Genomic DNA, 119573 nt, shown 5'->3' with positions numbered 1-119573 from the left:
TTAAGAACCATACGTCACCGTACGACCTTCAACAATAACCCATAAAATAAAAATGTGAAAGGTTTTGCATAAATATAGAACAAAGGACTTTCTGAGCGTTTGAATCATGTCTTTAGCAGCTTAAAACACATTTGTTTGTGAACAATTGAGTGTTGACTATAAGAATGACAATAGTATTGCGGGTTTGTTTGTTTGGTGTTTTTTGGGGGGAGGGTTGGGGAGCGAGGGGGATAAGTTAGAGCGAGGTTACAGTGAAAGCTTGTAATAGTTTCCCGTAAAATTTTAAAGGTGGATTGTAAAAGAAAAATGTATCTTATATTAGCCTTGGTCACACCTTACCGGATAGCTCGAACGGATGCCTAACGGATAACTTTTTCTCAATCCGTTCATGTCCGTCGGACGTCCGTTCTTATCCATTAGGCGTCCGTCCATATCGGTTGCATGTCCGTTAAGCGTCCGTTTTATCCGTTGACGTCCGTTCTGTCCGGTGGAAAATTTTGAGCATGTTCAAACTTTGAACGGACGTCCAACGGATAAAATGTCCGTTGAACGTCCGTTAGGCATCCGTTTTGTACGGTACTCGTCCGTTTTGTATCCGTTACGTATCCGTTATGCATCCGTTGGAGATCCGGTAGACCAATTCACCAACGGATGTCTACCGGACGCCTAACGGATAAAACGGATGTAAAACGGATATTAACGGAAGGATAACGGATAAAACGGATGACTACCGGATGTAAAATGGACAAATGCCAATTGAAATTTCTCATGGTTTATTGCCTTTAATTTTTAGATGGTTTATTGCCTTTAATTTTCAGATTATTTTGTTCATCCGTTTTATCCGTTACGCTTCCATAGCGGTGTCTGTTTTATACGGTACTCGTCCGTTGGATGTACGTTCGACGTCCATTCTGTCCGGTACGTATCCGTTTCACGTACGTTCAGTGTCCGTTGTGTGTCCGTTTGGCATTCGTTACATGTTCGTTAGTACACCAACGGACTCCCAACAGATACAAATTTTGTCAACGGATAACTTTTTTTTTTATCCGTTAGGCGTCCGTTCGAGCTATCCGGTAAGGTGTGACCGAGGCTATAGCTATTAAGAATCACTTGCTGTAAGATTTTTCCAACATATTTTTTTTTGTCTAAGCGGTTATCAGGTATTTGTTTTTCGAAAATTCGATAAAACACTAAAAAAATCACTATTTTATGAAAGGGCAAGCTAGAATATGTCAGAGAATGAAGACGAGATAACCTAGAAAACACTAAAAAACCTAAGTTTCTTAGCTTTTTCATTTCAAAATAAATATTTTTGATAAAGAATTACGGGGGAGGAAGTGAACAATGTGTCCTACTTTTCTATATTTAAATATTTTTCATGAATAAAAATCAAATGTGCCTTGATTATAATTGAAAATGAGTAAATGGAAAAAATACCCAACTAAAATACACTTTTATTTTAATATTGGTAATATCACTAAGCTTTTAAGTTTTGTGTGTCAAACACACCATCTCTGTAGTTATGACTCCTTACTAAGATATTTCACTTCATTCATTTTTTTTCTGCATTTTTTTATATTGTGAATTCATAGAATTATTATATTAAAATGTAGCCTTAATTTATATTTAAAAAACATAAACACGCCTGGAAAGTAAAATGCGTACTCGGCTGTCTGTAATCGACCATTTTTAGACACCCCAGGCTCCTAAAAAACAAGCCGGGTGGGGGTTCAAAGATGCAAATTAAGTACTTATATCAATATTTTATCTTTTCGTGTACGGTTTATGACAATGTCAATTACAAAATGTGCATATATCAAGGGGAAACTTCTTGCAAAGCATTATTATTTATTATAGTTCATTATTGTATTTAGTAGAAAAAAGAGAATTTAGTGAAAATAAAATCACTATTTTTGTAGAAAATTCACAGACCTTTGTACAGAGATTTTTGTTATGTTTACCATGGGATCAACACAAGGGTTCATTACCGAGTAAACAAATCAAAATGTCTATCTACCTTGCACATTTCAGAAAATTCGGATCAGATAACGAAACTAGGTCCAGCAACATTTATAAGCAATTTAAGATTTTGACCCTCACAGTTTCCATTCACCACAAATATTCTCGTTACAACGAATCATTTTAAATACAAAAATACCAGTTGCAGCCTTTCGTTTATCTATTAATATATGTATACGGATGAAGTTATGAAAGGCAGCAGGGTCATCAGGGTGAGGAGTCCATGTCATCTGAAATAAATGCTAAGCATAGATCTAGAAAGCGACAGATAATCATGACATTAACTTAAACTCTCTTCTTTTCGACTTTTTTCGAACAAATTGACACATAAAATGAATTATATAGTATTGTGGAATTTTTAACTTAGATACTATATATTGTTATCTGATATTGGACGAAAGATGTTGCCCTTTTATGTTATTTATGTTATTATGTAATACAAGTTAAGATCATTTGAAAACACATATTAAACAGCCAAATGGATGCACAAGAGCTAAAATAGGAGTCATAGATCCTGTTGGCAACAATTATCTGCCCAATTTTATTGATTTTGTAACATTTGTTTCAAATATGACCAACTTCTTATCCAAAATCACCAGCACCGTATCAGGACCCACCAGCACAATGACAGGACCCACCAGCACAGTATCAGGACATGCATAAATTGAGAAAATGCTAAATTTTAAGAAATTGCAATGTTTTTTCACAAAATTGTTTTGTCGTGTGGATTGCGGTATAGAAAGCGGACTCTATGAGCATTTTTGTTTTATTTTTTCAGTTCGAGATTTTCTGAAAATGAGCATTTTTGTGTTACGCTTACTGAAACAGTTTAGAGGGTCAATTTTTTAATGGTTTATATATGAACCCATAAGAAACGAAATTGAAAAATCTCAACTGTTTTCTTCCATTTTTTATGAGTGAAAACGTCAAAAATCATCATTTTCGTCTTTGTTTACATTTTTTCATTGATCACCAGCACCCGTCAGGACCGAATCACCAGCACAGTACGTTCTCTCGCAGGACAACCATACCCACCGTGCTTTTGGTAACTATTTTAGTCTAAACGTAGACACGTCTTTGGCGAGATTTTGTCACTGATTAAAATAAATAGCGAGTGATGTTTTCCATCTTTTTTCATATTCCCTTTTGATATCACATCCCGTTCATTGTGATATGAGAAATATCTATCCACTCGATGATATGATAAATATTCAATCATAAAAGTAAATATCATCTGCCTACCATTATTTGAATTTTTACATCCGAAGCTTTATACAACTCTCACTCTGACATTGCGTAAAATGTTTTAGAAGGAAAATTCCGGGTAGTTCTGAATGGATTCTAATATGGGAGTAAGAACGCAAGTAGTTAATGATTATTTATCGTTCTGCTCTGAAGACAAATATCCGAATATTTATACCATGAAGTTAATTTACAACTTGATGTATTCACCTTAAAAGTTTATAATTTTTTACTTTGATATTTTAAGGCATGCTTTAACAATTTAAAGCAATATATAAGTTAGCATCAATACTTTGGTTTGGAATTTTCATTTAAGAATTGAGGTCAGAAAGGGTATTTAACTTTTTTCATTTTGTTATTTCACAACTGCTTATAGTGTTTACATACACAATGACATGCATTTGTATTTTAAAAGCTTATGAAGAAAATACTCAAAGCATCTTTTATTCAAATTATTAAAGCGATTAAACTTCTAAACACATTTAATATGACTTACTATAACACGATTTTAAACTAAATAAGAAGCAGCCGCATTTTATTCAGTTTGTTTTACTTTACATCCCGCTTTAGACAACCAAGTGTTTCTAAACAAGGTTACTTATTTCAATGTTGCCTACGATTTAGTCGCAAAGTAATGTTTGCATTTAAACATGACTACAAAAAGTAAAAAGTTTGACTTCGTAAAAAACATATTTTAACCTCAATTACCTCGCACATATTCTTTTTTTACTTTAAATACCCCTTCTTTTATTATGGAAAATCATTCTCCTCCCTGATATTCACAATTAGCGATGTGCTTTTTTAACAAAGATTAACAAATGATCGCTATTTGCAGATGGCAGATTTTTGGGCAACTGCAAACACTTCAATAGAAGGCTGTTCCATGAACAATAATTAATAATTGCATCTCAAAATTACAAAAAAAATATTCCTTGACCTCAAACATATACATTTATCTATTTTTTAGCATACAAATATCGATTCCCCAAGATATATTTTGCTTTTCGAATAATTTTTCATTTTTTTAGGATTTGTGATAAATTTCAATTTTCGGGAAGTTTTGCGAATCGAATCTCTTATTTTTTGTTTGATTTGGAAATTATGTACATTCCATAAAGTTCATATGATCTTTTGGAAAATTTTATGGTACAAGAATTAGAAAATGGCGTTTTATTTAGTAATCGCAAAAATTGGAATGTGCTTTCATGACCTTTGACCTTGATTTAACAGAAAATGCACCGTACGATTTTTTTACGACCGGGCAAAACAGAAAGTACAGATTATCAGCTTTCAAATGATATATAATACAGCCGTGTGTTAGGTGGGTGCATTAAAGTCGTTAACTAAGCGTCTTTTTTAAATAAGTCACTCGCCTAGATGTAATTGTTTAAGGAATAACATGTGCTGTGCAGTTAGCCAATCAGAATAAAGTATTACAATGAAACATACATCTAATGTAATTATTCAGTTATGTAAGGTCAACTTATATGTCACAGTACGTTATTGCTTTGGAAAAAGAATGGATTACCTGTCTCACTCCCAGCAACGTGCTGTGTGAGTGTTGTAAAACTTGAAGTGGAATATATGTCGGTTGGGTAATATGAGGCATGAGAAATGCGTTCTTGAATATATGACCTCTGAGTTACTTGTTATACGAAAGAAGTATTCAAGACGAGACAACATTTACTTGCATGTGTGTCCTGGATGTGTGATTTTTTTTCCAAGATGGCCAGATTCTTTTTTAAAAATAAACAAACAGTTTCATCCTACGGAAAGTTCTCTTCATTATTATGCTACAACTCAATATTCGAAGTTCCTTCTAACTTCCATCAGGGACATAAACACGTCAACATCGAACTATGTTTTTACGGGTTGAATCCGAACGAATAAAACACACTAATGGAAGACAAGGAATCAAATGTACTTCGTAAAATCACATTAAAATTAACTGCCGTAAAATTAATTCAACTCTGCAATTTTGGTCAATATTTAAGTATTCCTTATGAATATGCATTGGAGTTCCAAAACAGCAATTGTTGTATTTTTCTAGAAAATAAATCATCAACGTTTTTTACTTTTGGTTGTACAGTATTTGGTTCGGGGAAGATACAGGTACAACAAGGGGGGAATCTACGTCATCACGCAGGGTGTCGGCGATTGAAATTGGACCACCATTTTGTCGCTTCAAGGTAAGAATTTTACTTATTATGCCAGTTATATGAGGGTTATGATTATACAAAATAGTCCACCAAAGACTATATAAAGTAGGGAAATCAATGAGCCATCGCTCAATATTATTGATTATCTCAATTTTGCAAACACTTCGATACCAGTTTTAGGAATTGGGTCAACATGCAGGATATCGGCAAAATTTTTCATAACAACATCTTGATTATCAAGAACCGCCTACTTTATCAACAAATGAACATGTCCGAATTCTTTATTGTACTCGGGAAAATACTTGTTACTCACAAATATCCGTCATTATGGTCGAAAAACGTCTTATTTTTAAAAAATTGAAAAAGGATGTCGGCAACACATCGAATATCGAAGGATGTCGGGGACACACTAATATATACTATTTTTAACACATATATGTTATTCAAAATGTGACTAGATCTAATTTAAAACTAATGGTCATGACAAGCCGCAAATCAAATTTAAACTTGTGCAGGCAGAAACGATCGCGAATACAATCTGATGTTGAACAGCCGACCAGATCGCCCTCTAAATCGCCACCCGTTAAAAAATCAAAACCATGCAAATCCTCATTTGTCATCAAAATAAAAACGCCTGGCAAAAATATTAAGTTTCCCCAATGCCAATTACTGAAGAAATTTCAACAAAACCGCCAGTAGACTTGCGCAAATGTCACGATAGAGGACCAACAGGGCCATGCATACGATTGTTTGCAGATCAACTTCAAAACGACATGTTACATGAAATGGAACATGAAATAAAGGATCCCCCAAAAAATGACATACTGCAAGAATTGATAGCACTTGCTCATGCAGTTCTTCCGTATTCTAATGTGTGGTTGAACAACGTGTAGTTATATAAGATTGTTTTTTTAATCTGGTGTCTGGGATGACATTGCATAATTGTCTGGGTGGAATGCCTTTACCGGCATAGTTTCCCATGAGATCTTTTTGTACTGTAAAGACATGAAAGTTCGATAAAAAACCAAATTAACTACGGTATCATCTGCAAGTAAAAATGTTACGAAACGCACGTCTGGCGTATAAAATTTTAAACCTGATACTTGTTGTTAGCTATTATTAGTGTATTTCTCTGTCCTATATTTTCTCCCATTTTTTTGTAATGTAATCCTGTCAGGTAATATTGTCATTTTAATGTTAAATTTATTATTGCCATTAAAGTGGAAGGTTTGGCATGTCACAAAACCAGGTTCAATCCACCATTTTTTTCTTCTTAAAATGTCCTGTACCAAGTCAGGAAAATTGCCATTGTTATATAATAGTTCGTTTCTGTGTTTGTTACATTTTAATGTTGTATTTCTGTTGTGTCGTAGTTTTCCTCTTATATTTGATGCGTTTCCCTAAGTTTTAATTTGTAACCCGGATTTGTTTTTATTTCTCGATTTATAAATTTCGAACTGCAGTATACTACTGTTGCCTTTACTTAACACCCGGTAGATGTAGAGCCAGATGAAATGTCATATATATATATATATATATATATATATATATATATATATATAGTATAAAATTAACTCATCATAGATACCAGGACTAAATTTTATATATACGCCAGACGCGCGTTTCGTCTACAAAAGACTCATCAGTGACGCTCGAATCCAAAAAAGTTTAAAAAAAGCCAAATAAAGTACGAAGTTGAAGAGCATTGAGATCCAAAATTCCTAAAAGTGTTGCCAAATACAGCTAAGGTAATCTATGCTTGAGGTAGAAAAGCCTTAGTATTTCAAAAAATTTAAAATTTTGTAAACAGTTAATTTATAAATAAAAAGACTTGGTCCAATAATTGACCCCTGTGGGACCCCTGGCTTAACTGAAACGAAATCTGACTTTCACCTTCTAAAACTTTTTCTCTCTCGATTATTTACAAAAATTGAATCCTGAAATTGAGTGCATGAAATGGAAGCAAGCAAGGAACACTAATCCTGTTTTTTTTTTTTTTTTATCGTATATATCTTTATTATGGTTGATATAATCAAAGGACACTTACATTGTTAATTTATTAGTGTGTCCCCGACATCCTTCGATATTCGATGTGTTGCCGACATCCTTTTTCAATTTTTTAAAAATAAGACGTTTTTCGACCATAATGACGGATATTTGTGAGTAACAAGTATTTTCTCGAGTACAATAAAGAATTCGGACATGTTCATTTGTTGATAAAGTAGGCGGTTCTTGATAATCAAGATGTTGTTATGAAAAATTTTGCCGATATCCTGCATGTTGACCTAATTCCTAAAACTGGTATCGAAGTGTTTGCAAAATTGAGATAACCAATAATATTGAGCGATGGCTCATTTATTTTCCTACTTTATATAGTCTTTGGTGGACTATTTTGTATAATCATAACCCTCATATAACTGGCATAATAAGTCAAGTTCTTACCTTGAAGCGACAAGATGGTGTTCCTATTTCAATCGCCGACACCATGCGTGATGACGTAGATTCCTCCCCTTGCACAATGTATGTAAATTTACAAATGGAAACACGTATAGATTTATGGTTGCAATAGACAGGAGCTTCATTTCTTGATTAAAATTTTATATGCGAAAAAAAGAATATCTCCAGAACAAAAACTTAGCGTTAACTTTCCAAATATTTCGGAATAAATCCAACTTCCAAGTGTAACGGAGGGGGTCGGTGACGACACCTCCCGGGACGTGTAGTGGCCAGTACTTCGCCCCTATTCGACCATCGGGATACCTGATATCAGATTATGGCTGAATAACAGACAATAAATCAAATGAAACTATAATTTATTTACAAATGTACAATAAATGCATGAATATTAAACAAAGTCGGAAATAAACAGGAGTCCGAAAACTTTCTAAAATGGAGTTCAAAACTAAAGTAATTTCAAATGTAAAAATGAAAAATAGAGTGTTCCCAGAGTTAGTCTTAAAAGTAAAGTAAAGTAAATTGGCTTCGCGTTGTGTTTTAAAGTAGTAAAATTGCACCAAAAAGGGGTGACTAACTCTGGCGAACTGCACCGAAGTGGTGGCTAACTCTGAACTCGGGTGGGCTGATGAGTCCGGCGAGTATTTGGAGGCCTGTGCAAGGCCGACTCCGACTGAATATCAAATGATATCCTAAACTTGTCATTAATCAAGAGAACTTTAATATAAAAGGTACTGAAGAAAAGTTGAATAAATGAATATTCTTAAAACACTATAAAAACATCAAAGTTAAATACTAAAACAGTTAAATTAACATTCTTTACTTTTATCCTACTATATTTAAACCAAATCAAACCTAAAATAAACATTTAAATACTAAGTAATTAATTTGTCCAAATTAAGGGGAATTAATCAGGCACATCAAAGCACATCTATTACAATCCTCCCCCCTTAGGACAAATATTAAAGAAATTAATATTTGGGAAAAGAACTATTTAAAATAGATGTGTTCAAAACAATTAACAAAAATATAAATCAATGCAAATAGAATGTCAATAGATGTCACAAAAATGTCAAATAATCACACGGTCCAACCATAGGAAAAGTTCCACACAGTATAAACGTCCAGGTATAGGTGGTAAACACAAATTATAAAGTACGGTCCATAGAATATAAATGTAAACGGACACAGTTATACAGCAGTCAATAAAACACAGTTCTAGATTCAAACGGAAACGGAATGTTAATATGGATAATCTACATGGTCCAAGTTGTACCAGGTATAGTCCACCAATTGTTGTTCTCACGAAAACACTTTAAACGTGTGTTTTCGGGTTCTAAAAAGTCCATCGTTGTACCAGGTTTAGTCCACCATTGTAGATCTCACGGAATTCCGGGTTCAAGATGATCAAAGTTCAAACGTTGTACAAAAAGTAAGAAAGGTGTTCTTGATAACAAGAACTGCTTACTTTATCAGCTGGTTGTCTTCACACATAAACTAACTGCCACTCAATAGATTTCTGCCATGACTTATAAAAGTCACAAAAGGAAAACCATAACCAAACTAAACAAATTTAAAACAATAAAACTTGTTCAGAAAGGTTAAAAATCCAAATAAATGAGCAAACTCATTAATAAACCTATTCAAAGAAGAAAACTTAGCAACAATCTAAACAAACCAACATCTAAAGAAAACACAATTAATGAAACAACGTTTTTGAGGGTGGTTTTGATAGCAAAACCGGCTCATTAACGTGACCAAGAAAAACAACAAAATCCAACCAAAACTTTGAAACCATACCTACTAAACAATAATATAAAGTGACAAAATAAGTAAAATACTAAATATGCAAATTAAAACTAATAAAACATACTATATGAAAACTTTAACTTTTCCTGTCTTGCAACAAGAAGTTTGCACATTATCATCCCCAAAATAAACAGATGAAAATCTAACCAAGTCAGATGAAAATAAATTCTGAACTCTGTTGACAACTTTGCATGATTTTTTCACTTTCTTATGAACAGCAGTAGAAACTGGTTTTTCTGGTTCAACAACATGAACAGAATTGACACTTTTACAAACTTTATTGGGACAATTAGCTCTGATATGTCCAACAACCGAACAATTAAAACATGTTTTAACTTTAAACTTCTTATAAACCAGCTTTTTAAAAACTTTGACAATTTGACCAAAACCAGACTTCAAACAACTAAAATCACAGTTTTCTTCACTTTCCTTAATTTTACATTCAACAGGTTCAACTGTCAAATTAAAACACTCAAACTCTGTAGCCAAAAATATAGCATCATCAAAAGTTTCAGGATGCTTAAAATGGACAAACTTTCCCATTTCCCTCTCTAATTTGCCAAAAAAAAAGGTCCATAAAATAAAATTGCATACTGTGAAAATTATCTGGATATGCACGATGACATAAAAGTTTGAATCTATGTCCAAAATCAAACACAGATTCATCTGACAAAATTAAACAACTATTCGGTTGAAATTTATAAAATGCTATCCTTTCCTTAGGATTAAAGCGTTGAAAAAGTAAACTTTTCAAAAAATCATAGCTTTGCAACTGATTTGGAGTAAGAAGACGTAAAATAGTTCGTGCTTCTTCTCTTAAATTTATAACTAACTGAAGAGCCATTTCAGAAAAATTCCAGTTATTCCACAGACTAACTGCTTCAAATTGAATAAAATAATCTTGTACATTGGCACTAACACCGTCAAAAGTACAAGGTTTCTGTTCAAACTTTATCATTTTGAAAATCAAAAATTTAAACAATATCAAAAATAAATGTAATAAAAATATTCAAACCAAAACTGAGGGATCAGGTATCCTGGTCACGGCACCATTTGTAACGGAGGGGGTTGGTGACGACACCTCCCTGGACGTGTAGTGGCCAGTACTTCGCCCCTATTCGACCATCGGGATACCTGATATCAGATTATGGCTGAATAACAGACAATAAATCAAATGAAACTATAATTTATTTACAAATGTACAATAAATGCATGAATATTAAACAAAGTCGGAAATAAACAGGAGTCAGAAAACTTTCTAAAATGGAGTTCAAAACTAAAGTAATTTCCAATGTAAAAATGAAAAATAGAGTGTTCCCAGAGTTAGTCTTAAAAGTAAAGTAAAGTAAATTGGCTTCGCGTTGTGTTTTAAAGTAGTAAAATTGCACCAAATAGGGGTGGCTATCTCTGAACTCGGGTGTGCTGATGAGTCCGGCGAGTATTTGGAGGCCTGTGCAAGGCCGACTCCGACTGAATATCAAATGATATCCTAAACTTGTCATTAATCAAGAGAACTTTAATATAAAAGGTACTGAAGAAAAGTTGAATAAATGAATATTCTTAAAACACTATAAAAACATCAAAGTTAAATACTAAAACAGTTAAATTAACATTCTTTACTTTTATCCTACTATATTCAAACCAAATCAAACCTAAAATAAACATTTAAATACTAAATAATTAATTTGTCCAAATTAAGGGGAATTAATCAGGCACATCAAAGCACATTTATTACACAAGCTAAGGAAGGACTGAAGCTCATAAACTTATGACTTCGGGAACATCGTCAATCTTGCTTCGGAAGTTAGTGAAATGCATGTCATTCCAGTGACTGTTGCTGTTCATCGAAGTTTTTTTTAATCACAAAAGTATTTACGTAATAATTATATGATCCAGACTATTTGTGGCTACTAACGAAGATGGTATTATACACATTAACTGTTTGATATGTTTTTATGATACAATATTGACACAAGGTTGATAGCTTCGTTTGTGCGGTTAAACTCAAATAAAACTGCCAAGGCGACCCGCTACCTTGTAAGATTTATCCTAGCTCTAGTTATCTCTCTTTGACTACTAATAAAAATAATTCAATTCAATTCAATTCAAAGTTTTATTGCCATATAAACTATACAGTTTGTGACATAATGAACCATTGTTTTTTTTCTGATTAAGGTTCATGTGGACCCTATGGCTAAAATGGCCATATTTTCACCTCAAAATTTACTCTGAGTACAGACAAACCTGCGCATCTGTAAACAAATTCAGGCATAGCATGCCCTAGATAAATAAATTTCAAATATGTTTTATGTTTCAGAAATATAAAAACTTACCAGGATTTTGCCGTGCACTTTTTTTCATTCCTCCAGAAGGTGCCAAAATAAACTAAGTTGGGAAACAGGTTTGAGAACTTCCCCACAGGTAATAATTGAAGTGAGCTGTATTGCTTGACATGGACATGAGATGGACAATAGATACCTGATAATAATTGGTTATTTAAACTGTGTACCTCAGTGGACCATATCAAGGTAAACTCAACTGTTTGTTGATTTTATCATCTTTTGCAGGGACGAAAAAAAGTGTACGGCAAAATCCAGTTGAGTTAAGAATTTTCTAAATCATACAATGCATTTGAATTCTATTTATCTAGGGCATGCCATGCCTTAAAACTTTTCAAGATGCACAGGTTTGCCTGTACTCAGAGTAAATTTTGAGGTGAAAATACGGCCATTTTAGCCATAGGGTCCACATGAACCTTAAAATGATAGTTCCTCGATCTAAAATCAGTTTATTTCCAAAATTGAAAAAAACAGTGTGCTCTAAATATTTCGCTCTGTCTTTTATATTTCTCAAGATAATATAAACGATCATAATGTGGTGTTAAACATCCAGTGGCACATTTTAAATCCTTATCTTCATATGAAATATATAGGAACTCCAATTTGTACTAGACCGACATGCTGAGCCGGAAGTTGAACGTTTAAGTTCCCAGAGTAACAGCTTGCAGAAAAACAACCTACCCGGGCGCATTATTCTGACTTCGAGGCGACCAGTCTTTGCTCCATTATTCATTAAAGGCGAGAGCGCAACGGAGAAACGATTAAAGAAAATTAATGTTTTTCTTTGACCTTGACGGGAAAGGACCACGACCTCCTGCACTCGAGGCGAGCATGCTACCACGGGACCAAATGGCAATCCGATCCTAACAAATAGATATGATTATTATCTCCATCTTTCAATATGTCTTGTAAAGTATAAATGTTCAAATGCTAATGAAGTATGTATAGTTATAAACTTCAACATTATCAATATTCTAATTACACTTACTGACGCAGTTAACTAAATGCATAAATTTGTATCAAAAAGAAAATATTAAGTTTTTAAGGTTCAGGTCAAACATAAGTTTGGTTTTGGTTTAAAGTGTTCTTCTTTCACATTTTTGGATAAAAACTCAAATACGCCACATTATGTCCAAATTGCAGTTTTTGACTTCAGGCGAAAATCACTGTCACTATTTTTTTATAACAACTAATCAGCTATCTACACAAGCACTTGCCTCAGAAAAAAGAATCATATGACTTGTATATACTTTAAAATTCCGGTGAATATGATTATTTTTTCTGAGACAAGTGCCTGAGGTTATCTGCCAAGTGGTAAATTCCATTTCATTTAAAAAAGAACAAAAGATATGTACGTGCAGAAAAGTATCAAAGGGAGAATCACAACTAATAAGCCGAAGAAATAGAAACAAAATCAGGACAAAAAAAAAAGACCAACAATAGTCTACAAAATACTACTTTGATTAACTGAAGACTGAGCCAGACGAAAAAAATATCCGATGCTAAAATATTTTTAAGTTCAAGCTCTTGCTAATCTGAGGTAACCTGCAATACTTTATTTCAAAACCTGACAAATGTTTCTCTCTGAAAAATGTAATTGAAATGACACTAGACTGCAGTATATGTAGGTAAAAAACATGTATTAGTTTGAGTGTATACCATATTGTAAGCATAAAAAGCGAGAAAGTAATATGAGGCAGGAATTACCTGTGAATGGGGACGAAGTTTGTTTAAATTATTTTTTTTGTATTTTAAATATTTGTTAAAAAAAAGATACGGAAATACCGTAACGTTTCCGATTTTGGTTCTGTTGTTAGGGATTTTACTTGTGACGTTATTTAAGTTATGACGTCATGTTCAATTTAAACAAAGAAACGCAATGCATCAGGTAGGCCTAACGTTTATTCATACCAAAGACAAAGAATGATTAAAAATGAAATATTGGTATTGTGTTCCTTGAGCTCCTATATTTTACTAGACTAATCAAAGTCTCACGACAACAAGACCGGAAGAAGGAAGTAGAGTTATGTGATCTGCGCAGATCCGGGAATTAAAAAACACGACAAAAAAAAAAAAAAAATTGAACGATTTTGAGTTCATTAGTACAATGAAAAATTCGGGAAATTTTCCCGATTTTTTTTTTTTTTTTTTTTTTATTGAATTTTCTACTGTAATAGGGGACTTCGTCCCCATAATAAGGGGCACTGATAAAAAACACAAGTCGAAAAAATACCCTTCCAAAAAAAAAGGAAAACGAGAAAATATGTGTTTATGTTTCAGTTTTAATAAAATTTAGAATAGAAATGAGGAATATGTCAGAGACAAAAACCCAACCAAAGAGCAGATAACAGCCGAAAACTACGATGGTTCTTCAACGCAGCGAGAAACCCCCCAGCCGGAGGTGGTCCTCAGCTGAAGTAGTTTTTGATTTAGTTGTTGATTTGCACTTTTAACATGAATGAATTAATGATGATGAATAATTGTCTTGATTTGATTGGTGTGGTTTTCTTTTGTTCAAGAATGCAGTTCGGTTGTATGTTTTCAAATTTGCGTAATAAGTTTTGCAAAAAGAAAAACTCGCAGTTTGCAGCATGTACAGAAACCATAATAATTAATCATCCATTGATGTCCATTTTCCCTATAACCTATATATATACCTCCCCTCCCCCCGAAAAAAACCTCGAGCATCTAAATCTACCATCTAAAAATGTAGTTATTCATGATATCTAAACACATTGAGATGCTTCAAATTAATAGGCAGATTCTAACATCAGATTGTACTTCGAAAAAACGCAATATTTTTTTTTCGGGAAAGAAATAATTTTATCATATTTGATTTCGGAAAGTTTACTGTTAAAACAGTTGTATTGTAAAAGATTTATGTCAATGATGACTTCATACTACAATTATATAATCAATTGAATTTTCGTTTAAATTCATGTGCATGAGTCACTGAATGACAGTTTTGATGAAATGGTAAAACCAGGAATATTTTGCCAAGAAATATCCTACTAGTTATTGCTCAATGATGTGTTATTCTCTTTAATGAGACACCACTAGTTCTTTCTTAGTGAACTTTATAGTTGTTCTTTTTGTCTTTTCGCGAACTCTCTATGTTAAATATATTATATATGTCACTTTTTTTTGTATTTTTGTGATTTTACTTTTTTTAAATGAGTTTTAAACGTCTCAACACTTTTAGCGCTAATATGTTCTTAATTAAGTGAATTGGGGACACGATAGAAGACGTCGGGTTTAGGTTGAATTCTAAACAAAATATCGTAGCCGCTATCCAAGGACATCTGGAGGAAAGATGTAGTGATCTGTATAAACAAATGTCCAATGTATGGGAAACTCTGCACAGTCTGTGGTTTTATTAATTTTTTATCAATATGATTATCATCGTTTTAAATCTTTTATGGATGTACTTTTTTTTACCTTGTAAGTGTTCCCAGTGCTCCACTATTATGATAATTTAAGAGCAAACGTATTAATTGCAATTACTTGTTTTGTACAGTTTAATTCACTGTTCACTCAGCGAATTCTTTTGTACTAATTTACTCCAGTTAGGCCTAATTACCTTTAAGGGTATTGCAAGACCGGCTTCTTGCAAGAGTGGTTTCTGGGCTTTTTGAACATTACATGTATATTAAAGCGACTTTTTTTACGTATAATACGTTTGGGGTGATTGTACACGATATGGCGTTTTTAAAAATGGACATGATTTGGTGTTCATAAAAAGAAACTTGAGTGGTCGGTCATGCCGAAATGACTTTACTTTCATTCATGATAGCTTTTCTATCATGTTGGTTTTAAACAAGTATCCGGATGCTTTTAACAAACATATTGATAGGAGCCGATTGTATAGAAACGAGATTTGGAAAAAATCCACTGTACGTCTAAGCTTTCAATATTCAAATGTGATGCTTTTGAATTCCATTAGGATGCATTTGACTTCCATCGTGATGACCTTGACTTCCATCGTGATGACCTTGACTTCCATCGTGTTGACCTTGACTTCCATCCTGATGCTTTTGACTTCCATCGTGATACTTTTGACTTCCATCGTGACGACCTTGACTTCCATTGTGATGACCTTGACTTCCATCGTGATGACCTTGACTTCCATCCTAATGCTTTTGACTTCCATCGTGATGACCTTGACTTCCTTCCTGATGCTTTTGACTTCCATCGTGATACTTTAGACTTCCATCGTGTTTACCTTGATTTCCATCCTGATGCTTTTGACTTCCATCGTGATACTTTTGACCATCATCATGATACTTTTGAATTCATTCTTGATACTTTTGACTTCGACCGTGATGCTTTTGACTTCCATCGTGATACTTTTGACTTCCATCGTGATGACCTTGACTTCCATCGTGATACTTTTTTACTTCCGTCAGGATACTTTTGACTTTTATCGTGATACTTTTTACTTCCATAGTGATATTTTTTTAATTCCATCCTGATGCTTATGACTTCCGTCGTGATACTTTTGACTTGCATCGTGATGACCTTGACTTCCATCGTGATACTTTAGACTTCCATTGTGATGACCTTGACTTTCATCCTAATGCTTTTGACTTCGACCATGATGTTTTTGACTTCCATCGTGATACTTTTGACTTCCATCATGATGCTTTTGACTTCCATCGTGATATTTTTTACTTCCCTCATGATGCTTTTGACTTCCATCGTGATACTTTTGACTACCATCGTGATACTTTTGACTTCTATCGTGATATTTTTTACTTCCATCATGATGCTTTAGACTTCTATCGTGATTCTTTTGACTCCATCGTGATGCATTTGACTGCCATCATGATGCGTTTGACTTCCATCGTGATGCATTTGACTTCCATCATGATGCGTTTGACTTCCATCGTGATGTGTTTAGTTTAAACATATTTATTTATAGTGGATTGGGAAACAAGTTTTGCAACTTATATTTATCCCTTTCCACTTTGCGGGTGCGAGTGCTGCCTTGTAGCGGTATTAGCCTACTCTTTTACGAAATCTACAAAGGTGTTTTAACGTGCAAGAGATATGGCTCTCTCTTAACACGGGTCAGCCATTTATCGTCCGTCCCCTTCCGACGGACTATCATCGTTTCCTTAAGACCATACTCGCAAATGGTGTCAAGGGAGAGCCGAAAATTGAGTTCCTGAAATTTTCATCCCGAACGGGAATCGAACCATGAACCTTTGTGTTAGTAGTCCGATGCACTAACCACTACACCACGGCTCTCTATGTGTTTGACTTCCATTGTTATGTTTTTGACTTCCATCGTGATGTTTTTGACTTCTATCGTGATATTTATTTATAGTGGATTGGGAAACAAGTTTTGCAACTTATATTTATCCCTTTCCACTTTGCGGGTGCGAGTGCTGCCTTGTAGCGGTATTAGCCTACTCTTTTACGAAATCTACAAAGGTGTTTTAACGTGCAAGAGATATGGCTCTCTCTTAACACGGGTCAGCCATTTATCGTCCGTCCCCTTCCGACGGACTATCATCGTTTCCTTAAGACCATACTCGCAAATGGTGTCAAGGGAGAGCCGAAAATTGAGTTCCTGAAATTTTCATCCCGAACGGGAATCGAACCATGAACCTTTGTGTTAGTAGTCCGATGCACTAACCACTACACCACGGCTCTCTATGTGTTTGACTTCCATTGTTATGTTTTTGACTTCCATCGTGATGTTTTTGACTTCTATCGTGATACTTTTGCCTTCGATCGATATACTTTTGACTTCCATTGTTATGTTTTTGACTTCTATCGTTATACTTTTGACTTTCATCGTGATACGTATGACTTCTATCGTCACTGTGATACTTTTGCCTTCGATCGTGATACTTTTGACTTCCATCGTGATATACTTCCATCGTGCTGCTTTTGACTTCCATCATGATGCTTTTGAGTTCCCTTGTGATGCATTTCATTTCCATCATGATGCTTTTGAGTTCCCTTGTGATGCATTTCATTTCCATCATGATGCTTTTGGCTTCTAATGCGATCCTATTGTCAGTTTAATTGTATCGTCATGATTTTAAATAAGAGACAGAGAGAAGAGAGAAATGGAGAAAAACAATCGAACTGTTAAATTTGTATTATTTTACTTCCTATAAATTTAAGGCGTTTTAAAGGCGAATGTATCAGAGGCGAAAAACAAATTATGAAGCGCTAGTACATAAACTTTTTCTTTGAATTACAGTATTACTTATTCTTTTATCAGCGAATGGAATAAAATTGTCGATCGTATTTCACATCTATACAGTGATACTATAATTAATCACAGATATAGCTTCGATCACAATAAACATACCTTTGCACAGTGAGAGATTTTCAATAACACTGCACATAATAAAAACAGAAAGTGTTTTCAGTTGACTGATCGTATGTAGGCGTTGATAGATGAAGTCATCCATACATACAATTTCTGTCGATTGTTGAAGAGGTTTTCTCACATCTTAAGTGGATTTATTACAACACATTAAGTGTATTATTTCTATCTTATTGTGTTTGATATAGATACCATTTGATGTTTTGTTTCGTGTTGTACATTTCTTCATCTCAAAGAGGATTTTTACGCGCGAGCGAGGTAAGTGTTAAGTTTTCATTTAAAAAAACGTTTGAATTAATTAAGCATGCTCCGCAAATAAAAGCAAACAATATAAAAGATTGATATATTTTGTCGCATAACAATTAGTATGCAACAGCTACAGCTAGGGTTTTTATTTATTTGTCACGCATATTGATTGACAAATATTATGTCATGCAAAAAATCTTAAATGTAAATGTCAACACAGTTTTTATAATATATGCATATACATATCGATTCCTGCAATAGAAAAAACAATTAATGTAGTATGCAGTGGCGGATCCACAAATTGTCATAAAGGGGGAGGGGGCAGTGACTGCTAAAGAGGGGGTCGCTCCAGTCATGATTCAGTGATTCCCTATATAATCAACAATTTTTTTCCCCACAAAATGGGGAGAGGACAGAAAAACCCTCCAAATCCGCTTCTGGTACGACATCTATATAGTTAGTAAACAACATACCTGTACGAACGGCATTACAACATATAGAGAAGTCACGAATAAGTATTTTTATAAGCTTAGAGCTGCATTTTCCGAATAAGATGGGAGGTTTTGACAAAACAAGATATAACCAAATTGTCAATATGCTTGTTGTGTTCAGGTAAACCAAAATCTCAATAAACCATCTATCTTCGATTAGGTTTGAAATGGAAAGTGCATTAATAAGGTCATTGACCGTTACCTATGAATTATTTTAGGCGTTTTAGTTATTATTAACATGTAATAAGTTATAACATACAATGTTGAAAAGATGAGTGTGGGAGGGTTTATATAGGTGAATGCTCTCTGTCTATAGATTTCATACCTGTATTGTTAATCAGCATACTTCTAAAGCATATTTTCATCAGTAGAATTAGCTTCGAATTCTATCAATATGTGATACACTTAACAATATAAAACCACAAGAGCAAACGGACATGTATCTCTTATTGTATGATAGCACTTTATATGGAATTCCAGCTAGTTATATAAAGCAGTGTTCGAAAAAACAATTACATGCTATAAGCCTTTAAAAGAATAACGAGCTAGAAATTAAAAAATCCTAATCTTTAATGAAATAAATACCACTGAGACCATCATCAACTAATTGTATAGACATTTCTAGCGGTTTGTAACTGGTCTATATAAAAAAAAAACCACATATATTTAAACTAGTACTAAACATATTCTGACTGATTTTGGTCTCTCCTGATAATGTATTCAATTTATTTATTCACCCCATGTTTTAAAAAATGTACTGACTTTTGACCAATTTTTAATAGAAACTTTAACTTTTAAACATACAAATCAATGTATTTTGACTTATATGTAAATTTAATTCTTCCGCCTTTAATTTTTAAATGCAAACATGATTTATGTGATTTTAAGAAAACGTAAGTTTATTTGAGTGTGAAGCCATTTTTCTTCACAGTTGAAAGGACATTCCGACAAATGTTTACGAATTTGAATGGGTTGTTTACAATGCTATATGTACTCTCACCTAGGTGGCAAGTGCTATATGTTATCGTATGGAAGACAATGATTTGAAAGCTGATAATTGAAATCTAATATTTCTTAATGCCTTCTTCCATCTGGTTCGCATGTTTCTCCTAGCTTTATATATTTTATTGAGACACCAAGCTGATTGACGAGTATAATTGCCGAAACCCCAACACCCCTCCCCATTCATACGGAAAAAAGAATGTAATTGAAAAAATGGCAAGATACCAGTAAATGTTAATATTTATCTTTCTCTATCTTATTTAATTTATCCGTTCTTAATTGTATCAAGCAACATTAAATCAAATTCTTCCAGTTTCATACAGTAAAGCATGAACATCCATCTTCAACTTTCTTATTTTGATACATTCAGCCATGATGATTTCTTCTACGGCCTGTTACCTTGCAAATTTCATAAAACCGAAACAAAAACTAGTAATGTGGATCTTGGAAAGTCTGATGTTTCTGTGACTGGATTTTTATTTTCGACTACACGAAATGAATACAAAAATGTATAAAATACGATATGGAACGAAAATGTAAAATCTATGTAATTTCTTTAGAGTTCGAATAGTTTAAAAAAAAAACGCTAGTAAACTAGCTATTAAACTAATTTACAGACTAACTTATGAATCAACAGTTCAGAGAATTAAAGCATTCAAAATGTTGATTTTGGATTTTTTTTAAAAACTGTGAACACTGTCAGCTATCGATATTGTCGATATTGATATAAATACAATGATAAAGAATATTGAAAGTGCGACTGAGCAAGGTTGCTACGTAGACATTACAGGATTATTATGGAGCGTTTGTCGAAAGAAGTGATTAAAAGATATATGGTAGTATAGCACTAAATAACATTATTGTTACACGGCTTGACATCAGAAAAAACTGTTTATTAAATATTGCTTCATCCATGTCTTCCTCTACCATTCAATACCCACCTTCTTTTTTTAAGAGGGGCCTCGGTGGCCGAGTGGTCTAAATAGTTACTTCTATAATCACTAGCCAGTCAACACTGAGGTTGTGAGTTCGAACCCCCCGTGCTAGCCCGCGAGTGCACTCGACTCCAATCTAAATTCTCCGGCTTCATCCGCCAATAAAAAACTGGCCGCCACGAAAACAAATAGCCCAAAAGCGGTGCTTAATAGTCTTTAAAACACAAAAAAAAAAAACAATATTTTAAGTATACTTTCCTCTATTTAACAATTTAAAATACGGAACAAAATTGATTCATGCATTTCAATTTAAACTACCTTATGAAATCTACACCACTGTATTATTTTCACCATAAAATATCGATATCTGTGTGATTCACGGTATGTTAATTTAAGGTCATAATTTGATTTATATAAAATGACATTTTCCAGCTGTTATCTTGTTGATGAATCTTCACAACTTGTTATACTATATACCAATGAAATTAAAATTTATCACTTCCATTTAAAGTCATCTTACAATAGATCTCGTATGCTTCATACACATATCCTTTATTTCGGCGCCAAAAAGACCTTGCCTAAAAGTCCGTATGTATACACCAAGAAAGGTGTGGAAGAGGAACAGAGACAAGTATATATATGAAACTGAAGAGGGACAGATATCAAAGACAATTTGAAAGACAGTTTATAGATATCTTATTGAGAGCAAAAATACATTTATGAACTAAAGCTGTGTGAATTAACTAGACGTAGAAGTGTCACCATTGGCGGACGGGATTACTTTTTTTATACCCCCTTTTCCTTTCCTTTTCTTTGTGATGATGTTACATCTTGTTGGGTAACAAACGTTATATTTTCAACACTTTGATTTCAATTTTTTCCCACTTTTGTAGCAGATTTATTCAAAGACATTATGATTCAATTCAACACTATCCTTTTTCGACTTCAGTCAAAACTTAATTGTAAAACCTCTGTTGTAGTCATCTACTAACATTTTTTGACATTAAACAAGCCGAATACTCGCAGTTGTCTTTAATAAGGCAATACAAACTATCTCCATCTTCATTGAAAACAGATGACCAGCAAGCCTTTATGTTATAATGGATAATAAGACCTTCAAGTCTGTTTTCTTACTTTCTTGATCAACCGCAATATATATAATATAATACTTGTGTGGTTTTTTTCATTTTCTATTCTTTAATAGAGAATGTCTGGTGTGAAGCTATACCTCGTTGTCGTTATTATAGGTATTGCATATCATAACTACATGTATATACATATCTACATCGACAACTCTATGCTACCTATTGTTTAATAACGTTTTTTCTCATCTTTACTTTGTATATTTTCAAGGTTACAATACTCTACACAAAGATTGTACAAAAACATACAGTTGTACTACATGTAGATAGATATTAACATCGACAACTTTATGCCATATTGTATAACATCATTTGCTCTCGTCTTGACTTTGTACATATTCAAGGTCATCTAAGATTCTACAAAAAAAAAAACCTCCAGCTGTACAACCTTTTGTTAGAAGATAATAGTTCTAATCATCATTTGCATTGCTGCGTGCATTTTCATCATCCAATCTGGTAGATGTGTTAAACATACGGCAAGGGGTGATAGCAGAAAATTATCTAATGATCTAGAAGTAATATAATATAGCTCATCAAGTTTATTTATTCAGAGCCGTCTTTTGTTTACATTGTCTCAATGTTTTTTTCTGACTGAAGTCACTTTGACATATCAAACTGGATAAATTGTGTTTTCTAATGATCTTTAAGTATAAGAGTATAGCTCTGTCAGAATCAGAATCAGAACCGACCGTGCGAGGGCTGTACAGACAGTCAAGGTCGTTAAAAATCTCCCTTTTCATCAGAATTGCCTTTGAGGACGTTAGTTCAGTGGCGTATATTTGAATTCAACCATGCTATTTCAATTAAACAAAAGATATGGTATGATTGCCTTTGAGACTACCATACACCAGAGTTCAAATCAAGTGGATGTAATGTATGGTCAATCCAATATGATATCTCCTAGTGTTTGGATTGTTTGTCTCCCAGAGTTTGGTATTCGTAAATGTCTGCTCTTGTTTATTAATTCTGGTGACTCGTTCCTTCTTGATGCTGATCTCTCCCATTCACGTATTACATGCGGAATTTATTTTAGATTACCTCTTTTCAACATTACATGGATGTGTATACGTTGGTTGATTGATTTACTATTGTTTGCCTTATGTCCAGTGACAGATATTTCATGAAAATAAGGTGACAATACATGCAGGTATGTTCTGTACAGTTGGTCGTTAGGGATGTAAGGCTGGATCTTTAGACTGTCATTGAGGGAGGAAGATATTTTGAATAGTGAACCTAAAAAGTTGTAACAAGTAAAATTGAGAATGGAAATGGGGAATGTGTCAAAGAGACAACGACCTGACAATATAACAGACAACAGCAGAAGGTCACCAGTAGGTCGTTATATACTTGCTTAGCGTGTACTAGTGGCACTCTCTATATAAGAGATAAGGGGGTCTGTCTGTTACATTTTATGACAGCATAGTATTGTACTTGTTTTTTCCCACATTGAACTTGTTTTATTAAAATCGGCGGTCCAATATCTTTTATGCTTATTTCGCTTAAAATGAATACATTTAGGTGGTTGTACATGTTTTGTGCCAGTTCAAAGTTCGTATTGCAAAGATGATCAATGATGCTTAGGTAACTAACGTTCTGTGTTCAATGGTGGATAGCTGTCTCATTTGCAATAATAGCCCGTCTCCTTATAGACGCATCACCAAGTCTTACAAATATTTTCGACGATTTTCTGGTAAAACGTTTAATTTTGAAGGTGCATATCAATTCTATAATAATAAAACAGCAAATATTATTGTCAAGTTTACCTAATTACCATGGAGATTAGGTACACACAGTAAAGTTTTGTTTAAATGCCAAACGTTTGTCTGATCTAGTTGCACCATCGAGATCACTTTTAATTCAAAAGGATGATTACAGGAAAACGTAAAGGTGAGCCTTATTTTCTTATTGAAATTTTCATTAGCTGATTCTATTTTTAGATTTTCTGTATTTCGAGCTTGTTTACATTTTGTGAATGAATTCGACAATTCATGAATATTTTTCCTTTTAATCAAGTCTGCTTTCAATTTACTTCTGATCTGTTTAATCAGGTCGAGTTTCTGCGCTAACATGTAACCATATAGGATTCTATGTTCCGTGGTGTCCGGTTCGTTTGCCAATGGACGTTAAACAACAAACAATCAATCAATCAATCACAGTCTAGGTCGCTCGAATCGTTGTTAACTTTATAATACAGTAACTGACTTTTTCATTTGGTCTACACCAGTATTTTCATTTGTTTGAGATAGTGATGAATACCATTCAAATTTTGTTCAACAGGAAAATACATTTACATCTTTTGACAAAGATCAGTGACGTACAAACTATAATTGTAAATAGAAGCCCCATATCCTCAGATTGATAGAGAAGCCTTAATATTTCACTTGCTTGGTCAGTAGTTTTGATTTAGAATACATTGCATTTTATTGTCATATAAATCTTTGGTTAGGATATTTAAAAGACATAATAAATCATTATGCATTTTTTACAAAATTAAAAGAACTGGGGTTCATTATCCAGAACTAAGCACAAAGTCTACGAAAACGTATAATATTTTCATATCTTACAATTATCACACATTTTTAAAAAATGTATATAAAACTATACAAGAAGTGAATACTATCGGCAAATTACAAATACACCAATTCATTTATGCATTAAGAAAGTCTAGGGAACGCTAAAACACAAAAACTTGAAAGCCAATGACACCTGACAAAATTGGAACGGAAATAACCAAGAGTTACTTTTAAAGACAATCAAAATTCATCTATTAAGATCAGCTTTATCTTGGGCAGTTTGCATTTTGGTTTCTTAATCATTTCTAAATTTATCAACAATTTGGTTTTTAAATTTGTATCAATGAGTGGATTACTGTCGCTTAGGGTATAAAGTTCTGTTAAGCATTTATTTCACCAGCATTAGTTTAATCATTTGAAAATAATTAGCCTGTTATACATTTCTTTGATCTAAGGATTATTTTATCCTTTGATATAAGTGAATTGTACTTGGCAAAAAAAGTGTCGACGACCTGTTCTTAATTGTCTTATCAGCTCTCAACGTATAATATATACGTTTTTAGCTTATCAAAGTATACAAGCTTTTTATGTTTCACCCATTATCTGCCACAGAATGTAAAAGCGACTTCGAAGAAGAAGCACTGAAGATAACAAGAACTTAGCTGTCTTTTCTATGGATTTATGGCGTATCCATCGCCTTGGCTAATTTGATTTTAATGGGTCTACATGGCGGGAAAATCAATTCTAATATTGATTTGACGAGAAGTGAATAATTGTCTGATGCTTACGAGATGTAACTGTCAAAGCTGATATACATAAGATTCATACAAGTGTAAAACAGCTAATCCAGGGTAAAGTACTTTAGCAGATTACTGAGAATCAAATTAGTTGTTATATACTGTAGGTGTAACTGTTCTGCTTTTTATCTGCAATCTCTATTGGCGGGAATTGTCGTTTACCCGCACTCTCTATTTTGTGGAGCTGTTGTTTCACCGCAATCTCTAGATCTATTGGCGGGAACCGTTTTTGGTAAACCGCATATTTCTTTGGCGGGAAACCTAGGGTTTTTACCGCAATCTCTTATTTGCGGTTTCTCGCACTCTGTATGGGTGGTAAATGTTGTTTACCTGCACTCTCTTTAGGGGAAACTGTTTTTTACCCGCACTCCCCAAGTTTAAACATATTTATTTATAGTGGATTGGGAAACAAGTTTTGCAACTTATATTAGTTTCTGAAATTTTCATCCCGCACTAGGAATCGAACCAGGAACCTTTGTGATAGTAGTCCAATGCACTAACCACTACAACCGAACTAGTATTAGTGTGAATTGTTGTTTAACATGCACTTTCCATTGGCGAGAAATATTCGCAACTACATTTGTCTACATAGATGTCCACCCTACAATTAATGTTTGTCCTGGTGATATATAATAATCAAGTGTTCAATTCCCTCAAACATAGTTGATGTTTAAATTGGTTTGGCTATACTGTATGCGAATCTTTTTAGGTTTTACTTATTGTGCATTAATCTAAAAAAGCTTTGTTTTTGAGCGTTTCTGATTAAAGTAAGCGAAAAAGCGCTTTAGAACTGTTTCTTGATTTCCTTGATATCTATGCATCTTTATAAGAAATATGAAAAATCACAAACTTGCTCATGATTTGACATTTCTTTAGTATTAATTTTCGTTGTACAATCATTTTGTTCATATTGTAATCAATTTTTCATTTAATTTGTTTTATAGTTTTGGACATATATTGAATGATTTAAAAAAAATCATAACCATGATAACCTCCTAGAAGAAGTAAAAAAATCATGGTGACAGAGTATGTCTGATAAAGTTCTTCAACATATTTTACCAAAGAGATTAAAAACTGATAAAACCCACAATTGTCAATATTCTCCGTGAAAGATCACCCCCAGATTTTTTTGGGGGGTACGTGTTACTTAGTCATTATTTTTATGTGTTGTATTCTGTGTACTATTGTTTGTCTTGTTTTTTTTAGTTTTTTTTTACCCTTGGCATTGTTAGTTTATTTTCAAATTATGAGTTTGACTGCCCCTCTGGTATCTTTCTCCCCTCTTTTACAACTTGTAATGATGAAGATTAACATAACAAAATATTACAGCTAAGAATTTATGTATCACAAGTCCTACAAATGGTCAAATATCAACTACATGTACGTGACAGATAAAAACCTTTTGGACTAATGTTTCACCAGTCTTTTAAACGACTCGGTTACGGTAAATCAACGTTTTATGCCGTTTGGAGTTGTGTTGGACCTAAATTAACCTTTTGCAGGAAACATCAAATGCTATTGGAAAATAAGTCGGAATTGTAGTTTTAGAAATTAGTTTTCTAATTCATTGTGTTATCTTATTGATTGCCGAATGCAACATTTGTTGTTTTATTGCTTCTAAAAGCGTTTAATAGTTCGTGTTAAACATCTTAGATGTGTTTTTTTCTAAAATGAGCGTCTCCTGTTAACTGCATTTTTAGTCAAGTATTATATGATAATGAAATTTAAAAATCCTGCATACTGTAATGCATCGGGATATCTCTGTATTGAAAATGAAATTGACGATTAGATCCATTTAGATCACACTTTTCTAAAGTATAAATTGATTCTTGAAAAAAAATCTGTCTTCAATAAAATTTCAGTTACTGTTTTCAAACAACAAAAAACGGATATAAGAATGAATCTAGATAGGAAAAGTTGTAGAAATGATTGAAATGGGACAATTTCGTTGATGTTAATTTAATGCTAGTATATTTTAGTAAGCTTTAAGATAACAGGTTTAAGCACAATGACACCGTCGATGATCTCATTGTAATATTCCCGATTGTGACATTTGAACGGAGTTTGAATTTTTATTTGGCTGTCTGCATGCGGAAACGCTCGCTCTGTCTCGCTTTTTTTTGTAGAGATTCTCCAAATCCTTTAGTTGTTGTTTGTTACCTTGAGTTGTCTTTCCCTGATCGATTTATGACATTTGAACATCGGAAAACTAGTCTTCTGTTGCCTTAATTACTTTGCATATGTTTCTTGTTTCTCAGAGTCATTTCATTTTATTGTTAATGAATAAAGTATATGAGTTGTTTAAACTAATAGGTGATTTAAAGTAGAAGTAGTGTAAATGCAATGAGGCGACACCAAAACTTCATAACAAACCCAATATGTTTAGGCTTTTATATAGATATCTTAAACGGAGAAATAGTCTAGTTTATTTTTAAATGACTGTAAGACGTACGTTGCAGTGTCCGGTTAGATTTTCGAGCAATATTTTTGCAGCTACGCCCGGTCGGAATTGTATGACTTTATTTTGATAAATTGGCCCTCTTTTAGCTCAAAAAGGTCTTTTGAAATGAATGTCGGATTTGGTCCTATCTTTTCCGAGTGGCATTTCAATGAAGGAGGGATTGTAAGAGCCATAATTTGGACATTGAGATTGCAAAAATAGTAGTTTGATATAATCTGCAATATATATTGCATACAAGTTACTTAATTGACCGATCATGGCATTTACCTAACAAAATTGACGTATTTGAGCTCTGCAATATGTATTGCATACAAGTTACTTAATTGATACCTGGCATTTACCTAACAAAATTGACGTATTTGAGCCATTTCGCACAAAGCCTGTTGTTATTATATATATAAGAAGAACAGCTGTCAAAATGTTTTCATCTCGCTCCGTTCGGAACTTTTCTGGAATGACGCCCCTCCTTTCAAAAATCCAACATCCGTCCATAACAAGTGCTTTAAATTTCTAGAATATGCACTGTTGTGTAATCCGTGTGGGAACCATTATATGATTACATATTTCTGCAAGAAAATATAAAATATAAAAAGAACTGATTTAATTATATAAAGAAAGTTGTATAATCCGGAACAGATGCAAATAGATGTATATCTTTAAAATAATTCTTCACCCATATGACATTATGCATTTATAGTTAGCGCACGTAAGATTTAATTACGGTGTGAACAGTCAATTAAATTACTTGTATAAGAAAATTGTGATATTTTTTTAATGTTTTGATTAACATCTTTTAAATCATTATTTACAAGTCTTGATAAAAATCTCTCAGTTCTGCTTTGGTATGTGACGACGTCTGACAAACTGTGCTAAATTGTAATTTGTTATTCAGTTGTTTCTGTCCACCTGTTTATTCGCTAGTTTGTCACGCTCTGACTTATTCAGCGGTTTGACAGATATCGTATTCATCAATTATGTGTTGTGCATATTTACACATGTATACCTTTTAAAGTCCGCCCCCTCCTTTTTACCACATATCAAATGGTCGCCTTTTTTAATATAAATATTCATAGCAAAATTCAGTAGTGGTTATTTTTTTCAAGTCTTAATTATTATTTTTTATTATTATGTTGTTGTTGTTTTGTATTGTATTAGTTGCTTTTTAGAATTGAATGTTGAAGCAAACAAATTAAAATGTGAAACATTTATATATAAGGATAACTTTTTTAAGTCTTTATTTGTTTAACTAGCGCAGGCAAACCATGTTCTAATTGATTTTTCCCCAGCTGAGCAAATTTATCCTGACTTAAACAAATTCAGCAGCAATCCCGAAAAAGATTGCACAAACATGCAACAATATCAATCATGGGTTCATGACCTTGAACCTCTTAGTACATTGCCATGATCTGAAAATGACAGGTGAGGTACGTTTACATTTCATTGATGATTTGTCTTACCTTGAGAAATATATATAACTACGTAAAATTACAAGAATGAGCTTTAAATCATGTAAATGTATTAACCCTTGAAAACTGACAAACAATTATGCATTTTGACAGTTTCTTCACGATGTCAGTACCAATTTGGAATTTAATTGAAGAGTAACACAGATATTCGGCAAATGTATTCACGACTGTTTCTTTTTATCCACAGAGCCAGAAAATATATTCATTTGAATCCTTTACCTTTTTATTCCTTGGTTTTGTAATATTTAGGATCACGATACAGAAATAAAAACCATTGCCTTGATACTTTTTCCATTATTGTCAAGGGAACAAACTCGATGTAAATAAACTCACCATAGATACCAAGACGCTATAATGTTTTACGCCAGACGTGTGACAGGGTGAAGAAACGGAGGCAGTTTTGTCTGATTTTTCTTAATAGCTCAATATTTTATTTCTTTACTTGTAATTTTCCTCGTAGTTGTTTTGTGTCTTTATTGTTTACTTATATATTACATATGTACAAAATGTATGTTTTCTTCTAGTTTGTTACGTAGAAAACGTTTGTTTTTTATTACACAACTGGATGACTACTATATCTATAAATCATTTTTAAGGTAAACTGACAGTAGAATGTTACCGAAAATATAATATTTGTAATGCATTTAAAAGTTATATCTAAGTGGTGAGATCATTTTAGAAACATATAGCTAAAGATAGAAACACAGACATATTACAATAAAACAGCAATCATGCAATTATTACTGTACTGCAATTAAACGCCATATCGTAAAATATTGTATGAATCAAATCAAATCATTTAAGTTTAAAATAGGAATAATTAAGACATAGGGTAGTACCTAACACTACAGGGAGATAACTCTGTAAAGTCGGCTAAACGTTTTAATTACGTTTTGTTGTAAAAGGAATATTAAGCTTCTCAATGATCAAAATTGGTTTTTGTCAAAGTGCTATATAACCAGTGTAATTTTTCTGACAAAACGGTTGGTTCAAAATTTTTAAAATTTTTATGTTTTTGTTTAAGGATTTACTTTGACAAAATTTTATGAAAATTAAACGAGCCAAATTAATTTTAGTATAAGTGTTGGGTACCACCTTAGATGCAAAACGTATTGATATTAAAAGCAATGTTACAACAATCATTCGACACAAACAGCATCAAATAGCTACACAAAAAAAATGAAACTATGTTTCACATTTTTCATTTCTGGATCTTTTATAGCTGACTATATATGGCAAAATTTTCTCAATGTTGAAGGCCATACGGGTGCCTTTAATTGTATATGTATATATCTTTATTACCAAAGTCTATATAAACTATAGGTATACAATTATATCAACATCAATTGATTACATCTTCTTCATTTGAACTGAAATGAGTGCACCGCGTTTACGTCGGTCTAAAGTTCAAATTAGGGTACAATAAGTGGCCGTAGATTTTTTTTTCAAATTCGTTTTCGAAAAGTTTGCGTAATTTGGTGTTACCCAAGTGATATGCTCGAATAATAAACATACGACTGACGTATTGCATGAGGTTGCACAGAAGTAGAAAATACACTAATTAACATTCAGAGTCAGTGCATGCAGATTAATGTTACGTCCTTGGAACTGCATAACAAGCTGGTCTTATTTAAGTTGTCGTGAATGAAGGATGCCAACCAGTAGCAATATTGATTTTACAGAAACTGTTACAGTAAACAAATCTTGTTACGGAGATGTCATTAATCACACTGTCTGAAGAATATTCTTTCGGTTACTCAAATAACAAGTTCAAATCTATTTCTAACGCCATTTGCACCCTTTTCAGTCTGATAGATTGGATCTTCATTTATCAATTCTTTTTATAGAAAATTTAGTCATGGGATAAAACGTTTGCTTACCAATATGATTAGATGGTATTCTTTACAATAAGAAGGAATATAATGAAGTTGAATTAGTAACTAATCTGTTCTTCGAGATGGCGAGGTATTTTTCAAGTTGTTGGTTCAATTACTTTCGTTTTGTGCAGAACAGATTGCAAAAGCAAAAAAATGGTATAAAACATATATTACTGAGAGCTTTGTTGTCGAGTTGACTGTCCTTCGATAGCAACATATTTAATATTCATTATTCTGTAAATAACTTATACAAGACAGTGATCTGTGTTGGTAACTTCAACTTCGACTTTGACCGTCGTCTGTTAAATGAATCATAAACAAAACATTTATGACGAGGATCTTAGTATCTTCCTTCATGATGTTTAAAATAGATTGATTATTGATTGTTTAAATGTCAGTGGCAAATATTTCATACATGTTAAGAGACTTATGGACCGTAACTGCACTGCACTGTGGATTCATTTCTTCCATTGATACCAATTTTCGTCAATTGGAAAAAACTAAAAAAGATTTTTTCGCGGATATTTGGTTTCATGGTTTTGCAAAAGTCTGCATTTAAGCCTATATATAATTTGTAATTCGTTGATAATTTAAATTCGTGGTTGACAGGTTCCGCGACATCCACAAAAATTGGTATCACACGAATTAAATTGAATCCAAAATATTTAGAAAACGAGACCATTTCGACCATTAGTTGGTATGAAACCTGGTCCGCAGCCAAAACAGACATCTCAATGTACAAATGATATTGCAAAAGGGGTCACGGAGGTCGAGGTCACTATATCACTTGTTGTGAAATTCCCAATATTGATTGACGAGAGTTCTTAGTTTATTGAACTGTTTGCACCAGTCAACAGATGCAGACTTAATTAGTTGATAGAGAAAATCCTTCGCGGTGGTTTACATAATCATAAACAGTTTTTCCTTTGTAAAGGACAATGACCCTGCAAAATAGATATTTTTGTTGAATATCAAATATTATTATGGACGTAAAACATTTGCACAGAAATAGCACAAATACATTTTCATCGCATATTTTTGTGTCAATACTAAAGAGTCCTGGATACATTGTTAAAGTAGAGTATACAGGTATGCATAACGTCTTCATGTATTAAGGACAACTTTGTGGGTTTCGCTAAATACATAAAAAAATTATACATGTAAGATATGTAACCCTTCGTCGCTAAGGTCAAAACGTTTATGTTTGATTTATTGCGAGATAGTGTATTTGAGGTGATGTACTCTTTTTTTTCACAACTAACAAATGCTGTTACTTTATTGATTTTACTTTAGTATCAATTTCTATCAATTTGATGATTAGAAAAAATCGTTGTCACTATATGATCCTATATTCACGGCCGACACTCGGCTAACCGAGAGATTGGTCGGTTAATCTATATTGAGTATGTGGCTATATCGGCGGTGGGTCTGTTGATCGGGTTGGCTAAAGTCTGTTAATCAGGTGTTATCGAGGAAATCATTGGAAATTCTGCATGTTTCATTGTATAACTTTTTAAATATATGTTTATCATATAAATTATTCATGTCTAACAAAACAATTCAATGTACCGAATCCAGTGGTGTAATTATTATTTTTCTAGCTTCGATGTACGATCTATAAAATGAAAAGGCGTGTTACTCATCAATAAATTTATGCACATTTTACACACACAAAATGTACACAAAAAGACACGTTGGTTGAATTTACACGCATGCAATATTTTGAACATCGAACAAAGACAGGCATTATGTTTGTCAACCAAATTGATATCATTGTGTGAAAAATCTACACAAAAATCTGTATTTTGGTGACATAAATCAATCTTTATTTAAAACCTGGTCTGTTAATGGGTCGGATGTATAAAACCCGGTCTGTTAATTGGTCTGTTAAGAGTTACGAATGGCAATAAAAGTATAATTTTATTGCTGTATGGGGTGTTATCGGATAAAATGGGTAGGCTCAAGACGAGTGGCTAAAATATACGGAAACAACACATGAGCAATGAAACATAATATATACGGAAACACTGACATGAACAATGAATTTAGGCCATGAATATTGAAAACTGATATAAAAAAGAGTAATATTAAAGTATTATTATACATCATGTTAAAATGCCATATTTTGATTGCCTAATACGAAGGTTTTAATTTACTCTATCACATGGCTGAGCGGGTGACAATTTTTTTGGAATGTCACCCTTTCGGCTAGACCAATCAAAAATCGGCATTTAAACGACAATGAATTGAATCTACATCAAGTTATTTTATAGACAATGCTTAAAGTTCTAATTTACTATACAACGAAGCGTGGAACGACTCAAACTTATTTCTTTTACAATTGTTGGAAAAACGTATTTCACTTGTTAATATTTTTACTTTAAAACCTATAAATCATTGTGTGTTATGCTTATTGTTGATATTACAGTGGCGGATGCAGGAATTTTCGAAAGGGGGGGGTGCTAGCCCAGGGCAAAGGGGGGGTGCAGGGGGGGTGCAAACATATGTCCCGATTCAAATGCATTGATCGGCCAAAATAAAGGGGGGGTGCGGACCCCCGGAACCCCCCCTCTGGATCCGCCACTGTATTAAACGCATTCGTTCACCATCGATGGGTTTCAACTGGTGATGTACATTTCATCATGTTCATTGTGGTGTATATTTCTCAGCCAGATATGAGGTCTTTTGAAAGGGGTGTTTACCCAAAATTTAAATAAAATAAATAACAATAACAAAATTGAAAATATTTTTTTTCTTGATAGCAGAGCTTTTTTTCCCGTTTCGGGCCTAATCCTTGTATCGTTTATATGTCAAGTCAATGCACTACTATTGTCTATTTACTTCACTTCTGATGATTTTTCAAATACCCGTTACGCTGTCAAGTACGTGACTACATAGAAAATACTTTATAATAAAACTAATCTGTTAAAGAAAATGATGATAGGACATTCAGTATAATAAATTAAATATCACATAGCTCAGAGGGTGATAGAGCAGATCGGTATCCCTCGAAAAAACATTGTCAACCTTGGCTTCGCTTCGCCGCGGTTGACAATGTTTTCTCGGGACCCAATCTGCTCTATCACCCTCTCAGCTATGTGTTATTTATATCTTATCCCATATTTGTTATGGATACGGATACATTTTTAAGATTTACCTGTTTTGTTTCATTAAATTGTTATAATTGAACTTTTTTCCCCGCTTTTCTGCAACAAATATGTGATAAATAGCTTAAAGATTATAACATGTTTTTCCATATTTGCCCTGGTATCATCCCTCGATCAATATCGGCCCTCGGCTAAAGCCTCGAGGCCGATATGGGAGTCTCGGGATGATACCAGGGCTAATATAGAAAAGGGCATGTTATAATCTATACATATTGATTTCATCCAAGAATGGTCGCATATATCATGTGGATTCTGTTTAGGTTGTCATAAATGACACTTATTTGTATCTAAATTGGTATTAACCAGTATATAAATCAGAGATAAACGTCGTAATATAACTAAACATCAGTAAGTAAAATATATTGGGATGCTAGAATATATAAAGAATAAAGAAATAATAATGAGTAAGATCAAATAAAATGTAGAAAAAAGTAACAGACAATTTAAAGAATATAGAAATAAACAACACCCCCAATCCGGACCCTCATTGTATACACGAGAATCTGGATGGAAACACAGAATATATAGAATAATAGATAAGGACAGTAGGAAGTGATGCATTAATAAAAAAAGATAGAAAAAAATAATAACTGTTTGAGAATAAAGACATGAAACTTCCCTGGGTGTTGAAACAGTAACGGATTGCTATGTGCTCATATTGGTAATAAATGCTAAAAGTTTACATGCGGACAACTGCAGTTCTCCTCTGCACTTATGAAGAAAGGAACTAAACGGAATAAAATGAATTAAAACTTAAGATAACCAAATGTAGCTGCATTCGCTCCTTTCCATTTACTTCTTTAGACTGATTTGTAAACAACAGATGATTCAGTAATAGAAGAAAAGAACCAATCGAATGATGTTGACGATTTAGAGTTTAACGTCCAGTGACAAATATCATGTGCATATGAGAACGACAACACGTTATATGTACCCTGTGTTGTATTAGAAAGACACTTTCGGGCGGATTTGAGAACGTGCTACTTTGAACAGACACAAAAATTAAGGCTGAAGAAAACGTTAATAATAGATTCATGCATATTCCAGCAGGCAATCCATATCCATATATTGAAGTGACACACTCCTTAATAAAATGCAAAGGAAGTCAAAATAAAAATGTTCTTACTAGAAGGATACTGTTGCATCGTATTGTCATTTTTTTTTTTACTCAAGAGCATCTCATTCTTAACTTTTTCAAAGGGAAAATATAAAGGTAGCACAACTATTGTCATGGCTAAATAACTCTTAACTGACACAATTTCAATTGTCCAACCCATTAACAGACTTTATTCCCATAATGTTCACTAAAACGTGGTATTACTGACGTTATATTACAATCATGAAATATTTACTAATTTCAATTTATATTTTAGAACCAAAGTACGATTTTGTGTCCTTTAAATGATATCTAAAATTGTTTGTTTCGCCTTTCATTACAAAAATTGCTATGCGTATAAGCATAAATACTACATACTTGCGCGACGCCTTTTAGTTTTACTGAAAACTGCGCAGACTATGAAATGTTTTTACAGTTGGAAAATGTTCTATGATATATATCATTTTGTCAGACACTTTTCTTTTTTTGATTTGATTCTTATAATGTACCTAAAATCTGTATATTAAATAGATTTTAATATTAAAATTGTGCGTTTTACTCTTAACAGACGTATAACCAACCCGATTAACAGACCAACCGCCGATATAGCCGCATACTCAATATAGATTAACCGACTATCTCTCGGTTAGCCGAGTGTCGGCCGTGATATTATACTTACTCTATGTTCTGTGTTTTCGTTGTTTTAAAAAATAAATTAATAATTCAAGTTGGTGAAAATAAGGAAGACGTTCTCAAGTAAAAAGGTCATAACATGTAATTTGATAATAAGTGAGCCAATAATTTATCATCCGAATAATTATGTAATTCCACAATTATAGCTGGTTGCTTATATTTCAAAGTTAAATCATGCCTCAAATTTTAAGTTTATTAGTTCGTTTATATTTCAAGCAAGAATTCATGTAGATTTCTTTATCATATCATGTTCGTCGTTTATTTGTTTACTCTGAAGAATACAAGAAATTATTCATATTTCCTCAAGGTAAATAATAACTAACATTTATTTATTTATGAATTGAATTATAATTTTATCATAAATCTGTAATGCATCACGCTATATGTAAATGCATTAGAAAAGTTAAACGGTTTAATGATTATTTGTTTAAATTTATATATCATGGAAGAAAATGAAGCCTCATAAATTTTACATTTTGAATGTAAATTTAATATTCGAAAGTCGAAAGTAATATACACGTAGTTAAAAGGTGTTTTCCGTGATCATTTTATTTTAATTAATTCTTAAAATGTTAATGTTGTTATTTTGATGTTTTTGTTGATTTTATGACAAGTAATAAACATCAGTTGAACAACAAAAGGTAAAAAGGTATACCATCCACACACATTACCTTAAGTTTTATACCAATATATATAATGAAAGTTGAGATTCTTTAATCAATTCTTATTCAAATGCATTACAGTACTACTTAAATCTGTTTTGGTTTTTAAGACTATTCAATATCGGTTTCAATTATTTTAGATTGAATAAAACCTTCAGTTATTTAAATCCCGTCACCAAATACAATATATTATCTACTATTAACCAAGCATCTATAATACTAAAATTACGAGGTCCAATTTGTCAGCCGTCATCACGTAAAAACGACGAATCAAAGAATTCAACTTTATATATGACTAATATAGTACAAAGGTGTAGATTAAAAATTACACCACTCCAGACCCTTTTGTTTTCCACGTAATTAATATTGCCAATAATTAAGAAGTTCCGGATCGAGTCCGATACCGATACCAATAGTATATTCACCTGTTACCTATTACCTTATCTGTACGTCCCGCATCTGACAGGCGCACCACCAAACGGTGTATTCAGGATTAATATGCTATATACACGGGTCATAATCACAGGGTTGACACTACTAAATTGTCAAATTGTTACCTTTTGTAGTATTTTAATCAGTAAGACTTTCTAAGATAGCAATACGAATACTAAAAATCTGTGACTAAAAATAAGGCGTGTAACAGTTTTCAATTTGTTAGCGGGCATGACGTAAAACAGCGAATTAAAGATTTCAACTTTATTTATAACTAATATAGGACAATGCTGTTGATTAAAAAATACTCCATTCCAGGACCTTTTGTTTTCCAAATAATTAATATTACCAATAATTGATAAGTTCCAGTTCGACGGGTTCAAACAGAAAGATTTGAAAGAAAAGAAAACTGTGTATCTTATAATCGGCATGACTTTATCAGATGACAATACTAATACTAAAATAAGGCTTGTGCATAGTTATATACTTTAATTCAGTCATGGACCCGCGATATCACGGGTGTGTTCTAGTAATAATAATAAGGGTGAAGGTTGGACCTATTAAAACGTGTAAACCATCTGCAATTGTTTGCACCTGTCCTAAGTCAGGAACTCATACCACATCTTCTTATATCTATGAACAACAATGCCTGGAATCGCAATGATCGAATGAGATTTTTATTAACAGAGAAGGACAACTTGATATATCCGTTGGTTTTTCGTTTTAATTGCTTTAGATTGAGTTATGTCTGGGGTCCTTTAAATGCCTTCTATATAGTATGAATCTGCTCATTGTTAAAGTCCGTGCGGTGACTTATAGTTGCTTAATATATCTACTTCATTGTTTCTCTGGTGGATTGTTGTCTTGACAATCATATCTCATCTTTATTTTTTTATATACAGAGACATGGAAACATTTTATAGTGCCTTAACAGAGGCAAAAGTATAGTTTTTTTAACATTTGTTTTTATATACAAACCCATTGCTTATCGAAATACCTATTTATTTATTATTATTATGCCAATAGTTATATGAATATGTGTCAGGTTCATATAGTTAATTTCACAAAGGCAAAACGCATCAACGGTCAACTGGACTCCAAACGTTGCAACTTTTTTGTGCATTTAGGGTCCAGCGTATATTTACTATTCTACACCTCAGAAATACAAAGCAGTACAAATTGTCTATCTAATGCCGCTTATCTGTTACAGTAGTTGTTAATCAAATAGCATCCAACCATATAAAGAGTTGTTCGAGCTTCAATTCACAATAGATTTGAGTGGGAACATTTATCTTTTCTTTTTCAAATTGCACTTACGCATTGGGAATATTTATTCGTCTATAAATTATGCAATGAAATTATGTCAAAACAAATTTTCGAATATTTAGATTTTATCGCATATTTTAAGTTTATTATTGCATTAAATATTTTGTGCATGACATCACATTTATGTTGCATTACAGAAGTTATTTATACCTGCCCAAGGTAACACTTACCTTTGAAAGATGCATTAAATATATACATAAATTAAATGTGGAATGTAATACAACAAATGAAGTAGAAAATTTTTATAGTGACAAATCTAATATAAGTAACATTCGCTTACTATAGTTAATAACTACAGTGTAACCTGTGTGATCCGACACACTGGGGGACAAGAAAAAAAATGTAAGATTAAGCAGGGGTCAGAGTATTCAGGTTTTTATTGCAAGGATAGGAATATTTTTGGACCACGAATATGTGTCGGTTTAAGCAGATTGTTGGAATACTCAGGTGTCGGATTGGGGAGGTTAGACTGTAATTGGCTGTATTTTGAATATGGTATTGACGTTACCTTCTTCTAAAGTGTATATTTATTTAGAATTTTAATGCAAATTAAGATCTGATTCTATTTTGATTTTAGTCTTGTATGTATTTCTTTCCTTATATGATAGTAATAAAAAACACTTTATACCGTTAAACATAAATTTGTACATGAAGTGATTTGAGCCTTTTCCCATGCAAACTTACGAGAGTCAAGTGTTATACTTTCACGTTAAAATGCTGCAATAATTCTAGTAATTTGTAATCTGTGTTGTCTTTTTCTCGTTAAAATTGATTATTTTATTTTGTTGATTATATAAAAGTCAATATAAATTCCTCAGAAAATGTTATCCATCCAAATCGGCTTCTAAAAAAACTGCTTTTAATCAAAGGAAAACTTGAAATCTTCTAAATAAGTTTGAAATAATGTCTTGAACAAATGCACACATTTAATTGTCAAATTTTAAATTGGGCGACATCAAGATATCAACAACGAAAAAAAATCTGACTGTATTCTATAGTGTCATTTCAAGTCACCTAATCATAAGAATCGAGAAACTTGCAGACGCATTCTAAGACATATAAGTGAATTTAGAGTGATCGATAATGATTACAAAAGCATTGTCAGGAGATATCGTCAACAAGACAGACTAATTTGGCAACCGGAAATAATTTCAATACAAGATTCAATTATAATTCATCTTAGTAACTGTCTTGCATAATTCAATTTCAAGACATACTATTATACTAAATATATTATGGTGTTATATTTCCACCTTTATATCTTGAATATTTATTTATCTTATATTGTGTCCATTTTTACGTTTTCAATCAGGGTTTCAGTGAAAGAAAGTTGTTATTAAACCGCGGGTTCCTTACTGTAACATTGATATCATTATTTTGATGACCATAATGGAATAATGTTACAAATGACCCCCGTTTGATGTTCCATTTGTCTGCGTTTCAGTCCTTTTCTTCAGTCCCATTTCCTTTTTTATTACATCTTTTTATAATCATTACTACTTGTGCCAACTATGGAACGGAAAGTGCTTACCCTTCCGGAGGACCTGCGTTAAATGTTTGGATGGTTTAGTGTTTCGAAATCTTAAGTCTTCTGTAAATTGGTTTCTATACTGTTGTTTGTCTTTTCCATGGGATATTTTCTGTCTCCTTTTTATTCTCCTGATATTTTTCATTAAAAGCGTTGATTTAAATTCTAAGTATTTTATAAGCATGGAATACATCTTTCTTAAATTTACTGTTTGATATATACATAGCGTAAGATGAATATTCCTAAATTGAAACAAAAAAACGATATTAAATTGAATTTTTATGTTCTTCGTTATAAATGAATATTACAATATAAGATCGAGATATTATCTAACTTTATTGTTATCAATTTCCTTAATGTCTAATAATTTAAAAAAAAACTTTGATAAGAACAGTATTGATTTGAAGAAAAAAAGCTGTAGTCGTTGTACAAAATGTAGCTATTAATCCTTCTGTCTGAACAGAAAATTGTTTATGTTAAGGAGAATCTTTTTCAATTATAAGACGGAATTGTTAATGATTATCAGGCGGAATTGTTTTCTTTTTTATTATATTGATCTGACATCAGAGAAACGGATCCATGTAAAGAAAATACGATAACAATTTGTTGTAGATTATCTAGTGCAGAAGAATGAAATCATACGAACAAGGTTATATAAATTGATATATCATACAGTAAATCCCCAATAAATCAAGAAAGTAAGTGATGCGGACATATTTGTATTCTAGAATTGCAAGGCATCAAAGTGCAATATAACGAATTTAATGCGTATGAAGCACTTTTTCGGATTAACCTTAATCATTAATGCCCAAATCAACACATAACCAAGGATAAGTACCAAGGTTCACTTTTAATATTTCTTCCCAAAGCAACATATTATCATGTATAAAAACCAGCAAGGCCACTTTTCCTGATTTAACTTTATCAGTAACGCTCAAAGTAACACATTATCAAGGATAAGTCAACAGTAGACTTTTCCCAGTTATCTACAAGTAAAACATTACCAAGAATAAATACCAAAAAAGAGTCTTTTTCCAGTTATACTAAAAGCAACACATTACCAACGATAAATAGCAAGGTACACTTTTTAGTAACACTCAAAGCAACACATTACCAAGGATAAATACCAACAAGGAGCACGTTTCAAGATTTACCTTAATCAGTAACGCCCAAAGTAACACATTATCAAGGTAAAATAGCGAGGTGCACTTTTTAGTAACACTCAACGCAACATATCACCAAGAAAATACACTGAACAAGGCATTAAATAAGAGAATAAATACCATGATAGGAACGTTACTTTTTTGTTTACATACATTATTGCATATGATTTTCCTATTTGAATTGGTCCACACTGGTCATTTTTGAGCCATTTTTATAGCTTGATGTTCAATGTGAGCCAAGACTCCGTGTTGAAGGCCATACCTTTACCTATAATGGTTTACTTTTTTTTACATTGTGACTTGGATGGAGAGTTGTATCATTGGCACTCATACCACATTTCTATTTAAGTTTACAGTAAGATTACATCCTTATGATGTCAAAAGAATATTGAGCGTGAGAATTGGAGAGACAATATCCCCATGAATCAGAACTATCAAAGTTAAAGTGACATACAATTAACCTATATATTTTGATGTAAGTACAAAACCATTATGAAGTGCTTCACTTCACAGCTGGTAACCAGTAGATTTCCTTTAACTGCTTTAAATATTTGAAACAGTTTCGAATTTCATTGTATTTATAAGGATACAAATACATTTTGTATCGGCCTATGCATCTACCGCCAACATTTTGATTAAGTCAGAATATACTGTTTTTATTTGTATGAATTCATATCAATGACATGTTTACCAAAAAGAAAAAAAAAGAAAGAAAGAAGAAACATTTAGAACATGAAGTTTGGATGTCTCTAAAAACATTATAGATTGAGTAACGAATGATCGTTCGTCAATTTTGATAAACTATTTGATGAACATACAAAAATATTTAAAAAGGGATAACTCTTTGCTAGATATTCAAAATATATCTTTGATATATCAGAATTATTAATAGGAATACATTCTTTGGAGAATCTTCAAAATATATACATTCAAAGTACAAAAATATAAATAAATAGGTATGTATAAATAGTAGGATATCGATGTTCAATATGTATGTTGGCGTTTGTTTTTGTAGCAGTTCTATGTTTCTTAGATTTAAAATCTAAGAAACATTGAACTGCTACAAAAACAAACGCCAACATACATAGAAACGTACTTTGTGATAACAAGTGCAATATTCTTGATTAGGACAGGACATATTTAAAAAAAAAATTGTGGATTAAACCTGATTTTATGGCAAGCCAAACCTCCCGCTTTATATATAAAAAAGAAGATGTGGTAGAATTGCCAATGAGACAACTGTCCTCAAGAGACCAAAATGACACAGACATTAACAACTATAGGTCACCGTACGGTATGACGATTTTAAAAATAACGTTATTATGACACAGTTTCGTAGTTTTTCAAGAAAATCATCTTTCCTTTGAATTAGAACCACTCGTGTAAACTTATTTGTACATTATACTCGATCGCGTTCCTGTTCCTGAGACTTTTTATTGTAATCCACTTTTTTCACGTTTTTCTTCCATCATTTCTCTCAAACTCTCGTACAAACACATTATTCAAAGTAATTCATTTTGCAGTTTCATTTCTTTTTGTTCCAAAGTAATTCGCTTTATGTAAGAAGATGCTTTAATTAGATATTTAGCCGATCCATCTTCTTACATGCAGCGTTAGTGCTTGCATAAGCTATTGAACACGTTTTTCAATATACAGATGTTTAAGATCTTTAAAAGTATAGAATGTGAGATATGGCAATTTTCCCCGTCTTGTTTTCAGTCAGACGATCTAGAATAGCTTATGATCAAACCTTGTTGAATTTGAATGATACATTGAATCAAAGGAACACTTTAAAAATTTTTAAACAGCTTTGGTATATAAAACTACAAGAACAAAATATGTTTAAGGACTATACGCTTTTGATACATCTTTGCAAATTTTAAAAGCGTTTATGAATTCTACATGAAAGAAACTTCGGCAGTACCCTTGAAAATGCAGATCAAAACTCATGAAGTTTATATTTCCGTATTGCTACCGCATTGACCTTGAATTTAAATGAGGGCTCGATTTATAAGTTTGAATAACCCGTCAGTATCTTCCTCTCTATCTCTTGCCTAACCGGTGCACCAAACCTACAACTGTCGACACCACTTTTTCTTGGTTTACAGACAACGTCAGTAATATCATCCCTATGTTTAAAACACGGCATATACTGAATACATAACGAGTAGAGAAAACATAAGTATTGCGTTACAATATGATTAGAGTCTTTTACTCTAATTAGAATAAGTTTCACCAAACGATCAGCAATAATTAGCAGTTGCGTGACATCAAACAATCATGCCATTTCCCATGCAATGATGCACATACCGTTACAATTTAATGCTAATAAAGTTCTAGAATTGATTTTTCTTTACTAGCTGTCAAAAAGTAAAATAGAGCGAGTGATCAATTCACCAAAAGATCATGGAAATATCAAAAACACTGAATTCTATTGCGATGTTGATATCGTCTTGTCACAATTTAATCCAATATCGATCGTTACATCAGAGAGTGACATGAATTATATGTAATTTCTGATAGTACGTTCTTTAAGTTGTCTGTTTTGGACTATCTCAGTACCATTCTACATGTAAGTATACATAGCCTTGTCATACATTGTTGTTTATTGAAATGTATGGATCTTTTACTTGACTTCTACTTTATATCACTGATCGCCGATACATATTATGACAGCTGATGCTTTCATTCACCCTCATCGCGATAAAATTAAAAATTAAATGTCGTATGATTGCTTATTAGGCAACTCTCAACAAGAGACCTATACAGCCTTTTGTGCTGACATGACGTTCATGTGTAGATCTAGAAATTGATTGTTTTTTTTTAATTGCGTCATTTTGTTAATTACAAAGAGGATAAAAATCTTGTGACTTTGACAACAGAATGTAAATGCTAGTTCCAACTCTTTTGGTAAACATTTATGATATATAATTCGTTACAAAATTAGATTGAAATTAATACGTTTTTGGTAAGGTAAGTTGGAACTTCATCAAAGTAAATCTGCATATTACTTGTTATTGAGAAATTAACATCACATCAACAAATGTTGACTATAAATATCTATCCAAGTCACAATTTATAAAAGTAAACTATTAAAGGTCTATGTACGGTCTTCAACACAGAGCCATGGCTTACACCGAACAGCAATTGTTTCAAAATTGAAAATGGTTCTTCTTTTTCCATTTGTTCATTTGTTCTAATTGTAAGAGTGCTATGGTGCACATGCATTACAACTATTGAGAAACATGTTGACTGTAGCAGAAAGCTGCCGCATGCGTAACAGAAGATGATTTACATGTTATTGAAACATGTTCTTTCTCTTTTACCGTTAGTCTGTAGACTCAGTTTTGCCATTCGTCCTTCATATTTGACTTACTAAGCCATTATACCATTATCAATGATTATTTCGATCTGTGAGAACAAAAATACCCAGTAAAGGACACATAAAGTATGTACAAGCAGATGTGTAGTCTTCATTTTTCTAGGAAGGACAACTCGTATATTGCTTTTAAATGCCCTTCATATTTAGCTTTTTCCTTTCCTTTGTATTGAGCAGATGGCGGAAATGGGTGCGTACAAATGTCATTTTTTTATGTGTTTGGTTTTTATTTTGTCTTATACAGTCATGCTTATGAATGTTGTTTGACGAAGTGTTTGAAGCAAACTACAATTTTTTTTTATAAAAACTTAATATATTCATAAGTTTCTGAATATATTTTTCGTTTTACTCTGAAATTAACCACTCGTGATCAAAGATAGTCTACTGATTTTATGCATGTTAGCTATAAGTGATTAGAAGTGCAAAATTATCAAACATGTATATCGTTGTTCATGTCTGCATTGTTTAAGTATAAAGACATTAATCTAAGCGTCATACGGCATTTTAATCGTTTTATCACAAGACATAGCATAAAAAACCAAGAAAGCATCATAAGGAATTTCAAAAGACAAACATTCCGGCTAGAAATGTTATTGCATTGAATCATTTGTCAAAAATAGCTCATGTGAATACTGGTTGAAGCGGCCCGGATAAAGCTTTTAAAAATTAGAAAGACAAAGACATATGAATAACCACAATAGGGAAAACGGTAGTATTTAATTTTCCCAGCATTAGGTTGGCCTTTTGTGTACCCAAGGCAGGTGAAGGAAGTCAAATTAGGAGCGCTGTGATTGGATGTAAGGGTACAATATATTTTTTATTTTTCTATGAATAACTGCAGTGTGTATATTTACAACATAAACTTTGAAAACTATTGAAATATTTTCTAGAGAATTATTTGAAAAGACTTGCAAAATTTCACAAATTTGGTGCAAAATGGCGGTGGGCATGGATAACATAAACAAGCTCCGTTGGAAGTTGGTCATGATACTATTTGGCTTTAATTTTTAAAACACAATAATAAAGTACTAACACAACATATAACTGTTTTATCCAGGTTTTTATCTTAAAAAGTTGTAAATTTAGAAAATGTTAATAGTGTCGCCTATGGCAGAATAAATAGTACCGTTTTCCCAATAAACTATAACATATTTTTATTTAGGGACCAGCTGAAGCCCGATTCCGGATGCGGGATTGTCTCGCTGTGTTGAAGATCCATTAGTGGCATTCGCCTGTTTTTTTTGCTCTTTGGTCAGGTTATTGTCTATTTGACCATTCCCATTCTCAATGTTATCGAACAAAATTCATTTGCATGGCACAAAATATTTGAAAACAGGAACATGAAAAGGCAGAACTGACATCGGGTGTCTCGGGAGGGTAAAACATAACAAAATATCACGTGATACGTTGAAACAGATATAATTCTTAGTATTGTACATGTCCTTTGAAATACGATAATTAATTATAATAATACAAACTGAATTGGCTCTCACAACAACAACTTCCGATATAACAATTGAGAAACTTAAAGAGTCATGGGGCGTAGAAAAATTGTTATATGGTCACTGATATAATCCATACTTAAATAACAACTATGTTATCCGTTGAAGTGGTTAAATACGAAGTACAAACATTGTTTTAAAAAGTTCATATCGTCTGATAGTATACAAACATAGAAATACAGCTGGCGGACTGAGTTTGCAATAGTAGGTATGTTCTTTGTTTCATTTTACAAAATTAACTATTGTCTGAAACGTGGCTATCCAAGTTTTAAGAGTTCGCTAAAAAAAAAAAATTTTTTTATATATTTTTTCTATAATTTGATATATGTTTTAGGAACAGAATTTTAATTTATTAACTACTACATATAGTATGTTCCATATATAAACTGTAACATGCGTCTCGGTGTGCCTTTATTAAAACAAAAACTTTCTTCCATGTCATTTCATGACATTACTTTTTTTAAATAGTTCATGCAGTTTCTATCATGCATAACAACCTTGAATACAATTATAGTAGTTGTATCAAGTAAGCAAGATTTTGTAAAATTTTGAAATTTGTTCTTAATACGGTTTACTTTTGAGCTTAATTAAAGAAATCAAGAGTTGTATTTAGTTGTTTTGAATTTATGACATCTCGACCCAATTTAAACACTCACTTAATATTACAACTTGTATCCTTTATCAATCTCACACCACTCAATAAAAAGGAATATACAAAACTCGAAGACATGTGTTTAATCATTAGATTGTCCTCTTCTCTTAGTAAATTCCTCCTTTCTCGGTGCTCCCATGTCACACGTACACAGAACTTGACTCGCACCACTCGAATAAAAAAAATACAACTTTTGCTCATTCACTCTCTCACAACTGTCTTTCGCGTTCTGGTCCCTCACTCACTTGTTGCACTTTTATGATAATATCTTTCTAGCCCTTCTCACTCACGAATACCTTTCTTAGTGTCGCTATTTTACTGATAAATAACACTCTCTTTCAATGCTTTCTCTCGTTCTCACACTGCTCTCTCCCGCACATTACTCTTCTCTGTGTTTCTGCTTCTCTCTCTTTCTTGTGCTCACACTCTCTCTGCTCACTGTCACATCTGCACGCGCGCGCTCTCTCTCTCTCATACGCCCACTCACACTGTCTCTCTCTCACTCTCACGCTCTCCTACTCACTTTCAATCACTTCTCTCACTCTCAGTGTCTCTCACACTCTTCCTCTCACTCTCACTATCTCTCACTCTCACTCACTTTCCCTCTCACTATCTCTCACACTCAGTCACTCTCCCTCTCACACGCAGAGAAAGAAAGTAGAAGAGAGAGACAGAAAGTAGGGAGAGAGAGACAGAAAGTAGGAGAGAGAGAGACAGAAAGTAGGAGAGAGAGAGAGAGAGAGAGAGAGAGAGAGAGAGAGAAAAAAATAGTAGTAGAGACAGAGAAAGTAGTAAAAGAAAAGAGTGAAAAAGTAGGAGAGTAGAACGTAGGAGAGAGGGAATATTACTTTTCCAAAATAAATTCTTCTTGGCTCATTCTGGCCCAAAAGAAAATGCACTATTAGAATAGTGATAGGTTAGGGCAGTATCGGTTCTACTCCGTCAGGGCTATGAATGAACACAGACCATCGGGGAGGACAATACTGCCTACCAGTATCTTGGAAAGGTCGGCACCCTGACCTTCAGTTACCTTCATTAGGTCAGGGTACAAATTAAGTTATTAATTATAGAGACTTTTTATTTCAATGGAAATAATGTACAAAGTGGTATTTGAAAAATTTATTTCTTGCACTTAAACTTTTGTTTTAAGACATCTTTATTAGTTTGCTTTCATTTTATGTTGATTATTGATCTTTCTATAGAATTTATTATTTTAATTGATTTTAAAACACTAAATTTTGAATATTTTGAAATATTAGAAATTGCCATATTCAGGGGTAATAACCTTGAGGGTTTAATATTATATGTAACCCAAATGAAAAATATATGTTCCCCTGCAGCATATAAATTTATTTTATTTTATTTCAGGGATTTACTTTATTCATTTCCTTACTGTATACAACTTGGCTATTGTTAAACATCGTCTATATAATTATTCACATATCAATTTAACCAAACCAACTTAGACAAAGATATAATGCCACCACTGCATTTATGCATTGCTTCAAAAATTTATTTTGTTGAAGTATAAATTGAAAGGGTCTATAAGACACATTTGATGTATCCGCCAATTAAGGTGTAAGATTCTGCTATTGGTTAAATATTGGATGAAAATAAATATCTTGTTTAAATACACATTATCAATGTGTCATACCTAACCCTGTTTAATATTAAATTATTAAAGTTTCATTTGTATGAGGAGTAAGCCGGACAAACTTTGTGATCTTTAATGATGGGCACTCATATCTAATAAATTTAAGACCATCATCTTCCTAAACATAAACATTACCATTAATTTCATTTCCATCTGGTTTTTCAATATTTTTTTATTTTTTATTCCCTTATTTTTATTTTTATTTGTGATAAATTATTTCAAACAAAATTTCATGACATTTCTAATGAGAAATAAGATCATTAATTTCCAACAAATATGCAGAGTCAAACACATAAACTGGCTGTATAATGGCATTGGAAAAGTTGTGAATAAAACATAGTACTATATTAAGTAATTCCCATATCATATATAAAAGCCAAATTTCCATATACTAAGTTACAAAAATGTATTATTGATGTCCTGTTTATTGCATGCATAATAAAACGATATCATCTAAAGATAAAGGGTATACAAGCATAGTAAGAGGAGCATTCAAACAGTGTCTAATATGAAGTTTTATGCTGTTTTAATATTCTTGTAACAAGTTCCAGCAAATAAATAAACATCACGCTTCCCTTGTCACTTTGATACATGTATGGTGAGCCGTAAGCAGCATTTCAAATTACTCCCTACTCCGCGGAAAGTTGTCGAAGCGATTGCGTTTGGAACTCCATAGCTGTATTATGTGGCATGTGCTATTGTTTGCTGTGGATATTTCACTAATATCATGGTGCTTTCGTATTATACGATTGTGCTTTTTTATTATATATGTGATGGTGCTTCTTTATTATATGGTGGTGCTTTTCTATTATGTGATGATGCTTTTTTATTATATGATGGGGCTTATTTATTATATGGTGGTTAACATGTTTTGTAAGATCTCAACCGTCCCCTATACATGTAGCAAATGTAGAGCCTATTCAATAATTAAGTATTCTAAATTTACGAACTTTGGAAGTACATGTATTATCATTGATTTATCCATGAATCCCATGACAATACAATTCCTGCTGTATCTCATTGCTTTTAAGTACTTGATAACTTTAACAAAACAAGAATAATAATGAAAAACCGCGGGCAAAACATAATATAATGTTAGAGATACATAATGTAATTTATGTAAGAGATAGTGATCTTCACCTTCACGGCTTTGTAGTGCTAATGCATAACAACAGTTCATACTTGATTTACTATTAACACGACTAAATACAATTTTACATTAAATCTTTTACATTTAACACACCTGCGGTGCCGATATTACAGTTTGCATGAGATTGATTAACACACATATTCCCTTTTATGTTTTGTAAAAAGGTGCAACGTAAAACATACGTGTTATCAAGTTACACAAGAGTCTGGAAGGGGGTCATTCGGGTTTTCTTTCTTTAGACCGTTGTTTTATGATCGTTATATTTTGCCTATTTACTTTGTATATCTCAAAATTCCAAACAGGGTTTAATGTAATAAGAAAAATGATATTAATTTTAAGATATATTTAAGTAATTCGATGATTATTAATATAATTTAAAACGTGGCCTTTTTTTGTATTCACATATATGCACTAAGTAATATGTTTAGGGCAGAAAGCCAAAATTGACAAACAACAAACTGTGATTAAAACTACAAAATTGAATACTCGTAAAAGGGAAATATATCTGTTTATATTGCAAGCAATGTGACATTATTATTGCTAATATCGGGAAATCTCCTTAGTTGGATTGGGACCGTTAGAACGTTGCGTAAAAAATAAAACTAAGAATGGAAATAGGGAATGTGTCAAAGAGACACCAACCCGACTAAAGAGCAGACAATAGCCGAAGCCCACCAATGGGTCTTCAACGAAGAGACAATCCCACTGTGCACACCCGGAGTCGTGCTTCAAGAGAATGTAACTAACAAATATACCACAGAAAAGGGGTTATAACGACCAATAAACACTATCTGCAGATGCATGCTTTCAAAACTTTGATCTTTAACAACATCGTGGGCAGCAACTTGTCAATCGTCTTACTAAATGTAAATGCCGGTACATTTGAAAGGTACATTTATATAATTAACACTAAAAGCCATTCTAAATTAACTACCCCATAAAGGATGCCTATGACATGTTCGGCTGTGCAGGGAAGAACGATGTTTTAATCTAGCAAATTATACTTATCCATGTCAATATCGATATAATCACTATTGAACATATTGTTAATGCATTGAAGTGACAACAAATTCACATTACAAGCTGTCAGTATATATCATAAGTACATTTCATCAATATATGAATAAATATGACTAGCAATATCCTATTTCATTTCTTATACTTCGGTTATTTTATATAAACTTCCTATGAGAAATATAATGAAATACGACTTTGGGTTGTTTTGTTTTCTTACATCACGGCGCACGTGAATGCGCAAATTCTTGGTAATAATATTTGTGAAATTGGTCATTCATCAACTGTAATTGGACTTTTGAAAGAAGGATAGTCATGTAATGTTTTATTTTGTATTTGTTACATTTGTTCATCAGGTTAGTGGTTTTGAAAATCTATTTCCTTACTTTTACAGCAAAATGCATTGAGTGTGTGGGTAAAGTCTAGTCCTACAGACAGATAAATCGGTTATCTGTTGGACTAGTCTTCTCTTAAAGGAGATGTAGTATACCTAACCCAATACTGACTTCACGGTTCAGCAAGCAAGCAAGTTTGTCAAAGATATTACCTTTACCTACACACTCAATGCAATTTGCTGCAATGATTGCAATATATTTTAAGAATCGTCCTGAACATGCATGAAATATTAGCCACTGGACGTTCAGCAATTCACAATCAATCAATATGGTTAAAGATGTAAACTATCTGAGAACTCGAAGAGACAATGCACTTTTCAATATAATGTAATTTTCGTGTAGAGAGAAATTTGTAGCGTAAATTTAAACACACTACCAATAATTATATCATACTTTGCTAGTTGTTATATTGAGACATATACAATGAGAAAACATATGAAGTTTTACTATCGCAATTTAGAAAAGCAATGAACCTTGTGTAAACCGGTAACATGTGTAAACTGAACGGCGTAACTATTTTTGTTTTTTTTTGTTTTTGTGTGTGTTAGTTTTTTGGGCGATGTAAGGATATATGTGGGCATGGACATATACGCTATTGCGACAATAAACAAGGGATATTTTAAAGCTAACATAAGAGTCTTCATCAGTAGATATGACTGTTGACTTGAACAATATTTCAAGATTTGAATTGTCCCGAGCCTATAAAAGTTGTGAATCAAGGCTTGGAGGTATGATAAAAGCCATTATTTGGCCCCTCAAAATAGTAGAAAAATTACTTTGCACTTATTTCAAAAAGTTTAAAAACGTAAGGCCTATATGGAAGGCTGAATTAAAAAATAATTATATCTCCGTATGAGGGATGTAATTTTGTTGATTCATGATGCCTAAATATTTAAAAGTTTGGTCATAAACTGTGATTCATAACAGTACAAACATAAGTCTGCTACTAAAGGGGCGCAATTAGTGCCCATTTGAATACATACAATCTATCGATAAACTTTGAGGCCTAAAAAATTTATTTATTATACCATCTCCTTTTCGGAAACAATATGTGATCCGCCATTATCCCTAAATTCTCAAGATGATGAATAAACATTAATCATTGGCATACAATACCAACTAACGAGATTCGCAACCTGACATGCGGATATGAACATATGTAGGGTTTAATTTTATTTTCTCAACTCTCCCCCTGTTTAAAATATGTTTTAGTTGAACAATCACATGTATTGTTTTGAATCATAACAATGAGTACATGTATTTGTTTATACTTATATTTTTGTTGACATTGACCTATTGTTAAATGTAAACAGGATCTCTTTACATGCACATTTCCTATGACACATTTGATATTAAAAAAAACAACACATTTGCATAGTACATAGTCTTTTAATCGGCAATTGAAAGGGCGGATACAATTGAATGTTAATGTGACCACAAAATTATGAAAAACAGAGAGAAAAGTGTTTTTTTAAACTTTTGTTCTGCTTTATCTTTGACATTGAATTGATAAACCAAAGAAAATATCATCTATTGCATAATACAACAAGATACGAACATCACGTGTTTGGGGATCTTCCTTTTTTTAGGAAAAACTTTTAGGAATTTTGGTTTTCAATGCTCTTCAACTTCGTTCAATATTTGGCATTTTTAACTTTTTTGAATTCGAGCGTCACTGATGAGTCTTTTGTAGACGAAACGCGCGTCTGGCGTATATATATACAAAATTTGGTCCTGGTATCTACATGTATGATGAGTTTATTTACAACCACTGGGTCGATGCCACTGCTGGTGGAGATTTATTTCCCCGAGGGTATATCACAAGCCCAGTAGTCAGCACTTTTTGTGCTGACATGAATTGTCATTGATATGGTTATATTTATAAATTTACTGTTTACAAATTTTTGAATTTTTTGAAATACTAAGGCTTTTCTACCTCGGGCATATATTACCTTAGCTGTATTTGGCAAACTTTTAGGAATTTTGGTTCTCAATGCTCTTCGACTTCGTACTTTATTTGGCCTTTTTAACTTTTTTGGATTCGAGCGTCACTGAAGAGTCTTTTGTAGACGAAACGCGCGTCTGGCGTATATACAAAATTTGGTCCTGGTATCTATGATGAGTTTATTTATTACTTCAAGGTTGTGGCTGATAAAAACGATTTGGTCAACCAGCTATATGAGATAATCAGGATCACTTCACGTCACATTCCATTTTTTTGTAAAAATTGGTGTATTTTTACAAAAAAAAAACATTGTCTATTGTAGGTTTTAAAATTCTCTTTCTAGATGTTTTTGAATGAGCTGCAACTAGCTCTAGATTCATGAGTACATTTTCAAACATCTACCGACAATATCATCGCACTTCAACTTTTGACCGTTTTAGATTACATATGATACCTACGTTTTTAATAAGACCATGTTATTGCATCAAGTTAATGAAAAATAGATCACAATTTTTGACTGCAAATAAAAAGAATATAATTTACATGTTTATATTTCAGAAAAAAATAGGAGTTCGACAAATATACATGTAGCACAAGAAAGCCCTGAATAATAGGTATGTATGCGCAGGTTCATTATTTCGAATTATATTCAATGGCACTTGGGCATTTATTTAGACCCTTCAATTTCTTCAAACACATTAAAAACCAAATTATAATTTCACTTTTGCGTAAAAGAACATTCAATTTCTATAATCAAACACAATCCAACATTAGATTGAGGATGCCTCGGCGTTTCAAATTTTGTCAACGTCGTTCAATGTGCTGATGATTTGTTTGTACGTAATTTTTTTCTGTGGATTTTGCGTAAAAAAATTCCGTTTTTGTTTTGCTGTCTTGCTGTAGTAGCTGCCTTTCTTTAGTAGCTTTTGTCATGTTGGATGGTCATAGTTTCAGCTTATCGATAGAATCACTCTCGACTCTCTTGACTATTAATAACGTTGGTCTATGGACAATGTCTAACTAGTAAGGATTTTGGAACGTATTTAATCATCTCAACTAACTGTATAATGCGCATATATGGAACGCCATGACTGCCTTATGTTAATGATCAGCATTATATGCAGTGCTCACACCATTATATTAAGTGCTCACAACATTATATTAAGTGCTCACAACATTATATTAAGTGCTCACACCATTATATGCAGTGCTCACACCATTATATTAAGTGCTCACAACATTATATTAAGTGCTCACACCATTATATGCAGTGCTCACACCATTATATTAAGTGCTCACAACATTATATTAAGTGCTCACAACATTATATGCAGTGCTCACACCATTATATTAAGTGCTCACAACATTATATTAAGGGCTCACAACATTATATTAAGTGCTCACACCATTATATGCAGTGCTCACATCATTATATTAAGTGCTCACAACATTATATTAAGTGCTCACAATATTATATTATGTGCTCACAACATTATATTAAGTGCTCCCAACATTATATGCAGTGGTCAAAGCATTATATGAAGTGGTCAAAACATTATATGCAGTGGTCACAACATTATATGAAGTGATCACAACATTATATGAAGTGATCACAACATTATATGAAGTGCTCACAACATTATACGTTTTTTGTTGTATGATGAGATTGTTGTATGATGAGATTGATGTATGATGAGATCATTCGGTAAACATCGTTTTTTAGCGGAAATTACCGAATCCATAATTTGTAAATTACGGTAATGCCCAGCAAACAAATTTAAACAGTTATTAAAGTCATGTGATCATAAGGCAGTATACAATATTTAAAACTGATTGAAATAAGTAATGAAAAGATGAAACTAAGAAGTGAATGATTAAAGTAGTTCTGTTCGTCGTAAGAAATACGAATGGCAAAATGTAAGTGAAATAATAAAAAGCTTATTTAATGAAATATCGAAGGGAAATTTGTATGACATATTCCTCGAGCTCATTTCCTACTAAAGAACTTTAGCAAGGTGCCACTTTATAGTCCGTACTCAGTTTTAAAAAAGCTGAATTGCATTTTAAATAAAACAGTCAGCTTTCTATAACACATAAGCGTTATATTACACTAGCTTATATATATGTCATGATTGAGTCATTTTTGGCATCCATTTTCAGAATTTGTTATTTCACATGAATAAGTATCTAACAGATATGGAAAATGCAGTTTAAAGCATTTCATTGTAGGTGTTTAACATAACTTTAGGCAGCAACCATTTAATTTTTTTTTTTTAGGGGGGGGCTATTGATTTTTATTTTTCTCGCGACAAGTCGAAAATATTTTTTTTAATTCAATTTTAGCATTACATATATTGGCAGCTAGGGGTGAATCAACCAAATTTTTTTTCTCAGAATCAAAAACAAATTATTTTTTTCTCCAAAAACTGGAAACACTTTTTTTCCAAAAAATCCATAAATTTTACCCTTTCAAGACCCAGTTTAACATTATTTTCATTTAAAGTTATCATCTCTTATGAAAACTGAGTTTGTGGGGATGAAAAACGTTTACATTTGTTCGTCATTTTGCACGGTTAATATATATATAAAAAAGTGGTATGCTTGATAATGAAACAACTTTCCACAAGAGACAAAATGACATCACAGAAATTAACAACTAAACGGCCACAGTACGGCCTTCAACAATGAGCAAAGCCCATACTGCATAGTCATACAGCTATAGAAGGCCCCGAAATGATAAACGTAAAACATTCCTAATTTATGTACAAACAAACGATCGAAAAACTAACATGTATATAACACATTAACAAACGACAACCACTGAAATAAAGGCACCTCCTGACTTGGGACAGCCACATATACAGAATGTGCGGCGGGTTTTAACATGTTAGCGGGATACCAACCCTCCGTCTAACCTGGGACAGTGGCGTAACAGAACAACATAAGAACGAACTATGAAAATCAGTTGTAAAAGGCTTAACTCATCAGATGGGTACAAATATAAATCCATCTACCAGAAAATAGAGTAGACGTGGGCGGGTACTTCTATATCCCAACAACAAAAAGACACTATAAGTACTGATCTGAGAGTACTCGCAATTACTGACAGCTAGTTCAAAGCCACTAACAACTAATAAAAAAACATGCATCTAAGTTTTGCATTTAGGTAAAGATTGAAACAAACTGTGAGTAAAATAGAATGATTTACTATTATTGGATAGTAACGATTGTCCATGAAAAAGGAGTCATTTTCAATTTTCTTCAACTTTGTACTTGTTTGGATGTATAAATATTTTGATATGAGCGTCACTGGTGAGTCTTATGTAGACGAAACAAGCATTTGGCGTACTAAATTATAATCCTGGTACCTTTGATAACTACTTGACCTAAATTAATTCTGGTTAAGGTACATTAAGATACAAAATATAATCAACTACAAGTCATAGAAGAATAATATCTTTTAGATCGCACTTCTTTGATAACAATGGACCTCGAAAAAAGATTCAAATTTGTGTTTAGGTCCAGATGATAGCAACAACACAAAAATAGGAATGCTATTTGTTGCTGAGCACTTCTTTGATTTTATTTAAAGTCCACACAATTTGTTTTGTAACGGAAGCACAAAAAAAGATACTCATTATTATGTCAATATATAATTGTAATATAATTATATTAATGGAGAACTTCTAGTATTGTTTTACTGTGAATTCTTCTCGTTGTTGTGATTGGCGTTCTAATTCTTCTCACATACAAGCTTGTCTATAGTCTGAGGATTTCTGTTATTTTTGCTACCAATTTTTTTCCATATCCCATGTTAGGATCAATCTCAAAGGTTGAAAATTTCATATCTGAATATTTTTTTCGTTATCTGGAAAGTTACTTTTGACGGCGGATCTTGATGTTTCTGTGGGGCTTCTTTCTCATGGATAGGGATCACTCACGGGGGAAAAAATGGAAAATTGTCGAAACTAATTTGACTTTTATGTATAGCATAAAATCGAGAATGGAAATGGGGAATGTATCAAAGAGATCACAACCCGACTCCATAGAAAAAACAACGGCAGAAGGTCACCAACAGTTCTTCAATGTAAAGAGAAATTCCCGAACCCGGAGGCGTCCTTCAGCTGGCCCATAAACGAATATATATTAGTTCAGTGATAATGAACGCCATACTAATTTCCAAATTGTACACAAGAAACTAAAGTTATAATAATATAAGATAAACAAAGACCAGAGGCTCCTGACTTGGGACAGGCGCAAAAATGCGGCGTAGTCCGAATTATATTCTTAAAAGAATTTAAATTCACAAACTAGTTATTTTGCACCAAACATTAATAACTGTTTAAATTTGTATGCTGGGAATTACCGTTATTTACAAATTATGGATTCGGTAATTTCCGCAAAAAAACGATGTTTACCGAATGATCTCATCATACATCAATCTCATCATACACCAATCTCATCATACAACAAAAAACGTATAATGTTGTGAGCACTTCATATAATGGTGTGAGCACTTAATATAATGTTGTGAGCCCTTAATATAATGTTGTGAGCACTTAATATAATGGTGTGAGCACTGCATATAATGTTGTGAGCACTTAATATAATGTTGTAAGCACTTAATATAATGGTGTGAGCACTGCATATAATGGTGTGAGCACTTAATATAATGTTGTGAGCACTTAATATAATGTTGTGATAACTTAATATAATGGTGTGAGCACTGCATATAATGCTGATCATTAACATAAGGCAGTCATGGCGTTCCATACGCATTATCTACTTTATTTTTATAGGTTCATGTATATATGGTTTACTAAGGTTTATTATGATATGTAAATTTTCGAATGAGCAATCTACAAAAGTATAACTTAAATGGATAAATCTACAAACATGTATGTTCTCGTTCCGTATTTTCATATGTTTTTACGGATTGTAAATAATTTATTAAAATGTATAGTTTTGCAATTGGATAGGTATAAATGTACTCAGAAATTTGAACACGGATATACTTGTTTTTAGTACTTTCACCACTTGATTACATATTTTACATTTTAAAGCAGTTTCATTTCCTTCTTTCGTCGAAAGTTTTTATAATGCGCAAGAAGGAAAACGGATTTTAATCAAGTGGATAGATCATGTTTTTCCTAAAATGACTTACATTGTAAATAAGATTGGAGCGTGATATCATATTCTGATTTATAGTGTATTCTCATTTAAAGCTTATTACTTGTTCGTGCATACTTGATCAGTTCAAGAAAAAAACTTAGTGCCAAACCTTCGGCAGGAAAACTGACAATCCTTGTCAATTAAGATATGTACATATGTACTTAGACCACTCGGCCATCGAGGCTTCTATTTTAAGGGTACTAGTTAATGTTCGGATATAAACTGCAAAATTCTACTATGTTCAACAATTGAGTTTGCAGTTATTCCATTCTTTTCAATTAATATATGATAGCCGTTCAGTTTTTTGTTTTGTTACACTCAATTATTGTCTAATAAACACCTAAACATAAGACTGTTCATATCCAGACTAACAACACAGATAGTGTCCAAACAGTGCTGATTTTTACCTTAGTGAATCTGTTTGGCATTTAACTTGAAGACAGACACCTACTTAATGATATTATGTCTGACTTTTAGATCGATACCACTGAAAAAGCTAGTTTTGTATTATAAATCTTATCACTGGTGGGAGTTCAATGTCGAATTTAATTAGCTTCCGTACATAAATCAATCTCATAGACAACAAGTACATCTTCCAGCAACGTCGCAGGTGTTATTTAAAGGTCATAAGTCTCATAGGTACATATAGAACTTAACAAATCTATATTTGTATCGTCATATTAAAGCGTTGGCATAGACATTTTTTTATGTGAAGAGTTTGATGCAATCGGTGGCTCCTTTTTGGTAGTACCCACTTGCGAATGACTGTATGTTTCTTATCCAAGTGCATTGCGACAAACACTATATTGGTTCGTTTAGAACGATAGGTCAACACAAAAACGGAACAATTGTGCATTCTCCAGCTTGACTAATAAAGTTCGGTAGATACCACTTTGTTATACTGTCCTTCTCTATGTTTTGGCATTGTCCTATGCGATTGCGTACTTTTACAAACATTTTAGTTGTGGATTGTTGTTTATTTTCTTTTTTCCCCCTTGTTTTGGCCATGATATTGTTTATTTATTAAACTTCGACGTGACTATGTTTTATTGGCTCTTTATCACCTTATCTCTCTGTTTCATAGGTATATTACCGCTACCTTGGCAATATTACTAAAAATTGCACTTGTACTATAGTTATATTGAAGGACAATACATGACAATAATAGAAAAACTCTACGAACGAAGTGCTGACACATAACATGTACTTTTCCCAGGCGTTACAACCTCTGAAGCTACACTTGAACAAAAAATGAAAAGTACACATACACTTTTAAAATGCAACAAGAAGTGTATTATACTCCCGGATTAAACTTTTTAGTCCATTGTTATTTAGTTAACCAGCTACTTTTGCATAGGTACTATTTCTGTACTAAAAATTTGTAGTACTGGAAATCTACTTTTAATATTCAGTACTATTTTGTTACTCTAAAATTATTGTAATATTTAGGTACCTATATTTTACAGTACTTTATTTGTACTTGAAATGTATGTACTACAGATTTTTGGTTACTACCATTACATTTTCAGCATTTTGAAAATTTTTCTATTTCAAATCTCTTAAAGTTATGATTTTCAAACATGGAATATTGTATTATTTCTGTACCAAAATATTTAGTACAAATCAAGTACTGTAAAATACAAGTACCTAAATATTACAATATATAGTTTTAAAGTAAAGAAATAGTACTAAATATTAAAAGTAAATTTCCAGTACTGCATTTTTTTAGTACAGAAATAGTACCTACTATACAATCTTTAGCGAAATATAGATTCCACAACTGCAACAAGTGTAATACGATATTTCTGCACTTGAGACAGTTGAATTTTAATATTTAAAGCGCGATTAAATTAAAATTTAACTGAGTGGAGCAATATCGTAATAAACGAGTTACAGTGGTGGCATCTGTTTTTCTTATGATTTGTATCCTTCCTTTTCAAAGATTTGAGGAAAGTTGTGCCTTTTTTCATGAGGTCCCATTAAGAAAATTCAGAAGAAAACAAGAAAGTTTAACATCACAATTAAATTTCAACCAATCATTTGCCGAGAACAGATTTCTCACTAGTGAGGAGAAATATTTTTCTCACACGGGTCAGGAAATGTGAAAATAACACAAAAATTAGAGAAAGACTAATATCTAATACTATTGATTCGCCCTTTTGTATTTACGACCTCTGTCAAGCTCTTGTTTGGCACCAAGATTAACACATGACAAAAAAGGACTTCAAGAAATAATGACAACCACTATACGTTTTTAAACTATTTCGTTGATCGATTTCAATGATATATTGAAATGATTTTAATTATACATACAGATATCAGAAGAATCTTAATGGACTTTCACCTTTTGACCTTTTGAGATAAGACTGAAACAACATCTCAGCTTATCATATTTTCTTTCAAAATATAACACTAAGATGTATTGTTTATAGAGCTACAAGATTTAAACACTAGTTTCAAATAAAATAACAACTTTAAGCAATACATGAATCATCTGTACAATAAAAAGTAATGTATTTTAGTACTGTAGGCAGTACTTTTCTATTGGATTACACGTGAAGGCAGTTTTATTATGTTATTATGAAAAATACTAGTTATCAATATATATCCATATGTTTTAGAATTCACAAGGACATAAGTTGATTCATCATTTTACAGTAATAAGTCTAATCTGGTATGTATATTTTTCTCTGTTTAATATATATAGTCGTTTGTGTTAAATCACAAAAAGTGTATGTGATATCGCGTTCCTTCCACCACAGGGAATTCAAGACCTATGTTTCAGATATTCACACGTAGTTTTTTCCTGTATTTGTTTCGTTTGCAATGTTAATGTTCATCTCATATCCCGCAGCTAGAAGTGCAAATCAATTACATTCTGCATTTATTTATGTCCTGTACACATTTGTCCCGTATATGAGTTTCAGAATTGCTAACTAGTGCACGTGTTAAAAGTGGTGTTTCTTTTTCTTTGTATGCCCCTCCCCGTTGACGCGGAAGGTATATTAAGTCTGTCCCTGTCCGTCTGTAAACCTTTCATAACATATTGTAGTTTTCAAATTATTCATATCTCTGTTAGTATGGCAAAAAATTTGCTCTTTATAAGATGGTCAATCAAAATATCAATTAAAATGTAACGCTGGAATATGCAGTACAAATTACTGCTTATTACTAATTCGGAAAGAAAGTTATTTGAATTTCTGACACACAACATTGCTGATTATTCTGCAACAGTTAAAAAATGGCGATATCGTACAGCAAATGAGTATAAGAACATTCCTCGTTGGAGGACCACTGTTTCAAAAATGGCTTGACGCAGACATTGATCGCAGTAAAATTACAAAGGAAAGGAATATCAACATCATATACAAATATAAGACCTGCAAGTTGGTTAATTCATTTCGTTATATCGCGAAAGTCTATACATACATGGATAGTTTTGACATTATAATTCTTTTGTAAACCCACTCTATATCATAGAACGAAAAGACACACCTCAAATCCACTTAACATAAGATCCACAATTCTACAGATTAATATTAGTGTAATACAACTTAGTACTCACACTAGAGTCTGAAAGCATATGGAAAAGAAACACGGGGTGCGGCATTTTCTCGCTGCGTTGAAGACCCAATGGTGACCTTCGGCTGTTGTTTGCTCTTTGGTCACCTTGTTGTCTCTGCCATATTCACCATTGCCATTACCATTTTCAATTTTTTTTTTTTTTTTTTATTCTTACTATAATCTATGACGGCTGGCTACCATTTTACAAATCTTTAAGTTATTTTCTTTTTATACGGTTTCAGTCCTTATACCAAGATGTCATGAAAGGAAATAAGATACCCGTATCATGCTTTTCTATAACATGGTCAAATTGCTGAAAACCCCCTCTTAATTATTGAAAACTATCATTCTGTATTGACAATATCATCTTAGTGTAAATTGTTTCACCCATTAGGGCTAACGCCCTAAAGGTGTATCTTATACTTGTAATTGCTCAATCTAAATTAAAGGGAGACCTTTATTGAAATAAAATAGCGCTATAAATAAATGTCAGTAATAATGGTGGATGATGCTAGTGAAATCATTAATAATGAAATCAATGTGTTACTTTTAGTTTCAGTCGGTTAGTACATTGTACAACAATGAAAAGATAAGGCAATTATTTACAATCAAAAGGCAAGCTCATTTGTTACGATGTTGATTTTTTTACCACGCACACGCAATGGCGAAGCTATATATATATGAGCAACTCTCAGAGAAAAAACAGGCATAAAAATCCATTTCATCATAATATACTAAGTCTCATATTTGGGCTACTTCAATCAGTCAATTTTACGCTTGAGGTGGGAAAAGATACCCAGAGGGGCAACAAAAAACTATATAAGTTCTAGATATATAAATAGTCGAGTATTGTAACATTTGATAGTGCACAATAGAACAAATCCACTTCATATACGCGACACCAAGGCAAAACAGAATGCTTTATGAACTTGATAAACATGTCATAATAGGTGTTTACTATTCTTTATTTATATTTTTTCAAATGCAAAAAAGATTAAGAAGTTGAATGTAATCCTATTTTAAGCTCAGACGGCATCACTTGATGATTTGATGGTCGCTAATTAAGTACTGGCTGTGCGTTTGCTTACAGTACTGTATATGTTAAACAACTGCCTACACCTTCAACTTCACTGAATATAATATCTAATACAATTTGTAGATTTAGCTAACAAAGTCCTTATATTTGTATAAAGTACCATTCGTTTATAGTGAAACATTGATTTAAAGTTAAATAAGCTACAGTTAAAAATTGCTTGCTAGTCCCTCTGTGAATAATATTAGATAACTCTGGTTAATTTCCCAAACAATTAATTATGAAGGTGAGTTAATTAATACGGCTCTTATTTATAGTCTTTTTTCAAAAATGATGAACGGTTCTTTATATTGGTATGTAATCATTTTAAACGTTTCAAATTTATGAAATTATATTCGTACATCAATGTTTTTGATACACCAATAACAAAAACTGAAATATATTGAATTGATTCATTTTGTAATTATTCAAAATTATATCAGAAACCTATACTTAATTATAAAATAATGAATCTGTTAAAGGGAGACAATACTCGCATAACTTTTTTTCGAATCGGAACATAATGCAAAGGCCGGAATGTCACTCTTGCATACAAATGGCACATCAATATAATTAATTAACTGTGCATTCGTGCTCCACCTTCAATGAAGATTCTAAATTATAAATACAACCAAAAGTTGTTAACTTATAGGATAGCGAAGACTAATGAAAGCTAACCCACTGTAAAAAAATATTTCTTTGAAATTTTTTAAAACTTCCTCAGAAAAACGTTTTACACAATATTTTAATAAAGTAGTTAAAGATTATTTGCTTCTCAAAGTGTAAGACGCAATAAAAATCGTATGCTTGCATCATCTTACCCAAATACAGATTTAATTAAGTCCTGAACATTTCGACATTTGTTTGTTTATTTTTATCAATACCGGTTTGTAAACAAATCACAAGTACATGTTAAGATCCGACTAAATACTTATATCCCGATATCGTTAGGTAAATATGCTACACCTTGTGGCTAATGACGCCCCGTCACCAATATATCATAGGCAGGCATAACACTTTTAAAAAGTCATAATTTTGACGTGTACCCACATCTCCATTGATTCATAAAATATAAAAATAGAACTCTGAACAATTATATAACATCCAGTAACGAAAACAGCTGTATAGTGAGTAATTATGAATTAACATTCGATGAGTGCAAAATTTTTGTCTCTTCACACTGGTAATTGATATTAATCAAAAATTTGTAAGCATGATTAATTGTTAAGGTATATGAGACAACTATCCACCAGAGTTAAAACTTAATTTAAACAGATGTAGTTAGCATCAATTTTCTTAATTAATCACATGTGTTTCGTTATTTGAATTATGTTATTGTATGAAACAGCAGCAGTTTACTTAGTGCGATATAGTTTAACTAAATAAAATACCATAATATGTTAAAGAAGCAAAAGAACTCACAGTAAAAAATACTTCACAAATGACTTATGCTCTTCAACTTCGTACTTTATTTGACCTTTTTATTTTTTTGGGTTCGAGCTTCACTGTATGGTGAGTCTTTTGTACACAAAACGCGCGTCTGGTTCAAATACAAAATTTTAATCCTGGTATCTATGATGAGTTTATTTTGAAGCTACAAATGAGCTTGATTTGTTGTACATATGTACTTTGCCTAGACTTAAGCAGAATAGACACATGTCCTGGGACTAATTGATTGTTGGTTGCTTACGTTACTAGTCTAGTATAAAATACCCGGATGCATTCAAGGACGCGCTACAGCTTTATGGACCAGACACACATATAAAACACAGAGATGAAACAGATGCTACCTTGCTCTGTCAGCTGTGAAATAATTTTAGCTATAAAATTCTTTGATCTCCCACGAACTGCAGCTAAATGACGCATTGTACATTTATGATCCCAGAAAAAAACAAATGTATTGCGTGGGTTTTCATTATTCGAACGAGTTAAGGACTATACTGCCATTTGAGTGCAGTTTATTTTGTAATTCTAAGTAATAAATTCGAAGTGGGCCTTGATCTCTTCTGTGACTAAAATGATTCAAAAGCGTTATTTTTATATGACATTTGATTGTTGTTGCATGTTATTCCAATTTCGAGACGACTAGTCTTTTCTCTTGCTCCTCAATGCAGAGTACTTAGCAAAGAAGCAGCAAATACAAATGTTAAAGTGCTTGGTTTGACCCGTACAGAGGGTTAAAGTGTTTGGTTTGGCCCGTACAGGGGGTTAAAGTGTTTGGTTTGACCCGTACAGGGGGTTAAAGTGCTTGGTTTGACCCGTACAGGGGGTTAAAGTGCTTGGTTTGACCCGTACAGGGAGTTAAAGTGTTTGGTTTGACCCGTACAGGGAGTTAAAGTGTTTGGTTTGACCCGTACAGGGGGTTAAAGTGCTTGGTTTGACCCGTACAGGGGGTTAAAGTGTTTGGTTTGACCCGTACGGGGGGTTAAAGTGTTTGGTTTGACCCGTACAGGGGGTTAAAGTGCTTGGTTTGACCCGTACAGGGGGTTAAAGTGTTTGGTTTGACTCGTACAGGGGGTTAAAGTGTTTGGTTTGACCCGTACAGGGGGTTAAAGTGCTTGGTTTGACCCGTACAGGGGGTTAAAGTGTTTAGTTTGACCCGTACAGGGGGTTAAAGTGCTTGGTTTGACCCGTACAGGGGGTTAAAGTGTTTGGTTTGACCCGTACAGGGGATTTAAGTGTTTGGTTTGACCCGTACAGGGGTTCAAACCCACTTTCTCCCGCACTTGAGGCGATACGCTTCCACGAGACCAACGAAATTAGAAAACAGGATGTACACTTTTGAAAATTAAATGTATATTTCTGATAGAGACAGTTTTGCCAGATTTGTAAGGTTGTTAAGAAAATAAACTCCAATTTATCAGCTAAAGTCTGGTGCGGTTTCATTGCAATATAACTATAATGCATACACCTCCACATTGTGTTCAGCTTTGGAAGAATGGTCTCATTAAACATAATCATAATAAATTCACGGTAATAATCAAGCTTTTAAGACAAATATTTCTAAATCGATTTTATTAGCAGCTGTATATACCTTATTACTCACTCAGCTGTGATATGATTATAAAATATGTAATGGTTTTATATGTAACAAGTTACAGGTAGACGTTTGTAATTATGATTCAGTGAAAGTTGCCACTTATTTGTGATGGCTTACCCTTATAATCATAATCAATGATTATTTTTCAGAAAACCAAGGACAGAACCATCTTGATACCATACCTTTCAAAGGTAAGCCACATATGTATGTTAAACAGATATTCATCAAGGAATATAACTGAAGCGGACAATGTAGACTTGAATGGCCCTAAAGTTGTGAAGTAGACATATCTAATCGAATAAGTTTAATTAATAAATTCTGAAAAAATTCTAAAATATTTAGAAGTTGGAACAGTGTCCTTGATGAATGTTGTTTCAAAATTGTATAAACATTTTAAAAATCGATATCATATACCTGCTTTACATAACAAGGTCGGTTCAACGATTGATAGATAAACAGTTCCCGAGGGAACCATCCGTTCAGAAGCAAGACTTAGTGTTCTTGGAACATCTACATCTACAAATGACACAAAAACAACAAATATATATAAGTTGGCATACGAGTCTAGATAGACAATGAATAGATAAAAGCTCTGCTCTTACTATCCATTAACCCAGAGGACAATAACACGACACATGACTACCACTGATGACAAACGTAAAGATATAGCAAACAAATGTAATTAGAACTGAAAGGTTTCATTGCTTGTTTATTATGAAGAATCATAAATTATAAGAGAGAAGTAGTTTAAAATTGTATAAGGGAATGCTAAGCTTGCCCATGAATTCCATGGGAGTTTTATTTCTACAATGTAGTGCATTTAGCTGCAGGTATCTCCATCAAAGACCGATTGACTTACAACAACTTCATTTTTTCCGAGAGACTTCACTTAGACTTCTTTTGATAAAAAGCGTCAGGGAATCTTATTTAAAGACAACTAATCTACTAATACTATTACTTGATGTTATCAAGCCATTATAACCTTACTCTTAGCACTTAAAACATTAAGATAATGTTATTCTCTTGACACGTTTTGTGTAAATAGTCTGCAAAAAGCACTTCAAAAAGTTTATATGAAGTATATCAAACTTTTCTTTATATAATGTATATAAATAAAAGGAGACGTGTTTACACTTTAGCACATCAAACAATAAGATATCTAGTACAAATTAAAACTTACATTCCGGATATCCTGGGTTGGACTGTTTTAATAATTAAATAAATTTGATTATAGATGAATTTATGTTAGATTTCGTCTAATTTACTAGCATGTTTGAAGGGTGGAGCGTAGGTATGTATTATAAGACAATGAACGTACATGTATGTGCTCGATAAATGATTGAAAGATAAAAGAAAGATGTGGATTTTTTTTATACATATAAATATGTATATATATAATTATATATTGTCAGTTGATTCTAAGATTGCATTGTTTTCTTTCCAGAAGATGCTAAACAATAGAATATAGGGAAGTGAAAAATTAACAGAGTGAAGAAAGACTGCACGGAAAAGATAAGCAGATTGCTTGACGCAATTTATTAAGTTTCCAGTTTCCTGTTTGCAGGAAAAGACAACTTGTAAACAACAAAGTTTTAAGAAAAGTGCAGTATCGATATTTTATATATTATATATTCACTCTAAGTTCAATGACTTTTCCACAATAACGATCCAATATCTTTTCATTATTCAGCGACTTTATATTGATTATCAGAAAAAAAAAGTGAGAGACATATATGATTGACCGTGTATCTCGGGATTTATCGTTAGTTAAGGTGTGTTTCTACAGGAAAACAATAATTATGACAGTACGGTTTTAAACTAAAGTGGTTAAGGATTTTGCATAAAAATGTCGACCACCTCAAGTTTCACAGTATCAAACCCGATTGATATTACTAGTAACGGAAGCTCTCAAGAGGCTTCCTATTGTACTACCGAGGAAATTGTTTCGTTAAGGCGACATCATCGTGTTAAAGATGGAATTAAACGTTTGACAGAAAAGTATGATTCTATCGGGAACTTTATTCCAATGACTGGACGGCCGCCGAGTATAGCATCTCTGAAAAGTGCAAAAGAAGAAAGAGAAAGACTTGCTTCCTTTGGATCTAATGGATCTAATAGTATCAGTCAAAGCCCATCACGAACTTCATTTGCTGAAGGGATTAGTGAGCATGACTTGCTGCAAGTTGAAATGTTTTACCGGAGTCATAAGACTGATGTTCATGTATGTCCAAGTTTAGCTAATTTGTACTTTGGAAAAGTAGTTGGAAATAAAGACAAATGGAAATTCGCAATGACTGGAATACCTGTTCTGGTACTCGACACGGGAAAACACCAGCGTGACAGGAAATTACATGTTATTCTTGCCGAAAAAGGTACAGGGTTCGTGCTTTGGAAAGATAAAGTAGATCAACTTACAGCATATAAAGCTCCGCATGCCAATTTCCACACGTTGCACCTGTCAACAGATCATACTCGATTAGCAGGATTAAGTTTTGACGATAAAAAGGCGGCTGCAGAATTTGTCAAAAAATATTTGGAATACACATCTGATCCAGATGATGAACTACTAAAACTGAGTAAAGGAAAGAAAAAGAAAGTGAAAACTGAGAAACCTAAAAAATTCAAACCACCGAAGAAAACAGAAATTTCACAGCCATGTTGTTTTGTTCATGTGACTAAGCTTGAAAATTCGGCTATGGAGAACTTACAAAATAATAAGAGTGTCATATCTGGTCCAGTAGCATTCGAGAACTTACTGGATGTACACGATAAGAGAGAAAAAGACAGTTTAGAAGTTTCGAGTCTTCTTGGAAGTAAACTCACCATAAACAGTGATATTAGTTCTACCGTGTCTGAAGATCCAACTTCGATTTCAAGTTATCAGTCAGAAAAGGGAATTCCAGACTGAATACAATATTTCTTGGAAATTCTTGTTTGAATGGATTCTATGCAAAGTGCCAATGTTATTCGTTAAGTATATATGTGATTTCGTTTACAGTAGTTATAATTTGCAATTGTTTAATGTAACACAGTGCTTTTATTTTATATAAAATACCCCCCATTTTAACATATTTGACATAATTTGTTTCCGGCTTGCCTTATTTAACACTATTTTACATGGTGTGTTTAACTCTGATTTGTTACTAGATTTTCACATACCCTTCCGGTTTGCATATCGCCCTGACTAGTTGTATGTGTGTCAATCTTTCGAATTTGGCCAGGCTGGTAAAAAGCCGAACATATATCTACTGGAATTACCCAATCTCATGTTTGACAGATATACGATAACAAGAAAACTAGAAATTATTATTTTTCTAAATTGAATCTAAGTATACTTGTTTAATTAAATATACATTTAAAAGTATAAGAAATCATCAATAACCCATAACTATTCTGCGTTTTTTTTTTTAAATATTAAAAAAAGACTTTTCAAAGGAATTATCCTTTTTGTATTTTGAGATCTTGTAATTAAGTTTGTTTTCCTGCTCCTAATGCATTTAGACATTTAGAACTTTCTAAACACTTGCTTTTTGTGTTTCTGGTATGAATGTTAATCCACAGGACAAACTATCAGTGTAGCAGTGTCGGAAGCTGAACTTGAAATGTTTAACTTTCAATTACATATTTAATACATAGATATAGGAAGATGTGGTATGAGTGCCAATGAGACAACTCTCCATCCAAATAACAATTTATAAAAGTAAACATTATAGGTCAATGTACGGCCTTCAACACGGAGCCTTGGATCACACCGAACAACAAGATATAAAGGGCCCCAAAATTACTAGTGTAAAACCTTTCAAACGTTTAACTCGTGTGCCAAGATCATCAAATGATATCCGTAAACTTTCAAGATTATCAATGGTGATATTGGAAATTTTCAGTGACTTTATATTAGTGAATTTCGTCGAAGTCCCTATAATCACTTCCTTTACGTGTCATTATAAACTATATGAATAATTTGATATTAGTCTGCTGCCAGATAATTAAGGATTGACGAAAAGGGGGATTACATGTAGAATTGCTGTATATACACATAGAAAAGGTATTGCCACACTTCCACTGAAGACAATGTAAAATTACTTGATTGTAGGATTTTTATACTTTGGGTTTTGACTAATACTTTTAAACCGTTTATGTTTTAAAATTGAATTTGAAATATTAACTTTTATTGTAGGCAAATTTAAGACTGGAGAGACGCATCATAAGAGATGAACTGATAAAACTATTCAAGCTTTGTCTTGTCTTCTAAACCGACATTTTATATAAAAGTAATTTGTGCAGCAACTTAAACATCTGATACAAAAATGTGTGGTAAACTAGCCATTTCAAACAATTCTGAATGAGTTTAATGCATACAAATCTGTATTATTGCAAAACCAATGTTTTTAAAATGAGTCCTGCAAAATTTACATTTTTATGTGAAACGCGCGAAAAACTATTTCTGTGCAGCTGTTATGTCCTATCTATTTAGCATTAATATTGGATGAAAAGTAAGTTAATACCATGAATTCAATTTTAAACCATTAACGAATTAAAACTATTTAGTAAAACCCAAATTATACACATTCAACAATCATGTCATTTTACATTGTTTTCAATTGAAGTGTTTCAATACTTTTTTCCTGGTGTATAGATAAAACAAACGGCTATTGTTAATTTAACTACAAATAGAAATGCAGAAAAACATGGCCAGTGGCATTACAAATCGACATACAGACAACTATGTGTGTAAAGAAAGAAGACAGACATCAACCCAAAATACTTGACAGAATCTAACGGATGATCAACAAAAGCACCACGATAGACGTTAACAAATGGTACTTGTGATGTTTTCTTTTCATTGTCCGCGTCGTGTTTACCTGACAGTTATATATATATTGTAAATCGAATTTAACATTCAAAATTTGAGTTTTAGTGACTGGTTGATTTGAAGAACCTCTACATGAACAAATGTCATTAAACGAATGAAAAAACAGAGCACGGAAGAAGTTAAAACGATATCGTTTCAATCGAACAATAATCGTCAAAAGAGGGGCGAAAGATACCAGAGGGACATTCCAACCATTATGATACTTTACCGTTGCCCCCGACGGTATCATTAGCGCAGTTGGCAGCAAGTACTTTGGTACCGACATGATTTAACACAAACTGTTCTTAAAAAGTAAAGTAAAAAAACGAACTCCGAGGAAAATTCAAAACGGAATGACCGTAGGCAATGTCATAGTCAAAAGCTCAAACACATCAAACGAACAAAAACACCTGTCACATACCTGACTTGGTACAGGCATTTTCTTGTGTAGAAAATAGTCGATAAAACTTGGTTTTAAAGCTAGCTCAATTGTTAGTCTCTAAGTCTCTTAGTTTATGAATTATCCGGAAACGAAAGTTTCAACTCCTTCTGGCAAACTTTACCTTTGATGATTTTGCTATTATTTTTATGCCTTTATTGTCATATATTATGAAAGCTCTTTTAACTGTTTTTGGTTCTTTGCATTTTCAGCTTTCAAATATTCAATAAACTCATCATAGATACAAGGATTGGAAGCGTAACTATCAACACAACTGTAAATAAAGACAACAGTGATATACTGCTGTTCAAAATTCATCAATCGATAAAGAGAAAAAAACATCTAAATCCGGGGGAAACACGTCAACTATAAGAGGAAAACAACGAAACAACTAAACACTGAAGAACAACAAAAACAAACGACAATGCAATATACATAAAAACGAACTATTAAATAGCAACTGCAATATTCCGGACTTGGTACAGGACGTTTTAAGAAAAAAAAGTGGGTTGAACCTTGGTTTTTTTTTGGCTATCCAAACCTCGTAAGCGCAAACCTGTAAGCGTTCATGAAGAAGATATATCAAGAAATGCGCTTTGGTCGCTTGAAGATCATACAGTTTTTTTTTAAATTTTAACAGCACTTGGTCAATTACAGCTGCTGGTAGAATGTCTACATGAGAGTGTCATCAGCTCAGAAGTCGGCATTTTCTTTTCAACTGTTTCAGTTCTAAAGCATTCTCTGCTTTTTAGGATTTATCTACATCAAGAACAAATACTAGGACAGTTGAATGTTTAAAGCAAAAGCGCTTTTCTGAATTAACCTACATCAGGAACAATTGCAGCTTGATATTTGAAAGCAGAGAATGCATAAGAACTGAACGAGACATGACATGTATCAAGTGCTGTTTTTATTTTTACAACACTAAGACGATACCTCTGCTTGTTTAATGTCTGTCCCCAACAACTCCCTCAAGGTAAAGCTGACCTTAGCTTGATTGGCTAATATACTAGTATTTAGTCACTGTTTGGTCATACAGCTCTTCAACTGCTTCGGTTCTTAGACACCCTAAGATTTCAAGTGTTTCTTTTAGTTCTGAATGTGCAAAGTAGACAAAACCAACATAATTTGTTTTTCGTTCATTTTTTGTTCACAAATTAGGTTGTTAGTTTTCTCGTATGAGTTGTTTTACATTTGTCATTTCGGGCCTTTTATAGCTGACTATGCGGTGTTGGCTTAGTTCAATATTGACGGACGTACGGTGACCTATAATTGTTAATTTCTGTGGTGTCATTTGGTCTCTTTGTCTCATTGGAAATCCTACCACATCTTGTTTATATCTTCTAAAACATCAACACAATATTCCAAAAGGAGGCCCTTTGATACATATTACTTTCCATATTTCTCAATTACGCTTAGAAAACGGTATCATACATTGTTTTTTATCTGAACTCATAAGGACCACTCTAACCGTAGAATTTCAATGAAACTTAAATACATTCTTTAATAGTACATAATTCCGGCCGTTAGGTGACCCGTTTGAACTGTTTGACATTTGTCATTTCGGGGCCTTTTATAGCGTGTTAAGCGCTATTGGTTTTGCACAATTTGTGTGTGTTACATTTTAGTGTTGTGTCGTTGTTCTCCTCTTATATTTAATGCGTTTCCCTCGGTTTTAGTTTGTTACCCCGATTTAGTTTTTTTGTCCATGGATTTATGAGTTTTGAACAGCGGTATACTACTGTTGCCTTTATTTGTGATAAAATATAACTTCTTTTATCGTATTATAATATTCTGAAATATTTGTCCACTGGAACAAATATTATTCACTTCACAAGTAGGTGTTAAAACATCTGTCCAACCCACTCATATAAATGATTCAACATTATTATGTAGTTGCCGCCCATATTTGAAATGTTGAGCAAGATAAATACCTTGTAGTGACTGAGCTATAATGTAAGTATGATGAACTTACTTTGTCCTTTTCGAAGTTATGATATCTGACTATGTAGAAAAAAGTAAAATTATAGCTCTTCAACTGTTTCGATTCTTAGACACCTGTGGATTTGAAGTGTTTCTAAAAAAAAAAAAAATGTGCAAAGCAGATCAACAAAATAAAAAGAAGTTTTATGTAAACAAAGGGACAAAAACAAATATTGAGTCGTAGAAAAACAGTCAATGTCATGATAAAAAAAAGAAATTTGACAAACACACAACAATTCCACAAAACACTACACGGAAAACTAAACAAGGTGTTACTCGAAACCTACCAAAACAAGCGATGTCAGTTATACTCATTACTGGTACCTATAATATAATTATGTCGTTCAAGTCTATGTAATCGAAAAACAAAGGATAAGGGAAAACTATCCATGAAACAAAATTAGTACATACACAACAAAAACAAAACACACAAAAAGCAAAGGATTTAAAAGTCACAGTGAGGCTTTCAACATAGAGCAAACTAAATCTCACCTCACTGCAAGTTTAAGACGACCCCTAGTATCGGCACGTAAACAATCGAAGATAAATAAACTCATCATAGATATCAGTACCTAATTTTGTATATACGCAAGACGCGCGTTTCGTCTACAAAAGACTCATCAGTGAAGCTCGAATCCAAAAAAGTTAAAAAGGCCAAATAAAGTACGAAGTTGAAGAGCATTGAGGACCAAAATTCCTAATAGTTTTGCCAAATCCAGCTAAGGTAATCTATGCCTGAGGTAGCAAAGCCTTAGTATTTCAAACATTCTAAATTTTGTAAACAGTTAATTTATAAATATAACCATATCAATGATTATTCATGTCAGCACAAAAAGTGCTGACTACTGGGCTGGTGATACCCTAGGGGAAATATAAGATAAAGTTGCTGGTTTTCGAAGTATTGTAAAAGATGGCAACGCAATTGAAACATAAGTGTGGTCATCAGTGAATGATATATTCGGTAATTGTCAAGCAAATCATGACGGCATCCTTACAACTTTCAAGGTGAGTCCTCCAAACTTTAATTTACCATTGTATTAAGAACTCTTGATTGTATAGCTTTCTGGTACGAAGAGATCTAAGGAAATGCTAATAGAAACGAACACCTTGGACATTGTATCAAATAGGAGATAAATACTCCACATGTTGGTATTGTTGTAGTGTTGCTACATAGAAATGGAAAGTTTACAACTGGAAAGCAGAAGTCAGCTCTTTTGTTCCCAACCCAACCTTATTGCCACATTCTATATGTTTACTCCAAGATATGAAACACATTTATATTGTAATTTAACTGTAGTATACTTTATTTCAAATTCGATTGGATACATATATGCTTTCAAAATACTAGTAGTCACAAAACAATGACGTACATAGTAGTGAGAGTACATAACTATATAGTGGAACATGAAGATAAATGTAATGTAATGGCTATTAAAACAATTAATGCATCTTGAGATTTAATGTTGTAACGAGTTGTTAATCAGTATTTTTAGCGTTTTGTTAAAAAAAAAAACAATCACTGACGATGTAACCGACCAAAAATAATGAAATAATGGAATAATGGAATAAATTTAAGACACGTAGGTAAATAAAAAGAGTCTATTGTATGTGCCAATTAAACAGGATTATAACGATATAATTAGATTTTTTTTAACAATAAACAAGTATTCGAATTATATGCAAAGCTGTATACTCTCTAGATCTCGAATACAGAGATTTTTGAGACTTATTTTACAGACATTATAAAAGGTTTAGTACGTTATGTCCTAAAACATCAACACACTATTCCAAAAGGGCCAAGCACTTTTATACATTTTACTTTCCAATTTCTCGAGTGTGCATAGAGAATAGTATCATACATTTTTTGTAACTGTACCTCAAAGGGACGACGGAGCTCCTTACCGCAGAATTTTAATGAAACTTATACACTCGTAAATAGTTAAAGTAATTACCATATAGAATATGGCCGTTATAGCTGTCTCGTTTGAATTGTTTGACATTTGTCATTTCGGGGCTTTTTATCGCTTGCTACGCACTGTAGGTTTTGCACAATAATGTGATGAAATAGAAATATTATTATTATATTAAGATGTTCTGAATTATTGTGTCGACTAGAACAAATATTATACACTTCAGAAATAGGTGTTTCAGCATATGTGCAACCCACTAATAAAAAAAATTCAACACATGTAGTTGCCGCCCATATTTAAAATATTAAGCACAATAAATAGTTGTGGGATTAGTTTAAGAAACAAATAAAACCTTGTAGTGACTGAACTATAATGCAAGTATGAGGAATTTCATTTGTCTTTTTTTCACTTATGATATTTCTTGCAAAAGACTCAATGCATTCTTAAAATTCACACAAATGTATTATGTGTGTAATAAAGACTTACTTTCCAATATTGAATGTGTACATACAAACTATTATAATATGCAAACTTTATTGAACATCATCTTAATTTATATAATACATTTAAAAGGATAGTTTGTAAGTGGTACAGAAGTCTCCGTTCTTGGGGTTTTATTTTTCATCTGTTTCATCATCTGCTCCAACTTTTCAATCGGTTTCGAATAGGTTTCTAAATCGATTTTCCATTGCTGCCAAATTTGATACCTGCAATTATTTTTTACCAAGTTTACTTAATAAATCGGAGTGACTATCAATCTGTCCTCTGAAAACAGATAAATACATATATGTATAAAGAGAGGTAACTCTATTCTTAAATACAAATGTAGTAATGTGTTTTTCACATTTTTGCTGCCACATTCTCATATCACGATCATGTTGGATGCTTACAACTGAAATTATTAATTTCACTAATCATCAAAACCCGGGTTAGCAAATTAAAATACACCAAACTAGTTTAAGGATGTACTTAGGTGAGTACCAATTAAGGATACAAAAATAAGCTTAAAATATTGATAGGTCATGGACCTCCTTTTCAAGATATTTGAGATTTAAAATATGGCGGGAAAAGGCTGACTCGGACTTTTACCTTATATTTGCATTAGTATTGTTAGGTCTCAAAACAAAAGAAAGAAAATTAAGAATCTACAAAAACATTTTATTGATATTTTTAAAATATATTGCAAAATATCACCAAAATATCATTCAAAAACATGTATTTGATGTGATATGTCTGGCTATACTCATGTGAATAGCATATTTTCTGGAAATATCTGCTCTGAATGTTTAAAGAGCATTATTTTTTAAATATCTTGATTTTATATTGAAATAACATAATTTTGATATAATTCCGTTTCAATTAAAAATATCCAGACACCATCTTTCAAACATCTGGACAAAATATTCTTCTAATGTCTAGGATATGTTTTATTGATGTCTACCTAATGTTGTTTTTAAAGTGCAGTCTGTCAACCTTATTTGCATTTTACTATAAAGTTGAGGCATTGAATTGAATGATTATAAGTCAATTCATATATTCTACTTGTTGATATAAAATATATATGAGTAGATTAACAACTATCAATTGGAGAGTAAGAAAATACACTCGTGTCAATGATGTGTTGATATACAAGAAAATGAAAAAAATGAAAGTATATTCAAATTGTATTTGTTGTTTTGGGCTGGTTTTAAATATTTTTTGTTTGTGCATAAAATTATTCAATCATTTAGGTAAATACATTTAAATGACTACACATATTTGAAAATGTTAGATAAAGAGAAGGAAGAGCACATTTTTTGTTAGAACATTGGAATAATATAATTTTCAAGTATGTGGTATAAAAGGGGGAGATAAGTACCTAATACGTTGACATATTGTTGGCACAATGTTGGCTTATATTTCTTTATTGGCATGAAGTATCAATGGTATTTTTTTTATAAACACTGTTTAAAAAACTTTGAATTAGGCAAACTACAAAGAATTTTCTAGTTCTAGGCACAGATTATCGTAGTCCTATTTGGTATGACTTTATCATTTTGATTTTTTACTGGGTCCTCAATGCTCCAGTTAGAACACAATCGTTATTCGCTAGATAATTTTTCTTTTGACTTGATTTGAATTTTCATTTCAGTTAGATTAGAATTGTTAAGACTTTTTTTTTATCAAAAATGAGGAGACATTCATGTTAATCTGATTAAAAAATTATATAAAAAATATTTTCTTTTTCATATCAAACATCATGGACTACACACAAATATCACTAACAAACATAAGAAAAACATTTGTCTTACATCTTACAAATATCATTTAAAAATATTATGTAAAAATGTTTATAAAATATTTCTTGTTTCATATCAAACATGTGCTTCACTCAAATATCACTGACAAACATTTGGAGAACATTTCTAGCATACATCTTACAAATATCTATTTAACATATTATCTTAAAACTATTATGAAACAGTCTTTAACTAATATTTTCTAAATAAAATCCACAAAATATATTGTTATGATGTTATTGAAATAATTAGATATTACCATTTTGATATTTTTGATTAGGACAAGAAAAGTATATTGATGTTACATCAAAAAGATATTTTATTATACATCAAACCTATGCTTTACATAGATGTAAATCAAAAATGTTTTATAAATATTTCTTTTACACATCTAAAATATATATATATTAAATGTTATATAAAAATGTCCATCAGATATTGATTGAATATTGCAAAGAAATATCTCCTCGGCATACAATTGTGTTCATTTATAAAACTGTCTATTTAACGTTTTAAAAACATCTGACAGCAAAAAAATATTTATTATTCATTATAAAACAATATTTACAAAAAATGTGTTTATATTAGCAATCAAACATTGGGACGAAATATTATTGTTAAAATATCATTAATGCATAATTTCTGATGTAAAAAAAATGTCTTTAAAATGTTTTTTGGTAATATTTTTGAAAAACATATATATAACCAGTCAATAATATCATGAAAATATTATGTGTTAGCTGGGTATTAAGTCTTATATGAAAAAATAAATGGGTACGTGTTATAGGGTAAAATATATAACATTGTATTGTATGGAAAAACACCAAGGAGTCCGAACATTTGTAACAAATTCCAAAACCTCACCGAAGTACATCCTTAAATCTCAAAACTAAAACTGTTCGTAACGGACATTGTCAGAAAAGATATATGCTTTGGTGATGTTACTTTTATAGTAATACGTAAGCAATAATGCGGTTAGCTTTCATACTTCCATAACACGATCATGTCAGAATCTTACCGGCATCAGAACACAATTCTATAATTCTTCTATACTACAAAGCTAGCTATAAAACCAGGTTAACTCCACCATTTTCTTATGTACACCATTTTCTACATAAGAATGGCAGTTCCAATTTTGGAATGTGACAGTTGTTATCCATTCGTTTGGTGTGTTTTGAGCTTTTGATTTCGACATTTTATTATGGACTTTCCGTTTTGAATTTTCCTTGATTTTACTTTCTACTTACTATGACCCTTATGATAGCAATCTTAATTTCACAGGTCATCAAAATCCCAAAAGAAGAGACGTCAACAAGTTTTAACACACGGTAAAAATTAAGAGTTTCAAGAAACAGATCAGGAACGTCAAAACTTGAAATTTTAAAATGACGAATTTAATTGCACGATAAGACAGATTTATACAGGAACTGTTGTTCTTTCCTGGCATTTACCAAAAAGGAAATACAGGAAAATCAAAAGTCTGTTCTATGTTCTTTGGAAATTTAACCGAAGATGAAGAACTGGATCTTCCATCACCTAAATTACATAAGTGTCCTGACAAACAACGGTATATTGCTGGGACTTCCAAGTGCTTCACATAACTTCTTTCTAAATTATTAACATCTATTTTATCCAGGCTTAAAATTATTGTGAAACTGCCTATTCTAGAGGTGGCGTGAATCAGATGTGGATACTAAAAAAATCCAAAGATCTTTTAGAGTACATACAATATAAGACTCTTTCATCTTGCAATAGTATTAAAACATTTGACTTTTCTACACTTTACACAAGTATTCCCCATTCTAGACTAAAAGACAAATTGAAAGAGTTGGTATTGCTTTGTTTCATAAAAAAGAATGGCCAACGTAGATACAAGTATCTTGTCTTAGGGAGGGATAAATCCTACTTTGTGAATTATCAAACTGATTCAAACAAAAAATTGTCTGAAACTGACATTATCAAGATGCTTGATTTCTTGATTGACAACATTTGCTACGTTTGGAGGGCGTGTTTTTCAATAGACTGTCGGCTTCCAAGGGAAACCAGTTGTGTCCCTCTTCTTGCCGACTTATTTCTTTATTATTATGAGGCTGACTTCATACGGGAACTTCTTAGGATGACAAATATGAAGTAAGCAATATCCTTTAGCTTTACTTTCCGCTATATAGTTGATGTTCTCTCACTAAATAATTCAAAATTTGGTGACTATGTTGAGCGCATCTATTCCATCGAACTAGATATAAAGAATAACAGATACAGTTAAGTCTGCCTCATATCTTGACTTGCATCTAGAAATTGACAATGAGGGTCGGTTGAAAACAAAACTTTACGACAAACGAGATGAGTTCATCTTCCCAATTGTGAACTTTCCATTTCTAAGTAGCAACATTCAAGCAGCGCCTGCATACGGAGTATATATATCCCAATTGATACGATATTCCCGCGCTTGTATTTTCTATCATGATTTCCATGATAGAGGGTTGCTGCTCACAGGTAAGCTATTAAACCAAGAGTTCCAAATGCTGAAGTTGAAATCATCCCTTCGTAAATTTTACGAACGCCATTACGAGTTGGTTGACCGTTATGGAACAAGCGTTTTACAGATGATATCGGATACGTTTCTTACGTCGTAACTACAATCCCTTTCCTTTTCACGAACGTGACCTATCGATTTAGACTATTTACAGGATTTTGTAATAACATGAGCAGCATGACGGGTGCCACATGCGGAGCAGGGTCTGCTTACCCTTCCAGAGTACCTGAGCTCATGACAGTTTTGGTGGGGTTTGTGTTGCTCAGTCTTTAGTTTTCTATGTTGTTTCTTGTTTACTATTATTTGTCTGTTTGTCTTTTTCATTTTCAGCAATGGTGTGTCAGTTTATTTTTGATTTATGAGTTTGACTATTCCTGGTATCTTTCGCCCCTCTTCTTTTACACAAATAAGAATTTTTTAAACCCAAGTAAAGAAAACATAAAGTGGTACAGGGAGCTACATGGGGGCAGTTTTCATAAGTCGAAAATAAACTAACAAAGCAATGGCTAAAAATGTTAAATGCACGTTAAGTGGTTAAGCCGAGACATTCGTGTGTTGTACACATAAATTAGGATCGTACTTTAAAATAGTCAATTTATGGAATGTTATGCTACTGTCAAACAAAGGACAGGTTAAGCTAGCTAAAACAGTTTTAATCAACTATTTTCTACATAAGAAAATGCCTATATCAAGTCAGGAATAGGACAGTTGTTTCCATTCATTTGATGTATTTGAGTTTTTGATTTTACCATATGATAATAGACTTTCCGATTTGAATTTTCCTTGGAGTTCCACATTTTTATAATTTTACTTTATCAATAATAGTATGACATTACAATGTGGATATTCTAACACAGAAGAAAAATATCTCTCAGTGCCATGTGATATGCAGGAACGAACAGTGCATACATACGCAAGAATGAACAAAATACTAGTAAAATAGTTCATAGAAATATGTATGAAATCGATGAAAGAAAACTACGGATTAAGACATTTATGAAAAGCACAACGGAATAACCAGAACAAAAATATTCATGGAAGGCTGCAACGTATATATGTTTCACAAAACGATGTTGGAAAAGGGTAAAATAAGTTCAGATGACGAGCAGTAGGCCCAGTCTCGACTCTTTATAATTCCGTGATAGCAAAAGTAAATCAGAGTGCATCCTGGATACTTCAGAAGATGTCCAGTAGCACTCATAGAGGGCATTGTTGGTTCGTAGTTACATGGTTCACATGAAACAGCCGCGAACGGTTCGCCTATTCAACGAAAAGTCGACCATAGTTTGGACGTTATTTCTTTAAAATGTCATCGTTCTCAAATAGAACGAAGAGACGATACATCTCATCTAAAGTAAGTCGATGAGTAGCTACGACACATTGTCTACAGAAGATGTGAATTTCTACAAGGTAACTCTTTTAACATTTGATTAGGTTATCTTTATTAACATCTTATTTAACGAGTGACATTCTGCAAAGAAATATCAAATACTAGGCGGGGGGAAATGGAAATTTCATTAGTTTGTGGTCTTCGAAATTATCATATCTAGTGTTAAGATACCACCCGATGCCTACTGAAAGATGTGTACTGTTGTGAACCGTCGACTCGCGGTACCGTCAATAGTTAGTGGACTTAGTTTAAAAGAATATGAGAGTGTGAAAGAATAAATCTACAAAATGAAGCATTCAATTTTTAACTGAAGAAAAATAATGCCTTACTGTATACATTAAAAAAAAATATTCCAATTGTTTAAAGTATACATTTGTATCTATTCATTTTTTATTTTTATGCAATCTTAGACGTCTAAAATCTATTTGAAATGGGAAAAAAAGCGGCAACAAAAATTACTGACTTCACACTTTTATGTTTTGGCTTTTACTTCGTGAAGAAATTACATAACCCGAGTAAAATTTGAAAATTAAACGTATACAGTCACTTACACACGAGCTAAATGGGTCAAATATTTGAAAACAACGAACCGACATTACAAATAGAGGCAACAGTAGTATACTGCTGTTCACAAGTCATAAATCGTTATACAAAAAGTTATAACAACTAAAAGTCTATTGAAAACGTACGTAGCACGTGAAATATATTTTTTTCTGAAGATACACAGCTTTACACACTGTCCTATAATCCATCTCGTAGAATATCTTTCCAGTCCACTGCAAAAAAGGCAACAAGTTCTGATAAAAAATATAAACAAACTTTAACAATTTTACATAATGATCATTCATTCAGTTTTCAGTTTTAGATAGATAACATAGTTTCACATGAAAGCAAGACATGCATACGTTTATGCTTTAAAGGACAGGAAGCAAACTCGCCATAGATGCCAGGATTAAAATTGTGTTCGCCAGACATGTATCAGTTTATTTACAAAACACTCATCAGTGACGCTCGGATAAAAAATGTTTTAAATGGGCCAGATAACGTACGAACTTGAAGAGGATATTTTCGTGTTATTAGTCAGAGTAAAAAACTATGTAAGTGTCGGTAAAATTTTGTACCGAGTGGTTTAGTGTTTAGCTGGTTGTAATATTCCTACAAAGGAGGGGCAAAAAATACCAGAGGGTCGAAAATAAACTGACAACGCCATGGTTAAAAAATAAAAAGACAAAAAGACAAATACAAAACATAGAAAACTTAAGACTAAGCAACACGAATCCCGCCAAAAACTCGGGGGCGGATCTCATGTGGTCTGAAAGGGTAAGAAGATCCTGCTCCACATGTGTCATCCATCGTGTTGCTCATGTTATTACAAACCCGGTAACTAGTCTAATTTGGTAGGGCATATTTGGGGTGAGAAGGGAAAGTGGAATGTAGTTACGACATTACGAGTATATCTAATATCATCTGTGAAACGGTTAGCATACGAAAATTATAATTAAACTTACCACGTGTACGTCAAGTTAGATTTTTTTTAAATGCTGTCCTTAAAAGAATGAGACTATTTTACTTCTTTTCACATCTCCCGCCGTAATCCATGGAATGTCTCTGAGAAATAAATCGGCTTGAGAGCTGTACGGAACAGTGAGAGATAAATCATTAATGTTTTCTTAAACACAAACTAAAATTATTGGTACTTTAAAAGAATAATATACAATTTAGATCCATTATTCAAATTAATCATATATAAGAACAAATATAAAAAAAACTTCCAATGAATAAAAAAAAAAAAAACGAAGGAAAATTTAAAAAAAAGAATGGCTGCAATTTGAGAATGAACTTTTATTTTATTTCAAAAAGGTACTCAATCAATCCATTTTAATATGAAATCTTTTCCCTTGGATTTGTGTAGTATACTTTTAAGCCATCAACCCCCCCCCCCCCCCCACACACACACAGAGTAATTTTATAGATCTAAGACAATAATATTTAAACATTTATTAGATTGAGCTAATCAAGTATTATATTTCAAAAAATAAATATGTTTTTTTTTTTTTATTTATTCAATTGGGATAATAAAAAATCCTATTTAAAGACAAAGAATAAGTATACTTGTATACTTAAACTTTATATACAAATGTGCAAACCTTTTCACTTTGAGAGGAGGGAAATACCAGTAACAGTTAGTAACAGTAATAGTAATTAACGGGTAGTTTTGCCATGGGTACGAAATAGTTAACTTAAGTACTAGTTTTAAAAGGTACTAGCTATCAAGCTTACAGCCAGATAAAGTGGATGTCATGTATCCGGTCATTATAGATTATAAAGATCTTTGTTGCTCGACTATACAGTATATATAAATATATTAAAAAAAAATAGTTTCGCAACTCTGAGCTTTTGAGGACTTTTTGGTTTAAATTTTATTTATTTTGTTTGTGGTCTTATGACATCGCAGCATCCGATTACTTCCCTTTCAACATTTCCGGCGGGAGTTTGAAACGTAAATATTTTCATATGTGACAGATAAATAACTAAAAAGAACTGTTTTGTTCGGCAATGATTGAGTAAACCTTCACTATAACGCATTCCAAATGAAAGTGTAACAATTATCAAAAGTAGTCTGACTTTAACAACTCTTTTTATTTACTTTTGGAATTGCATACCTCTCAGCTTCTCAAAGTCTCCATGGGGATTTTATGCACAAGCCACAAGATATAAGGTTAGTATAGCCATCTAAGGAATGGGTTCCCTAAAGCAAATAAAAGCAAGATGACCTTATACACTTTTAATACACCAATGTCAACAGGTCATACTATCCATCAGTCAGGGGACTTACTTAAATGAGTGATTTTTTAAATCACTGATTCAAGTAACATTATTTCCATAAAGGTTGAAAGTAAGAGTTGTCTTTCTCTAATAATCACCTATTTAAGTAGTACAAAATAATCACTAGAAGAAGTGATTTAATTTAACTGTAGCTTTAAATATAGAATACTAAATATAATGATCCAGGGACTAATTATGTTTCTAAACTTACAGAACCAACATCTGTCACTGACTGTGTAGTCTAGGATGACCAGGTCATTTCAAGTGATGACCTTGTACTGAATCTAGGATAATGACATACAAATCACTTGTTTAAGTATCATACCTCAATTTTCTTCCCAAAAAACACTCCTTTAAGTATCATTATTTTAATAACCCCCACTAATTTCAACACCCCCGAACAGTGAAATTTTTATCGCGAACAGTAGAATTTTAATACATAATCTGAAAGATGAAACCTTGAACTTTACAGGAAAAATACTCGCACTGCTCAGAAAAATCTGTTAAGAAAGTATCAGTTCATTATGTAAAGCCATTATTATAGCATTTTTTTCAACTAAAATAGAATTTGCAGATAAATGATAGCATCAAATTTTTTTTTTTTTCAATTTTACTAATGAAAAGATATTTTTTTAACCTATGTGTTTAAAATTTTGGTAAAACTACAAAATCACAATTTGTGACAAAACTTCGAATTTGCTACTCAAATAAGCATGATAAGTGATTTAAAAATCACTTATTTCAGTAAGTCCGCTGACTGTCCATTTTGCTATCAGCTCATCAGACCTGACAACTTCCGAAAATCTCCACCAGATTTTTAAGGGTTACAAATTATATTTGCGATGTTTTGTGTGCACTGTTTTACTCTTGAAACAGCCTTGTATCTCTTCTTTTGGTGTTGATTTTAAATCAGAACTGGACAGAAACAAGTCTGTTTCCAACACAGCCACTCGCCTGGTAGTCCGAGATTACTCTGACGCCCAACGGCTGATTTGCCAGACAAGCTGGGGCCGTGGGACGTCAGAGTTCGTCCCATATCAAAAAGTGGATATTTGCCCACCCAAAGTAGATGCGCTGCTTCGTCGCTTCTGGTGCCGACTGACGGCCTTGGAATTATATAAATCGGGGATCAATCTGTTCATTAATCATTTATCTTTTCATTTATGTAAGTTTCACCTACCTGCAAACTTTTATTTTTCCATGTTTTAACAGTTTTCACAGAGACCCATCGATTTCTGCATTTTACCTTTCATTTTCAAAGATTATCACGTGACCACGAGAAAACAGTGATGATTTATGCAAATGACCACAATGTAACACCTCGTTCATTTACGATGCAAGTTATCTAAATATCCGAGAGCTTCCGATTGTTCTCGTGGTCGGAACTAAATGCTTAATACCGATCTCCTGTAAAGGAGGTGAAAAATCGTGGTTGGCTACTAAATGTTAAACATCGATCTCCTACAAAATTTGCATATTTGAGTCTCGAGGCCACGAACTCTCTCATAACTTGACGTCCATTTGAAAGTGAAAGTCAAAATGCAGAAATCGATGGGTCTCTGTGAAAACTGTTAAAATATGGGAAAATAAAAGTTGGCAGGTAGGTGAAACTTACATAAATGAAGAGATAAATGAAAAATGAACAGATTGATGCCCGATTTATATAATTCTAAGGCCGTCAGTCGCCACCAGAAGCGACGAAGCAGCGCATCTACTTTGGGTGGGCAAATATCCACTTTTTGATATGGGACGAGCTCTGACGTCCCACGGCCCCAGCTTGTCTGGCAAAAACAGCCGTTGGGCGTCAGAGTAATCTCGGACTACTCACCTGGTTGCCAAATGCAACCAAAACCTTGATTGGGCGATTAGAAACTGTCAAAAGATGGATAGTTACCAGGTACTGACCCAAGAATAAATCATTGGGCGGGTGCATTATCATTCTCAAAATCGTAGTTACTCCTTAACCACCCCAACTTTGGAACACCCATTTTCGGAAATCCTGTGGTCACACCGTTAAAACGTGCAAGTGCATTAGAATATCAATATGTCGGATACAAACACATTGTGATATGTGCTTGTTTTGTGGGTCAAACAAAGTTTTAGTGGTCGCTAAAGTATTGGCATTTTATATAGGATAGCGACAGTCATTGACAGTAAAACCTCGTCTGACCATGGCCAACTAAACCAAACAAGGGCAAGGGAATTCTAAAAAGAACTCCATACATGGATTCAACTGAGAAGCCGTCAAAATATTTTTCATAGTTATTACGAGTGTGGATAGTACATGTAAACCCCCAATGACAGAAACAATTGCCTGTGGCAGTGACATAAGACAATATTACGTTTATAAAATGTCTTTTGATTTGGTTTTGCATTGAGACTTTGGACAAACAACCTGTTGAAATGACTGACCGAATAGAATATCGCGGAAATTCTCTTTGTTATTTTTAGATCAATTCGTGGAAACTTACTTCCAAGCGCAACAGCAATATTTCCTCAGTGATAGGCATGAAATCACTATGTTACCGAAATAATTATGGAACTTCATTTCTTGCTTCTCTCTAATGGAATGAGAAGTCACTTCTTCCTCTACAAAGTCCTAGATGACTGGACAGTGATTGTGAATTTAGTGACAATGAAGCTGCACGTTACGTTTTCGCAGATTGGTCCTACATTTGCGCGAAAAAACACATTACAATTGCGTGAATTTTACCTGTTGAAAAGTTACTACATTTGCACGGATTTATTCAAAATATATATGATAAATAAAACTTTTATAAAAAAAAATACTTGATATTGTTTAAATAACTAAAATTTGAACAAATTAACTTAACAAAATAAAAAAAAGAATAAATTAAACGAAGACTATGGGAATTGTTTTTTTAGGGTTATGTGTCAAATGGTTTGTTTGAAGAATTAAGAACATATACCGTATTTATATTGCTTTATTGTAATTTTTTATGGCTCAAAACTGGAAAATAATTGAGTAAAATAATTGGACTAACAATATGCATTTTTGGCCTGTGAAGTAAATTTTGCACTCACCCAACATTTTTTTCCCAGGCCAGCCAAAAGCTGTCCTGTCTGTCCTGCACTGAGATATTTAGAAATTGATCAGAAGAAAACTTCAAAATAGATAACCAATAATTTTTTCAGGTATAATGTATGTTTTGTGAAAATTGGGATGGGGACTTGTATTACAATCTAGATACATGTATCTGGATTCAGATTGAAGCATGAATGGGGATGATAGTGCCAAAATCTGGATAGTCATGATAGTTGGCAGGTCTTCACTATTTATTGTGAAATTGTAGCACTACAATGTATATACATGTACAATTATCCATTCAAGATAAACATTCAACATAGTACATTTGTATTTAGTTTACAATTTTCTACATTGTACATTGTAGCTTTCACAAATGATGGAGACAGATGTCTTAGATGAATTTGAAAGGGATAGCACAGATATCATAGATGGAGTTGAAAGGGACAGCAAAGAAAGTCTGAATTCTAAATCTTTTGATACCTTGGGACCAGATGAAAACTGTGTGCCTACAGTTTTAGACTTTATTAATAAAGCACCTGAACATGCTGAAAGTAATATTAAAAATGATAAAAATGATACAAATACAGAAAATGACCAAGCTGACAGAAATACAATTTTAGAAGCTTGTGAGACAAAACTAAACTCATCAACATCCTCTGGTGAAAATGAGAATGTGGAAAAATCTTCTGAAGATTTAGAATTTAAACCACACACATTGTTGACAAATGAAAAAACAATTCTGGATCATGCCATTGTCGATGTTGATGATAAAGATGAAACTTGTCAAAAATTTCCCCAAGAGACTATTTCTTCATTGACAAATGAAAAAACAATTCTTGATCATGCTAGTATCAATCATGTCAATGTTAATGACCAGGATGAAACTTACCAAAATAATTTAAAAGACACTATTCAAACTATTTCTTCATGTTCAGAAAATCAACAGAGTTTTGATTCCCTCCATCTAAATGTTGATGACAGAATTTTGTCAAGTGAAAAACTTCAAAAAGCTGTGGATGAAATTATTGAAGAAGATATGGAAATTGATTTATCAGATGTTCCTCATGCTCAAGATAAGACCGATCCATGTGAACTCTTAAAAGACTCTTCCTTGTGTTCCAATGAGGTCAAGTATATTAGTGGAAAAGACAAAGTTGACAAAACTGAAGTGAAAGATGACATTTATAATATTGATAATGATGTTCATCAAGAAGCAACCTATACACCTTCATTACAAAAGTTGAGAAAAGATCAAAAGAAAGAAAGGTCAATCTTTCAAAGTCAAGATGACAGCTGTCAGGCTGCTGGAGACAAAACTAGTGACGATTCATCTATAAAGCAGATTAAACATATAGACACAAATTTGAAACCGGTTTCTGAATTAGGAATCAACAAATTAGAACATTCAACACAATCAAAAAATTCTGTAGACCAAACTGAAAAACAAAGAAAGGAAAAGCTTCCTAATATTGTAGATAAGAAAAACAAAAGTCAGAAAGTTGTTTATGTTTACAGTAAAGAGCTGATTCAGATCTGTGATCAAATGCAGAAAATACCTTGTAGAGTAAGTACAATGTATATAATGTACATGTACATGTATATATTGATTATATGAAATGTTTGAAGGTAGTTATCAATCATTATAAATTTATCAATGTTTATAGAATACAATGTAAATGTACATGTAACTAATTGAAGAATCCAAATAGAGAAAAATATTCAAGGAGTGACCAACATGACCAAGCAACACCTTAATCATGTTAATTATATGAATTCGCTTAGGGCATTGCTTTTTTATGAAATTAAAATAGAAAATGTAAGGAACCATATTCTTTTCTACGCATTCAGAATTTGTTTTGATCCAACATTATCAATGTCTTGTCACCACCTATTGTGAAATTAGCGGTTTTAGTTCACTGGGAAATCAATTTAATTCATTGCAACCAATTTTATATTAATAAGGTACATTTGTATATCACTCATTTTCTACATTAGAAAATTTATTTTCATTTGAATATAATCATGATAATAATAAATTTTAACATGTAAAATAAATTGTGAAATATGTGGTGTTTAAATTGTTTCAACATTTTCAAATCTTCCGGAAATACAAAATTGTCTTGAATCTATATATACATGTAAAGAACTGTTTTTTAATTTTTAGCTCACCTGGCCCGAAGGGCCAAGTGAGCTTTTCCCATCACTTGGCGTCCGTCGTCCGTCGTCGTCCGTCGTCCGTCGTCCGTCGTCCGTCGTCGTCGTCGTCCGTCGTCGTTAACTTTTACAAAAATCTTCTCCTCTGAAACTACTGGGCCAAATCAAACCAAACTTGGCCACAATCATCATTGGGGTATCTAGTTTAAAAAATGTGTGGCGTGACTCGGTCAACCAACCAAGATGGCCGCCACGGCTAAAAATAGAACATAGGGGTAAAATGCAGTTTTTGGCTTATAACTCAAAAACCAAAGCATTTAGAACAAATCTGACATGGGGTAAAAATGTTTATCAGGTCAAGATCTATCTGCCCTGAAATTTTCAGATGAATCGGTCAATCGGTTGTTGGGTTGCTGCCCCTGAATTGGTAATTTTGAGGAAATTTTGCTGTTTTTGGTTATTATCTTGAATATTATTATAGATAGAGATAAACTGTAAACAGCAATAATGTTCAGCAAAGTAAGATCTACAAATAAGTCAACATGACCAAAATGGTCAGTTGACCCGTTTAGGAGTTATTGCCCTTTATAGTCAATTTTTAACCATTTTTCGTTAATTAAAGTAATCTTTTACAAAAATCTTCTCCTCTGAAACTACTGGGCCAAATTAATCCAAACTTGGCCACAATCATCTTTGGGGTATCTAGTTTAAAAAATGTGTGGCGTGACCTGGTCAACCAACCAAGATGGCCGCCACGGCTAAAAATAGAACATAGGGGTAAAATGCAGTTTTTGGCTTATAACTCAAAAACCAAAGCATTTTGAGGAAATCTGACGGGATAAAAATGTTTATCAGGTCAAGATCTATCTGCCCTGAAATTTTCAGATGAATCAGTCAATCGGTTGTTGGGTTGCTGCCCCTGAATTGGTAATTTTGAGGAAATTTTGCTGTTTTTGGTTATTATTTTGAATATTATTATAGATAGAGATAAACTGTAAACAGCAATAATGTTCAGCAAAGTAAGATCTACAAATAAGTCAACATGACCAAAATGGTCAGTTGACCCGTTTAGGAGTTATTGCCCTTTATAGTCAATTTTAACCATTTTTCATAAATTAAATTAATCTTTTACAAAAATCTTCTCCTCTGAAACTACTGGGCCAAATTAATCCAAACTTGGCCACAATCATCTTTGGGGTATCTAGTTTAAAAAATGTGTGGCGTGACCTGGTCAACCAACCAAGATGGCCGCCACGGCTAAAAATAGAACAAAGGGGTAAAATGCAGTTTTTGGCTTATAACTCAAAAACCAAAGCATTTTGAGGAAATCTGACGGGATAAAAATGTTTATCAGGTCAAGATCTATCTGCCCTGAAATTTTCAGATGAATCAGTCAATCGGTTGTTGGGTTGCTGCCCCTGAATTGGTAATTTTGAGGAAATTTTGCTGTTTTTGGTTATTATCTTGAATATTATTATAGATAGAGATAAACTGTAAACAGCAATAATGTTCAGCAAAGTAAGATCTACAAATAAGTCAACATGACCAAAATGGTCAGTTGACCCGTTTAGGAGTTATTGCCCTTTATAGTCAATTTTAACCATTTTTCATAAATTAAATTAATCTTTTACAAAAATCTTCTCCTCTGAAACTACTGGGCCAAATTAATCCAAACTTGGCCACAATCATCTTTGGGGTATCTAGTTTAAAAAATGTGTGGCGTGACCTGGTCAACCAACCAAGATGGCCGCCACCGCTAAAAATAGAACATAGGGGTAAAATGCAGTTTTTGGCTTATAACTCAAAAACCAAAGCATTTTGAGGAAATCTGACATGGGATAAAAATGTTTATCAAGTCAAGATCTATCTGCCCTGAAATTTTCAGATGAATCGGTCAATTGGTTGTTGGGTTGCTGCCCCTGAATTGGTAATTTTGAGGAAATTTTGCTGTTTTTGGTTATTATTTTGAATATTATTATAGATAGAGATAAATTGTAAACAGCAATAATGTTCAGCAAAGTAAGATCTACAAATAAGTCAACATGACCAAAATGGTCAGTTGACCCCTTTAGGAGTTATTGCCCTTTATAGTCAATCTTTAACCATTTTTCATAAATCTAAGTAATCTTTTACAAAATCTCCACTGAAACTACTAGGCCACAATCATCTTTGGGGTATCTAGTTTGAAAAATGTGTCCGATGACCTGGCCATTCAACCAAGATGGCCGCCACGGCTAAAAATAGAACATAGGGGTAAAATGCAGTTTTTGGCTTATAACTATGAATTCAAAGCATCTAGAGCAAATCTGACAAGAAGTTAAATTGTTAATCAAGTCAATATCTATCTGCCCTGAATTTTTCAGATGAATTGGACAACTGGTTGTTGGGTTGCTGCCCTCCAATTGGTAATTTTTAAAGAAATTTTGCCGTTTTTGGTTATCTTGAATACTATTATAGATAGCGATAAACTGTAAACAGCAATAATGTTCAGCAAAGTAAGATCTACAAATAAGTCAACATGACCAAAATGGTCAATTGACCCCTTAAGGAGTTATTGCCCTTTATAGTCAATTTTTAACAATTTTCATTAATTTGGTAAATATATGTAAATTTTTACCAAATATAGTTCTCTGTTACTAATGGGCAAAGTTCATTATAGATATAATTGTAAGAAGCAAAATCGTTCAGTAAAGTAAGAACTTCAAACACATCACCATCACCAAAATACAATTTTGTCATGAATCCATTTGTGTCCTTTGTTTAATATGCACATAGACCAAGGTGAGCGACACAGGCTCTTTAGAGCCTCTAGTTAATCATGTTATTACAGGCCAGTATGGTACACAGTCTTATTGAGGCTTATGGATTGACTCGTTACATGAGGTAAATATATAAAAAAAAAGATTGATATGCATATACATTTGAATTACATGTACAAGGGGTAAAAGTGAGTGTGAGACATCCATAGTTATAACTTATTTGACTTAAACTGTACTACATGTATAAAAATATGTATATATGACTGGGAGAAAAAAATAAAGATGTAAATGTTTTCCCTAAAATTGTAATGAATATAAAAAGAAGATGTGGTATGATTGCCAATGAGACAACTCTCCACAAGACACCAAAATGACACAGAAATTAACAACTTCAGGTCACCGTTCAGTGTTTGTTTCTCACGATTTTATAAATTTTATAATTTGAGTGTATTGATATTATCTATAAGCTATTGACATATATACATTTCATCTTGGCATCTTGGCAAGTATATCGATGAGAATTAAAGCAATTGTAGGTCTTTCATACATGTACCTAATTTCCATGTTTTCTGACAGTAAATCAGTTTAAAAAACATATTGTACAGAACTAGGAAAACTTTATCATGTTTATATGTTTTCTTATTACAAAATATCATTTTTGTTCAATTTGTTTAGAGTGGTAGAACCAAGGGAGGCAACTGAAAGAGAAGTTCTTACCTTCCATGACCTTGACTATATAGAGTTCATCAAGAAAATCAGTAACCATGATGATTCTGAAAAGTTTGAAGATGAAGCAACACATTATGGATTAAGTATGAACATTTGCATATAAAGATAGTACATTTTTAACTTGATGTTGTTATTAACTTAACAAACAAAACAAAGAATAAGGTTATCTCTCACAATTATTACACTCATCATGCTCATCCACCATTTTGTCCGCAGAAAAAGAAAAACTGATGTTTTTCAGATGTGTTTTTGTATTCTAGAATTTTATTTTCAAATACTATTTATTTCTCCAGAGTTACATGATTAATAATTACAAAATATTATATGCATGAAAACACATCCTAATATTATCTCTCAGAGTACTTGCTCTGGCCAAATTTTAGAAGTATAATAGCAAGAAGTGAGGCAAAAGATAAAATTGTCTCATTCAAACTCAAAAACAAATTGACAATGACCCCCCCCCCCCCCCCCCCCCTATATCTGTTGATACTTTTGTTTTATGAATTACCTACTTTACAAAATACTGTTTTCAGGTTATGATTGTCCATTACAACAGGGTCTGTATAAGTATGCCACTATGTCATCAGGTGCCACTATTGTGGCAGCAGAGTGTTTGTTACAGGAGACCTGTAAAGTGGCTATAAACTGGTGTGGAGGGTGGCATCACGCAGCAAAGTTAGTACTGAGTATATAGTAGTTCTATGTATCACACATTAATCTGATTGTTTGATTACCATGATTACTTCAAAGTAACAAATTAATGACCATTTTTTATTTCGATTAAATACAGTATTCAGGTATTGGTAAATTAAATGCACACAGGTTCAATCAAGATTGATTAAATATACGTATGATATTTATCTGGCTAATCTGATTATGTAGTTATGCATAGTTAAATTTAAGTATGATCATTGATGGACAATAAATCAATTAACAGCCACATGGTTTTAGGAGGGAATATTTGGAGGAAATTGGGTTTGTACATGGTATAATCCCAGTAACACCACTATACTCTGAAATCGGTGGAAAAGAGATAGTTATTATTCTTACTCTGCACATACTAGATTGTCACCAGCAAATCATAGTAGACCTTACATTGATTTCTAGAAGTCTGTTAAAGTTTTAGTGATTGTTTGATTACTGACTCAGAGATCTAGATGCCTATATTCATATCAAGTTAATAAGAAAGCTTGGAAGTATTTTTTCTGTACAAAAAACTTTTCTTCCTCTTGGTCTAAAAAGGAAATGAGAAGAATTGAGAAAAGATTATGTCATTTATTTGAGAGAAAGGGTCAAAAGCTAAAAGTGCAATATTTTCAACTTTATCACTTTTAAGTTATATGTATATAAAAAAATAAAATTGTTTAAGTTTTTTACAGGGATTTCATTAAAATCTTTGATATATCTTTCACAGATCTTTAGCTCATGCAGATATAATGACATAATAAGAACCATTAGGTTTTTAGAAGTTATTCAAACTGGGCTTCATCCTCCCATAATGATTAATGTTTAAAAAGAGAGAAAAAAAATACCGGATGGACATTCAAACTTATAAGTCCAAAATGAACTGACAACGCCATGCTAAAAAAGAACAGACAAACAAAAGTACACAAAACACAACATAGAAAACTAAAGACTAAGAATCACAAACCCCACCAAAAACTTGGGGTGATCTGGGTTGCTCTGGAATGGTAAGCAGATCTAGTTCCACATGTGCCACCATTACTGTTGCTCATATTAGTACAGACGCAATAATAAGTCTCATTAAGTAGGACACATTCGTGAAAAGAAGACAGGATTGAAGTTACAACATTAGGAACATGTCTGCTATCATCTATGAAACAGATTATCCATAATGGTCAAATAACGTGTGAAGGTGTGTGTAAAATTAAAGAAGGGATGATTTCAACTTCACCATTTGGAACTGTTGGTTTAATAGCTTTTATGTGATCATGCAACCTTCTATAAAAGGAATCATGATAGGAAATACAAGCCCAGGAATATCGTATCAATTGGGAGATATTTACTCTATATACAGGCCCTGCTGGAATGTTGCTACACAGAATGTCTTGCTACACCCAATTCTTAATAGTAAAAAAGGCATAATCAAAGAATATTGGAGTATGGTACATTGTATGGTTATTTATTTTTCAGAGACCATGCTTCAGGGTTTTGTTACATTAATGACATTGTACTTGGTATACTTAAGCTGAAAGAAAAATATGATAGAATACTGTATGTTGACCTTGACCTACACCATGGTGATGGTAAGTATTTATTCAAAGTATTGGAAACATGTTTTATTGAAGAATTATCGTTATGGCATTTGGGTAGAATACAAAATATATATAATAAGACACACAAATGAATGGTTATAAGCAAGTATTTTCTGCAGATATTTTCCAGTACACTGTTTGACAATGTATCTTACTGTATATCAACTATTTGTTTGTTTTTCAGTTTTTATAATACTGTATAACCAGGCCTTATAACAATAGACACATGACTAAAAAATGCCTAGTCACAAAAGCCATATGGATGGCTTTGGATGCAACTTTATCCAAATATCAAGTAATAGTGCAAAGTGTATACCGGTACTGAATAAAGCACATGTCTTTAGTAAAGATTTGAATGAATATTTAATCTTTTCGTTTCTAGGTGTTGAAGATGCATTTAGTGCTACATCAAAAGTTATGACTGTTTCTTTCCACAAATACCTTACAGGATTTTTCCCAGGTAAATATAATTTGTAGTTCAGTTGATATTTAAAGTAAAAGGTATGTTTGCTCCTCTTGGTTTTGAGATTTTGCCAGATATTCTGAATCCCCTGGTTTGATCAATGTAATGCATAACAGTTAAATTGTGGGTGGACATAGAAATACCAACCAGGCTGGCAACTGTCCATCCATGTGTCTGTCCGGTCTTGTTAGCGCTCTCTCAGGTACAATTCTTGCCAAATTTTTATCAAACTTATACTATAGGTTAATATTGGCAATATCTCGGAAAAGATTTATAGTTTTGGACAGTAAACTTTAAAAAAAAGAGTTATGCCCCTTGGAAATACTAATTTTTATTGAAATAGACATCGTTGGCGCCATAATTTAAAGTGTTTAATTTAGACATTGCCCTTGTACCTCGGATAGATAATATATGTGCAACGGGGGGACATTGGCACTGTTTCTCAGATGATTTTAAGATGATGTACATTGTATCATGTATCTTCCTGGTTAGCCTTTGTTTATCTGTTTTTCTATTATAATAACTAAATGAACTTGTATAGTAATTGTTACATTTTTATCTTGTCATGTGCACAAATTAATTTGTATACTATGTTTTATTTTTTCATTCTGTTTACTATGTTGTTCCAATGTGAATACATTGGCTTTAGAAAATAAAATTGTCTTGCTTTGTCTTGTATATAGATGAAATTAATCCTACATACTTTTCCAATGATTTGATAAAAGATGTGTACTTTTTGTGTAAACATTTTGCTTGGTTAATGTGTGCTAGAATTGCTGGAACTAATTTTAATGTACCACCAGATGTTTAACCTCTACAGTTCAGTGGATATGATTGTCCAATTTCCCATTATAATTAGAAAGGTTATTTAATTTAATTAGATGAATTGATTGACATACATTTACAGGAACAGGAAGTTTAGAGGACATTGGAATAGGTAAAGGTCAATACTATACTGTCAATGTTCCTTTGTTAGATGGAATCAAAGATACAGAGTTCACTCCATTAGTTTGTAGGTATGACAAATATTAAAGGAAAAATATACCTGAAAATTTAATATACAATGTACAGTAATAAAAAACACAACACAATCATTCATGTTTAACTATATGTTTAATTTGCTTTGTAAACAACACTGTGATAAAATTTTCGATATATCTATACTTAGCGCAGACTCCGAGATGTACATTATAATGGTTGTTACAATATACTTCCCACGAAAATCCGCATGTATTGAAACCTATTTGCAAACCCTTTGCCGATTTTATCGTTTTAGAAATTGCAACTTTAAAAAGACAATAACTTTTATTCTTATTGGGATGCATAATAAAATAGGTAATACACAAGAGCTCAGAGAACCCAACAAAAGAAAAATAGAATAAAACTTCGCGAAAGTCTGTTAATGTTTATGGCGCATTTAAGTCATTTCAAAACATGACCTCATACAAATATAAACGCTATAGTTGAAAAGTTTTTTGTTACGTGAACCATCGAAATGTCTTATACTATTGTATTAAAATTGATTTTCAAGGTAGGTTTTGTTTAATATTCCATTCTATTGCATTATCCGCATATTTATTGATTTCAGCAAGTCAACATGGCGGCTCCTCAGTTACCAAATGTCAACTTTGAATTTGACGGTAGCTTACGAGAAAAACACGTAAATTAAAATGGCAATTGTTGGTTTTTAGAATTAAAATAATGAAACAGATATTTTTTCTAGCAGTTATTCAAGAAATAATCCATGCAAGCTACATATTTATTTGAATGTTTGAGCTTTATCTATCAGGGAGTAAAAAAGAACAGCCACACACACAGCATACCCACCCTTGCTTCAGTTTTTTAAAATTATTGTATTTGTCCTATTTGAATCGAAATAATTCATGGAAGCCATAGATTGTTGGAAATTTACCATAATATTGCCTCTAGTGCAAGTTACTTCCGGTATTTCTGGTATCGGTTGTTTACTTTTCCATTGTGACGTTAGATATTTTTTATAACAACATCAAAATTTACGGGAACTTTTGTGGGGATAGTTTAGTACTTGCCAATTTGACAATTATGAATCATTTTATAGTACAACAAACATGGAGTAATAATGATCATAAAATTCTTCCAAATTTTCAATGTTTCAAAATGCCTCTATAGGAAATAGTAACATAAATAAATATGGAGGTAGTGATGTTATTGTCGGGGAATTATAGTGTATTTCTTGGATTCATAATTTAATTTTATTTAAAGTTTTTGAATGTTTTAGTTATTTTATTTGTTAATTTGCCATACATAAAACAATTGTCGGAAGTGTATGATAAAGCGACCCATATCAGCACCTCGACTACGTCTTTTTTATAGCTTTTGCATATGTGTAATTAGCGGAATTACACAAGCCATAATTTCCCACCCGGGCTGATAACCCATATCAGGGGCATCTCGTGCTAACGCTCAGGATAAAATTATGATATCACGGCCCAGGCCATGTGTAAATTTCAAAAAGTTTATGGCTTCCATGAATTGTTTCTTAAATATAAATAGAGGCGATGTTGGGTTTACATCAACAACACAGCAACCCAACACAAAATTTATATGACAGAAAAGTGTCCAAATTAATTTCTTTTGATAATTTGCTAAAAGAAAAGAGTACTTAATGTAACTATATTTAAACTCTTTGGTAAAGAAAAGGTATGTTTTCTCTATAATAAAACATATTTTACGTTTCAGAATTCTGAATAAGGTGAAAGAAACATTCCGTCCCGAGGTTGTTGTCTGCCAATGTGGAGCAGATGGATTAGCAGGTGATCCAATGGAATCATTCAATTTAACACACAAAGGACTGGGAAAGTGTCTGTACTTTCTGTTACAGTGGAATCTTCCAACATTGTGTTTAGGGGGAGGTAAGCAAGGAATAATGCTTTTGTCATACCTTTAGATAAATTGAAATTTCAGTGAGGCATTTTAATCAGTCTAAACTGCCTTTCAGTATTTCAGCCATTATTTCATACATTTTCTCGCAAAAGGGAAAATATAAAGTTTTTGTCAGCTTGGAATATTCAATTTTATTGATTTTACATTTACACATGATTATAAGATTTTTCACATAAATACAAGTTTAGGCCCACATCCAGGTGCATCATTTTCTCGTTGGGTTAAATATCCATTTGTGGCATTAGGCTGTTTTCTGCTCTTTGGACAGGTTGTTGTCTCTTTGACACATTCCCCATTTTTATTCTCAATTTTAAGTTTTTGATAAGAAATTAATTTCGAAATTGAAATTATGATTGAAATCAACGAAGTATATATAAAAACTTGTATTAAGAAGCAGTATGATTGATTGTTCCGAAACAATACATAAACTTTTATTTTTCAGGTGGATACAATTTAAGCAATACAGCCAGATGTTGGGCGTTTCTTACAGCACTAGCTACAGGGAAGCAAATACCTACAGAGATACCTGATCATGAGGTATTACAATCATTTGATTAACCCATCAGAAATAGGACTGATACATAGATTTTCACTATTTTATAGTAGATATTTAAGAATTACGGAGTGCTCAAACCTAAAAGTTCATTAAAATGACCACCACATCTATCTAAGTTTGACAACTATCAACACAAAATCAATACCTTTTATGTATTTCTTCATTTGACAGAAGCATTTTTATAGCAATTTATGAGAATTTAAAAAGAATAAACACTATCTTTGATTTGAAAAGCAAAACAAGTCATCAAAAATGTTAAAAGTTGAATAATACAAATTTGGGCAATTGTTGAAAAATATATTCTGCCAAAAATAAAACTGCAACAAAATACATGATAATTGTGACATTTGACTTTTAGTATTGACTTTAAGGGGGCTAGCGGGTATCAATCTTTTTTTTAAAATATAGGATTTTGCTATTTTTTCCGATAAATAAACTTTATCCTATATTTAATAGAAAAATAAAATAAATATGGGGTCACCATTCATTTAAGCTCACAATCTGCCTTCGAAAGAAGCATGTATTTTTGTTATGATACTTTTTTTCTGTTGAACTAATAGGAGAAAAAAAAGGTAATATCGAAATAAAAAAAGAATTAAATTACAGAAATCGCTTATATTTACAATAGTTTAGTTTAAGTACAGCTCATTTGAAAAAAATAATAAAAAAGATTGGTCACCAATGAGGTAAAAAAGATATTTCAATTTTAATGCAAAACAATTACAATTTTTCACCAAAGGGAGATAATTTGGCGCTTTAAATGATATAAACATTTTAAAAGTCATCTGGAGCCAAAAGCAATTGATTTTTCTGGTTGATTTTTGTACCATATTGTATGTAAAGTAACAACTTATAGTGTAATAAATAAAATTTGTAATGAAAAAAGAAATGTTTAATTTTTTTCTGAATTTTTTTTAACCCTTCAGCCTACTTAAGTTTATACAATGAGCTTGTAGCAATGATTTTTATTTGTTATGTATTTTAGTATTTTATTGAGTATGGACCTGATTATGAGTTGGAAGTTTATCCTGGAAACAGAAAGAATCACAACACAGCACACTATTTAAGACAGGTCTATGGAGCTGTTTTGAGTAAGTACATTTGACATTCATTGACATTCATTGCCTTTAACTAATTCTAATTACCAAAAGATTTTTTAGGCTAGTTTTATTTTTTTTCAAGCATATTTTACACTTATAGTCTATTCAGTATATAACACTAGTTTCATGACTGTGAATCATGATATTTTGACGCAGGGATATTTTGGCAGTTTTTACACCACTGTGACAAAAGTAATAGTGAGACATAAAGATAACAATCTGATGGGGACGCCATAAACTACTTGTACAAAACTTTATTTTTCAGAATGCTTCATACCTTGTACCTTATGTTACACAGTTTTTGTCTGCCATGTGTCCAATGTCCACAACCTCATTTTCATGGTTCACAGACTTCTATGTTTATTATAAAAGATGATGCATAGGCTTTGTTTGTAAGCTTTATTTTTAATTTTTAAATTATTTATTTTGCAGATAATATCAGCAAGATCTGTACTGAGAAGTGTTAGCTGTTGAAAAGTATTTAGTGAAACAAAACATACGACATTGGCAATGAAATAATGAATATTATGCAATATTTCTCAGGAATACACATTTCATTGTTGATTACCTAATTGTGCCATGTTAACAATTTTATTGACTTTTCAATTGTTACTTTATTTATTATATTTTTATTACTATATAAAGTTATAGAATAGTAGAAACATTGTTGTATTTTGCCTCAACTATCCTCATATTATTATACCCCACGCAAATCTGTCAGTCCGTCAGTCCTGTTTTTGTCATCACAACTCCTCTGATACCACACAATAGAATTTCATGAAACTTTGTAGATAATAAGGACATACTATGTAGATTTGCATATCTACAGGAAATTATGATTCAACAAAATAATTCTATGTGGAATCCATGCAAGTACTCATGTATAATTCAAACAATGCTCTCAACATTTTAATATATTTTCTGATGACAAAATCATGCTCAAGTTTGTAATGTGGGATTTTAATTTTTGCTTTACAGGAGTTACAGTTCTTGATAGATTGGTACATAGGCATAATGTTCAGTGTATGTTCACTTGTTTTTGTTAATGTGTCTTTAATATGTCTTTTGATTGAATTAAGCCATCTCATATTTTATAGTGTGTCTTTCAAAAATGATCTTTGTTGTGATGTTACACTATTGTGTTGGGAAGTGTGAAAGTTGGCCCCTATTAAGACGTTGAAACCGGCTGAATTGTTTGCACCTGTCTTAAGTCAGGAACCTGATGTTTAGCGCTTGTTGTTTCTTTATGTCGTTCATAAGTGTTTCTCGTATATCATAAAGACTTCACATTTTGTTTTCCCTTTTGGATGGGTTTACACTCATTATTTTGGGGCCCTTTATAACTTGCTGTTCAGTGTGAGCCAAGTCTCCGTACTTTGACCTACTATGGTTTTCTTTTACAAATCTTGACTTGGGTGGAGAGGTTTCTCATTCGTATTCGTACCACTTTTCATATCTAGAGAATGCATTAGGTAAAAAAAGCCTTAAAGCACCATTCAAAATAGAAGAAATAAAACCATTTTGCAGTTGATTTGACAGGTAATTCCTTGTTTTGTATTTTACTGATGCATTGACTCTTGCAGTGTGATACAATCTTGGATTTTATACATTTGTCATACATCAGTTACACTGTAAAACTTCATGGAATTTCCAGTTTTTCAAAAAGAAGAGAACCCTCTTTGTCTTTCCCTTATTTTTTTTTATACTTTACAAGTAACTGGACATTTTTTAGTTAGTCAAAATTACACTGGTAGGAGCAATTACAGGCAAATCACAGGTTTCTGAGGAACCCTCTACACATTTTATAATAATTTAAGTCTCAGCAGATATTCCAGACCAAAATTTTAAATTTGTAGATCCAAAACATTTAAATTCTGTCAGAAATCATTGTACTGCAATCTTATGCATTCCACTAGACATCAATATCAACAGGGTTCTGAAAGTCCTACAGGTTGCACTTTTTACATACAGCTGTTCAATGATATCCACTTGTCCTTAATGAAATTTCCCCGAGGGTATCACCAGCCCAGTAGTCAGAAAACTTTTGTGTTGACTTGAGTTATCATTGATATGTTCGAATTCATAATTATAAATTAACTGTTAACAAAACTTTGAATCTTTTAAATACCAAGACATTTCTACCTCAGGGATAGATAACCTTAGCTGTATTTGGCAAAACGTTTAGGATTTTTTGGTCCTCAATGCTCTTCAACTTCGTACTTTATTTGGCCTTTATAACATTTTTGGATTCGAGCGTCACTGATGAGTTTTTTGTAGACGAAACGTGCGTCTGGCGTAATAAAATTTTAATCCTGGTATCTATTATGAGTTTATTTACAGCATTTAAAAAGACTTCTGAGACTTATTTTGTCGAAATGAGAATCTGGCCCAGTTCAGTGCTATTTTATAGCTACTTTAGCATTGTTGTGTTTATGGGTATCACTGCCACAGATTGTCGTTTTTCAAACAAAACAAAATGTGCTATTTAACTTTGTTTTTCTTAAGCATCCGAGGTTCAGCACTGTTCCTTTTTTGTACCAAATACATCCTTTTGTTCGAAAATAGAGGGTAGTTATTCATAGAATGTTTCTTCAACCATTGTATTTATGTTTGCACATAAACATCTAGACAATAACCACCCTTTGAGACATTAATTATATTATAGGATATACACATTTGGTTTATGAAACAAATCTGGGTGGTTTGTGATACTTTGTTTTAGTGCATATTTACCGATATTTAAATTTATAATTAGCGCACAATATTTGCTGATTAGAACAACTTTCTTTAACTTTGTAGTTTTTTAACCTTTTTAACTTATTTTCGATTCAAGCGTCACTGATGAGTCTTGTAGACTAAACGCACATCTGGCGCAAATACAAAATTTCAATTCTGGTATCTATGAGTTTATTTACAACCACTGGATTGAAGCCACTGCTGGAGTTTTTATTCCCCGAGGGAATCACCGACACAGTTGTCAGTACGTCGTAGTTGATAGGAATTACCTTTGATATAGTCATGATTATTAATTAACTGTTTACAAAACTTAGAATTTTCGAAATACTTAGGCTTTTTTACCTCAGGAATAGGTTACCCTAGCTGTATTTTGCCAAATTATATGACTTTTGGTCAACAGTGCTCTTCAACTTCGTGTATCTATGATGAGTTTATTTTCATCGCTACCTGTTTCAAAGGCCAACAAAATCACAAATTACTTTGACCATGTTGGATTTAAGCCTTACTATCACTAAGTATGCTTTATGAAAACATGACTTTTACAGAGTCTCAAATGGAAGCCAGAAATGTTTACAACACGCGGTAACTTATTTGAAAGCTGTCACATTAAAGTTTATTGCCAACCTTTTTTTAAATTCATATGACAATAGAAAATCAATTCCACTCCATTTATAACTCAGGACTCGTTCATACTTCTCGTGTGAACATGTTTTGTTGTACCCTTCTTTGAAATAAATACAAATTAATTGTTCATTCATAAATTCAATTTTATATTCAAAGAATAATAGATAGCTGCAAGTATTTCCAAAATTAACACAATATTAAATATAAATAATGTTCAAAAAGTTTATGTAACTTGTTACAAACACGACCTGTAAAAGGTTTAAAACCTTTGTAGTTTCTAAACCAAATATAATACCCAAAACATACGAAGATGTTAAAGATAGTTTCATCTGTAGTTTTATGATCATATAACTGATATATTGAAAACTGTCTGAACAAGAATGTGGAATTGCAATGATGCCAGTACCACTAAAATGTTAAACTTAGTGTTTGAAATTTGAGCATCATTCTTATATAAGAACATGAAAAATTGATACTCGTCCATGTTCACGACTTGATACCATTAAATATTTTTTCTTGTTGTCATAGTAAATACTAGAAGGTCCCAATAGTCCATCAGATTTGTTCAAGATTTCTCTGTGCTGTTTTCCATCAGGAGAAATTACCGTGACGTTATCAAAAAGATACGACGTCACATACACATTCCCGTTTTCGTCCGTCGCAATTCCTTGTGGTTCCCGCACCCTCTCGCCACTAAAACGCCATATTTCCTTTCCCTTCAGATCACAACAGTGTAAAGTGTGGGTCCATTCGTCTGTATAATACATCCGATTTGCATTTACAGTTAAATGAAACACGCCGTTTACATTAATAGGAATTTCTGTTTTAACATCGCCTTCAAGATCCACAATTGATATCCCTTTGCCATACACGACGACATAAATAAGTCCTTCATAGTAAGCTATACCTCGACAGAGTCCGCCTATACTGATTGGCTTCTCGACTTTATTATTCATTATATCCAATATTTCAATATAACCACTACCGACATACGGAAACGTGACAACAACGAGTCTAGATTCGTCGATTTTTGCAATGCCCCATGGTCTACCCGTTACTTCCATATTGATAAGATGTTCACCAGTAAGGGTGGTCATAATGAATCTTTTATTTTCTCTATCAGTAAATACTATTTGGTCTTTCATGATAGTACCATTGCATATGCGTAAATCTTTCTTAAGAAACCCCTTTGTCATTTCAAATTTAGTTTTGAGAACCAATTTTAATTTGAAAATATCCCCTTCATCACCAGGTGTCCCCTTTTCATCTTTATCAACATGAACTTTTTTCACCTCCGGAATAGGGGTATCTTGTCTTTCCTTTTCTGTACTTTTCTTTTCTCCTATCAACGACTTCATATTTATTGAACATGGTATTTCTTCGACAAAGACATCTCCGATTTTGTTCAGCTTTGACACAAATTGTTCAATATCACTATTTAAAGTAAAATAAGCATTGACACCGCGAAGCTTTTCAAAAGTAGCTGTGATGGTGTCTTCCTCATCTAACAGTTTTTGGGTAACTTGTCTAGCGGCAAGAAAATAGTCTATGTCTGAACCGAATTCTTTAATTTTTGTTGTATTGGTTATGATTAACACAATTTCCTTTTCCTTTTTTTCCAATGTAACGATATTTTCTTTAATAGTTGGGACAATCGGTTCACGCTTTTCAGTGTATGTTTTTAAAAGATGTTTTTCTAATTCGTCCAGCTTTTTATTGAAACGAATTCTTATATTGTGGATTTGCTTTCTTGCTTCTGCTTCTTTTTCACCCATATTCGAAAGTGTGTGACGTTGATGATCTAATGCAATTTTTAAATTCTCAGTCATGATCTTGAAATTTGATTCTAAATTAGCAGACACTGAAGTTTTCGATTTTGTTGCAATTTCCGAAACTGAAATCTGTGGCGAACATTTTTGATGTCCCATTTTCACACAGTTTCGACATAAAATTTCGTCATGTAATGAACAGTAAAAGTTTAAATCTTCGTCATGTTTTAGACATACTTTATTTACAGAGATTTGGAATGGGGTTTCCATGTTGTTTTTAAACTGGTTGTATCTCAGTCGGCGACGATACACGATATCAGCTGGTTACACATGCATGCTCTATGTTCGTTTTCATCAAAATCGATTGTCTACAAATAGATTAAAAGCTATTTAACATGTTTAATGAACACAATAATATTAATAATGCCCTTTTGAAAATATGTCCAGATATATAAGTTTTGACGCCCAAATGTGAATTTGTGGAGAAATGAATAATATTTAAGTCTTTTTAAAGTTTCTGAAAAATATTGCCGAACGACTTTTATAATGTATTTAAGATGAAACCGATGAATGTGGACGACCAGAACTTATTTTATTGTAAGATAATGTTGCTATATTATTGGCATCGGAACAATTTGTTAACCTTTTAACTTTTTAATTTATATAAATAATGAAATAAAAATAAAGATATAGATAGTATAATGATATTTTAATAATAAGTGTGTTTCGAAGTATATATGTTGTTTAACTAGTTATGAAACCCGGTTTTACCGGAAAATTCATGATTCATTCAAGTCAGGAATATGGTAGTTGTTTTTAATTGTTCAATTGATGTATATCGTTTGATTTTGTCAGTTTTAGTCGACTAGCTTCTCCTGTTTAAATATGCCTTTTCGAGTTCAATTTTTTCGTTATATCTTATCAAGATAGAATACAACAGAACGATAACAGTATGCAACATCAGTTAAATAAAGGCAACAGTTGTATATATCGCAATTACTTTTGACTTATGATTTTTTATTTTTCCTTGGAGTTCGGTATTTTTGTTATTTTTCTTTTTATTAACCATCTCGGATATCAATGTTTGAAATTCTCCAGATATAAACTCATAAAAAAATGTAAAATGTCTATATCAAAACTTACCTTCATTCATTGTTGAAAATCTGTATGATAATGAAAAAGTACATAATTTTTAAATGAAAATCAAATTAAATACACTTTAATTATATTTTTTAATACTTTATTGTGATAGTATTCAATGTTTGTATATAGTTAAATGGTTTTATACAATAAATTTGTAAGACAATACAAATGAATTGAAATTGATATTTTAAGAATATAAACCGAAATTTCACCCCGACTTGAAACAGTTGAATGCACTACTACTCAACAGAACAATCAATGGATAAAAACGATTATATATGATTTAAAGATCAACGTTAAATGAATTTGAACTCCCCTATCCCTAATAACAACCAATAAGCACGCCACCGGTTGAATATGATATCTAATTATATTTTTGCTTCGCTTGCAACAAAAGTTTCAAAACACACGGGCAAAGCGCAGGCACTTGTCTGGAAACAAACACCATATATACATAATATATCACTATTAAGGTATATATATGAATTGTTTTTTCAGAGACCAGTGAGATATAGGGATGTTAATCTTTCGGCTGCGATATTGTAAGCTCTTCGTATAGACGTCCATATGTTTTTGTCGAGCCTTCGAGTTTAGTCGAAAAAGCGAGACATAAAAATGTAGCAATCCTACATTCCGTCGTCGTCGTCGTCGGCGGCGACGGCGTCCACAAATATTCACTCTGTGGTTAAAGTTTTTGAAATTTTAATAACATTCTTGAACTATCCTGGATTTCTACCAATCTTGGACAGAAGCTTGTTTATGTTCATAAGATAGTATCCAGAAGTAAATTTGTAAAATTAAAATGCCATTTTTTCCGTATTTAACTTATAAATGGAATTTTTATTTATCCTTTATTTTTACCAAACTTGGACAGAAGCTTCTGACAATCAAAAGATAGAATGAGAGGAATATCTTTATTGATTTTTTTTCAACATTTTTGTTGAGTGTGTGACTTACAGCAAAAGAAGGCGTGCCACTGGGTTCCGCGGAACCCTTACATTTTTTTAGTTAATGGTTCAATGACGCGTTTAAATGAATAGTGTATACCATTTTTGTTTTAAATAACACGAGAAACAGGTCCATTACATGTATATTTTTAGCAAATTGAAACAATGCAAGGTTAGACACGATTCATTCTATTCATTAAACTTATTTCAAGGTTAGGTGATCAAATTAAGTATTTGTAATTATGCTGTTTCTCCAACACTGGCAGCAAGAGTTATATTTTCATAGTTCATTGACCAAGATTACTTCTACATACTTTAGTTCATTTATAAGATACTAAGATCAAAAGGTTACCTGTATTTGTTTCGTTTAAATGATAGTATGGTGTACATGTCTGTCTTACATGGGTCATCTGAATAGATCTTGGTCCAGTTTCCTGAGTTCCTCGGTCAAAGTTAAGTTTCGTAATAAGTTTCAATTTTCAAATTCTATAAGTAATAGGTCAACTATTATTTTGTTTATAAACAATTTTCAAATGTTGTATTTGCATTGTTTCATATCATATAATGTGTTTTTGATGATGATGATAATTAGGAGGAGAAGGAGGAGGATGATTTAAGTATCAATGACATCCCTCTATAACTTTCTTTTTTCTTACTAAGCATACAACTGAGAATGATTAAAAAGAATGAGAATATTGGTGGAATATATATAATCTGTTAAATGACTATAAGAAATACTGATAAAAATTTGTTTGGTCTTAAATTTTGAGACACTTTAGAACTGATATACACAATTATCTAGTATCTATTAATAACGTTGTATTTATAAAGTTTGCTTGACCGATAAGGTAATTCATTTTGCGTTTCAAAATAACACGAAGTATTTGAGATAAGCAGATGGAATAAACAACGCGCACCATATCTTATAAAAGGGTATAAATAAGCCAGACTTACTCTAAATTTAAATTTGTCAATGAATATATCGAGGGAATCAGTACTAATTAACCTTACAGTTAAGTATAATGCAAATCATGATAACATTACAATTATTATTATTACAAAAGAATCCAGTGTACTCGTTGAGGGTTATTTGATAGGTGTACGGATGCTCAAACCCAAAAAAACAATGATATGAGAATATCAATTGCATTCTTATTTACAAATCATTCGAATATTTTAACTGCAATCGTTAATGTATAAAATTCTGTAAAATAGTTCAAGATAATCATTTGAAATGTTAACAAACTGAATTATGTATATACCATACAAGGGAATATAGGTACATGAAAAACTTTATAATCATCGCGCTTAGAACGTTTTGTGTCAACGTCCTTTTTGTGCCTCATGATATATGTACAGCATATTGCCGGATATAAAGTTTATCTATATTACTATATATGTATTACATTTACATTATTGAATACGTTCTAACAGATGCATTTACCATTGGTTTTGATACCCATTTCTAAGGAATATATTCTGATTCCTTGTACGGCTTTGGTTTGTAAGCTGAACTTGAAGCTCTTCATTTTTTAATTAGTTTTGGATTTTTAGATATTATCGCCTTAAGTATCACTGACGAGTTAAAATTACTTCTAAATAACATTCACTGCATTCGTTGCTTTAAATAAAGTAAATGCACTCAGGTTGGTTAATGTTAACTTTCTGGAAGTTTAGATCCCCAATGCTCTCCAACTTTGTACTTGTTTAACTGTATAAATATTTTGATATGAGCGCCACTGATGAGTCTTATGTAGACGAAACGCGCGCCTGGCATACTAAATTATAATCATGGTAAATTTTATTCAACTATTAACAAAGCAACAACTTTATAGTAAAAGCTTGGTGACAAATTATGTAAAAAAAAAATTTCCTTGTAATCCATTCAAGCAAATTGTATGCCGTTATCTTTGTTTCAGATAAAAAAAAATGTCTAGGATATACTTGTTAATCGTCTTGATAGTAGTTGTATCTCAGGTGTTTGAAACTTACGGTAGTGGAGGAGGAAGTTGTTATGCTGCCCCAAATTTCTGGGGACCAGAATGTAGGTACGTATTTATATACATACTCGTTAGAATTTTTCTGTATAACATTATTCCAAAATATAAGATTAAAGGGGGTATATGGAAATGTGCAGATTTTGTATAATTGTTAATGAAACACGAATTATCCATAAAGGACATTATTTTTAAGGTACAACTTATATATAAGCTTTTAGATATATAACTCATTTTATGTGTTTGCATTCTGAATTATAACAAGTTCGAAAAATAAGACCATAGAAACAAAATAGGAACAGAATTAACAGTGCACAAAATATTCACTAGTATGCGATCATCGAATGTATGTATTGACATTATGTACTCATAACTGCAATAATACTTTTTATTTATTTATTATCAGTTCGTCGACATCAATATTTGGAACCCATGGATTAAGAATAAGATATTCTATGACTATAAATGGTAATGCAGGGACCCTGGTGTGTTGCGAAGGATATTCGGCTGGTGATGGTAGATTCCACAGTATGGGATGTGGACATGACTCATTTAGTTGGACATTAGAATGGGGAAATAATATAGCAACCCCAAAGATTAAATGTAAGGGTACGCCGTTTGGTGCCACAGTATCATGGAGCCATTAACTATAGACTATAATATATGTATCGATGTATAGTACATACTTTTCTGTATTTTTTATAACAATATTGTACAATAAACGATTAAATGTAACATAGTACAAAACTACTTTAAAGACCAAACAGCCTATTGTTTATGCGCATCAACTAACGCAACTTGGTAGTGACATAAAAGCTCTATGACGTTGTTTCTAGCAATGAAAAAAACGTCAAATTATAACGTCTTATTTCGCGTTTTTCACGGATTCCAACATTGTGTACCCTTAAAAATACGTCTCCAAAGTAAAGAGGAATTAAGCGTCGAGCTGATATCTTGTGGAAATTTAACACAAATGGACACAAAAGATACTACACTATATTTAAACTTCGGTCTAATAAAAACAATAAAATATAGATTTTGAATTCGACCTTTTTCGCCGATCTGCATTTCATTTTTTTTTATTCTTTCACATGCGTAGATTTTGTCTTGTATTTCCGCCAATCTGCATTTCATTTTTTTGTATTCTTTCACTTGTGTAGATTTTGTCTTTCATTTGTGCCGATTGTGTACGGGTTACCAGGGTTATTAGATATTAGGTGAAAGTTATTTTTATGGCCAATTTATGTTTTTTGGTCTTTGCGGCCGTTCGTTCGTTCGTCCGTCTGTCCCGCTTCAGGTTAAAGTTTTTGGTCAAGGTAATTTTTGATGAAGTTGAAGTCATGTCAACTTAAAACTTAGTACACATGTTCCCTATGATTTGATCCATTCAAATTTTAATGTCAATATTTCAAAATTTAAAAAATTGAGTATTCAGAAGGGCATGCCGATAAAAAATTATTCCTAGAAGTTTTGACATACTGGCAACGTATGCATGTAACTAATGTCTGGATGATTCTCGTAAAATAATGTCCAATCTTGCAATGAAGTTAAAATTTATTTATACTGCTTATTTGACAAAATCTTATCATTATGACAAAGGGTCATTGTTGTTTTTCATTTGTTTCATTTCAAATTGTTTTAAGAAGAAATGATAAACATTTCGCCTGATCTCACTGAAGCTTACAGCTAATTTCCTACTGTATGTAGATCAACACTTTAGTTAGTTGCTTGCTTTGTTGGTATATTTTGTTAATGTCCAATCGAATTATCATATATACAGGTTTACATACCTATATATATATATGAAGATGTCAATCTTAATAACAAAGCATGAATAAACATTTATACAAACAAAGCAAGGAAGCCAAACAAAGTTTTACCCTACATACAGTAGGAAATTAGCTGGAAGGCAAAACATATAAAATAGTTGTAAATTTAATTTATGACAAAAACAATTGCTCCAAGAATAAAATCCAACATAAAATCTCTCCCTTTCATTTAGCTAAAACTATGACTGGAAAGATTGAAAACAAATTTCGATTTTCAATTCCGGCAACAACCTTGTCTTTTTTTTAATTTACATTTTTATCCTTTTGGAGAAATCTTACTTTGTAGTTTTCAACCGAAAATGATTTCAAAATTTATTTTTGAATTCAAAACCTTTTGTATTTTATATTTACTGTCTCGTTTATTCAAAACATCGTCATTTGAGGTAGTAATAACAGGGATTGTATTTCATGATAGATGTATAACGTTTTAGAATCACAAACTTTAATTCATTTATTATGCCTATAATTTTAATTTCCTTATATCTTAAATATTCAGAAATAATGAGTTCACAAACTAGATGGAATAATTTCTATACGTTCATCTTAGTCGGGAAATATAATGGTATAAAGAAGTCCGTCCATGCTTTCATGTGTCCGTCTGTCAACAGTAGCAAATGAGTTCGTTACGTCAAACTTCTGAAATTGACTCGAAAAAAACACACACATATAGTCTGATATAGTCATAGTCTCTGTTGTTAGCCAGTGCCATCTTTCATTTCTTTTCAATAATTTTGCTAATGATGGACAAAGGACAAAAACAGACTTTCCTAACAAAAGCGGCGAGAAAGGTTATTTCAAACAATTTTCCATTCCGACGGATGGTGTTTCTGAAGTTTAATATTGTGTGGCAACAACATCATGAGATCTGATACTGACACGTGCATTTAATTTCTTGTATGTCCGGATAATAAACTAGGTGAATATAGTTGTTATTCTTGGAAATTTAAATGTGGGTTTCAAACGTCCAATTTGCGAATTTTCAAATAGTGCGCCAGCAAGGAAAGTTTGTACTATGACGTCAGATGCAATGTTCTGAAGAAAGACAACTCTTTTCTCCAAAACGAACAAGAAAAAAACATGAAAATTACTCATAACTTTTTTAAAAGGTCGGTGACATACACTTTTTTTGGCTTTATTTTGAAGAGTACACATGGCACTTTCCTTCTTGAAATTATTATAAAGAATTCACTGGTAGATATTTTTCAAATACTGGAAACGTTTTCATTTTTACGTTTTATTTTTGGCGGGAATGAAATAAATCATATTTTTAAAGATCAAAACAATATGAGGCTTAAAATCTTGAACATGTATTTGATAGATACAAATCTACTATTTAACTTGAAACAAGAATTATGCTTGTAGGTTTGATATAAAATTTTTTTTATAGAGTTTATATAACAGCAAATATTATGTTTATATTCGGGAAATCAAGAAACTGAGGTTGCTATAGCGACAAAACTAAGTATACCACTTGTTCAATGACTGATTACGGTTACTGAAAGCAAGCTGGAAATCCTTGCCAGTTACTAGGAAATCAGGCCATTAAAAACGGTAAACACATGGCTGTACTTTGTAGAAAAAGTTTTATACATTGCACAGGACGACAACAAATTAACAACTTATACAATACGTATGTCTTGTAATAGAGGCAGTCCAGGATGAAAGTCGGGAACATTTGGAATGCCACGGGGAAATGAGGGTATTTTGAAGAAGGACAAAAAAACAGCCTTGCAGCTACCCACCTACAGACCCCTCAAAGAGTTGTTGCAACGGTTATCAACGTGCAAAGAACGTGGCACTCTCTTCACACGAGGCATCGGATTTAACATCCGCATTCTGACCGGACGCCCACTTTAGCGAGGTATTTACCGCCGGCCGGAGGAAGACCAAGGGTGACCATATTTTCATTCCCCAGTCACCCTTGGAGATTCTTTATTTAGCAAATGGTAGATTAAATATGGTTTTAAAGCTATCTAAATCTGTCACTTGTGTGGCAGTAGTATAAAATGCTATCATATTGACACAATGTGTGCACTAAACACACAAACATAATAGGCAAAAATGTCAACAATATGGGTACAGCAGTCAATATTGTGTTATAAGCTAAATCACAGTATGAACCTAAAATATACACATCATGATGGTTTTATTCACACTTATTTCATGAACATTATTGTTTATATAAAAGTATGATATGCACTAAAAAGACAAATAAAGCATTGTTCAGCTAAGGTGTAAAAATTCAAATAATATTACGCAGACAAAATTTCCTTTTATGCATAAATAGATAGTTCTCCTATCACAATAAAAGGGTGCGATATCACCAGCAAGAGAGAATATGATATCGTTTGATATTATCACTCATTATTCAATTTCAAAAGTAATAAAATTTCAGCAAAGACGCATTTATAATTTTATTGAAATATTTTACCTATCACCATCCAATTCTAACACGTTATGAGTCCTAAAGATATACATTGTGTTTTATCTTAAGTAATATTAGATACATAAAACTAAAAAAAAAATCAAAGAAAATCATTATGCAACTATTGGTTTATTCACGTATAAAATATCCAGAAAAGGACGTGTGAGCATACCCAAAAACAACTTCTGAAGCTGCAGTATGTCTATGCTTGACAAATACTCGATCTCCAATTGTTAGCTCTATCACAGCACTAATTGTACTCGAGTCTGCAGCTGCTCCTTTATGTGAGTAACCAAGAATATATGGTTGATCATTCTTGTTCAGTTGGTAATGTACTACGGCACCATGATTTGCCAAAATCATACAGGAAAAATGGTAAAGTCCTTGAACAGTCGCTGTAAACACACCTGTTGATGGGTCATATGCTCCACCTCTATTCACTCTGACATCATCAAATTTTAATACGGAATTTAGACCAGTTAATGTAAAATGCGGTGTAAGCGCTGCAAAAAATGCTGGCTTCACAGATGCAGAGGCAGCTGTATATATATATAAAAAAACCAATTGTTACATTACAAACAAATAAATGAATTTCATAGGAAGTACTGTTATATAATTTAATTCAATCAATTCTTACAGAATAACCAGTTGCTGTTTTAGAGAAGTTGGTGTAATTTTTTTTTGTGAACGGAATGTTTGCTTTTATATGGTGGCTTGTTCAATTTCAATAAAATTATTTCTGCATTTTGTATTGCATTATATTCACATTTTCTGATATTTATATTCATTTCCAAAATGCTCCTGGTCCAGGAAATCAAATGATCGTTCCCTTTTCACGTAATTTGTCTCTTTGGTGTTATCTAATTGGAATTAGAAAAAATTAAGGGAGGTTTAAGGGGTCAAAAATGTCCGTGTATTTTTGCGTCCATTCGTTTTTGGTTTTGAAATATCAAAATAAAAAAACAAACATAAAACGATAGCGTTTTCATTTTTCGTTTTTGATTTCTTAAAAACCAAAATAAAAAACAAATGTGTTTTCGTTTTTTGGTTTTGATTTCTCGATAATCAAAACGGAAAACGGGAGTATTTTCATTTTACATTTTTGCTAATAACGAATGATTGGTGAGATGTTGTATTTTGAAATTAACAGACAGTTATTGAGATTTTTTAATTGGCGCAAATTAATGTATATAATCTTTACCTTGTGGTGATAAGAAACCGAAATAAAGTCGGAAAGAACTTTAAATTAATAAAGTTAAGTTTTTTTCTATGTAGTTACCTCGAATTTGCATCTATGTTTCCGATAGTAGTATTGTTGAGGCATATATTAAAAGACTATTATTCGTTACATTTGCATTTATCCTGAAGGTCAAAACATTCATAATTTGTTGCTGTATATCAAATTTGTTTTTGGTAATTTTCTTTTGTACATGAATAAGACCGATAGCGTTATCGTTTGAATTGGTTAGCATTAGTCATTTAAGGGTCTTTAATAACAAATTATAAAGTCGAACTTACATAAAATATGACAGTATATTTTTTATTCAATTAAGAAAAAAAAAATTAAAACAATAACACAAAATTAAAAGATTTGGTCTATTGTCAACATGTCATTCATACTTAAAAAAAAATTGCTGACACTCATTATTAAACAATATAATAAAACAGACCTTTAGACTTTGCCACGTCCACTTTCATTTTATCAAACTGATCTAATATGTCCATAACACATGACTGTGAACTGCACGATATTAAGGGAAAAGACATGACCATGAAAATGACGATCATTGGAGACATATTCATCCTGGCTATCAATTTATTGACGTTTCCCTTTCAGTGTAAGAATTCTACAAAAAAAGAAGTCGCAAACAATTTGTCTGTACAAATATTTTTAAATCAGTTATATGCATTCAACATCGTAACAAAACTTCGATTTATTTAGTGAGCGATTATTTGTTTCTAGTATATAGTGAAGTTTAATGATACTTTGCCACAAACAAATAACAACAAAACAATTATGAAGTGATCTCTGTTTTACGACTTACCTTTTTGTGAATTTGTTATGAATTTATCTGAGTATAAATGTATTGAAACCCTTTTCATTGCTCTTTATATATACCTTCAATTATCCTGTTTATTTGTTGTCACACACTGGAATGTTAATAAGTAAACCACAAATAATGAATTGTGCTATTCCATTATTGCAAAACGTAAATCTTTTCTAGGAATTCTTTTTATGATTCAACATATACTTGTTCTAATTGTACAAACATCCTGTTCAAAAATTTCTCGAATTTTTAAGCTGCTTTTTGCATGGGCAGATAATGATTCACATCACCAAACGACTTGCACAATTAATCAAACAAAACAACTTTCATTTCGCAAAACATCTGATGAATGAAGCTGAACTTTTATGTATTGACCTTACTTTTTTTGATTGTTTGAGAACTATGACGATGAATATCAAAATGTAAAGGTCAATGATTAGTGCGAGGCGTGTGAGAGCACGTACCATATATCAACACAATAAAGAACAAAACACCAACCATTCGATTCTATATGTCGGAGTTAGCATTTTGTTTTCATTTCTAGTAAAGATTGAAAGAGAGATATTGAACCAAGTATATATTAGCAGAACTGTACACACCATTTAATGTAATACAAAATCATTTTTATATTTCACCAAATTACCATCAATGCATTTCAAAATATATTATAGGAAAACTATGTAACTCGAAATTTTAGTACAGTTAATTATGTTTTACATGTAATTACTATATTTCATGTATTTAAATTGTTTTCTTCTTTTTGTTTTGTGATTTACCGTAAAAAACGCATGACATCAAACAGGATGTTTGTACAATTAGAACAAGTATATGTTGAATCATAAAGAGAATTCCTAGAAAAGATTTACGTTTTGCAATAATGGAATAGCACAATTCATCATTTGTGGTTTACTTATAAATATTCCAGTGTGTGACAACAAATAAACAAAATAATTGAAGGTATATATAAAGAGCGATGACAAGGGTTTCTTAGAGGGAGGTTTGGCATGCCACAAAACTAGGTTCAACCCACCATTTTTTCCTTTAAAAATGTCTTGTACCAAGTCAGGAATATGGCCATTGTTATATTATTGTTCGTTTCTGTGTGTGTTACATTTTAACGTTGCGTCGTTTGTTTTCTCTTATTTTTGAGTGAAAATTCACATGGCGATAAGACGTGTCACGGTACTTGTCTATCCCAAATTCATGTATTTGGTTTTGATGTTATATTTGTTATTCTCGTGGGATTTTGTCTGATGCTTAGTCCGTTTCTGTGTGTGTTACATTTTAGTGTTGTGTCGTTGTTCTCCTCTTATATTTAATGCGTTTCCCTCGGTTTTAGTTTGTTACCCCGATTTTGTTTTTTGTCCATGGATTTATGAGTTTTGAACAGCGGTATACTACTGTTGCCTTTATTTATAAGTATAATAAATTAAAGGTGATCACCGCACTAGGTAATCCTTACATGTACTTATTTTTTTTTTATTGAGTACAGAAAAAAACGACATTGTTGGTCATATATTGTTTATTTTGAAGATTGTTAACTTTTACATAACGAATACATATTGCTTCAAATATTAAAGAAATAATTCATGGGGGCTTGAATATATCGTAATTTTACCATGGGTTGACCCTTATATTCTACACATTTTTACCCTGAGCGAATGCGAGGGGTAAAATATCGGCATAAAGGGACAACCCGTATATATATTCAAGCCCCAATAAATTATTTCGATTCTAATAGGACAACGGCAATTGTTTAGGATCGAAGCTCTCTAGGTGAGGACACTATTTGTCGTTTTCCATAAATAAACGCTCTTTTACATTGACGTAAAACATCGAAGCAAACTGAATAAGTGATATGCTTCAACTATTTACAATAAAATATTTAGATAGATATGGATGAATCTAAATGACAATTGTACTTATATGTCTTATAAGTATACAAAAATGGCTTATATAACACGTGTTAACATCGTTTGTTTATTTTTTCTAGTTTGTGAGGATTTTCGGTTTCACAAGCGTTTATTTTCCCGTTAAATGCTTATTTTCTGACATCATAGTTCTATGACGTCGGGTAGCTCATTCAAGAAAAAGCATTTGCCGTGGGAGTACCATCGGAACAGCCCAAACAATCTATTCATATTTTACCACGGGTGTGTACTCAAAGCGTTTGAAAGACGTCATGTTAGAATATTCGTTATATTTTTATAAAGAAATATAATATTACATTATAGATAAATCCTCATATAGTCCCTAGAAATAACAAGGTGTAAACATCAAAATTGTCCCCGTCAAGGAAAGTTGTAATACTGAGATCTGAAAGCGTATCAAATTATAAATGAAAAGCTTTACAGAAAAATTTAAAGATTTCGTTACGGGAAGATTTTGTTCCCCTGTAGCTGAATGTGGTGAAGACAGCTGCGATTAAACTTTCAACCTGATTAATATTATATATGAAAACAGCTCTTTTGAATGATTTACTATTTATTCTTGTAAGTAAAATTCGACAGAAGGTAGCTAGAACCTAACATTCCAGTAATGATGTATGGAAGGTTCTCAACAATCAATTCTCATCCAAATATCTAATCGCATTTTGACGATCACTCTTCAAATCTAGCAAAAAACTTCTAACCGGATCTTTATCCTTTATAACCCGACACCCTATTTAACATGGAATGCAATGTTTCTGCAACATGTTTCAATGTCTTTAATTTTACATAATTTATGAATATTCTTATTATATCAAATCGCTAGTGTACACAATCTATTCCAGTTGAAAACTACTCATGATCATCTATGAATAAGAAACATTTCATTTGCCCCGCTATCATTTAGTTTGTTTTAATAAGGTACAGAAAAGAGCATTGTCAGTTATATATTATAATCAGACAGTAACTTGCCTTGGTTGACTCTTGGTCTTAGTTCTTTATATTAGTTTTCGAATAGGTTAATATCATCAACAATTATAATGAATAATGTGAATTCAAATTGTCAAATTATCAAAATAATCGTTATTTGATACATAAAAGTAACACATTGATGTAAATAAAAATTTATATTTTTGTTAAGAAATATTTATTTCGTATATGTGTAAATCACCTTCAATATCCAGCAGTAGAAAAGCTATAGATCAATACACCGTCAAAGAAAATTGGCCCAACAGTGACTACCAAGGCCTGCCATTAACACCAATTTTTTGTGAAAAAAAGATCCAACCGTACTTACCACAACTATTTTTGAATTTAGGGTAAGGATTGTTTTTCAACCTCGTTTATGATTTTGCCTTCCAATTAAGCATTTTCGGTACTCTGTTTCGAAATAACAATCTTTTCAACAGACTGTTATAAATTGATAATTTATAAGTAAAAGATCTAAAAAAAAGCAGAAATATTGAAGAGCTCGTAACTTGTTTTTGAGATGTAAGTCATTTAAAATTAAATGGTTATTTGTAGAATTGTCATACATTTTACACAGACACCCTTTTTCAAGGGTATAAATAAATAAGGATTTTTGTATTTACTCGTATATTAAAAAAAAGAAGATGTGGTATTATTGCCAATGAGACAACTCTCCACGAGAGACCAAAATGATTCAGAAATAAACAACTATATGTCACCGTACGGCCTTTAACAATGAGAAAAGCCTATACCACATAGTCAGACTTAAAACGCCCCGAAATGACAATATAAAACAATTTCAACGATAAAACTTACAGCCTTATCTATGTACAAAAATTGAACTAAAAACAAATACATGTATGTTACACATAAACAAACGACAACCACTCAATTGCAGGCTCCTGACGGGGGACAGGCACACACAAACAAAATGTGGCGGGGTTCAACATATTAACAGGATCCCAACCCTCCCCTAACCTGGGACAGGGGTATACCAGTACAACATAAGAACGAACTCTGTACTTGTATGTCTT

At 32.4% G+C, this 119573-nt stretch overlaps 3 protein-coding genes and 2 long non-coding RNA genes across 7 annotated transcripts; 3 read left to right on the top strand and 2 right to left on the bottom strand.

The window, feature by feature from the left end:
* The first annotated feature begins 18540 nt into the window (after positions 1-18540).
* On the top strand, positions 18541-68971 carry LOC143047746 (uncharacterized). Its single transcript, XM_076220979.1, has 5 exons — positions 18541-18626; positions 53615-53670; positions 60850-60902; positions 66054-66095; positions 67349-68971. The coding sequence occupies exon 5, from the start codon at positions 67751-67753 to the stop codon at positions 68810-68812; it is 1062 nt and encodes a 353-aa protein (XP_076077094.1). The 5' UTR covers positions 18541-18626; positions 53615-53670; positions 60850-60902; positions 66054-66095; positions 67349-67750; the 3' UTR covers positions 68813-68971.
* Positions 68972-83770: 14799 nt separating this feature from the next.
* On the top strand, positions 83771-100786 carry LOC143047745 (uncharacterized). 2 transcript variants are annotated; one of them, XM_076220977.1, is made up of 12 exons: positions 83771-84009; positions 87530-88729; positions 92150-92202; positions 92754-92890; positions 93341-93482; positions 94962-95074; positions 95466-95543; positions 96454-96562; positions 98265-98437; positions 98911-99005; positions 100010-100115; positions 100557-100786. In XM_076220977.1, exons 2-12 carry the CDS (start codon positions 87539-87541, stop codon positions 100589-100591), a joined length of 2232 nt encoding a protein of 743 aa, XP_076077092.1. In that variant the 5' UTR covers positions 83771-84009; positions 87530-87538; the 3' UTR covers positions 100592-100786. The 2 variants fall into 2 exon arrangements, with proteins under 2 accessions (XP_076077092.1, XP_076077093.1); XM_076220978.1 differs by lacking the exons at positions 98911-99005; positions 100010-100115; positions 100557-100786 and having other exon boundaries at positions 96454-96558; positions 98265-98404.
* A 2827-nt stretch (positions 100787-103613) lies between these two features.
* On the bottom strand, positions 103614-106447 carry LOC143047744 (uncharacterized). The gene is made up of 2 exons (XR_012969653.1): positions 106397-106447; positions 103614-105621 (listed from the first exon to the last, which is right to left on the bottom strand). It is a non-coding gene; the product is annotated as an uncharacterized LOC143047744 (long non-coding RNA).
* A 1783-nt stretch (positions 106448-108230) lies between these two features.
* On the top strand, positions 108231-110075 carry LOC143047743 (uncharacterized). The gene is made up of 3 exons (XR_012969652.1): positions 108231-108355; positions 109263-109391; positions 109747-110075. It is a non-coding gene; the product is annotated as an uncharacterized LOC143047743 (long non-coding RNA).
* Positions 110076-113566: 3491 nt separating this feature from the next.
* On the bottom strand, positions 113567-115830 carry LOC143047742 (collagen alpha-1(VIII) chain-like). Of its 2 annotated transcripts, none has more exons than XM_076220976.1 (3): positions 115714-115830; positions 115265-115441; positions 113567-114133 (listed from the first exon to the last, which is right to left on the bottom strand). In XM_076220976.1, exons 2-3 carry the CDS (start codon positions 115395-115397, stop codon positions 113724-113726), a joined length of 543 nt encoding a protein of 180 aa, XP_076077091.1. In that variant the 5' UTR covers positions 115398-115441; positions 115714-115830; the 3' UTR covers positions 113567-113723. The 2 variants fall into 2 exon arrangements, with proteins under 2 accessions (XP_076077091.1, XP_076077090.1); XM_076220975.1 differs by having other exon boundaries at positions 115640-115725.
* Positions 115831-119573: the final 3743 nt, after the last annotated feature.

The sequence above is a fragment of the Mytilus galloprovincialis genome, chromosome 10 (assembly GCF_965363235.1).
Source record: "Mytilus galloprovincialis chromosome 10, xbMytGall1.hap1.1, whole genome shotgun sequence".
Classification (NCBI taxonomy): Eukaryota; Metazoa; Mollusca; class Bivalvia; order Mytilida; family Mytilidae; genus Mytilus; species Mytilus galloprovincialis.
This window is presented reverse-complemented; position numbering and strand designations above follow the sequence as displayed.

What these genes read in the sequence shown, in the direction of transcription:
- LOC143047742 (XM_076220976.1), bottom strand. Translation starts at nt 115,397, where the DNA reads ATGAATATGTCTCCAATGATCGTCATTTTCATGGTCATGTCTTTTCCC. An exon ending in GGACGTGGCAAAGTCTAAAG is followed by an intron (nt 114,134 to 115,264) that starts GTCTGTTTTATT and finishes ATATATATACAG; the next exon opens with CTGCCTCTGCATCTGTGAAG.
- LOC143047746 (XM_076220979.1), top strand. Translation starts at nt 67,751, where the DNA reads ATGTCGACCACCTCAAGTTTCACAGTATCAAACCCGATTGATATTACT.
- LOC143047745 (XM_076220977.1), top strand. Translation starts at nt 87,539, where the DNA reads ATGATGGAGACAGATGTCTTAGATGAATTTGAAAGGGATAGCACAGAT. An exon ending in TGCAGAAAATACCTTGTAGA is followed by an intron (nt 88,730 to 92,149) that starts GTAAGTACAATG and finishes ATGTTATTACAG; the next exon opens with GCCAGTATGGTACACAGTCT. An exon ending in CCTTACAGGATTTTTCCCAG is followed by an intron (nt 95,544 to 96,453) that starts GTAAATATAATT and finishes ATACATTTACAG; the next exon opens with GAACAGGAAGTTTAGAGGAC.